General features: G+C 43.4%; 5 protein-coding genes across 8 annotated transcripts; 1 reads left to right on the forward strand and 4 right to left on the reverse strand.

The window, feature by feature from the left end:
• The first annotated feature begins 20,011 nt into the window (after positions 1-20,011).
• Positions 20,012-24,308, forward strand: LOC311119609 (E3 ubiquitin-protein ligase rnf146). Its single transcript, XM_084157763.1, has 3 exons — positions 20,012-20,097; positions 22,020-22,082; positions 22,254-24,308. Exon 3 carries the CDS (start codon positions 22,266-22,268, stop codon positions 23,313-23,315), a length of 1,050 nt encoding a protein of 349 aa, XP_084013889.1. The 5' UTR covers positions 20,012-20,097; positions 22,020-22,082; positions 22,254-22,265; the 3' UTR covers positions 23,316-24,308.
• A 2,903-nt stretch (positions 24,309-27,211) lies between these two features.
• Positions 27,212-36,606, reverse strand: LOC311108208 (cartilage matrix protein-like; the record flags this gene model as incomplete). Its single annotated transcript, XM_084150829.1, has 12 exons — positions 27,212-27,226; positions 27,476-27,591; positions 28,101-28,253; positions 28,386-28,796; positions 29,958-30,080; positions 30,242-30,364; positions 30,764-30,886; positions 32,002-32,130; positions 32,811-32,933; positions 33,106-33,469; positions 34,231-34,439; positions 36,468-36,606. 12 exons carry the CDS (start codon positions 36,604-36,606, stop codon positions 27,212-27,214), a joined length of 2,028 nt encoding a protein of 675 aa, XP_084006955.1.
• A 15,456-nt stretch (positions 36,607-52,062) lies between these two features.
• Positions 52,063-60,015, reverse strand: LOC311110176 (lysosomal-associated transmembrane protein 4B-like; the record flags this gene model as incomplete). 2 transcript variants are annotated; one of them, XM_084152979.1, is made up of 8 exons in its annotated part: positions 52,063-52,146; positions 53,317-53,379; positions 55,651-55,746; positions 57,073-57,171; positions 57,391-57,513; positions 57,895-57,968; positions 58,979-59,090; positions 59,923-60,015. In XM_084152979.1, the coding sequence occupies 8 exons, from the start codon at positions 60,013-60,015 to the stop codon at positions 52,063-52,065; spliced, it is 744 nt and encodes a 247-aa protein (XP_084009105.1). The 2 variants fall into 2 exon arrangements, with proteins under 2 accessions (XP_084009105.1, XP_084009106.1); XM_084152980.1 differs by lacking the exon at positions 53,317-53,379.
• An 879-nt stretch (positions 60,016-60,894) lies between these two features.
• LOC311119012 (uncharacterized protein) lies at positions 60,895-70,664 on the reverse strand. The gene is made up of 11 exons (XM_084157697.1): positions 70,042-70,664; positions 69,735-69,854; positions 67,247-67,328; positions 66,097-66,294; positions 65,585-65,653; positions 65,203-65,361; positions 64,157-64,293; positions 63,435-63,548; positions 63,096-63,206; positions 62,747-62,864; positions 60,895-61,852 (listed from the first exon to the last, which is right to left on the reverse strand). The coding sequence occupies exons 1-11, from the start codon at positions 70,375-70,377 to the stop codon at positions 61,785-61,787; spliced, it is 1,512 nt and encodes a 503-aa protein (XP_084013823.1). The 5' UTR covers positions 70,378-70,664; the 3' UTR covers positions 60,895-61,784.
• A 452-nt stretch (positions 70,665-71,116) lies between these two features.
• LOC311111060 (E3 ubiquitin-protein ligase UBR5) lies at positions 71,117-111,056 on the reverse strand. 3 transcript variants are annotated; one of them, XM_084153761.1, is made up of 56 exons: positions 110,835-111,056; positions 106,148-106,192; positions 105,896-105,977; positions 105,105-105,181; positions 102,687-102,809; positions 101,751-102,042; positions 101,316-101,475; positions 100,819-100,968; positions 99,921-100,114; positions 99,510-99,626; positions 99,013-99,278; positions 98,566-98,683; positions 98,196-98,380; positions 97,860-97,969; positions 97,358-97,470; positions 96,877-97,038; positions 96,546-96,657; positions 96,249-96,403; positions 95,782-95,979; positions 95,246-95,456; positions 94,808-94,934; positions 94,239-94,486; positions 91,864-91,987; positions 91,487-91,584; positions 91,064-91,221; positions 90,823-90,914; positions 90,530-90,676; positions 90,243-90,361; positions 89,957-90,083; positions 89,574-89,703; positions 89,025-89,185; positions 88,600-88,839; positions 88,282-88,408; positions 87,978-88,089; positions 87,692-87,823; positions 86,154-86,411; positions 85,611-85,879; positions 85,115-85,332; positions 84,702-84,935; positions 84,390-84,463; positions 82,948-83,120; positions 81,201-81,335; positions 80,599-80,813; positions 80,189-80,309; positions 79,318-79,702; positions 79,070-79,157; positions 77,043-77,187; positions 76,678-76,808; positions 76,349-76,409; positions 73,832-74,013; positions 73,563-73,647; positions 73,293-73,448; positions 72,904-73,017; positions 72,360-72,543; positions 71,993-72,078; positions 71,117-71,830 (listed from the first exon to the last, which is right to left on the reverse strand). In XM_084153761.1, exons 1-56 carry the CDS (start codon positions 110,894-110,896, stop codon positions 71,618-71,620), a joined length of 8,601 nt encoding a protein of 2,866 aa, XP_084009887.1. In that variant the 5' UTR covers positions 110,897-111,056; the 3' UTR covers positions 71,117-71,617. The 3 variants fall into 3 exon arrangements, with proteins under 3 accessions (XP_084009887.1, XP_084009889.1, XP_084009888.1); XM_084153763.1 differs by having other exon boundaries at positions 72,399-72,543; positions 73,832-74,010; positions 79,357-79,702; positions 85,121-85,332; positions 99,921-100,132; XM_084153762.1 differs by having other exon boundaries at positions 72,399-72,543; positions 79,330-79,702; positions 85,121-85,332; positions 99,921-100,132.
• Positions 111,057-112,634: the final 1,578 nt, after the last annotated feature.

A 112,634-nucleotide genomic window follows, 5' to 3' on the forward strand; every position in this document is an offset into this window, starting at 1 on the left:
CCACCTGAGCAGAAATCAAAAGCATCTGTGTGTCAAATAAACTATAATGGGTTTGTACTTGTCTTTGTTTTTCATTTGTTATCTTTGGGCAATTCTATTCCAGAAAAGATGCCAGAAAATATTTTTGGTATCTCAGATTGTTCTGGCAATTCTCACATAAAACTTCATTCGGAGGAAGGATGTTTGATATGCTTTTTAAATTTGTATCACAAACCATTTGGGGGAAAATCATGATAAAATTGTCAAATTTAGGCCCTTTGCTGAATGTGCAATCCCAAAGGAGGGCTGTGATTGGTTAATGACCTATAATGTCCATTTCTATGTATAAAATAGGTAATATATTCAAAAGTAACAGAGCAAAAGTACCCACTCTGAAAAGTTGATGTACTTGTAGAGGATACTGTTTAAAACAATGTCTAAAAATGAACAAAATCAAAAAGGGTACTTTTGAGATATTAATATAAATGTTGTTTTTTCAACGACAACAAAAATGTATTTCAGAATCAAGACATACTCCATATTTTAGAGGACACTACAAGGAGTATAATGACACCATGATGTTGTCTTTATCATGTACCGTTCATGGATCATAGGGTCCTACAGGAGACATGTATAGGTCTAAAAGGGCCTAATTGGCCACTTTCATCATGATTTTCCCCCAAAAATTGTTTGTGATACAAATCTAAAAAGCATATCAAACATCCTTCCTCCCATATGAAAACTATTTTCGAGACACGCTGGCATGGAATCGCCCCTTTATTATTTGTCAACTCCATCAATAAACACTCTCCTGGGACCTGCCATTCTAATTTCAGATTCACTGAGGTTGCTTAGTTTTTGCAAGTTTTTTGAAGATATATCCATCATAAACACAGTTGTTTATATAGGCCTTCACATATATTTCATTAAATAGATTGTCATAGACAGTCAAAGAACTGTCAGTGACATGCTGAATCACACCCACCACAACCTTACTTACTCTTATTCATGACTCCAATTGCATTGTATTACATTGAGCCATTAGTACGTCCCTTTTAGCCTTGTGAGGGGAATGGCCCGACGCTCCGACGCTGGCCAAATGCTCCGTCTAAACGCAAATACAGTTTCGGAAACATTTGGAATGTAACTTTCATATAATCGAGAAATATTTTTTGATATCCAAAAGATACACTTACTGTAGGCAGTTTAGGACCGTTGCACCCAGTTGTATTTTGAGAAATACATGCGATCCAGTCGGAAATGTGGAATGGAATGGTCCAAAGGAAATGAGATCGCAAGGTGAGAGGATGTGTGTGAAAACAGCTAGGTGCAACTTTGCAAAACTGCTCACAGTAAGTGTATCTTTTGTATTGTGGGGATCTATTTTCTTATAACTGGATGTGATGCCTAGCTTAGAAAGAATGCATTAATGATTAAACATAATAGGTTTGTACTGTACTGATATAAATTGTTTCACATAACAAGCTGTGATTCATGTGAGGAACGTTAGGAGGTAGGATGAGATAAGAACTTGTGTCTCACATACACGAACACTGCCTCTTTGTTGAACCGTCCAAGGACGTAGGTACAAAGAGTACAGTTAGGGTGGGAAAGTACAGGGGAACTGTGTCTATGCTGACTCTGGACCAGCTGCAGATAACAACTTATGCCTGGCAACAGTGTGCAACAGTGAAGCGCCAAGGGGCTGGGACCAGCCTGTGCGCCAACGATAGGCTGAGTAAGTCTAAACCACGCTCAGTCTCTACTCTGATTGGCCAGCAGGGAGCGGGAACTATCTCTGTCAGAGTATTTGAAGAAGAACTTAGAACAATGGATCAGTTCTCTGAGTGCCCTGCGTGGTATTTCAGTGGACCCGTATATACGAACATCATATTTACCATTGAAGGGTTTTGCATTAATTAAAATACTAGTCTATTTTAGAAGACGTGTATTGACCTCTTTTGTTCCTAATACCAGATTTGAATTGACGCAACTTAACAATTGGTGACCCCGACGTGATCTGGTAGAAGGGACTTCAGTGGGTATTGTCCGGCCCATTGGACATCTCTGTCATTGAACGGTGTGTTTCACAAAGAGTCCGGACTACTAAAAACAGGTAAGCAGACACCTACTGTTATATAACTAAAGTTCTGCACATTGGCTTTATCCAAATTAATTTTGTGAAACACCTGTCTGATGTAAGTGAACTAAATTATGAAACTATTATGAGTAGATAAGCACCATAATGTGACATGCAAACCTGTGGTGAATGTGATGTTAAACCTTGGTACCATAGAGTATTGTTCCACCGGCACGTACCAGAGGGCTAGGTACGGCTAGGATTGGGGAAAAATACTGAAATCCGCAGGCTAGGACCACCAGGGGTGGGAACTGGGGGTACAGGGAATTATTGGGTTAAAAGTGTTGCGCTACTGGCAAGGATCGTATCTACGAGAGTACGGCTAGGATCAGAGGGACACTTTAAAGTACACTATAGTGTTGCGCTTCGGCAGGGAGCTGTACTTGGGGGTACCGCCCAGATCGAAGGAGCACTTTAAAGTATAGGGTGTCGTATGAATGAGAGTGTGAATGATCCCAGTGTAATAAAAGAGTGTTTGCAGATGAAATAAAAGAGTGAATGCGGGTTACTAAAATTAATAAACCTGTATACCTTGATAGAAAACTAATTAGGAATTAAAGACGTCTGTGGCTGTCCAAACTGTATAATTTGTGAATAACTGTTGGGTTTGTGGCTGCTTAAACCGTATAACCCGTTAATAACAATTGGGAACATAAAGGTAAAATAATGAATAACTAGTATGACTAAACTGAAACGTTTGAACTGATATAATTGAACTGTAACGTTTGATGTTTGACATAGCATAATACTGGTTTTAAATAATTATGTTGAGGCAATATGGTTTATTATTTAATTTAACGGTTGATGTTTGACCCTGCAAAATACTGGTTAAATAATTAGACTGAAATAATTTGGTTTATCGTTGAAATATAAATAGGCACCGACTTTAACTAATTAGGTGGGAATAATTTGATTTAAATAAATAGACTAACGTACTTTAAATAACGGCAGAATATTGGAAACGCTAAAAACGAAAAGCAGACAAAGCCTGTTCCGACTGGACACAGAAGGGAGAGCCGCGAGGGGAGGGGCTGGAGACAGCGAGAGTGTGGCTTTTGGAATGTCAGGAAGGACTAGGGGGTGATTTGTGTCGATAGGGAGTTGGCTGGGAACACCACGTGGTTGATTGTTTGAGAGGTGCCTGTGGATTTCTGACGATATATACGTATGAACTTGCTCACCCGAACGTAGACGTACATCATGGGTGAGAAAGTAGAGAATATTTACATTTGCATTTTTGGTCATTTAGCAGACGCTCTTGTCCAGAGCGACTTGCAGGAGCAATTGGGGTTGGGTGCCTTGCTCGAGGGCACATCGGCAGATTTTTCGCCTGGTCGGCTCGGGGATTGGAACCGGCGACCTCTCGGTTGCTGGCACGGTGCTCTTGGTTACTAAGCTGCCTGCCGCCCCATATGAGTTTGAGGTTGTGCCGTTGTTTGATCATGTGATAAGGTTTAATGGGTAATCGGACCATAACTAATGTGGTTATGGAAGTAATGTATAAATAGTGGAGAGCCAATAGGGGGCTCCATTGAACTATTATGGTTTATTTGGCATTTCAATGGCATAAGGTGAAATCTGTATGTATGAGGGGAATTCGATTATGTATTATTATAGTATTATGGACACTCCGTAATAAATAAACTGAACCAAACAAGACGTTACTACAGCAATAGAGGATGGTTAATGTTGTTACGTTAGTTTGTAAACCCGATGATAGAGGTAAATGCAGAACGCTGTTTGAGAGTGTGTTTTATTTTAGCTACTAGGGTGTTTGAGATGAAAGGGCTGGCTAGTCGGGAGTGATGACGTGGCTGGTTGTGCGACATGGAAGTGGTTGTTTGGCGTACTTTGAAAGCATCGCGGAATGTGTGGAGTGACTGGCGATGTATGTAGAGGGTCCCGGGTTCGAACACAGGTAGGGACAGTGGGTAAAGCTTTCGCATTGGGGCTATAGACCTAGATTACTACGTGGATTGAGAAATGTCAAAGGTTGAATTAGATAGCTTAAGTAGAAGTATTCTAGAAAGGTCTATGAAAATATGTTACAAGGTCCCCCCCCCCCCCCCCCCCCCCCGTTGTGTAGGAAGGAGCAAGGGGAGGGGTGAGAGATAGTTCAAATGATAGGAATATCATTAAATGTATGCTTATCAACGATAGCAAGTATTTGCGAACTGAAATGGCGATAGAGCTGTGAAAATTGAGTTGAGGACAAAGGAGAATAATTTGTGGCTCTGGTTAGCGGGAGAGAAAAAAATTTAGACAGTCAAGCGAGTTGGGTTGAGCTGTGGGATTTCAAGTGGAGGTCTGAATGCTTGACTGGAAGGCAGTGCTTTGATAAATTCTAATTGTTATTACTTTATTCGATGGGTTGCTTGACGCCAGTGGTGTATGCAAATAGTTGGTGAATTCTAGAATGATAATTTATTTTCGTTACGGGGACCAGGGGATGCAAGTGGCTTTGGCTGTTCTGCTGGGGGAATAGCGCCAGCCTGTGGTGGGTTCTAGATTTGTTAAATAAACAAACTTATATTTTAAACTAAAGTAATGCAATAGGCTACAATTATAACATTATCAGAAAAAGGGCACAATATAATGTGTAATAGTTATTACAATTATTATTGATAGTTATTACAGTTATTATCATTGATCCAGTAATGATAGAAGGATAGTAGAGGAAAGGCAAGGGATTAAATCTCATTTAGGGAAAGCAGAAGAGTATGAAGATATATTAGGGAGAAAATACCATTAACTGAGGGATATAAAACGTTTAGCTGAAAAACACAACAGGAATAATTTACCTTACACCCTAATATAGACATTAGACCACACCAGAAGTAGAGATGGCAGGATCACCAGTAGCAATCATGAAGAGAAGGTTCCCAGAAAATAGTGAAGATATTGGTAATATCTCTAACAAATGAGAAAAAAGGACCAGAAAGTTAGTAACTGTAACAAAGGAGGGAACATTTGATGTAACCGTGATTGTATTGGCTAAAAAATGAAATATGACATTTACAGGGGGGACAGGAACAATAGAAGAGGAGACAGATTTTCCTAGGGGGTTGATCAAATAATTGATAATGGATCATTTGAGATGAGATCACATGTAGCAGAGTTAGGGTAATCAATTAAATAATCATTGTATACTCAAGGAATTTTGAGTGGTTTTATGGATTAGTTATGAGGAATTAGATTGATACAAACAATTATTGATGGGTTAGGACTGGGGATATCTGTATCATGTTTTGTGTGTACTACCATCTTTAGATTACTGATGGTAATTGAAGGTTAACAAAAATTATAACCAGGAGAAAGAGAATTAGCTTATCTCATTGGAATGGCTAGGGGGAGCAGTAGTGAAGTTAGGCAGTATTTAGGTCATAAAAGTGAGCTACCAAATCAAGTGAGGCCTGGCTATTTGGGGTTGTTGTTTTTCAAATTGGGTTTTTCAAACAAAAAACAACACACCTAGTATGATGTTTATAAAGCCTTGTTGTTTCCATTTTGGGGGGTTTTCAGCAGGTCAAGGGTGATAGGTCTTAGAGGAGCACGCACAGTGAATTTTATGGAGTTTTTCGGTTTTGGCTGAGTTTGGGGTATATATGATTTCTTATGAAAATGAATGTCATGAGGACTTAATGAACACTTGGGATAAGTAACATTTATGAAATATTTAGAATAATGGTAATGTTTAGTATACTATGGGATGGAACAGTTCGTTGAATAATTTCAATTGCCTCTGAACTCTGTTTTAACCTTCTGGTGTTAATTAATCATCCACACTAGTAAATTCTAAAGGCATGAGAGGAGGACTTTAAGATAGTTTATTTTACTAAGTTGAGGGTAATTTATAATACTGTGAAAAGTGTGAAGAAGATTATAATTTGGTAATAATATATATGATTTGAACCATAAAATAACAGAAGAGAGAGAGAGCTTTCCCTGAATGAGGGATACCTGTTGCTAGTCAATTGTACTAATCTTGGATTACTTTTACGGGATATAAGTAAATTGAGGTATTATCAAATGTTGTCATTTAAATTTCATTTTTAGTATGCTTTAATAAACAACAAGTTGGTATTTGAAACTAAATTAATGCAATGAGCTGCAGTAATCAGAGGAAGGCACAATCTAATGCGAAACAGCTATTACCTAGATCATTTATTTAGTAATGAGATCAGGAAGATAGGAGCAATAAAGAAGCAAGGGACAGTCTAAAAAGTAGGTGGTAATATTGACACATGGGCAAAACATGTGTCAAAAGGGGGATGGTAGGAGATGATAAGGAGATGGTAGGATTAAATAATAAATATATACGAAGGAGAGGACAAAATACTTTTTAAAAAAATAATAATTGAGAGCTGAACATATGTGAAGGTAATTTATTAACCACACCCGTATGTCAGAGGTTTTGTGCCCCACAGGTGAACTAAAGGAGAAGGTGACCCACTCTATCTAACCAGGTGACTGGTGAGCATCCAGTCCCTAAAGAAGAAAAACTGGAAGCAGGCCTGTTGGGAAGGGCCCTATCAGGTTATATTGGTCACTGCCTTTGCCATTAGAATAGCTGAGAGATCCACCTGGGTGCATGTCACACACTGCAAAAAGGTAAACCCAGCTACACCTGATGAACAAACACAGAGTTAGGAGAAAGAACCGATCACCACTAGTGCTCGGGGGTTGGCTCCTTAACGAAGATTCCCTTACCCTGTCTGATCATCCCCGTGTGAGTTCGACAGAAGGTAAAGCAATGGGTTGGCCTCTGGCGTCTGACATGTTCTCAGGGCGAGGGTGGGGATTCACAGGTCTCCTGACGGTAGGTAGCTGTCTGATTGTGGGGGCCATATTCCTAACACACTCAAACCCTCCTGATCCGCCAGAAGTAGTAGTTAACCTAACACAAGTTGATAAAATAATACCTGAGCACAGTCTACGAAGGCATAGGAGACAGCTAGACGTAGGGAAAGGGGAAGTACTAGGGACTTTAGGGAAGGACATCACCTTTTGAGGTCTTTGCGGACCAGTTGGGGACTACTGGCTGGTAGTATCGTAAAGGATGGGAGATATATATGTATGTCACCATGTACATCCTGGGACTATGTAGTTGCTCATACCAAGCGGGGGGGGGGATATGTCAATCTCCATACACAGTTTAACGACAGGTGTAGTATTGTGAAAGTAGGGAATTACCAGAAATGGCAGTGCGACCCATATAAGGGTAGGTACTGTCTGAAAGTCTGAATTACGCTAAAACAGGTTACAGACCTGACAAGTGAGATATCCTCTTCAACTGGGGAACCCTATAGAGTAAACCTCTCTGAGGGAGGTAGTGAGACCGGGGCTGTGGTGAAGATAGTGCAAACTATAGACCTGAAGGAAGTAGTACAGGTGGAGACGGGATATAGAGATCCTAACCTGTGGTTGGAATGGATTCAGTATACGGCAAGAACTATGTCTAAAGAGGACTGTTATGCCTGTGGGACAGCCAAACCAAGGTTAACAACTACTCCGTTCCCCTTGACAGGCTTTAACTCTCCGTCAGGTTTATCCTCCATGATTAAATTGTTCAAGCCACCTGGGAATGTGGTGAAGGAGTCTTGTAGTAACTTGCACTATCTGTATCCCCCGATAAAGTCACCCCGACCTAGGTTGCCTCAGTTTGAAGTCTCAGGGGATTCTTATTATTGTTTTTCTAGGACTAATAAGATAGGATACAGGGTAGGGCATATTAGCTCCTGCTCCCACACAGAGAATGTCACAACTAAAGAGACCATGACTAATCTCTCCTCTTTGTTGCAGCCAGAGAATTTTAGGAACCAAAACCAGGCCCGTGCTGACATCTGATGGTTGTGTGGTGATAACAGATTGTGAACTCACCTACATACGCAAACAATCAAACGTGTCAGAGATTGGTGAGTTGTCACATAGAAAGTGGGACCTCCTCCCGGGATCCTTTGATGAAAGGATATATACTGCTCAAAAAAATAAAGGGAACACTTAAACAACACATCCTAGATCTGAATGAATGAAATAATCTTATTAAATACTTTTTTTCTTTACATAGTTGAATGTGCTGACAACAAAACCACACAAAAATTATCAATGGAAATCAATTTTTTCAACCCATGGAGGTCTGGATTTGGAGTCACCCTCAAAATTAAAGTGGAAAACCACACTACAGGCTGATCCAACTTTGATGTGATGTCCTTAAAACAAGTCAAAATGAGGCTCAGTAGTGTGTGTGGCCTCCACGTGCCTGTATGACCTCCCTACAACGCCTGGGCATGCTCCTGATGAGGTGGCGGATGGTCTCCTGAGGGATCTCCTCCCAGACCTGGACTAAAGCATCCGCCAACTCCTGGACAGTCTGTGGTGCAACGTGGCGTTGGTGGATGGAGCGAGACATGATGTCCCAGATGTGCTCAATTGGATTCAGGTCTGGGGAACGGGCGGGCCAGTCCATAGCATCAATGCCTTCCTCTTGCAGGAACAGCTGACACACTCCAGCCACATGAGGTCTAGCATTGTCTTGCATTAGGAGGAACCCAGGGCCAACCGCACCAGCATATGGTCTCACAAGGGGTCTGAGGATCTCATCTTGGTACCTAATGGCAGTCAGGCTACCTCTGGCGAGCACATGGAGGGCTGTGCGGCCCCCCAAAGAAATGCCACCCCACACCATGACTGACCCACCGCCAAACCGGTCATGCTGGAGGATGTTGCAGGCAGCAGAACATTCTCCACTGTGTCTCCAGACTCTGTCACGTCTGTCACATGTGCTCAGTGTGAACCTGCTTTCATCTGTGAAGAGCACAGGGCGCCACTTGGTGTTCTCTGGCAAATGCCAAACGTCCTGCACGGTGTTGGGCTGTAAGCACAACCCCCATCTGTGGACGTCGGGCCCTCATACCACCCTCATGGAGTCTGTTTCTGACCGTTTGAGCAGACACATGCACATTTGTGGCCTGCTGGAGGTCATTTTGCAGGGCTCTGGCAGTGCTCCTCCTGCTCCTTCTTGCACAAAGGCGGAGGTAGCAGTCCTGCTGCTGGGTTGTTGCCCTCCTACGGCCTCATCCACGTCTCCTGATGTACTGGCCTGTCTCCTGGTAGCGCCTCCATGCTCTGGACACTACGCTGACAGACACAGCAAACCTTCTTGCCACAGCTCGCATTGATGTGCCATCCTGGATGAGCTGCACTACCTGAGCCACTTGTGTGGGTTGTAGACTCCGTCTCATGCTACCACTAGAGTGAAAGCACCGCCAGCATTCAAAAGTGACCAAAACATCAGCCAGGAAGCATAGGAACTGAGAAGTGGTCTGTGGTCACCACCTGCAGAACCACTTCTTTATTGGGGGTGTCTTGCTAATTGCCTATAATTTCCACCTGTTGTCTATTCCATTTGCACAACAGCATGTGAAATGTATTGTCAATCAGTGTTGCTTCCTAAGTGGACAGTTTGATTTCACAGAAGTGTGATTGACTTGGAGTTACATTGTGTTGTTTAAGTGTTCCCTTTATTTTTTTGAGCAGTGTATATTGATGGGATAGGAGTACCTCGAGGGGTTCCAGAAGAATTCAAAGCTAGGAATCAGATCGCAGCTGGGTTTGAATCAAGTCTTTTCTGGTGGTCAACAATTAATAAAAACGTAGATTGGATAAATTATATTTACTATAACCAGCAAAGATGTATAAACCACACTCGTGATGCAATAAAGGGATTGGCTGAGCAGACAGCGGCAACTAGCTTAATGGCATGGCAGAATAGAATAGCTTTAGATATGCTTTTGGCTGAGCGGGGCGGAGTTTGTGTTCTGTTTGGATCTATGTGCTGTACTTTCATCCCCAACCATGCAGCACCGGACAGGTCCGTGACCAAAGCGCTTCAGGGACTCACCACGCTGGCGAACGAACTGGCTGAGAACTCTGGTATTGATAGCTCCCTAAACGGTTGGTTTGATAACATATTTGGTAAATGGAAAACTATTGTTGTAACTATTCTGGGTGAAGTTATAGCTTCTATGGTTATACTTGTTCTTTGTGGATGTTGTCTTATTCCCTGTGTCCGAGGGTTGGTGAGCAAGGCGATGGAATAGGCGGTTTCCCAACAGATGGTGAGATACGGCCCAATCCCGGACTCCGACCTAAGGAATGAAGGATATGACCTACCAGGCTTGGTGGAGTGACACCCTAGAGGGTGTCTAAAGGGGGCCAAAATGTACTTCCCTGTTTGTGTTTTATGTTTTATTAATCTTGTGTTTTGTGTTCTATTAATCCTGTGTTTTATGCTTTATTAATCAAGTTAACCATTGTGAATGTTTATCTTTCCTTATGTGAAGGTTTGAAGTTCCTGGGTGGCTGGTAGCCAACCTAGTACAAGTTGGGTGTAGATGGAAGGACTGAAGGCCTTTTTATTATCATTATTGCCTATTAATAAAAGTGTGATTCTTTTTGTTTGTATTGTATTTTAATGAGTGACACCCTAGAGGGTGTCAATAGGGGGATTCCTGAATTTCCCTGAAATTTCTTATTTTGGGTTTTCTTGTTTTGGGTTCACACCCAGTGGGTGTGAAAAGGGGGATTGTGGGGCTCTATTTTCTTATAACTGGATGTGATGCCTAGCTTAGAAAGAATGCATTAATGATTAAACATAATAGGTTTGTACTGTACTGATATAAATTGTTTCACATAACAAGCTGTGATTCATGTGAGGAACGTTAGGAGGTAGGATGAGATAAGAGCTTGTGTCTCACATACACGAACACTGCCTCTTTGTTGAACCGTCCAAGGACGTAGGTACAAAGAGTACAGTTAGGGTGGGAAAGTACAGGGGAACTGTGTCTATGCTGACTCTGGACCAGCTGCAGATAACAACTTATGCTGGGACCAGCCTGTGCGCCAACGATAGGCTGAGTAAGTCTAAACCACGCTCAGTCTCTACTCTGATTGGCCAGCAGGGAGCGGGAACTATCTCTGTCAGAGTATTTGAAGAAGAACTTAGAACAATGGATCAGTTCTCTGAGTGCCCTGCGTGGTATTTCAGTGGACCCGTATATACGAACATCATATTTACCATTGAAGGGTTTTGCATTAATTAAAATACTAGTCTATTTTAGAAGACGTGTATTGACCTCTTTTGTTCCTAATACCAGATTTGAATTGATGCAACTTAACAGTATTTAATAATAATACAATTTAAATAATCTTTCTCGATACATGAAAGTTAAGTTCCAAAGGTTTTTATTGCTAGAAGGATTAATAACGTTTCTAAACATTAAAACAGTGTCGGGATTGTAGTCATTGATCCAGCTGTTGTCCATACATTCAATTGAGAACTCAAGGGCTGTGTACACTGTAAAAAAATAAATAATAAATCTAGTTGTTTCAACTAAATATTATTAAGTAACTGGTTCCACTGACGTTTGTTTGTTTACTCAACTTTTCATTTTTTGTTGGCCAAAACTTTGCTTCAACGTGAGAAAACGTAGGCAAAAATTCAGTCAACTTAAAATGTTTGCTCAATTTTGTCTCGTGTTAATTCAACTAGAAAATTATTAATTTGTCATTTTACCAACAGAAAAAGGCTGTGGAAATAGTTACACACACAGTACTTTTAACATCCAACGTTTTCAACTTACATATTTGACACATTATTACATTGTGCATGTTCATTTAAACAGTCATTGGTATTCACCTGGGATTTGAACTCACAACCGCTTGGTTCACAGCATACCAATCTTCCTGCTATGCCACCATTTCTGTGTCAATAACATATTTGACCCATGTTGACATACATGATTTCATTGTGCATGTTAATTTCTACAGTAATTGGTATTTGAACACACAACATCTTGGTTCACAGCATTCCAATCTTCCTGCTACGCCACCATGTCTGTGTCAATTACGGATTCACCTGTATCTACGGGGATAACAGCCTTAGTTCGTTCCAAGATCTTAAAGATAGTTTTAATCTATCTGGTTTATCATTTTTCATCTACAATTTAAGTCTGCCCTTAGGGCTCATGGTGTTCATTGGCAGTCAGCTTTGACGCTACATCCTATGCATAAGATTTTGAGTTTAAGATCGAAAAACAAAGGGTCTAGTTTCCAAAATGTATCATTTTTTTTACTTTCAACTTCTTATAAACCTCTTCCTCTCGATACGCTGTGGAAAAGAGAACTTCCAGGTTTGGATCAATGTTTTAGTTGGGACTGCATCTCCTTATGTTTTACTTTGAAATGATTAATCTGTTTTTCATTTATCTCTATGTCAGAAGTGCATTCTTCTCGCTGGCCTAACGCCTTCAAAACAATGATTGCAGTACGATGGAAGCCTCCACACTCACGTCAATCAATCCTCTTTTTTGGATGTAATTTATATGGAGCATTCTACTGCTAAAGAAGACACTTTGAACCAATGGCTTCTTGCTGCTGAAATACTTTGTGATGTGTTGCTTTCATGTATTTTATTTTGTATTTTGAACTGTTTATGTTTATTTAATTTGATCCCTTAGGTCCTCGGGTGGGGTGGGATTGGGATGGGGGGAGTATCTTCATTTTGTATGTATTCATGTTTGCTGACAATTATTATTAATAAATAAACATTTGATAAAAAATAACTTATTTCACCTGTATTGCTACACTTTGCACTTCAAAGTAAATCTCAGCTCTGTTAAAAGTACACTCAAGTATAACAATTTTATTTCTCATAGTGATTAAGGAGTAACATTAAAACAAAGTAATAAACCCCACCAACATTAGACAACTATACAGAAAAATCTAAAATTGCTTAAATAAGTAAATCAAATCAAATCAATGATGACAGAATAGTCAGATTAACTGATAATTGACACAGACATTGTGGCATAGCAGGAAGATTGGAATGTCAAGAACCAAGAGGTTGTGAGTTCAAATCCCAGGTGAGGACATTGAATAATAATTACTGTATAAATGAACATGCACAATAATCATATCTCAATGTGTATCAAATATGTAAATTAAAAACATTGTATGTTAAAAGTACTGTGTGTGTAACTACACTGAACAAAAATATAAACGCAACATGCAACAATTTCAAAGATTCTACTCAGTACATATAAAGAAATCAGTTAATTGAAATAAATTCATTAGGCCCTAATCTATTGATTTCACATGACTGGGTATGCAGACCTACATCCGTTGGTCACAGATACCTTTAAAGAAAAAGTAGGGCGTGGATCAGAAAACCAGTCAGTATCTGGTGTGACCACCATTTGCCTCATGCACCGCAACACATCTCCTTCACATAGAGTTGATCAGGCTGTTGATTGTGGCCTGTGGAATGTTGTCCCACTCCTCTTCAATGGCTGTGCGGAGTTGCTGGATATTGGTGGGAACTGGAACACGCTGTCGATCCAGAGCATCCCACACATGCTCAATGGGTGACATGTCTGGTGAGTATGCAGGCCATGGAAGAACTGGGACATTTTCAGCTTCCAGGAATTGTGTACAGATTCTTGCGACATGGGGCCGTGCATTATCATGCTAAAACATGAGGTGATGGCGGCAGATGAATGGCACGACAATGGGTCACGGTATCTCTGTGCATTCAAATTGCCATCAATAAAATGTTAATTGTTTTAATTGTCCGTAGCTTATGCCTGCCCATACCATAACCCCACCATCACCATGGGGCACTCTGTTCACAACGTTGACATCAGCAAACCACTCGCCCATACATGCTAGCTGACAGTTTGTGCAGAACTTCTTCGGTTGCGCAAACCCACAGTTTCATCAGCTGTCCAGGTGGTTGGTCTCAGGCCGGTTGGACGTACTGCGGTTGTGAGGCCCGTTGGACGTACTGCCAAATTCTCTCAAATTAAGTTTGAGCCGGCTTATGGTAGAGAAATGAGCATTCAGTTCTCTGGCAACAGCTCTGGTGGACATTCCTGCAGGCAGCATGCCAATTGCACGCTCCCTCAAAACTTGAGACATCTGTGGCAATGTGTTGTGTGACAAAACTGCACATTTTAGAGTGCTCTTGTATTGTCCCCAGCACAAGGTGCATCTGTGTAATGATCATGCTGTTTAATCAGCTTCTTGATTGTGGTCCTCTGTAGCTCAATTGGTAGAGCATGGCGCTTGTAACGCCAGGGTAGTGGGTTCGATCCCCGGGACCACCCATACGTAAAAATGTATGCACACATGACTGTATGTCGCTTTGGATAAAAGCGTCTGCTAAATGGCATATTATTATTATTGATATGCCACACCTGTCCGGTAGATGGATTATCTTGGCAAAGGAGAAATGTTCACTAACAGGGATGTAAACAAATTTGTGCAAAAGTTTAGAGAAATAAGCTTTTTGTGTGTATGAAACATTTCCGGGATATTTTATTTAAGCTCAAGCAACATGAGACCAACACTTTACATGTTGCGTTTATATTTTTGTTCAGTATAGTTCCACAGCCTTTTTTTTAGGTAAAATGCCAAAAATTATGTAATTTCTAGTTGAATGAACATATGACACAAATTGAGCAAATATCATTTTAAGTTGACTGAATTTTTGCCTCCGTTTTCTCATGTTGCCGCTAAGTTTTGGCCAACAAGTTCAGGTAACACTTTGACCAAAAAGTTCAGTAAACAAAAAAAAAAGGCTGTGGAACCAGTTACTTAATAATAATTCGTTAATAATTAGTGGTTGTTTTTATTTTATTTTTTACAGTGTATACATACCCCCTTGGTAGGTACAGATTGTAACACCAGATAATGCGATTTAACCAAAGATTTGTGGTATCCATTACTGGGAGTTACAGGTTAGATACTGTTTGGTGTAGCACAGAGAATTTTCGACAAACCTTAATTTAGTGATACTATCTCCGTTCTCGATTCGGTCAAACATGTATCTTCTAAAATGCTCTGTACAACCCTAACTTTGGCCACTGTGGGAAATTATTCTCTTATATTTTAGATGTGCTGTTAGCTTAATAAGAGAGCATTAATGATTAAACATAATAGGTTTGTACTGTACTGATATAAATTGGCCAACATAACAAGCTGTGATTCATGTGAAGAGCTATTAGGGAGTAGGGGGAGATAAGGCTTGTGTCTCACATACACAAACACTGCCTCTTTGTTAGAACGCTCAAGGACATGTGTTCTGCTACAAAGATGTCTGGGATTGCTGACTCTCTGGACAAGTTGTGGAGAAAACAACTAAACACCTGGCAACAGTGAAGCGCCAAGGGGCTGCGACCAGCCTGTGCGCCAACGATAGGCTGAGTAAGTCTAAACCACGCTCAGTCTCTACTCTGATCAAATCAAATCAAATCAAATTGTATTGGTCACATGCGCCGAATACAACAGGTGCAGACATTACAGTGAAATGCTTACTTACAGCCCTTAACCAACAGTGCATTTATTTTTAACTAAAAAAAAGTAAAAATAAAACAACAACAAAAAAAGTGTTGAGAAAAAAAAGAGCAGAAGTAAAATAAAGTAACAGTAGGGAGGCTATATATACAGGGGGGTACCGTTGCAGAGTCAATGTGCGGGGGCACCGGCTAGTTGAGGTAGTTGAGGTAATATGTACATGTGGGTAGAGTTAAAGTGACTATGCATAAATAATTAACAGAGTAGCAGCAGCGTAAAAAGGATGGGGTGGGGGGGCAGTGCAAATAGTCCGGGTAGCCATGATTAGCTGTTCAGGAGTCTTATGGCTTGGGGGTAGAAGCTGTTGAGAAGTTTTTTGGACCTAGACTTGGCACTCCGGTACCGCTTGCCGTGCGGTAGCAGAGAGAACAGTCTATGACTAGGGTGGTTGGAGTCTTTGACAATTTTGAGGGCCTTCCTCTGACACCGCCTGGTATAGAGGTCCTGGATGGCAGGAAGCTTGGCCCCAGTGATGTACTGGGCCGTACGCACTACCCTCTGTAGTGCCTTGCGGTCGGAGGCCAAGCAGTTGCCATACCAGGCGGTGATGCAACCAGTCAGGATGCTCTCGATGGTGCAGCTGTAGAATTTTTTGAGGATCTGAGGACCCATGCCAAATCTTTTCAGTCTCCTGAGGGGGAATAGGCTTTGTCGTGCCCTCTTCACGACTGTCTAGAAGTGTTTGGACCATGATAGTTCGTTGGTGATGTGGACACCAAGGAACTTGAAGCTCTCAACCGGTTCCACTACAGCCCCGTCGATGAGAATGGGGGCGTGCTCAGTCCTCTTTTTTTTCCTGTAGTCCACAATCATCTCCTTTGTCTTGGTCACGTTGAGGGAGAGGTTGTTGTCCTGGCACCACACGGCCAGGTCTCTGACCTCCTCCCTATAGGCTGTCTCATCGTTGTCGGTGATCAGGCCTACCACTGTTGTGTCGTCGGCAAACTTAATGATGGTGTTGGAGTCGTGCCTGGCCATGCAGTCATGGGTGAACAGAGAGTACAGGAGGGGACTGAGCACGCACCCCTGAGGGGCCCCCGTGTTGAGGATCAGTGTGGCAGATGTGTTGTTACCTACCCTTACCACCTGGGGGCGGCCCGTCAGGAAGTCCAGGATCCAGTTGCAGAGGGAGGTGTTTAGTCCCAGGATCCTTAGCTTAGTGATGAGCTTAGAGGGCACTATGGTGTTGAATGCTGAGCTGTAGTCAATGAATAGCATTCTCACGTAGGTGTTCCTCTATTCCAGGTGGGAAAGGGCAGTGTGGAGTGCAATAGAGATTGCATCATCTGTGGATCTGTTGGGGCGGTATGCAAATTGGAGTAGGTCTAGGGTTTCTGGGATAATGCTGTTGATGTGAGCCATGACCAGCCTTTCAAAGCACTTCATGGCTACAGACATCAGTGCTACGGGTCGGTAGTCATTTAGGCAGGTTATCTTAGAGTCCTTGGGCACGGGGACTATGGTGGTCTGCTTGAAACATGTTGGTATTACAGACTCAGTCAGGGACATGTTGAAAATGTCAGTGAAGACACTTGCCAGTTGGTCAGCACATGCTCGGAGTACACGTCCTGGTAATCCGTCTGGCCCTGCGGCCTTGTGAATGTTGACCTGCTTAAAAGTCTTACTCACATGGGCTACGGAGAGCGTGATCACATAGTCATCCGGAACAGCTGGTGCTCTCATGCATGCTTCAGTGTTGCTTGCCTCGAAGCGAGCATAGAAGTGGTTTAGCTCGTCTGGTAGGCTTGTGTCACTGGGCAGCTCGCGGCTGTGCTTCCCTTTGTAGTCTGTAATAGTTTTCAAGCCCTGCCACATCCGACGAGCGTCAGAGCCAGTGTAGTACGATTCAATCTTAGTCCTGTATTGACTCTTTGCCTGTTTGATGGTTCGTCGGAGGTCATAGCGGGATTTCTTATAAGCGTCCGGGTTAGAGTCCCGTTCCTTGAAAGCGGCAGCTCTACCCTTTAGCTCAGTGCGGATGTTTCCTGTAATCCATGGCTTCTGGTTGGGGTATGTACGTACGGTCACTGTGGGGACGACATCATCGATGCACTTATTGATGAAGCCAGTGACTGATGTGGTGTACTCCTCAATGCTGTCTGAAGAATCCCGGAACATGTTCCAGTCTGTGCTAGCAAAACAGTCCTGTAGCTTAGCATCTGCGTCATCTGACCACTTTTTTATTAACCGAGTCACTGGTGCTTCCTGCTTTAGTTTTTGCTTATAAGCAGGAATCAGGAGGATAGAGTTATGGTCAGATTTGCCAAATGGAGGGCGAGGGAGAGCTTTGTATGCGTCTCTGTGTGTGGAGTAAAGGTGGTCTAGAGTTTTTTTTCCTCTGGTTGCACATTTAACATGCTGGTAGAAATGAGGTAGAACGGATTTAAGTTTCCCTGCATTAAAGTCCCCGGCCACTAGGAGCGCTGCATCTGGATGAGCGTTTTCCTGTTGATTTATGGCCTTGTACAACTCATTCAGTGCAATCTTAATGCCAGCATTGGTTTGTGGTGGTAAATAGACAGCTATGAAAAATATAGATGAAAACTCTCTTGGTAAATAGTGTGGTCTACAGCTTATCATAAGATACTCTACCTCAGGCGAGCAAAACCTCGAGACTTCCTTAGTATTTGATTTTGTGCACCAGCTGTTGTTTACAAATATACACAGACCGCCACCCCTTGTCTTACCGGAGTCAGCCGTTCTATCCTGCCGATGTAGCGTATAGCCCGCTAGCTGTATGATATCCATGTCGTCGTTCAGCCACGACTCAGTTTTTAATGTCCCGTTGGTAGGATAACGGTAATCTTAGGTCATCCAATTTATTTTCAAATGATTGAACGTTGGCTAATAGGATTGATGGAAGAGGCAGTTTACTCGCTCGCCGTCGGATCCTTACAAGGCACCCCGATCTACGTCCACGATATCTCCGTCTCTTCCTCACGCGAATGACGGGGATTTGGGCCTTGTCGGGTGTCTGTATGATATCCTTCGCGGCCGCCTCGTTGAAGAAAAAATCTTCGTCCAATACGAGGTGAGTAATCGCTGTCCTGATATCCAGAAGCTCTTTTTGGTTATAAGAGACGATGGCAGAAACATTATGTACAAAATAAATTACAAATAACGCGGAAAAACACACATAATAGTACAATTGGTTAGAGGGCTGTAAAACGGCAGCCATCTTCTCCGGCGCTGTTTACTACAAGTGAGGTGGTGATAAGCCAGCAGGGAGCGGGAACTATCTCTGTCAGAGTATTTAAAGAAGAACTTATAACAATGGACCAGTTCTCTGACTACCCTGCGTGGTTTTTCAGTGGACCAATATATACGAACATCATATTTACCATTGAAGTGTTTTGCATTAATTAAAATACTAGTCTATTTTAGAAGACGTGTATTGACCTCTTTTTGTTCCAATACCAGATTTGAATTGACGCAACTTATCACCACCTCATTTTTTTTCACCCTTGTCGGGCATTCAAAAAACGTGACTTCGTGGTTCCCACCACAATTGCAACATTTCACTTTTTCATCACATTAAATGATATTTTCCACAACTTGGACATCTCGGTTTCTCCCTTCTGCAAACCCTTGATATGACCAAAAGCTTTACAGCGATCACACTGCATTGGTCTTAGGATAAATGCTCTGACTTTGTAGTTTATATACCCCAACTGCACTTGAGTAGGGAGAGACTCCATATCAAAAAACAAAAGAACAGATAAACTCTTCACTTTTTCATCATTCACCACTCGATTCATCCGAGGTGCATCAATCACTCCAGGAATATTTTTCATCTCTTTAACATGGACTTCCCACGAGACGCCAGATATTACCCCCTTGAGGGGTGCCATGTTCCGAAGAGACACAAACGACACGTCAAACTTTTGAAATCCGGAGAGCCGCAACACACGTTCCTTCTGATCTGCAGAAGTACAAAAAATCTAAACAAACCCGCCTCTCGTGATCAACACATCCTTCACTTTACCATCACCATCTCCACCAGTTCGGATAGCTCAAATGGATTCTTCAAGATTGGTATTTCGATAAGCTGCTCCTCATTAACAAACCTCATTCCTACAAGATATAAAGGGACATTCTCCGCGCTGTACCCTACTTTGCTCCTTTTTCCATTCTTTTGAACAATACTCCAATCTTCCTTGATTCTACCGCCTTTAGATTCACAATCCACTTCATCGTCTGCCTCCGCCATCTTTTCGAATCTGTCCTCGTACCCTCAACTGTCACCGCCAATCACATCTTCTGTGTCTTGACACCATCAGTCTCATAACACCGGAACAGACCAATGGCAGGTATCAATGAACTTGACCAATGGCATGCATTAATGGGCGTGTCCTGATATCAAGGAACGCCCATATTAAGAAACGCCCCGAATTGCGGTCTGCAATTACTTCATATTGCACTTCTCCGCTGATTCGAGAAAATGTGAATGTGCGTGTGCTGTGCGTGATTACGTCCAATAAACGTAGTCATCATACTTTAACAGGCTAAATACGTAGATAGCTAGACTTACTACGCTGCTTTTTGTGAAGGAGGAAAACAGACGGGTGAGTTTATCATAAAATGTCTCGCTATGCAGCTAATTTAGATAAATATGTATGATTTATAATCAATGTAATATTTAACAATATAAGAGGCACACAATGATCGATAAATCTAACATGCGAAATGACAGTCCGGGCTAAGAGAGAAGTGACTAGCTCTGGCTTTCTTTCTCGACTGAGAAGGCAACTAAGCTAACGTTAGCTAGCTAACTACGTTGTCAGTCCAAGATACAACAGGTCTCATTGTTTTGATTCCTCATGCTGAGGGTGGGTAGTTAGCAGACTAGCTAACGTTAGTTTGTCGCCGTTTCAATGCGAATAACACCGAACATATCAGAAATGTATTGTGGCCGTAGCTAGCTACGTTATGTAGAGAATGCTGTCGAGTTTGCTAGCTCGGAGATTAGCTAACATTAGCTAGCTACCTTGCTAACGATGGCTTACCCTCGAAGAACAAAACGGGGGTAAGCCATCGTTAGCAAGGTAACTGTTAGTTAGTCATCGTTTTTGGTAGGGCTTTATCGTGATTTTTTTCCATGGCAAAATATTTAACACGAAGCAGACAACTCTTTGGTCCTTTAAAAACCTACTGTATGTAAAATAGTTAGCAATAGCTTGGAAAATAAATACATGTGACACTGGATAATAAGTAAATGTGACACTGGATGACAACATAATGATTTTTTGTTTTCAACATTAGAGTTGTTTTTCAAAAGAAGTTACATCTGCGTCATGTTTTGTTTCCTTGCCACGACACTAACGAGTATCGCGATACTGGTATCCTCCTGGTCAGTTAGCTAGCTCAGGGTTTCCCCTGGGTGCAAATTTAGGTTTTTGCCCTAGCACTAAACAGCTGATTTTCAAAGAATCAACGCTTGATGATGAGTTGGTTATTTGAATCAGCTGTGTAGTGTTGGGCAAAAAAAATATTATACAAGTGGGGCCCAGGACCGAGTTTGGGAAACCCTGAGCTAGCGAACAGTGTTAACTAGTTGTTTGACAGATGCCTCAAACTATGACAAAAATCCATTAGAGCCGTGGATGGTCAATTAGCTAATATTAGAATAAAGGAGGCTAGCGTTACTCCTTAGTCTAAGGACCTTACATGTTCTGTTTTAAAGGGCGAATTGGCTCTGGAAGCCAAAACAGCGAAATACTCCATCTAAACGTGAATCGTTTCTCAATTGTGGTACGGTTTTATAAACATAAACCCCTCAACTTTCATATCACATAAAAATACTGGTTTTAACACAGTTGCAGCCAATAGTATTTTTCAGTAACAACACGTTCGTGGCGTCAGTCTTCCGTTTGCACACAGGTGTTCAGAGAAGCAGATAGCTAATGAGCACAGGTAGTAGTACACTGTCTTCCATCTGTTTTCCATAAAGTGCTGTAACATGGAAATATGGCCATGTGGGAACCCTAGCCCTATAAAGGTGTGTACCAATTTAACCTTCTTTTTTTTTTTTATTATTTCTTGCCGATATAAAATATAAGGTCCTTACGCTTCCAACACCGTTCCACAAGCGGTGCATGTTAATGTTCGGACCGAGCGTCACGGCTCTTAACCGAACTCCCCCTACAAAAGACGCCTTCGTCTAATGACTCGTATGTGTAATGTAATGGAACAGAGGTATGATCAAGGGCTAATGCTCAATGAGCTTGCTAGTAACATTTATCTTCAAATATTTATTTTTAGTTAGCTAAACTTACCCAGTGTAATTGTTAACTAGCTAGCGTATCGGGAACCTGTTCCGGTCGTATTTTCGTGATGTTGTTGAAAATAGTAAAATATAAACACTTTGTTTTTCAATTATCCGAAAACAATTTACTATCGATATTGTCATTCCCGTATTGTTTACTGTGTTTCAAAGAATCGTAAGTTCATCTATGTCATTGCTATAACCTTTGTTTCCTTTTGGCAGTGAGACATTTGAACAACCACCAATAAGCGTAATGCTACAGCAGCAACATTAGCAGATATTACAGTAAGTAGCTACTATAGTATCTCTGCCTTTCCTGTGTGTAGCTAAATAAACTGCTTTAACTTGTTCAGTGTATTGGTTGATTTCATTTTTGACAACTATGATGCTAGTAGTTCACATTGACATCCTTTTCTGTGTCCATAATGGTCTCTCTTCTTTGCCCCCCACCCAAAGTACTTCCTAAGGATGGCTAGCTGCGGTGAGGTTGACCACTCTGTGAGCTCGCTCCCATCCAGTAAGAAGGGGAGTGGTGACTCTGCCTGCTCTGGTTCCAGTGGCTCATCACCTGCCCTACCTGTCCCAGAGTGTGCTATCTGCCTGCAGAGCTGTGTCCACCCTGTCCAGCTACCCTGCCGCCACGTCTTCTGCTTCCTGTGTGTGAAAGGGGCGTCCTGGCAGAGCAAGCGCTGTGCTCTCTGTAGACAGGAGGTTCCCGAGGACTTCCTGGAGCACCCCACTCTGCTGTCCCCTGAGGAGCTGAAGGCCGGAGGGCGGGGTGCCACAGGGGACAACGCCTGGTACTATGAGGGGAGGAACGGCTGGTGGCAGTATGACGAGAGGACCAGCCGTGAGCTGGAGGACGCGTTCTCCAAGGGCAAGAAGACAGCTGAGATGCTGATTGCCGGGTTCCTGTACGTGGCCGACCTGGAGAACATGGTGCAGTACCGGCGCAATGAGCACGGCCGCCGCCGCAAGATAAAACGGGACGTTGTGGACATCCCCAAGAAAGGGGTGGCAGGCCTCCGTCTAGACACAGAGGGCGGGGCGCAGGGGTCCGCTGCGGCAGGGAGAGGGATCTCTGCAGACGGTGCTGATACTTTAGCAGCCGCAGTGCAGCAGGCTGCAGCAGCTCCAGCTGCTTCCACAGTCCTGTCTGCTCCTGCCAGGCCTCCCACCTCTCTGGGGGGCCAGCCCGGCAGCCCCACCAATCCCTCCCTGGAGGACGCCCTGGCCCAGCTCCACATCAGCCCCACAGATGCCCCGGAGAGGGCTGAGGTTGGGGAGGGAGAGGAGGGGGAAGAGGAGGCCACCGCCACACCCTCCATGTCCTCTGGTCCGAACACCTCTGTGGATGGGTCTGGGGACTGGAGCGACGATGACGGGGAGGCAGTCGAGCCCCGGGAGCAGAGACTGCGTTTGGGGGAGAGCCCGGAGGACAGGTCCCCCCCTGGGGCTGAGGCCTCCAGCAGCAGTGTGAGGTCGAGAAGGCCTGACGGCCAGTGTACTGAAGTGTGAGCTCAACTCATCATGAACTTCTGCACTGGAGCTAACATTCTCGGCTAACATATGACTCTGAAACAGATCCAAACCAACCCCCGCATACAACTGTCTCAAGGCAAGGAGACGCTCCCATTATATTAGACTTTCAAGATTAAAATGACCCCCCTGAAAATTAGTTCTGGTCCAAATTTACTGGTGGGCCTTGGGAGCAAAGTCTTTCCCCATACAACTTGTTAATTGAGCGTTGAATTGTTGTTTCGTGTAAGTTGTTGGGACGTTGTTTGAACGTCCCCATGCCTCCAGACAGTGTGTGATGCAGCCGTGATGAAAGATGGAGACTTGTTATTATCAGAGACACAAAAATGCATTTAACTGAATCGGGTAGCAGCCTCTTATCAGCTAATCAACAGTTATTTTGATCAGATCAGTGGTTCAGTGTGTTCCTCTCTCTGCAGCAGCTCGGTGTGTTGAGCTCTAGGCAGCTCCAAAGTGATTAACACCATGCTCCATGACCTCACTGATCATAGCCCTAAGTCAGTCGACTGCATTTTCATTTGTTTCAAAAGCGAAGCATGGTCTTAGTGTTCAGTTGCTGATTATTCATCTGAAATGCTAGTCTGTTTCATAACGTGTGCATGTGTTTTTAAGAGAAGGGTTGGGTTCTTAAACACTACTGGTGAAGAGGAGGACTGATGTTTTAGATTTTAGTTTGATTAACTATTTGTTTTTTCTTTGTTTTCCTCTGGTTGTAAATTCTATTGTGTGATTACTAAGACGGTAAGTGAAGAGCAACGGTTTCTATGTGGCTTGCTGGCTGTCTCCTGCAAAACATTTGAAGTTTTAAATTGTATTGTTTTTATATTTCTTACCCGCTGACTGTCATTGTCATTTGTCCAGCTCAATTTCACTCTCATTAAAATAACTGTTTACTTTCTGTAATCATTTTCTTTGTAATCTTTTGTTACATGGTTTGTAATTTAAATAAAATCTGTCTATTCATCAAAACGATGAGATTGGAAGTTTTGTTTTTGTTAGATGAAAGCAAAAGGTGAGCTGATCACATACCAATACTAGTGACATCATGCAAGATACTGCCAGAAATAAGCTCTCTTGTATCAAATCTGGTCACAATGTGTATTTCTCATGTGACAACTAATCTACACTATATAGACAAGTATGTGGACACCCCTTCAAATTAGTGGATTTGGCTATTTCAGCCACACCCGTTGCTGACAGGTGTATAAAATCGAGCAGACAGCCATGCAATCTCCATAGACAAATTGGCAGTAGAATGGCCTTACTGAAGAGCACAGTGACTTTCAACGTGGCACTGTCATAGGATGCCACCTTTCCAACAAGTCAGTTTGTCAAATTTCTGCCCTGCTAGAGCTGCCCCGGTCAACTGTAAGTGCTGTTATTGTGAAGTGGAAATATCTAGGAGCAACAACGGCCCAACCGTGAAATGGTAGGCCACACAAGCTCACAGAACAGGGCCGCTGAAGTGCGTAGCGTGTAAAAATCGTCTGTCCTCGGTTGCAACACTCACTACCGAGTTCCAAACTGCCTCTGGAAGCAACATCAGCACGAGCTGTTCGTTGGGAGCTTCATGAAATGGGTTTCCGTGGCCGTGCAGCCACACACAATCCTAAGAGCACCATGCGCAATGCCAAGCGTCGGCTGGAGTGGTGTAAAGCTTGCCACCATGGGCTCTGGAGCAGTGGAAATGCGTTCTCTGGTGTGATGAATCACGCTTCACCATCTGGCAGTTCAACGGACTAATCTGGGTTTGGTGGATGCCAGGAGAACGCTACCTGCCCAAATGCATAGTGCCAACTGTAAAGTTTGGTGGAGGAGGAATAATGGTCTGGGGCTGTTTTTCATGGTTTCTTAGTTCCAGTGAAGGGAAATCTTAATGCTACAGCATACAATGACATTCTAGAAGATTCTGTGCTTCCAACTTTGTGGCAACAGTTTGGGGAAGGCCCTTTCCTGTTTCAGCATGACAATGCCCCCGTGTACAAAGCGAAGTCCATACAGAAATGGATTGTCGAGATCAGTGTGGAAGAACTTGACTGGCCTGCACAGAGCCCTGACCTCAACCCCATCGAACACCTTAAGGATGAATTGGAACGCTGACTGCGAGCCAGGCCTAATCACCCAACGTCAGTGCCCGACCTCACTATTGCTCTTGTGGCTGAATGGAAGCAAGTCCCCGCAGCAATGTTCCAACATCTAGTGGAAAGCCTTCCCAGAAGAGTGGAGGCTGTTATATCAGCAACGGGGGGACCAACTCCATATTAATGCCCATGATTTTGGAATGAGATGTTTTCGACGAGCAAGTGTCCACATACTTTTAGTCATGTAGTGTACCTCACCACTCGCTAATACCATGCACCCACTGCTCCTGCCCTGCATAGGTCCACTTGATGCAGTGTATCGTACCTACTTCAACAGACAGGTTCTTAGTGAGCACCAACCCTCTCTGAATTCATCTCATACACTGGTTTGATATTCTGATCACAGTGTATCTGTATGCAACACCAAAGCCTGGTGTTTGGCCAGGAAACACATGACCTTTGTAAAGGGACGGGAGGGGAAGACAAAAGGCCCTGCGGGGTTGCGTCCAAAATGCCACCATATTCCCGATTTAGTGCACTACCTTTGACCAGGGCCCACTATGTAGAGAATAGGGTGCCATTTGGGACGTACCCACGGCGGTCTGTTCTCCAGGGACCAGAGACCTGCCAGCCAGGTTCACGTCATAGTGAAGCTGGATCTATCAGGGAGGGAGAAGGAGCGGCTGACTAACCGAGATCTATGCCGCAGGATGAACACAGAAGGTTTCATTGTTAGATTATTCAGAATTCACATGCATTGGAATGTCATGAATCTCCTGCCTTGGTTGAAAAAGAACACACCAGTGGCATTGTACATTTATTGCAACAGCAGGACAGATGGAGAATTCTTCCTCAGGCCTGCAAATAGTTATCAGACAGAGAAAGTAGTGGGGCATCTACTGTAGTTGGTAGAGAGTGGTGTGGTATTGAAGCCTCTTGATTAATGTATATATAGGTCTGTATGACCTAACCTATTAACTGGAGAAAGAGAACTCCCCACTGTAGTGGGCTGGATAGAGAATCCTCTTCTTGTTATTCTCCTCAGTATCTCTGTGTGTGTGCTATTGTTTGGTTCAGTCTTGCTCCATTTGATCATTAACATAATCTCATCTATCTTCAGGGGCTTTGGAGGAAGAAACAACTGTATTTTCTCTAATGGGGGATTTGAAAATTGCAGCAGTAAGACCACTATGTTTGTTTCTAATATTTTATACAAAAATCTTGTCGGGTTCAATCCAAATCTGACAGATGATCTGATCTTCCGATCTTTGAGAATGTTGTGACACATTTTGGTGTTCCACAAAGTACAATGCAAGCAAGATCAACTGTGATTTTATTCACATTCAACAGCAATAGATAGCATTATTTTTTTAATACAAAGTGATTTTACTTTAATTTGTCATTATAAAATGTTGTATTGTATCTTATACCAGTTATATTTGGATCTATACATTGCAGTTATCTGCCAAATAACATTTTACGTTTGAAAAATAAACAAATTTTGATACCTGAAGGTAGCAAAGATATACAGTAATTTTGGCTTCACTTACTCCAGTCCACAACCACATGCATAAATGCATAGTGTTGTTCAGAATATAAATAGCAGTTACAGTAGAAAATATAGCATATTATGTTTCAGTATAGCTTGTTGAAATAGCTTAAAGTTATCCCTTGACGTTTAGTAATGCTCTTGCACCGCAGGCCAGTTGAGAAGAATCCGTTGAGGACGAACAGATGAGACGAACAGATGAAAACATTTATTTGTCCTTCCTTCATTTGTGTCCAAGCTGATTCTCAAGGGTCTCCATCCTTTTTGACACAACCTCAAGTATTTACACATTAAGGAAGTTATTGATTTTAAACTAAACACATTTTTAAACATAATGGCTCTGTCCTAAAAAATGGCACCCCCATTCCCTTTATAGTGCAGTACTTTTGACCAGGGCCTATAGGACTCAAAATAAGTCAAAAGAAGCACACTATACAGGTAATATGGGGCCATTTGGAAAGCATTCAATGTCATGGCAATATTAAATATCTTATCCAAAGTATGCACACCACCACAGGGCTGTAAAGGATATTATGCTGGGTCAGTCTTCTAAGCTGTTCGTTGACCTGCCTCTGGAAGAGCATCACGTTGTCACACTTACACATCTCTTCAGGGGAGGGTTTCTCTGTTCACAGACAGACACAGTATGGATTGTCTTTTAGGAACAGACTGACACAGATCAAGTGCAATACAATTATTAATTCACAAAGCCTCACAATATACATTACAATGATAGGCCTCCAATGATTTGGTTGCTGTTGTACTTCATAAAATCACCTGCAGGTGGCAGAGATGTACAGCATTTCCCCCCAGAACATCAAGTACTTACCGGCTCGTCAATAAATATTTCCTGAAATGCAGTGCATGAGAAAAAATCGATCTAACACACAGTATAAATAATAATATGGAAGTCTATGAGCACCACCTTCATAAAACATCTGATTAGTTTTAAGACTTTAGAGGGTTTTTGGGCATTTTTGTTTTAGTATTTGTATTTATATAATTAATAATGTATTAAAGATGAGAGGATTTGTGTACTGTGCAGGAAAAGTGTGTGAAATAATTAATATTGTGTGGCTATGATGGATATTTAATGAGAAAGTTCGTTTAGAGTGTATTTTATTCATTGGGTACCTTTACATATCCGTGACTTCAATTTGTCTGCAATTTCTCCCATGTGGCTAAAATCTTCAGCATAGTACAAATGCTTATCATCTGGCTCGGAAGCAATTTCTCTGAGCTCCTCTTCGATGGCTTTACCAACACCAAGTGCATATATATTGATACCTGGGGGCGGTGAAGCAGGTCAGAAGGAAGTGGATGAATGACTCCTTTAAGATAAGATCGTACTTTATTAATGACTTTAAATGGCTCTGCTATCAGATCAAGTTCAGCAAACACAATATAAAGAAACCGTACCAACATTCTTTGCTTTAGCGGCCCATTTTGACACATCATCCTGTGATCGTCCGTCGGTGAACACGATGCTGACCCATGGCATGTCGGGCCGGGCCCCCTCCTTGGCAGAGAAGCTGTACTCAAACATGTGACGCAGGGCAGCGCCCGTCATGGATCCTCTGCCCATGTACTGCATCCGCGACACGGCCCTGTTGATGTCCCGGCCTGAGGTATACTGACCCAGGGTGAACTCCGTGCGGACCTTAGTGGAGTACTGCAGCAGCCCCACGTGGGTGCCGATGCCGGACACATCCAGAGAGTCCACGATGCCATTCACAAACTGCTTGACCAGCTCAAAGTTGGCCGGCCCCAGGCTCTTAGAGCCGTCAATCACAAATACCAGATCCATCACTCCATCTCCACACTCTGCCTCTGCCATAGTAGAGACAAATAGTGCTGAGTCATGTCAAGACACCCCAAATCAACTATACCATGGCAAGATAGCAGCAGAAAGTACTAGCCTACATCAATTAAATGATGTTGCTGATAGGCTACTAACTGGCTCATTTTACATTAATGGCCCAACATTATGAAGACCTGTGTGTAGGTCAGGGGCGCAACTTTGGTTTTAGAAGTGGGGGGGACATAAATTATTTTATTATTTTATTTTTAATCCAGCCCGATAAACATTCCAAACAGCCTACCCGACCGCTCAGAGGCATCTTCATGGTCCTAAGGCACACCGATGCCTAGTTTTGTATCACATTCCATTGATAAAACTGCAATTTCAGAATGTGGGGTCCCCCGTCCCCAGTGAAAGTTGCGCCCCTGGTGCATGTCATATTGAAATAGTAATAAGGATAATTCTCATTAGTAATGGAAATGCGTGTTCTCTACTCCTCTACTCCAGGCTTCATGGTTCCAAAGACATACAGTAATTTTAATGCAACATTGGGTAATAATGTGCATGAATATCCTTTTATCTACCTATCGAGAGCTACTCTTTCTTCCTTCATCCCAGGTGCCTGTCACTGTCAAACAGTACAGAATATTCCTCTTAATCCAGGAAAAGAACACCCTGGGCTAGCGGGAGCATCAGGATTAACCATGACATCACAATCACAACTCATCCAAATTATGTAACATATAAATACCAGGATGGAAAAACACTCAGTCACAGTCAGACCCATTACAAAATAGGCAGTTATATGTATATTTGAAGGCAGTCCAACTTAAATCAGTCACATAACCATTAATATGTAACACATTCATTCTAACGTATCAATTTAAAGGGATGTGAATCCATTGGGCCAAAACAGCATGATGCATAGAGAAGATCCTCTCATTACTGTGCAATGTCCAAAATATCTGTTACAGCACAGCTGATACAGCACAGCTGATAGTGGTCCTCTGTAGCTCAGCTGGTAGAGCACGGCGCTTGTAACGCCAAGGTAGTGGGTTCGATCCCCGGGACCACCCATACACAAAAAAAATGTATGCACGCATGACTGTAAGTCGCTTTGGATAAAAGCGTCTGCTAAATGGCATATTATTATTATTATTATAAGACATGTAAGCATGCCATGGACCTACTCTTGCAGGTTCTGTTATCAGGTCTGAGTGTGTAGCCTTCTCGACATCTACACACAAATGAATCTTCAGTGTTCACACAGTCATGCTCACACCCATGGTTACCAAGGGAACATGGGTCAAGCTCTGCAGTGAGTAAAAGGGATCAGACCCAGTTGTTGAGGTCAATAAGCAAGTCTTGCTAGTATGTTGAAATCTAAGTAAAATGTTGAATACAAATTATATTTCTGTGCATTAGGTGAGACTGAGAGCATACACTATTCTAGTGTGAAGCAGGTGAGACTTACTCTTGCAGGTTGTATTATCAGGTCTGAGTATGTAGCCTTCTCGGCATTTACAGAAAAATGAATCTTCAGTGTTGACACACTCATGTTCACACCCGTGGTCGCCAAGAGCACAGTGGTCAATCTCTGAGAGCCGTTAGTCACATGGGATACAGAGATAGAGACAAGGCAGGAGAGAGAAAGGGACAATGCATACTAATACTCTTTCAGGGAACTAACACTTCTACACTGTTATGTAGAAGTATAACAATGACTCACATACTCACTACATTCAACATATAAATACATTACAAATGTTTTCCTCAACACTGCCCACACAGTGAGCGCAGCACTCTGTTGCTGAGCCCTCCAGTGACTGATATTTTGAATTAACAGTTATGATTGCTTTATTTGTTAGATTAAATATATTTTAAACCATTTTTTAGAGGTGTACTGGCACTGCCATCTCAGGAAGGGGAGGTTGAGTATAGTGTTGTTAATAGCACAGTAACACAGTTCATATAACCAGAGTAGTGGTGAACTTACTGCTGCAGGTCTTGCCATCGAGGTTGAGAACATAGCCTCTCGTGCATCTACAGATGTAGGACTCAGGAGTGCTGACACAGTCATGCTGACAGCCATGGTTCCCCAGGTCACAGTAATCTATTCCTGAGGGGAAAAGGTAGAGTCACTCACATAGATTGGCTTGAATTCATACATTACTCTCAGGATGTTAACAAGAGATAAAGCAGTGAATAGATGCCTTTAATTTCGAATGTCCTTTATTTCCTGTAATATCAGTTGTTTCTGCCTGTACGTTTAAAAAGCACTTACAGTTTATGATTAACCCACAGTGCTCTGAAATCAATATCTAAAATGTGTTAGGATTCTAATACGCTCGAGAGGTGTGCTTTCTGAAGTTAATTCAAATGTATCTCTAATCCAGTACAGTGCAACTTTATTGGGCAATTTGCATCGGAACATACACTCTTAGAAAAAAAGGTGCTCTCTAGAACCAAAAAGGGTTCTTCGGCTGTCCCCATGTGAGAACCCTTTAAAGAACCCCTTTTGGTTCCAGGTGGAACCTTTTTGGGATCCATGTAGAGCCCTTTCCACAGATCAAACCAGATCAAACCCTGGCTGTCTGTTATTATTTCTTAGTATTCTGACACCCTGGACACACTCCCCCATATGTCAGCAGCCAGTGAGATGATTAAAAAAGCACACTTCCTCTTGGAGATCTCCCCCACACTACTCTGAAGTCTGAAGTTCTACTAGAGAGCTAGGGGCGTGTCCAAATGTGGGTGGACCTGGACCTCCATCTGGCAACAAGATAGACCAAATACTGTATTAGAGTTGGAATGATCTGGGACATTCATCCCTTCTACTGCTTAAAGAACGGATTGTGCACACTACAATAGTCAAGCATAGTTCACATCACTGAGCCAGCCCATGGACTGAAATGTAACCCAAAACAAATTATTTATTGTTTTCAGTATAATAGTAAAGAACAAGAAGGCTGTTAAAGCTCCCAATTCACCACTTTATTGACAACGTTTCCATCCGAAACGAATCTTCGTCAGGTCAAAACTCAGTATAAATTCAGTATAATAGACCATCAGATTTGAGCAATGAACGGACAGATGGAAATCTGGAATTCAGGTTAACCTTCACAAGCAGATAAATTAATTGTTTTCAGAGTAAATTCATAGTTTTTTCTATGTTAACTTTAGTCATAATCACACAAAAAAGAGGAACGAAAGAGGAATATTTTAGAATCTCACTTCGGCACGTCCTCGCGTCCTCGTTGAGTTCATACCCAAGCCGGCAGCGACACTCATAGCCGAGTACCCCTGGCACTTTGGCGCAGATGTGGGCACAGCCATGGTCCACCACAGCACACGGGTCTTCCGCTACAGAACCAGGAGGACCACAACATAAGCAAAGACAGGATTTAATGCTACTGCTACTGCTTTAGCTAACCCTAACCCTTACTCTAACCCTTACCCTTACCCTAACCCTAACCCTAACCCTTACCCTTACCCTAACGCTTACCCTAAACCCTAACCCTAACCCTTACCCTTACCCTTACCCTAACCCTAACCCTAACCCTAACCCTAACCCTTACCCTTACCCTAACGCTTACCCTAACCCTAACCCTAAACCCTAACCCTAACCCTTACCCTTACCCTAACGCTTATCCTAACCCTAAACCCTAACCCTATGCTTCTGCTGCTGCTCCTGCTATTCCACCAGCCCTAGCACTGCACCGTCCCACAGGCCAACCCTAACCCAGCCAGCTAGACCCCACTGATTCTGATTTACACCACTGACTTTATTTCCGGTATACATGGACCAATAACAGCTTGGTGAACAAGGACAGTGTAATTAGTAGTGATTTGGGAGGAAGTGATCAAATTAAAGAATAACATATTCTAGATGTCAAGACAATTCCAGCTCGCATTTTACAGCTTCATTGTTCCCCACTGGTGAATTTGTCTGTCCAAAATATATTTTCCATGTTCTTAGTCAAATTATGTGGTCAAGCCTGTTATAACAGACTTGAGTACAGTCGACTAAGTGACTCACTCACAGCGGCAGGACTTGCCATCAGAGTTAAGGGTGTAACCCTTTCTGCACCGGCACATGTAGGAGGCTGGGGTGCTCACACAGAGGTGATCACACCGATGGTCCACCACAGAGCACAGGTCTGTACCTAATACACACATACATGCATGTACGCACACATGCACACGCACACACACACACACATACACACACACACACACACACACACACACACAAATAATACATCCTTAGAATCTTCATCAATATAATGAATAAAGCACATGAGTGTATTGAGAGATTAACAGAGAGAAAACACACACCTCCACACAGATTGGACTGGAAGACAGAGGTGAGGGTCTCTATCTGGCTGAAGTTGCCCACCAGGTACACATGCTCCGAGTGGGGCTCACTCCCGATGGCCCGCAGCGTGTTCATATCCACCCTGCCCACTCCGATTGCGAAGATCTGGATGCCTGCCTGCCGGGCCTGTGCCGACACCTCCTCCACCGTGTCCTGGGGACGCCCGTCCGTTACGATCATGGCGATGCGGGGGATGTGCATGTCGGTGGGCCGGGCTCCCTCTGGCTCGGTGAAGGCTGTCTCCATGGTGTACTGGATAGCCAGGCCGGTCATGGTGCCGGTGGCCAGGTGGTCCATGGCCTTCACCGCCCGCTCCACATCTGCCTTGAATACAACAGTTCTGTGTTTGTTAATTTGGGTGGGTTAGTTTATTAGGGATTCTTGTTACTGACTGTTTCTGTGCAACTGTACTTGGAAAACCAAATAAACATATGGTAAAAAGAATAGAACAGTACTGAATAGTCCATCTGTCTCTTCTGCTCTGCTCCCAGTCTCAACACACGGCACACATTTGGGAGAAGCACAAGTTCAGCCACATTGCAACATTCCTGTGGGTAGAAGTACTTTGCTCAAGGGCACAACGGCTATTCAGCTAACTGTCTCGAAGAAGAAACTGTTCTCTAGGCTACCTTGTTGCTGTAGGTGTTGAGACAGAACTTGTTCCCCAAACTATACTCTTAGAAAAAATGGTTTCTAAAGGGTTCTTCGGCTGTCCCCATAGGAGAACCCTTTTTGGTTCCAAGTAAAAACTATTTTTGGCTCCCTCAGTGGAAAGGGACAAAACGGTTCTACTTGGAACCAAAAGGGTTCTACCTGGAGCCAAAAGGGTTTTACCTGGAACCAAAAAGGGACAGCCAAAGAACACTTTCGGAACCCTTTTTTTCTAAGAGTGTAGTTTGGGGAGCAAGGGTTCTTCAAAGGGTTCTCCTATGGGAACGGCCGAAGAACCCTTTTAGGTTCCAGATAGCACCTTGTTTTCTAAGAATGTACCTTGCTGTTGTAGGTGTTGAGACAGAACTTGTTCCCCAGGCTACCTTGCTGCGGTAGGTGTTATGGGATAACTTGTTCCCTAGGGGCTAGACTACCTTGCTGCTGTAGGTGTTGAGGGAGAACTCGTTCTGCACCACGCTGCCATACTGCAGCAGCCCGACGCGCGTCGCCTCCGGCCCCACGTCCAGGAAGGCCAGGATGTTGGTGATGAAGGTCTTGACCTTCTCATAGTCGCTGGGACGCACGCTGCGGGAGCTGTCGATGATGAACACAAAATCCAGGGGCTTCCCTTTACACAGGCTCTCTGGGGAAAGACACAGGCATTACTGGAGATACAGTAGGCCAGGCCTATTATATACTATAATTACACAGGCTCTCTGGGGGAGAACACAAAGAAAGCCGTAATGGAAGTATTGTATTGTATATAGGCTTACTGTAACTCTAATATAGTATTTACAGGGGCTCTCTGATACAGATAATCTGACTGGAAGTAGTCTTACTGTACTGTATAGCACTCTGATATTTACATGGGCTCTCTGTACGAAGAACCCAAAACTTGGGTCTTACTGGGTCTTACTTAAAGTACTGTAGTACATAATTCTGACACTATCTGGTTGATTCTTTCTATTTGAGTTTGGACAGTGATTATTACTTTGTGTGCTCAGTCAGTCAATCTGAGAGCAGAGGAATGATTCTGAGTTCTCTAGTCTCCAGTAGTAATCTGTAAGTCAGTCAACGTTAAACTAAGCCTGGGAAAAGACAAGAAGAAAAATGTCTACAGGCTCCATATATCTCTCTAGAGAGGACCAGTTTCCCTGGTTTCCCTTATTTTACTTGATCTTTACTGTGAGGGGAAATACAGACCAATGATTACAACGGTAAAATGCATCCAATTACAATTCAGTATGCTGACACATATGAATATTACACTCTATATTCCATTACATTGTACTGTATATTCCATTACATTGTACTGTATGTCCCATTATATTGTACTGTATGTCCCATTATATTGTACTATATGTCCCATTATATTGTACTGTATGTCCCATTATATTGTACTATATGTCCCATTATATTGTACTATATGTCCCATTATATTGTACTGTATGTCCCATTATATTGTACTGTATGTCCCATTATTGTACTGTATATTCCATTACATTGTACTGTATGTCCCATTATATTGTACTATATGTCCCATTATATTGTACTATATGTCCCATTATATTGTACTATATGTCCCATTATATTGTACTGTATGTCCCATTATATTGTACTGTATGTCCCATTATATTGTACTGTATATTCCATTACATTGTACTGTATGTCCCATTATATTGTACTCTATGTCCCATTATATTGTACTATATGACCCATTATATTGTACTGTATGTCCCATTATATTGTACTATATGACCCATTATATTGTACTGTATATTCCATTACATTGTACTGTATGTCCCATTATATTGTACTATATGACCCATTATATTGTACTGTATGTCCCATTATAGTGTACTGTATGTCCCATTATATTCCATGCATTCCACTATCTTCCATGTATTTTCCATTGTATTTGTATTTGTATTTATTAAGGATCCCCATTAGCTGCTGCCAACATTTCATAACACTTTACCCAATACACATTTAGTGTGTTCCCTCAGGCCACTACTCCACTATCACATATTTACAATACAATATCCATGTGTACGTGTGTGTAGAGTGCGTGTCTTATCATGTGTATGTGTGTCTGTGCCTGTGTGTGTGTCTCTTCACAGTCCCTGCTGTTCCATAAGGTGTATTTTATCCGTTTTTTAAATCTGATTCTACTGCTTGCATCAGTTACCTGTTCCATCTAGTCATGGCTCTATGTAGTACTGTGCACCTCCCATAGTCTGTTCTGGACTTGGGGACTGTGAAGAGACCTTTGGTGGCATATCTTGTGTGGTATGCATGGGTGTCCGAGCTGTGTGCTAGTAGTTTAAACAGACAGCTTAGTGCATTGAGCATGTCAAAACTTCTTACAAAAACAATTAGTGATGAAGTCAATCTCTCCTCCACGTTGAGCCATGAGAGATTTACATGCATATTATTAATGTTAGCTTTCCGTGTGCTTTAAGGGCCAGCCGTGCTGCCCTGTTCTGAGCCAATTGTAATTTTCCGAGGTCCCTCTTTGTGGCACCTGACCATACGACTGAACAGTAGTCCAGGTGCGACAAAACTAGAGCCTGTAGGACCTGCCTTGTTGATAGTGTTGATTGTGACACAAACCACAGTATTTAGCTAGCACCACATTTCCTTTAGTACCAGTAATCTCTGCTGGTCTTACCCACTGAGTTGGACTGGACAGCCGAGTCATTGCGTCCTCTGGACAGGACGGATGGTCTGGGACGGCGTCTGTCTCTGTGGTCTACTCGGACTGCATCGCAGCAGAGCAGGCAAAAGAGCCCGAGGGCCAGGGACCTCATCCTTGACCAGGGGGACCAATGGACGGATGGGTGGACAGACAGACAGCAGCCGGTAAAACAATAGCATAGACAATCAACTCAACCTCCAGTCCTGAGGATGAGTGCACTACAACAAACACAAACACTGCCAGTCACTGATAAGGCGGGCGGCAGGTAGCTTAGTGGGTAAGAGCGTTGTGCCAGTAACCAAAAGGTCGCTGGTTCTAATGCCCGAGCCGACTAGGTGAAAAATCTGGCGATGTGCCCTTGAGCAAGGTACTTAACCCTAATTGCTCCTGTAAGTCGCTCTGGATAAGAGCGTCTGCTAAAAGACTAAAATGTAAAATGATAAGGAGACTAGGGATGGAATGGGATGTCAGACTCTAAAGGAATTATAAATAGGAAGCACTTTCACCTCCTGCCTGCCTGAAACCACACCTTCAGATTTCACCTAATTAACCCAGAATGGTTGCCATGTCACAGCTGTACAGTACGATTAGGCCTGTGTCCCAAATGGCACCCTATTGCATATAATGGTCAAAAGTAGTGCACTTTATAGGGAAAAGGGTGCCATTTAAGACGCAGCCTACAGCTACAATGTATACAACACATTCCAGACCCAAGCTACCAGTGAAGGAGGTCCACAATCTAATATAAAAACATGCACCAGTTCCCTTCAATTTATGAACTGAAATACAACATGGGTGGCTCCTGGGGGTCTTCCCATAGAGTATTTAATACATGGAACAAAACTCCACTCTCAGTTGAGATGTTTAGGTGCAACAGGTGGTTTGCAGTGATTTAAAGTGGTCTGTAATACACAGCAGACTCTCTCAGCTCTCTGCAGAGCCATCTGTTATCGTTCCCATCTAGACCGCTACATACACCCTGCTGCTACACACAACACTCAACACACAACACACAGGCAGCTGTTGACTGTACGGGCCATTCTGGAAGACATACAGTAGTTGTGTTCCATGGATCATGGCTTTAAGGCTTTAAAAGACATAGCCATGCCCATTCTAGAACACATACTCTATACATGTGTTCTGTGGACCATCCTAGAAGAAATAATATAGCTGTGTTCCATATAGGGTGATGAGCTGATTACACTGAGTTGTTCCTTAGTCTGTTCACAGGTCTGAGATGCAAAGGAGTACCAGACATGTTTATGATGACTGTCAGTGACCTGAAGCATGCAGGGTCACACTTATGGAACATCAATTCCTGTTCTTTCTACCACAGCTGCACAAGCATTTGGTAAGTGAAAAACCAGTGAAAACAAGAGACACCATGCAAGCACATGCCAGAGATCGATACAACAGTTGTTACTATTACTCATTCAGTCTGTAATTGAAAATTAAGGAGATGGACCATATACAAGTGGAGTCCTAAACAAACATAATTACAAACTACAGTATTCTTTCACCTTTTGTCATGGCCATATTGTGTCTTGTCATCTTATGTTGAATCTCCATCAAACACAGTCTAATGTGGAATCTGAATCATGTTTACTATATGTTTACTTCTAGTTAAAAAAGTGTTGATGGGGACAGAATGCAGTCGGACCATCATATAATTGTCACGGTTTCGGCCGAGGCTGCCTCTCTTCCTTGCTCGGGCAGGCTTCGGCGTTCGTCGTCTCCGGAATACTAGCTGCCACCGTTGTATGTTTCTATGTTCGTTTGGTCTTGTCTGGAATTGTACACCTGTTGTCGTTTAGTGTCATTAGTGTCCTATAAGTTCTCGTTGTGTTTGTCAGGTGTTGTGTGTGATTGTTTCGCTGTCGTGTTTGTGCTCTACAGATTACCGTTTGCTCTTTGTAGCTTTTCTCCTCTGTTAAGGAGAGTATATTCGCACATGTTTAGTGCGCCCTTTTGTTTACGCCTGCGTGCGGAGTTTCTCGCCTCAGGGCTTTTGTCTCGTGTATTAGTTTGTGCCTTCACTAAAGTATTTTGGACTTATTTTCTGCGTCCTGCGACTGATTCCAACACCACACCCACCTACAGCACCTACTGACAGAATCACACACCATTCTGAATGGAATCAGCAGGAGCCGCAGCAGCACAGGAGACGTTGGAGGATCGGGTCCGGGAGCAGAATGACCAGATCCTGCGGATCGGGACCGCCCTGCAGGATGTGATCAACACACTCCAACGCTGGGAGACCCGAGGGACACCCCCAACTCCACCTTCCCTGCCATCACCATCAGCCAGTCAGCCCATTCCCGCTCCGGAACCCAGAGGAATTCGACTCTCGCTCCCGAGGGCCTACGATGGGACCGCTGCCGGGTGTCAGGGCTTCCTTCTCCAGGTGGAGCTTTACCTGGCCACCGTGCACCCGGCGCCCTCGGGACACGAGAGCGTGTCCGCCCTTATCTCCTGCCTTTCCGGCAAGGCGTTAGAATGGGCCAACGCCGAGTGGAGGAGGATAGACGCTACCACCATCACATACGCTGAGTTCTCCCGCCGCTTCAGGGCGGTGTTTGACCATCCACCGGAGGGGAAAGCGGCGGGGGAGCGTCTGTTCTGCCTCCGGCAGGGGAAGAGGAGTGCCCAGGAGTTCGCGTTGGAATTCCGTACTCTAGCGGCGGATGCAGGGTGGAATGAGCGGGCCCTCATCGATCACTACCGCTGTAGTCTACGTGAGGACGTCCGTCGGGAGCTGGCCTGTCGGGACACCAGCCTCTCTTTCGACCAGTTAGTCGACATGTCCATCAGGCTGGACACCCTGCTGGCTACCCGCGGACGTCCCGAGGGAGGTCCGTCCATTTCACCCTCCAGCGCCTCCGAGCCGAGCCCCATGGAGCTTGGGGGCGCTGGCGCTAGAGAGAGGAGGGGTCGGAGTACGAGGGGGCCCATCTCCTGCACCAACTGTGGTCGGGGAGGACACACCGCGGCTAGGTGCTGGGGATGGCCTCCTAGGGGAGAAGACGACAGGCCCCGCACTGGGGAGTCCTTCCAGGTGAGTAGGCGCCCCACTCACCCAGAGCTCTCTGTTGCGCACTTCTGTATACCTGTGCGTTTTCCACAGGTAGCACCTCATTCCCAGCATAAGGCGCTGGTAGATTCAGGCGCGGCTGGGAATTTTGTTGATAGGAAATTTTGTTTAGATTTAGGGATTCCCCTTCTTCCTGTTGACGTCCCATTCCCCGTTCATGCCCTAGATAGCCGTCCGCTGGGATCGGGCTTGATCAGGGAGGTCATGGCGCCACTTAGGATGTGTGCGCAGGGGGGTCATCAGGAGATGATCCAGCTATTTCTGATCGACTCGCCTGCTCTGATGGAGTGGTCTGACCAGTGTGTGGGTCGATGTTTAGGCGTTTCCGTAGGGGCTACCTCGGTGGAGAGTCCAAACCAGGTGCCCGCATTGCACGTTCCCCCTGAGTATGGGGATTTGGCTATTGTGTTCAGTAAGTCGAGGGCGACGCAGTTGCCTCCCCATAGGCAGGGAGATTGTGCGATAGACCTCCAGGCAGGAGCTGCGCTCCCACGGAGCCATGTGTATCCTCTGTCTCAGGAGGAGAAGAGAGCTATGGAGACTTACATAGACGAATCTCTGAGACAAGGATACATACGGCCCTCCACTTCCCCTGCGTCCTCGAGTTTCTTTTTTGTGAAGAAAAAGGATGGTGGGTTACGCCCGTGCATTGATTACCGTAGTCTCAATCAGATCACGGTGAAGTACAGTTATCCACTCCCGCTGATTGCGACCATGACGGAGTCATTGCACGGGGCGCGTTTCTTCACTAAATTAGATCTCAGGAGCGCGTACAACTTGGTGCGCATTAGGGGGGGCGATGAATGGAAGACAGCCTTTAGTACCACCTCGGGCCATTACGAGTATCTTGTCATGCCATACGGTTTGATGAACGCTCCTTCAGTTTTCCAATCATTCGTGGATGAGATATTCAGGGACATGCAGGGGCAGGGGGTGGTCGTGTACATAGATGACATTCTCGTGTACTCGTCTACCCGAGTCGAGCATGTGGCTCTGGTGCGCCGAGTGTTGCGGAGGCTGTTGGAGCACGACCTGTATGTCAAGGCAGAGAAGTGTCTGTTTTTCCAGGAGTCGGTCTCCTTTTTGGGTTATCAGTTGTCTGCGTCAGGGGTGAAGATGGAGGTAGACCGGGTGTCAGCCGTGCGTAATTGGCAAACGCCAACCACTGTGAAGGAGGTGCAGCAGTTTTTGGGGTTTGCGAATTACTACCGGAGGTTTATCCGGAGTTTTGGACAGGTGGCAGCTCCCATAACGTCTCTTTTGAAGGGGGGTCCGGTGCGTTTGCAGTGGTCAGCCGAGGCGGACAGGGCGTTTGGGAGGCTGAAGGACCTGTTTACCTCGGCTCTGGTGCTGGCGCATCCGGATCCCTCTTTACCATTTCAGGTAGAGGTGGACGCGTCAGAGGCCGGTATAGGAGCCGTGCTTTCGCAACGGTCCGGCACGCCACCTAAACTCCGCCCCTGTGCTTTTTATTCCAAGAAGCTCAGTCCGGCGGAGCGAAATTATGACGTAGGGGACAGGGAGCTGTTAGCCGTGGTACAGGCCCTAAAGGTGTGGAGGCACTGGCTTGAGGGGGCTCAACACCCTTTCCTCATTTTGACGGACCACCGTAACCTGGAGTACATCCGGGCAGCTAGGAGACTGAACCCTCGCCAGGCGCGGTGGAAAATGTTTTTGACCCGGTTCGTATTTAAGATCACGTACATCCCTGGGTCACAGAACGGTAAGGCAGACGCACTGTCTCGGCGGTATGACACGGAGGAGAGGTCCGTGGAGCCCACTCTCATACTGCCGGAGTCTTGTCTGGTGGCACCGGTAGTGTGGGAGGTCGATGCTGAACTCGAGCGGGCGTTGCGCACCGACCCTAGTCCACCTCAATGCCCGGAGGGTCGGAAGTACGTTCCGCTCGAGGTTCGGGATCGATTGATCTATTGGGCTCACACGTCACCCTCCTCTGGACATCCTGGTATCGGCTGGACAGTGCACTGCCTTAGTGCTAAGTACTGGTGGCCCACGTTGGCGAGGGATGTGAGGGTTTATGTCTCCTCCTGCTCGGTGTGCGCCCAGTGTAAGGCGCCTAGACATCTGCCTAGGGGTAAGTTACTACCCCTGCCCGTTCCACAACGACCATGGTCTCACCTCTCGGTGGATTTCATCACTGACCTTCCTCCCTCACAGGGGAATACTACTATACTGGTCGTTGTGGACCGGTTCTCTAAGGCCTGTCGTTTGCTCCCTATGCCGGGCCTTCCTACTGCCCTACAGACCGCCGAAGCGCTATTCACCCATGTTTTCCGGCACTACGGGGTACCCGAGGATATTGTGTCTGATCGAGGTCCCCAATTTACCTCCAGAGTCTGGAGAGCCTTTATGGAGCGGTTGGGGGTCTCGGTGAGCCTCACCTCGGGTTACCATCCGGAGAGTAATGGGCAGGTGGAACGTGTGAACCAGGATGTGGGTAGGTTTCTTAGATCATACTGCCAGGACCGGCCGGAGGAGTGGGCACGGTACGTTCCCTGGGCAGAAATGGCCCAGAATTCCCTACGCCATTCCTCCACTAACCTACCCCCTTTCCAATGTGTGTTAGGTTACCAGCCGGTTCTGGCACCTTGGCAGCAGAGCCAGATCGAGGCTCCTGCGGTGGATGAGTGGGTGCGGCGCTCGGAGGAGACGTGGAACGCTGCACACGTCCACCTGCAGCGGGCCCTCCGTCGTCAAAAGGCGAGCGCCGATCTCCACCGCAGTGAGGGACCGGTGTACGCACCTGGTGATCGAGTCTGGCTCTCTACCAGAAACCTGCCCCTCCGCCTGCCCTGTCGGAAACTGGGTCGGCGGTTTGTGGGGCCGTTTAAAGTCCTGAGAAGATTGTGTGTTACAGATTACAACTACCTGTTGAGTATAAAAGTATTAACCCCTCGTTCCATGTGTCTCTTCTCAGGCCGGTGGTAGCTGGCCCACTCCAGGAAAATGAGATCAAGGAGACTCCTCCGCCCCCATTGGACATCGAGGGGGCACCGGCGTACTCCGTGCGGTCCATCTTGGATTCGAGACGTCGGATGGGGGGTCTCCAATATCTGGTGGAGTGGGAGGGGTACGGCCCGGAGGAACGGTGCTGGGTGCCGAGGAGAGACATTTTGGACCCGTCTCTCCTGACGGAATTCCATCGTAGTCACCCGACGCGCCCTGCTCCGCGTCCTCCTGGTCGTCCCCGAGGCCGGAGTCGGCGCACGTCTGGAGCCGCGCGTCAAGGGGGGGGGTACTGTCACGGTTTCGGCCGAGGCTGCCTCTCTTCCTTGCTCGGGCAGGCTTCGGCGTTCGTCGTCTCCGGAATACTAGCTGCCACCGTTGTATGTTTCTATGTTCGTTTGGTCTTGTCTGGAATTGTACACCTGTTGTCGTTTAGTGTCATTAGTGTCCTATAAGTTCTCGTTGTGTTTGTCAGGTGTTGTGTGTGATTGTTTCGCTGTCGTGTTTGTGCTCTACAGATTACCGTTTGCTCTTTGTAGCTTTTCTCCTCTGTTAAGGAGAGTATATTCGCACATGTTTAGTGCGCCCTTTTGTTTACGCCTGCGTGCGGAGTTTCTCGCCTCAGGGCTTTTGTCTCGTGTATTAGTTTGTGCCTTCACTAAAGTCTTTTGGACTTATTTTCTGCGTCCTGCACCTGATTCCAACACCACACCCACCTACAGCACCTACTGACAATAATTGGCATATACATTACTCTTACTGAATTTCCACGTGGGCGAGGATATTGGAAATGTAATCAAAGCCTATTGGATGATAACTTGTTTTTAACTAGGACAGAGGAATTTATAACTGATTTTTTCCGACATAACATATGTACAGCAAATCCCCTTATTGTATGGGACACCTTTAAATGTGCCTTTAGAGGCCATGCAATTCAGTACTCATCTCGAAAAACAAAAGCAATTTAGGTCAAAAGAGTCCACACTAACAAAGGAAATAGAAGGTCTAACAGAACAGATAGATAGCAATAAAAACTGTAACATAGAGGCTCAGAATGAATTAGAGGAAAAACAAAAAGAAATGGAGAAACTTATTCAAGAAAGATCAAGTCTAATATATTATAAAAAATAAAGCAAACTGGATGGAATATGGGGGAAAATGCACCAAATTATTTTTTAATCTTCAACATAGAAATGCTACCAAAAGAATTTATTGAAACTGGTTACAAATGACGGAGTCACCCATCATTCACCAAATGATATTTTGAAGGAGGAAACAAAGTACTTTAAGCATTTGTTTTCGTTTCAGTCGCCTCCATCTCCTCCAACTGAAGCAAATTGTAGAGATTTTTTTTCTATTGATAATGTAAAATTAACAGCCATACAGAAAGACTCATGTGAAGGTGAAATTACAGCGGAGGAACTTCTGGATGCAATTAAAGACTTTAAGTCCGGGAAAACTCCAGGGTTGGATGGCATACCAGTCGAGGTATACCAAACCTTTTTTGATATACTCAGAGGACCGTTATTAGCATGTTTTAACCACTCCTATGTAAATGGTAGATTATCAGACACTCAAGAAGAAGGCCTGATTTCATTATTACTGAAACAAGATACAAGTGGAAAATATAAAGATCCAGTCCATTAAAAAAATTGGCGGCCCCTTACACTTCAGTGTTGTGATGCAAAAATTCTAGCAAAATGTATAGCGCATAGAATTAAAAAGGTATTGTCGGACATTATTCATTCTAATCAGACAGGTTTTTTACATGGGCGATACATTGGAGATAATATAAGGCAAGTACTGGAAACAATAGAACACTATGAAAAATCTAGGAAGCCAGGCCTACTATTCATAGCAGACTTCGAAAAGGCATTTGATAAAGTACGACTGGGGTTTATATATAAATGCCTGGAGCATTTCAATTTTGTACAATCTCTTATAAATTGGGTTAAAATCATGTATAGTAACCCTAGGTTTAAAATTGTAAATAATGGCTATTTCTCCTAAAGTTTTAAACTGTCAAGATGAGTGAAACAAGGTTGTCCGCTATCAGCATATCTATTTATTATTGCCATTGAGATGTTAGCTATTAAAATCATATCCAACAATAATATCAAGGAAATCCAGGGCTTAAAAACAAAGGTGTCATTGTACGCTGATGATTCATGTTTTCTTTTAAATCCACAACTTCAATCCCTCCACAGCCTCATAGAGGATCTAGAAACATTTTCTAACCTCTCTGGATTACAACCAAATTATGATAAATGTACTATATTACGTATTGGATCACTAAAAAATAAAAATGTTACATTACCATGTAGTTTACCAATAAAATGGTCTGATGGTGATGTGGATGTACTCGGAATACATATCCCAAATGAAATAAATGATCTCACTCCAAAAAATTTTTATAGAAAGTTAGCAAAAATAGATAAGATCTTGCTACCATGGAAAGGTAAATACCTGTCAATTTGTGGAAAAATCACCCTGATTAACTCTTTAGTATTATCCCAGTTTACCTATTTGCTTATGGTCTTGCCTACGCCTAGCAAACAGTTTTTTAAATTATATGAGAAAAAAATATTCCATTTTATTTGGAACGGCAAGCCAGACAAAATTAAACGGGCCTATTTATATAATGAATATGAATTAGGAGGACAGAAATTATTAAATATTAAAGCATTAGACCTATTACTAAAAGCTTCAGTCATACAAAAATTATACTTAAATCCGAACTGGTTCTCTAGCAAACTAGTAAGATTGTCTCACCCAATGTTCAAGAAGGGACTTTTTCCCTTTATTCAGATTACAACCCCTCACTTTCATGTATTTGAAAAGGAAATCATCTCCCAAATATCACTATTTCTAAAACAAGCCATAGAAAGTTGGTTGCAATTTCAATTTAATCCTCCAGAAATGACATAACAAATATTGCAACAAATATTGTTGTCACGATCGCTGACTGATGAAGACACGGACCAAGGCGCAGCGTGATAAGCGTACATTTTATTTGTACACAACTTACGACAAAACAAACGATACGTGAAGTCCTAGGTTAATAACACAAACCTTAACGAAACAAGATCCCACAATAAACTAGTGAACACAGGCTGCCTAAGTATGGTCCCCAATCAGAGACAACGAGCTACAGCTGTCTCTGATTGGGAACCACCCTGGCCAACATAGAAATAAACGATCTAGAACAAAACCCATAGAAAACTAAACATAACAAGTCCACACCCTGGCTCAACATTTAAGAGTCCCCAGAGCCAGGGCGTGACAATTGTGGTTAAACTCAAATATGCTAATTGATAAAAAACCATTCTTTTTTTAGAAAAAAAAAAAAAAAAAGGTATCATCTTCGTAAATGATATTATCGGTAGGAATGGTGGAGTTATGTCGCACATGCAGCTAACAAAAACATATGGAAATGTCTGCTCTACCCAAAATTACAACCAAATAATTGCAGCATTACCGCAAAAATGGAAGACGAAAGTGGAAGGAGGAAAAAGTAAGGAACTTGTCTGTCGGCCTTGCATTAAAGAACATAATTGGTTATAGAAAATTGTGATAAATAAAAAAGTTTACCAGTTTCATTTAAGGACCAAAAGATTGACAGCCATCCCATATAGATTGCAAAATAGTTGGGAAGAGATTTTTGACGTACCGATTCCATGGCATAGTGTTTATGAACTGACACGCAAAACGACGCCAGATTCAAAACTTAGAATTTTTCAATTTAAATTATTATATAAAATTCTTGCTACCAATAGAATGTTATTTGTATGGAGGATACAATCTTCCCAGCTCTGCAGATTTGGCTGTGAAGAGACAGAATCATTAGATCATTTGTTTTGGTACTGTCCATTTGTAGCTTGTTTCTGGACACAGGTCCAGGAATGGCTGAAGGATTGCAATATTTGCATGGAGCTGACCCTGCAGATAGCACTACTGGGTGATCTGAAAAGTCATAGTCAATCGATCAATAATATAATAATACTTTTAGCAAAGATGTTTATTTTCAATTCACAAACTGTAGAAACAATGAGAATAGAAAGGTTCATAACTTTTGTAAAACATCACAGTACAGTTGAAAAATATATGGCAAATAGAAATCCAATATGGATGGTGTTAAGAGATAGATGGAAGGTGTTGAATGGACCTGAAGGATGGGACTAATAACAACAACTAATAACCACAAGATAACTAGTGTAAGACATGCTGTGTCCATAATAAGTATATAGGTTATATATTGTGAGCTTTTGTGAAAGAGCACAGTTAGAAAGATATGGCATATAGAAGCATACCAGATGGACATCATGAAAATGATCGGAGGAAGTTCAGGAGTAAAAACAAACAAAATATAATTAGTGACTGTGTCCATAAAATGTATATAGTATGTATAAGCATGAAGTAGAGGCCTAAGCATTGTTGTTCACTAGTTTACTCCAATTAGGGAGGGGATGGTGGGGTTGGAAAGTAATAAAGGGAAATATATATATTTTTAAAGGATATATATGTATATATGTATGTATGTGTATATATATATGTGTATGTATGTGTATATGTATGTATATATATATGTATATATATATATATATATGCGAGAAAAAAACGAAAGAAAAAAACATATGGGGGATTGGAAGTGATGCAGACAATTACATTGATGGAAGTTACAATCTATCTGCAATATTAAAGCTGATCTACCTCCTAAAGAAATGTATATAAAAAAAACATATATATATATATATATATATATATATATATATATATATATATATATATATATATATATATATTAAAAATTTGACACAAATTTATAAAAAAAAAAACACATTTTAAAAGCGTAATCTTGGAGCTCAGATTCTGTGTGGTAAACATGACATCTGTCATGGGTTTTCATGCTGCAGTACGACAAAACTACCTATCAAAATATCAAAAGTCTCCTTACCTTAATATCAAAATAAGGTTTTGTGAACAGATCTGTCAGTATATCCAAATGAAAATGTTTTAAAAACACGTAAAGCAGGAAAAGTAAATCAGAGAATCCGCCTAGGAGAGTGTGTCAAGCTGGTGACTGTTGTGATTGTGCAGTCAGTCAGTCAGAGTCTCTCTCTCTCTGTCTATGCATGTGCAGCAGACTAGCCCCCTCTCATCTAGGACTGACTGCTTCTGTATTTACTCTTAGCTGACTTATCTCAGTCTGGCTCTAACCTGGGGAGGGAAGCCTCCTATTGCCATTATGTGGAGAAAATAAATTGGTGTATAGACCAGATCTTCATGTTTTCATACAGCAGGTTCTCATTTTAAACTATAATTTTTGTATTTGAATCACAATCAAGACATCTTCAACTGAGCCGACCAAGCATTTTGGTAACCATAAATATGATCTTCTTTGATCATAGTGACCAATAATCAAACAGATACCCCATCCATTGTTCTTACATCTGACAGATAGCATTGTGAAAAGGTGATAATTGTGTCTACAACTCATTTTTATTTATTTATTTCACCTTTATTTAACCAGGTAAGCTAGTTGAGAACAAGTTCTAATTTACAACTGTGACCTGGCCAAGATAAAGCAAAGCAGTGCGATAAAAACAACAACACAGAGTTACATATGGAATAAACAAAAATGTACAGTCAATAACACAATAGAAAATCTATATACAGTGTGTGCAAATGTAGTAAGTTATGGAGGTAAGGCAATAAATAGGCCATAGTGCAAAATAATTACAATTTAGTATTAACACTGGAGTGATAGATGTGCAGATGATGATGTGCAAATAGAGATACTGGGGTGCAAATGAGCAAAATAAATAACAATGTAAATAACAATATGGGGATGAGGTAGTTAATTACAGATGGGCTGTGTACATGTACAGTGATCGGTAAGCTGCTCTGACAACTGATGCTTAAAGTTAATGAGGGAGATGTGTCTCCAGCTTCAGAGGTTTTTGTAGTTCGTTCCAGTCATTTGCAGCAGAGAACTGGAAGGAATGGCGGCCAAAGGAGGTGTTGGCTTTGGGGATGACCAGTGAGATATACAGTGGGGAAAAAAAGTATTTAGTCAGCCACCAATTGTGCAAGTTCTCCCACTTAAAAAGATGAGGGAGGCCTGTAATTTTCATCATAGGTACACGTCAACTATGACAGACAAATTGAGGAAAAAAAATCCTGAAAATCACATTGTAGGATTTTTAATGAATTTATTTGCAAATTATGGTGGAAAATAAGTATTTGGTCACCTACAAACAAGCAAGATTTCTGGCTCTCACAGACCTGTAACTTCTTCTTTAAGAGGCTCCTCTGTCCTCCACTCGTTACCTGTATTAATGGCACCTGTTTGAACTTGTTATCAGTATAAAAGACACCTGTCCACAACCTCAAACAGTCACACTCCAAACTCCACTATGGCCAAGACCAAAGAGCTGTCAAAGGACACCAGAAACAAAATTGTAGACCTGCACCAGGCTGGGAAGACTGAATCTGCAATAGGTAAGCAGCTTGGTTTGAAGAAATCAACTGTGGGAGCAATTATTAGGAAATAGAAGACATACAAGACCACTGATAATCTCCCTCGATCTGGGGCTCCACGCAAGATCTTACCCTGTGGGGTCAAAATGATCACAAGAACGGTGAGCAAAAATCCCAGAACCACACGGGGGGACCTAGTGAATGACCTGCAGAGAGCTGGGACCAAAGTAACAAAGCCTACCATCAGTAACACACTACGCCGCCAGGGACTCAAATCCTGCAGTGCCAGACGTGTACCCCTGCTTAAGCCAGTACATGTCCAGGCCCGTCTGAAGTTTGCTAGAGTGCATTTGGATGATCCAGAAGAGGATTGGGAGAATGTCATATGGTCAGATGAAACCAAAATATTACTTTTTGGTAAAAACTCAACTCGTCGTGTTTGGAGGACAAAGAATGCTGAGTTGCATCCAAAGAACACCATACCTACTGTGAAGCATGGGGGTGGAAACATCATGCTTTGGGGCTGTTTTTCTGCAAAGGGACCAGGACGACTGATCCGTGTAAAGGAAAGAATGAATGGGGCCATGTATCGTGAGATTTTGAGTGAAAACCTCCTTCCATCAGCAAGGGCATTGAAGATGAAACGTGGCTGGGTCTTTCAGCATGACAATGATCCCAAACACACCGCCCGGGCAACGAAGGAGTGGCTTCGTAAGAAGCATTTCAAGGTCCTGGAGTGGCCTAGCCAGTCTCCAGATCTCAACCCCATAGAAAATCTTTGGAGGGAGTTGAAAGTCCGTGTTGCCCAGCGACAGCCCCAAAACATCACTGCTCTAGAGGAGATCTGCATGGAGGAATGGGCCAAAATACCAGCAACAGTGTGTGAAAACCTTGTGAGGACTTACAGAAAACGTTTGACCTGTGTCATTGCCAACAAAGGGTATATAACAAAGTATTGAGAAACTTTTGTTATTGACCAAATACTTATTTTCCACCATAATTTGCAAATAAATTCATTAAAAATCCTACAATGTGATTCTCTGGAATTTTTTTTCTCATTTTGTCTGTCATAGTTGACGTGTACCTATGATGAAAATTACAGGCCTCTCATCTTTTTAAGTGGGAGAACTTGCACAATTGGTGGCTGACTAAATACTTTTTTCCCCCACTGTACCTGCTGGAGCGCATACTACGGGTGGTTGTTGCTATGGTGACCAATGAGCTAAAATAAGGTGGGGATTTGCCTCATCAACTGTACTGTACATTTCTCAAAGTAAATGACAAGCGTATTGGGTTTGCCAATGATCAGATAGTTCAACCACTGTGGTCCTGGGCCAAGCTACAGTGAAAGGAGGTTGTTGTACCTGGAAGACATCTGGATGAACTCTCCACATTGAACTGAAGGAAACAGTAAGGTAGCAGTTTATGGAAACGGTTCTAAAGCAGCGCTTTCAGTGCTCTTAAGTTCAATCATCCTGAAAATAGACTACATGTCTTACAATGAGAACGTTATGGCTCTAACAGCTCTTAAAGTCATTGGCCAAATAGCTTCCAAGTTTCATAAAGAATTTCCGTTATTCAGGTTTATGAGGTAAGGAAAGGATGACAGAATTAGTGCCAAAGCCGGAGAAAAACTAGGCCTTTTAGTCCTTGACTTTTCCCTTTGGTTGTCATCTTATAGGCCTACCAATCAGTGATGTACCACAATAATGCTATACTGGATGTCTCAAACCCCTTTTCAGAAATCTAACCGTAGCCCCTGCCTTAGATAAGTGTATACCATAGTAAAATGAGAATGCAACACAGCATGTTACTTATGAATCCAAAATAAAAACACATGGTCCGTCTGTCAATGAAATGTGCTTTTAATAGACAAATAAATATCACTTCTGTGTCTTTTTATGCTGCAGTTGGTTAAATGTGAGTTTGAGTCCTCAGAGGACATCCCCCTTTTGGGGAACAGCTTGCCAATAACTGCATCCGGCAGAGCAGACCGGTCTGCTTACATTGGCTTAATTGAAAATACATGACCACCTCTTTTTCCTTTATTGGAAACAACACAGATATAAGACCAAATGTACAAGTCATAAAACTCAACCTTTAAAATAAAGAAATGTCAACTGAACACAGCCCTGTTGTAATAATTCAGGATAATGACAGTTTTCCATACACACTAAACAATAACATACGAGTAACTTGGCGAGATGACTTCTGCTCTTCAATCATGTCAGTTAGATTTCAGGCAGGTGCTTTAAATCTTTGGAATCCTTCCACGCATAGCAACACCTCATACATTTTCTCAGTGCACCCTATCCAAAAGGAAGTTGTTTGTAAAGGCAATCCAACAATGAACAGTGATCATGGGCAGAACAAAGAAACATTTTGAGTCAAGGACACAATCCTCATTAGCCTGTTTTCAGATCTGTGTGTGCTTTAGCCAACTCCTCTGACTGTAATCGTCATGCCATATATGACAACGCACATACAGATCTGGGACCAGGCTAAATCATACTCTCACAAGTACTTGCTTCATAGACTATGGAAACATGTTTCTGGTGGGTGGCCTTTGGACTAGGACTGACAGTAGAGTACATGTACAAGCACAGCTTAGTACAATACAAATATATCCGCTATTACACTCACTACTAGCACCCTCATATTTTAACGCCGTTGCATATCACTTTCCTGCTCGATATTTCAACTGTAGATCAGTGAAAATAAATAACTCCAAATAAACAGTATAATGAATAAACAGTATCACAGTAACAGGTAAGTAAGTAAATGTGTATAGGTTAAATCTTTTGGAAAGAATCAGTAGTATTGGGTCCTGGGTCAAATTATATGTAAAATTCATTAAAATACTGCTAACACCACACACCCAGTGTGACAGTTATCAAATGCCAACTATAAAATGCATAGTGTATTGGAAAGAAAACCAGTAATATTTGTTGTCTCAGGTCTGGTTGGAATGTCCGGTTGCTGTAGTAACAAGTGGGTCCAGTCGGTCAGCAGAACAGCAGCCCAGGTTCTTCATGCTATGTAGGGTGCCCCGTAGGGGGGAGGAGCGTTCTTGGATGGAATAGCCATGGTGTCGTCATATGGGGGTAACAGTACCTAGGAATACAGAATAAAGGGAGAGCAAGAGTTCAGAGTCTTCTAACGTGTGACTGACAACAGACATCAAAGTGCTATTTAACTGTGACATGGTTGAGAATATTGGTTTTTGTCACTGGCAAAGACTACAGGCAGCAATATAGTAGGCTGCATATTGGTGTAATTCCAAACTGCAGTTGGTCAAATATACTCATGAGGATAAAGTGAAAATAGTGTGAGCTCCCGGAAGTGACACTCAACCATGATGGCCATATATAGAGGATGACAGAGGATTCCAAACAGATATGTAATGATTATATAATAGTCTGGATGAGAGAATAGAGCGAGATGAGAGAAGAGGGAGAGGGAGAAAGGGGGGCCATTAATGAATATGGTACAAGTCTTTTGAGAGGCCAAATTTATAGAGGGGGCCATGAATGGATTTGGTCCAAATCTATTGGAGCAGGTCCAGACTGAATCAGTGACACAATGGTGAAACAGAGTGATATTCAGTTTGGATTCCAGGATGTGAATGTGGTTCTCAGACAGCAAGGCAAGTCCACTGCAGACCTATCTGACTGACATGAGTCAAGTTCAGTCAGCCAGTTCCTCTATGTCTTTGATTAGGAAAAGGGAGAACTCTGTCTCATATATTTTCTCTTCAGACTACTACACACTCTCTGGGGAACCAACCAAATACTATCATCGGAAATGGCTGGCCGTGTGTGTGTGTGTGTGTTTGTGTCTCAGATGTATATAACCCATCCTGGTTTTCCTACCGACACAGAGACATACTGTAGGCAACATCTATGATTTAATGCATTTCTGATGGACCACACTGGCAGAGGATACTGCAACATATGGCTAGAGTATGGCGTTTTCATCCTCACACACACAACAGTAAGGCACTGGTTAGGGGCATAACAGCATTACAGTCCAGACTGGAGTCCATGTCATGGTGGACCTTTCTGATCTCAGACCAGTGATTTAACACTACACATTGTGCTTGATGACCTGAAGCTATACATCATAGGGTGGTTTCCTAGACACAGATAAAGTCCAGTCCTGGACTAAAAAGCAATGTGTGTCGGGAAAACCGCCCCTCGGTGGCTCCGCTCAGTTCAGACATACAGACTTTCCTAATATGGAAGGCATCACATCTACAGTAGGATATTCCCATTATTGTCTTACGTCAGATAGCGCGACTCCATCTGCGCTGATCGAGGGCTTAGCGTCGTGTAGGAGTGACGCCACCTGTCGGAAGGCAATATCCCTGATTATAATACCCTGTCAATAATACACAGATGGTTGCAGTCTACCTTTCTCCCTGAAGTGTGCACTCTTCCAATCCCCACTATGGATTTAAAAGGAATGGACTGGTGTAGGAAACTCCTGCTAACTCCCTAATCCACAACTTTTAAATTCAGGAGGGGAGTGAGGGAGTGCACACTTCAGGAGATAAGTAGGGAATCAGAACACACCCGTAGACTGGTGGTTTAAATTCTAAACCATAACTACCAGCCTTAATTGAAAGGCCTACGGATAGCAAGGAAGGCAGCATGTTGTTTTTCTAGCACGTTTGACTAATGATTTTAATGGTTAAAAAGAGAAGTCTCGTCCCTTTATAGCTCAGGTGTTTTACACATCAGGAGCACCAGAAGGGCCTCAGCTTCTCTAGACCAAAACATCACGTCATTCCTCCACATCTGGGGTAGGCAACTATTTTTATTTAACTAGGCAAGTCAATTAAGAACAAATTCTTATTTACAATGACGGCCTACCAAGAGGCAAAAGGCCTCCTGCGGGGATGGGGGCTGGGATTAAAAATAAAAACGTAGGACAGAAACACACATCACGACAAGAGACACCACTACATAAAGAGAGACCTAAGACAACACAACATGGTAGTAACACATGACAACACAGCATGGTAGAAACACAAATTGACAACAACATGGTAGCAACACAACATGGCAGTAGCACAACATGGTAGCAGCACAAACGTGGTACAAAAACTAGATTGCGATTTTTGGTAGGAGGGGATGTCTGGGGGCCGGAACATAATAATAATTTGTACACTGCAAATTGTCCACAACTAAGCCCGAAAAGAGATTGTATCACGTCTTTTTTTTTTCTGTGGGAATACTTGAACAGATTTCATAAATGAAACTAATTTTAGCTGAATTCCTGGTGATAACTTTTGGTTATCCGCCTGTAGCCGACACGTGCTCTACATGTTCAAAACAAACCTTGAGCATCATGAACCATTCATAGTGGCTTGGAATTTAAGGTTTATATTCTGGGAACAAATAAACACCCAATTTACATAAACCTACTTCATCCCTTTTGAATATCAAACTCGTCAATTACAATATTATACAGTGACTTTCTACTGGTGGAACAAAAAGTCCTGATAATGGGATTCTTCTAACTCTCATCGTAGAGGTACACACACTGTTCTGACAACCCCTCACTCTCCTCTCCTACACCTCCCTCGTGACATCCGTTTCCCCCGGGCTAGTTGGATGAGCAGTGTTGCAATGGTCTGATAGTTAAACTAGGTCCTCCCCTCACTAGCGCCATGTTTTCAGGCAGTATTTCTCCCCTCCCCTGGTTCATCAGTGGATAACGTGTTGTAATATCTGCAGCAGAAGCAGAGGATAAGCAGCCAGGTGGCCAAGCTTGGGCTATATGATACCAGTGAGTGAGTGAGAGAGAGCTTTTCATTGAGTTGGCAGCCAATGTACCGTAGCCATATTAATGAGTTTACCAGTGTGGACTGGAGCCCCTTACTACAGCCCAACGTTATACTTCCTTCCTACTCCAACATGATGGCTTTACTGTTGGAATGCGCTCTCCCTCGCAGTCTTGAGAGGAACCTAACCTACGCATAATATGAACCTGATCCATGACCTGGAATAAGTGAATCCTTTTTCCATTGGATGTGAGGTTATGTTTTCTTTGGAAACACACAATAGCATCACACCGAGATAAGATAAATGTTTTATGATTTGTACTTTCTCCAGAATGCAAAGCACAAAGCAGAGGGAGTTTATGAGGAAGAAAGAGAGGGATGGGTAATTATAGAATAGATTAGATATATAGATATATTATGATAGTACAGCACTGGTAAACATCTAGATTGTTTTTAACTCTGCAAGCAAAGGGTTAGAGTGAATAACAGAGACAGTATCTTTTTTTCAGCGTCTCTTTGATTTGGAAATTACAACATATTATTGTAGGAGTAAATGCAATGGCAATATTTGTGGAAAAACATAACTGTCAAAAAGGTGGTTAGCATTCACAGAGGTGGTCTTGTCTGGAGTATTTCCATTTCTTGCAAACCCAACTCACTGAACAGAGGAAATATACTACACTGTATTACACTGTAGTAACTACAGCAGACTGGTAGAAAATAAATAAACAAACCCACCATGTCATAATGTAGGAATGCAAACTTAAGAAATTGTCATCATTTATGTATTGTACAGCAATTGAAATAGATATTTGTATCCTGTGACTTACCGTGGTGTCATTAGTAGTGACGTATATCAAGACTTCTGTGGTGCTTCTTGCGCGCACATACCGGTAGCAGTTCCACACACACGCTATCAGGTACGCCTGAAAAGGGAAAACCATTATCAAAGACATTAAAGAAAATAACTATCAACAGTTGACATTATTTAATGTTCAGTATCTAAGGCTCAATATTAATCTTAATCCAAAAGGGGTACTGTCTAGCTAATTCAGAAAACGTTAAGACTCAATCTCCAGCCCCATGCAGAGGGGTTTCATTCATTCAGAAAATTACAAGACTCAATCTCCAGCCCATTGTAGAAATATATAGTATAGTACAGCTCACTCAGGAGAGTGGCACAAAAACAAGCTTTCATTGTTCCCTGACATCCTAACATCCTCACTCTCAGTGAGCCGTACGGTAGCTTTCTGGGGTTCAGTCCTGTCCAGCCAAACACAACACCATCTGGTAAAGCAGTCGGCTCCTATAAGACAGACTAGGACTGAGCTCAGCTGTATATCCCACTGCACACACCACGTCAATGAATTGACACCTGTCACTTTTACAGGCTCTTCAACAATATTCAGTATAAACTGTAGACCTCCATATGGTATATACTGTCTGTAGACATTCTGTAAGCGATTCCAAGAGAGATTACTCAATGTGTTCAACTCACAGACAATCGTCAATCCTCTGGGGATGATATGCTTGTAGAGGTAGCAACATCTATACAGAACAAGTATCACTCACTGACAGCTGAGCTACACATCAACCCTTACTTTTGGATTGGACCAGAAGTAATAGAAATGAGTCGTCATCCTCATTACTACAGCATTCATACAGTATATTTGGTCTCAGTAAGGTATCTCCACAGTTTTACAGGATGACACAGAGCCTTACTGAAGTCTATCAAAATAAACCACATCTTCTTTCTCGCAATCTGTTTCCCTCCATCTGGATGGTCTTTGTACGACGCAGGAGTTCTGTAGAAGCAGCCTAATAGAACTGGTAGGCCATTTAGAGGGGCTTTTACGATGCCATAAAACAGAGGTGTGTAGTGTGGCGGGACGTTGGCATCATCTGGCAGTTTGTCAGAGCTAATGTGAAAGCTCTCTAACCTGGATGGGCCAAGAGCAACACTGACGAGGGCCCTGCCTCAATGGCTCCCATTATAGTGTTATGAAAACAACAGCCTTGTGAAACGGCTCCTGCCAGACATTTGAACCGCTGCAGGACCCTCTGTCTGTCCCCAAGGGTTTCTGCCATAAAAATAACCTGAATAATTCCCCCAGATGAGCACCATTTTCCTCTCTCACACAGCATAAGCACTGTTTTGTCACTCACATACATTAAGTAACGAAAATTACACAATGTGTTAGGAATTTGTGGTAGGGAAATCTGTGTGTGTGTGTCAGTTCAGTAGCAGTTACCTTGAAGGTGAGGATGCATCCGATGAAGAGGAGCACGATGAAGACCAGGCACACGTTGCTCATGGCCATGATATCCTCTTTGTAGGGGAAGTTCTCAGGCTGTGAGGGTGACACCAGACAGTCAGACAGACAAAAGGAGCTGCAGTGAGATTGGGGGTAAAGAGTGTGGAGGGTGCGGGGAGTGTGGAGATATTGGCTACCTCCAAAATGGCACCCAATTCCTTATATGGTGCACTATCTAGTGCATTATACAGGCAATAGAGTTGTCATTTCAGGCACTTTATTAGAATAGGAGTTGGACTTTGGAGTCCTTCTTACCAGCTGTTGGAGGTAATCTTGTATGGTGTTGGGGTAGACCACAATACTAACAGCCACCAGGGTGTTCAGTGCACAGTCAAAGACTTGGTAGCAGAAGAATGGGATGATCCAAGCAGCATGTTGCTGAAACAGGAAAACCAGTTTTATGTTAGCCATGAGGGAATAGCATCTGAAGAGCTGCAGCTGCAGGAAAGGTTAATATATCTATCTATCTGGAAAAAACAGAGATTCAAACAAAACGTTCTGACCAATGCATTAAATGTAAATCAATGTGTTTCTGGTGGGAGGTTTGGTGAACTTACTCCAGTGGGACCCAGCCATTCAAGACCATGTCTGTAAATCTTCATTTGAATGTTTTTTTTAAACTACATTTGGACAATAAAGTTTAAACTACATTTGGACAATCCTCTTAGTGTCTTTATTTGTATTCATTCTTATGAGAGCAGACATAGTATACCAGTACAAGCAACAGCAGAAAGCTATTGATATGTGACGTTTGCTTACCTTATATGCACCGTAGGTCGCCATTCCAGAAATTAGTATCATCAGCAACGAGATCGCTGAAGCAATACACATGTCTGGAATAGAAGGGAAATCATACTGTATTACAAGGTCTGCATTAAAATAAATTAATAACTGTCGCAAATGATGAGAAAAATCACAGTTGTCCTTGGGTGGTGATTGAATTAATCTCACAGTAATTTATAAACTTATAATAAGCTCAGTTCATTCCTAGTTTGACACTGACTATGTGAAAATGACCCAACTTGCTCTGTGCAGATGTGACCTGATCTTGATACTTCATGATACCATGACATTGAGTAGATTTCACAGAAAACAAAAATACTATGTCACCGACTGTCAGCGTCACAGTAATCCTGTCCATCTGTGCACAGCCCAGAGAACACAGTAGTCTGCTCCGACAGAACAGAACAGAAGCCAGTCTACTTTAGTTCTGTAACTAGCCTGAACTGAATCACTGCCTGCCTCGTAGAAATGTGCCATTCCACCTATCATGGCACATTGATTTGAACAGGGATGGCCGTTCTAGTAATTATATTTCTATGGCCTGCCTAATACAGGGCCAGCTGGACCAATGGCAAAAGGGATCACAGGACGGCTTAATCTGACCTGAACTGGGTCAACTCAGTCAGTTTCAAATCAGACAGTACTGTACCGACAGCCAGTGGCGGACATGTCAATTTGGCCAGCATATGCTGCTAAGGTTAATTTACAACCTGGGCAAGACCTAGCTGATTTAGCAAGTTTGTGAAAATACACAACACAGCTGGACATTAGACATGCGTGCCCACGGACTGAGAGATTTGATTAACTTTACTGTGAAGTGAGAGAAATGCTGACTATTGGCTGCTTTCAATAATATAACGTGATTTATAAAACCAGAAGTTTTGGCATTGATATATAATGCCATAGTAGTTTCCATCACTCTCATCACATACACAACAGACTCAGAGAGGAGTTGGCTAGAGCACAAACAGACTGGCCCGTCAGGCTACTTTGGAGGCGTGGGCAGGTCTATGCAACGTCGCACACATTTATCCCAGACATAAAGCTGTAGGCTACTTACTGGCGTCATCCATGTCATCTAAGTCGTTAGCCAGCTCAGCGCTGGTCAGATGGTACTGGTCAGGATCACCCAGGGCCGTGACGAGGATGAGCAACACCACCGCATTGATCAGCTAAAGGACATTTAAGACATAAGGACCATATGGACATTTAAACTCAAACAAGATAGGAATACGATACACATTAATAGATCAACATTAGGGAAACGTTCACAACAACAAGAGGCTCCACAAGCAGTTGATCACATTAATCAGCTAAACACATAAAGACATAAGGACCAGTCAGACTGACAGGAGGACACAGATAAACAATAATAGCTCAGCCTTTATAAAAGGAATGACTTGTTCACCCAAATTACGCAATTACTTTATTATAAGAGTCCTTACTTAGGAACTATTTGGCTGTTTTCCAGGTAAGGAAGCAGTAACTCTATAATTTGAGTGAACCACCTCTTTAACTCAGCAATGTAGGCTGACATTCAATTTAATGTCAAAATGTCACCATGATGGAAAGACTCCACAAGCAGAGGATAGAGGTGGTGTTTTAACTTTGAATGAACAATACATATGCCTAGGCCCTATGTGCATAATGGAAAATTAATTATTATCATAGCCTAAAGGCTTCTACCTGACACAAGACCTGTAACCTGTCCTGAAGGGCTGAGTGTACTGAAAAATTCATGAACGTTTTTTCCAATGGCGTTAGGTTAAGTTAACCCCTTCTTGGACACCTTAGCAGAATAATTTGTACATCTACAATTAACAAAACAATCCAATAAATAAAATGTTATCACTTGCAGCCAATCACAATGAGAGACTACTTTCTGCTGGATAAACATGATCATTTAACATGGAAAAACGTACTACAAATAATAACATACCGTTTTTGTTGGTTGTTGAGCCTATCTAAATAGTGTTGTGTATAATAGCGACTATGAATGCTCACCATATACCAAACCCCCAGGATAACTGTGCCTGTGCGGACATGACAGCACAGGCAGCATCTGGTGGAATGCCATCGGTCCCACGGGGAAATCATATTTTACAATGAAAGGATGAGGAGGCACTTCACAGATGTCTATATCTATCGGTTTATGATAAACAATCCAAATAGATCGACGTGAATTTCTTCTCCAGCGCACGTTGTCGTTGATTAGGCTACCTTTGAACTGTCAGCAATTAGTGATAACAGCTTCACCGCGGCTCTAGTGATCAACTCAAGCACTTAGCAAACATTGGACCATGTGACCTGAGCTGGATACGCTCAAGAGAGCCAGTGATGTAACTAGTTGTTTCGAGAATAATGTTCCCATCATCCCTCACCAAAGCCGGGAAATGTAAATAGTTACACTGTAGCTGCCTGCTATGTTTATTGGGATATGTTGAATAAGAATATTCACACATCACAATAGTGCCTTTATGATCTTTATGGTAGAAATTCACACAAAGGGCATATTTGAATCTATTGCAATTGGAACATTGACAATAAAGACCGAGGTAAAGGACAAGTATCAAACACATTAAAATAATTGAACTTTGAGACATTACCATCTCCAATCAGGAAAAATGGAAGCAATTCACATATTACATTTCCATCTGAGGGAGAAAGACAAGTGGAGAAAGATTCAGGGTGCAGAACAAACATGGTCCAACATAGAACTGAGACACAATCAAAAATTGTTTGTAGAGCACATGCCTACATTACTCAACCAATTAAGGCATCAAATTGTATTCCTGATTACTGCATCATTACCAGTACATCATTGATTAAAGCAGTTTGAAACCATCCTGTCTACAGCAGGACTAAACATTACTTTTCACTACACACCAGTCAGTTGCTAAAAAAAAAAAATAAGAGACAAATAGAGGTAACTGATTAATAGGAAAAACAATAGAAATACAAAATAGACTAATCAAATATAGAAAAGGCCTTTTATTTTTAATATTTTTACATATGGCTTGAAGCGTTTTTATTACAAAGAGGTTACAAAAGGTTGAAGACTTTTGAATCATCAACCACAGGTGGACAGGACAACACAGCCATCAATGGTAGAAGCACCTACACGGACTGAGCACAACACAGATGGTCAAAATAACAGCAAGTAACTGAAAGCATGTCTCTTTTCCATGTACAGCAGAACAGTAGAGATACCACTAACACCACCTGCACCCAAATGCTAAACATGATTCCCTTGGGTCGTGTTCATTACGCACCAAACAGTACAAAATGGACTGAAACAGGGAGGACTACCTGGACTTGTCAGATAGCAATCGCTTATTTAGTTTTCCCTTTCAAAACAGTTTGCTACCATGTGCCCTATTGAACACGACTCTGTAGTGTTGGACTTGACCATTTGAGCAGGAGTCACTGCACCAATACCGTTCACGATATAAACAGCAAACAAAAAGACTGCATAATAAAAGCCTGTAATGTTAACATGTGACTCGGCTGACTCTTCCACTATAATATTCCTCTCAAAGCCACAACATCACAATCACTATTAAATCAGGATTTATTTTTCATTTTCTAGATGTCTAATCATCAAACATGATCTTTCAAAAGATTCATTGGAATTGGAAAACAATTTTCATGTGTGTGCCCAAACTACGATATTGATCAGATTCGCAGAATTTAGCTTTACAGTTAATCTAGATCCAGTCCGCTTGACCAGGCTGCATTTTGGACATGAAGCTGGCCAGTCAGAACTCAAAGTTTATTTATTTCAATTATTTTTTTTTTAAGGATGAACAGCGGTTGTTTAATCCAAAGTACTTTGCATATAACTTCATCATGTTCATGACTCCAACTCATGTTTCTCTTCTTGCTCGCTTCTTCTTCATCACTGGTTTGGAAGGCTGGCTCTCTTCAGGTTTTTCTATGGGGTAAAACACACAGGGAGAGAAGTCTTACAATACAATATGGGACTCTTTGTAAGACAAGATACAGGTTGTAAAAAATTAAATAGAAAAAGAGAAACAGATAAGACTTTAGAACCAGGAAGTGTGTAGAATCCATTCCAGAAGGATCACCAGGGAGTGAACATTTTTGTTCTAGCCCAGTACTACCACCTGAATCCTCCAATCAAGGGCTTGGATATTAGCTGGGGTGGAACAAAAAGGTGCAACCCATGGAGGTGTGGTCCTCCTGGAGTGGATTGAGAAACAGTGTAGCTGTAGAGAAGTTTGAGTGGAGGCTGAGAGAGCGAGAGAGAACTGCAGCCCTGCCTGTATACAGCCTTGTGTTTGATTAGGGTTGCAACATTTCTGTAACTTTCCCTGGTTGGAGGATTCCCGGACTTCCTGCTTATTCCCAAATTAATTCCAGGAATCTTCCAAATAGGATTTCAGGAAAACCGGGGAACTCCAGAAATCAACAGCTACACTTTGCCACAACCAGGGGACGACATCTGGTTGGGAGGAGGAAGGTGAGCAGGCAGCTTGGTGGCCCAGTCAATCACACAACATGGAGGCCCTGCATAGAAACAACGCCTAGCAGCCCATAACCCCCCTAGGCACTAATATGTCTAGATCTGAATGGCACGAGGGGAAGGTAAAGCTATTCCTCCTTTAATATTAACGTGTTTCTATTGTGATCATAGTATAGCAAGGAATGAGTGGGGATATAGACTATAGGAAAGTATAAAGTGAAGTAAGGTGTATGCAGGGATCGGACCCCAGCTGCTGGCCGACATACGTAGTCTGGGGTCTGCAGCACTACCACTAGACCAGACTCCAGTGTGATTCACATGTGGTTGTTCTGATAGACTTACTCTGTGATGGAACATGTAGACTGTTCTGCTTGGCAGTAGGCTCTGTCTCTGTGGGTTGGGGTGGCACTTGTGTGATAGGGGCTTTGTTCTGAACTACCACTGGTTGCTCCACTCTTGCCTGCAGGAAGAAGAAATCTTGGGATTAAATAGGCTATAAAGAGCTTTTGCCTCTGGGGGTGCTCATGGGCCAAAAGGGGTCCCCTAAACGGACATAAATATTGTGTCCTTAATGGCACCTTAATTCCTTTATAGTCCTTACGAGCCCTAGTCAAAAGTAGTACACTATTAGGGAATAGGGTGCCATTTGAGACCCAGCCATTGGGGAAGTCTATAGAACAGTGTCACCAACCTCCACAGCAGCAGTGTTGACAGCCTGGACAGTAGGAGCAGCAGGCTCCTGGATTGGCTGCTTCTTCACCTTGGCCTCAGTAACAACCTTTTTATTTGGCTCCTCTGATTCCTGTCAATCACAGACAGAACAAATATGAGCCAATCAGGAAGGCCACAGGTAGCAATGACCCAATGAGGGACTCAGCAATGTAGTTATAATGAGTGATGGTAACAGTTTACATTAAGTTGCTCTATTCATGTGTAATAACATTAATTACTATAGTAACATTGTAAAAATGTTGTTAAGGAGTAATCCAGTAACTGATTTGTTCTTCAACTGCTTAGTCTATAGTGTTACCTGGCCAGTAACTACTGCATCTTCAGCTTGCTGCTTCTTCTTCTTCTTCTTCTTTTTAGATTTCCCAGTTCCATCAGCGGCAGGCTCTGCCTTTTCTCTCTCTTCACCTGATCCCTGGTGTGAAACAAAAATATTCCAAGTACAAAACTAAATCAAATATGTGACACATCTAGACTGCTCAACATGACAACCTTTCCCCAACTTGAGCTTAAAAAGTCTAAATAATAACAAGGGGAATGTGTACAGTAAGTAGCAGATACATTTTTTACATGAGAAGGCTTCTGAAATGTAAATGTGCAGCTTTGTTTGACAGAGGCTTTTAAATTGAAACAATCCCCAAATCACTACTATTACTCTATGCAGAACCTTGTACAGGATACAGCATGGTGTCTTTACAAGCAACTGTTGCACTGCAGTCAAACTAGTCCCATTTCAAGGATGTAGTGCTCACTACCAGTCAGTCTATCCTCACATATGCATCAAGTTATATTTAGAGGTTTTTAAATGCAAATTCAATCCTTGTCATCTCTCTCTTCATGATGAAATGTTCTGTTTAACTAGGAACATCTCTGCAGATGGTTTCTCTCGCTCCTCAACTTTCCCAGATTATATTTACAGAATGTAAATATAAAACATGTTATTTATTTAACCAGGAACAGGCCCTTGATGTTAGAAACCTCTTGTGAGGGGCACCTGAAAAGTGTTGACAACTGGTGACTAACCTTGACAGGCTCTGGCAGGGGCTCCTCCAGGCCAGGGGGGGCAGTCTCTACTGGAGCAGGGGGTTCCTCATTGTTCCCCCACACCACCTCTGGGGCAATCCAGTCAGAGCTACTGTCCACTGCAGCAGCAGACCCACCTACAGCAGAAAACACATCCGGAGGAAAGGTCTAGTTAAAACACCTACATGGTACAGACAGAGATTATGATCAGCAATTTCTGATACTCATTTTTTACATTTTTAGTCATTTAGCAGACACTCTTATCCAGAGCGACTTACATTTGTTTTCTTTTTCATACTGGCCCCCCGTGGGAATCGAACCCACAACCCTGGTGTTGCAAACGCCATGCTCTACCAACTGAGCTACACGGTGATATATATACTCCATTATATATTCTGATCAACTGGTGTGTTCTTGTGTCAGGAAAATAAATACCACATGAATCAGATAATATACCTGGCCATTACAACAGATCAAATATTTTTGACCAAATTCATAGTTAATGCGTTTTGCCTTTGTTAGGCAGTATACTTGTCAGTAGTGTAAACCATGCCATCTAGAGGCCAAAAGGTGATCCTACACCCAGAGTCCACAAACGGAACACAAAGAACAGTCAGTCCATTACATTCAGTGCCAACTCCTAGTCTGGTGAATGAGACTGGATTCAGGTCTTTAGCCTTTATCCCTGTTATCCCCGCATCAATGACAGCCCATCCTCCTAATAACAACATTGCAATACAAAACGGGCGGCAGGTAGCTTAGTGTGTAAGAGCGTTGTGCCAGTAACCGAAAGGTCGCTGGTTCTAATCCCCGAGCCGACTAGGTGAAAAATCTGTCGATGTGCCCTTAAGCAAGGCACTTAACCCTAATTGCTCCTGTAAGTCACTCTGGATAAGAGCGTCTGCTAAATGACTAAAATGTAAATGTAAAACCTTAGTGAAAACTCTTGCCAGTAAAAATGTCATTGTACTGTGTATACTTCGCTGTATAAAAATGCTCCATTACATATGCAGTATATTCCTGGGAAATATTACTACCATCATTACCGTCAGTCTCCTGCCCCCAGACAGAGGTGTCTTGGTTGCTCTCAGGAGAGTTCCAGTGCTCCTGATCAGGAACAATGGTAAGGGCTGGGGCCTCTTGGGCTGTCACAGCCCGGTCAGTCCATTCTCCAGACACTACCGGAGCCTCCTCGCTGCTAATATCTGACACCAACACACACACACACACATTTAACACCCTTCAAGAACATCCACACATTGGCACCACTTTAAATAGTATGCCTAAGAAAAGGACTCCAACCAAGTACTGTACAAGTAAGAGCTAATTCATTTTCTTAAAATGGGACATTATTTGATTTCACTCTTTCATGAACCTCTCCTAACCCTTAATCAGATGCTAATTTTAATCTATATGTATATTTTTTACCTTGAGGTGTGACGACGGCAACAGCAGGGATGGCATATGCCTTCTCAGCTTCGGTTTTGGAGGATTCCCCTGGGGAAATAACAGTGATGTTTAAATGCAAGGCTGTAGCTATATTTCCATGTACATTTATATTTCCTATTTGCAAAGGGAGAGCAGGTCAACACACAAAGAGCAGTAGCCTGGAATCCAAACTGATATGCTCAGTTTCTCTATTGTCAGTTTGGATTCCAGGCTAACAGAGCAGTTGACAAGCAGCAGAAGCTACACCTCTCTCTCTGGGCTCGGAGTCCTCCAGGGTATGTATTTATAGCAGGTCTGATCAACAGGGGAACAGCAAAACGCAATAACACGAGAAGACAGAGTAGCAGTCTCCCTGGATGCCAAATTAGTCTGTTTACAGAAAGTTTGTGAAAGAGTGTGTGTCTTTAACCAAGCTCAGGCCTGCTCAGCTGCAGCCTTTTGCCAACAGAGGTATACAATAAGGTGATAGACCTAAAGCTAGCTAGCTTTACCTTTCTTCTTCTCTTTCTTCTCAGAGCCAGACCCAGGGGCTGCAGCTTTGGGGCTGGCCTTGGTTGACTCTGTGGGAGGAGTACTGGGCAGAGGATCCACTCCTCCAGGGCTCCCTGACCCGTCACCGGTGGTCTTGTCTTTACGGCGCTGCTCACGCTTCTCCTTGTTACTGACCTTGGTCTCCCAGGTGCCTGAGACTGATAAAGACATGGGGGCAGGTTAGTGGGAGAAAGTTAAATAGGCCTACATCTTGTGTTCAAATCTATGGTTAGAATGTCAAGGCTCTGGGCCCGGTTTCCAAAAAGCATCTCTAGGCTACGTTCATCGTTAGAACCTTCTTAGGAGCATCGTTACATCTCTGAGCTGTTTCCCAAAACCATCATTACTAAAGTTGCTCTTGAAAATACCCATTATTTAACGACTGCCTCAGACCACTCGAACAGCTAAGTACGTTGTTAGATGTCTTTTGCCCTTCCGCGTCACTTTATACACAGAAGATCTCTGCTAAACACAAAAGCAAGATGTTTATCCGTCTCTCTGTTACAGCCGATAACTTTAGAACGAATGTGACAGACTACAAAAACAAAGTAGCCAATTTTTTTGCATAACAAATACACTTCAGATGAAAACAGAGATGACTGTATTAAAATATAAATACTGTCTAGGTTACATACACCTATATATTTGAATGATATGGAAATCCATTTCATGTTAATGCAATTGAGTTTTATTTAGCTATTTGTAAGCTACCGCTTAAATTTTGCCTCAATATATTTTATTATGTGTAACATGTGCACAATGATGTGCCAAATCTTGATTTAGTACATTATTATAGGGGAAGCATTAGAATAAGCTTAAGAACAATTCTAATGTTAAGGTAAGATTGAAAAAGGAGAAAGCTGATCCTAGAGCAGTGCTCCCCCCCCCCTCGTAAGCCTAAATTCCATCACTATTGGGTAACCGGGCCCTAGTCAGATAGTCTATAAATGCATAAATTAATGATTTCATCTAACACATTCAAAGATGAATCATTTCAATTTCTCTGAAAGGACGTAACGATTAGCTGTAAATGTCTGCCCCCACCACGCTTTGCTAGGCACAATTGATTGAAACAGTTGGTGGTATTAGTGGTGGTGCTGTATGTCGTACCTTCCTCTGATTCCTTGCCATGAGAAGAAGCTGTCTTAGCCTCCTTTACTGCCTGTTTCTGCTTCTTCTTGGTCTTCTTTACCTAAACATATAGAATTCAGCATGTATGGTGGATTAATGCTACAAGGCAAAGTTACTGGGAAGGGAAAGTGGTAACATACAGACTTATCACCCCCTGCACCATTAGGACAGAAACCCCATTTTATGAAAGTCACTCAATCAAGTCAACGCGGTCAAGCTAGGTCTATATATATATATATATATATATATAGAACTGAAATCACACAGTTGAAGTCGGAAGTTTAAATACACTAAAACTCGTTTTTTCAACCACTCCACAAATGTATTGTTAAACTATAGTTTTGGCAAGTCGGATAGGACATCTACTTTGTGCATGACAAGTAATTTTTCCAACAATTGTTTACAGACAGATTATTTCACTTATAATTCACTGTCTCACAATTCCAGTGGGTCAGAAGTTTACATACACTAAGTTGACTGTACCTTTAAACAGCTTGGAAAAATCCAGAAAATGATGTCATGGCTTTAGAAGCTTCTGATAGACTAATTGACATCATTTGAGTCAATTGGAGGTGTACCTGTGGATGTATTTCAAGGCCTACCTTCAAACTCAGTGCCTCTTTGCTTGACATCATAGGAAAATCAAAAGAAATCAGCCAAAAAATTGTAGACCTCCACAAGTCTGGTTCATCCTTGGGAGCAATTTCCAAACGCCTGAAGGTACCACGTTCATCTGTACAAACAATAGTACGCAAGTATAAACACCATGGGACCACGCAGCCGTCACACCGCTCAGGAAGGAGACGCGTTCTGTCTCTTAGAGATGAACGTACTTTGGTGCGAAAAGTGCAAATAAATCCCAGAACAACAGCAAAGGACCTTGTGAAGATGCTGGAGGAAACAGGTACAAAAGTATCTATATCCACAGTAAAACAAGTCCTATATCGACATAACCTGAAAGGCCGCTCAGCAAGAAAGAAGCCACTGTTCCAAAACTGCCATAAAAAAGCCAGACTACGGTTTGCAACTGCACATAGGGACAAAGATCGTACTTTTTGGAGAACTGTCCTTTGCTCTGATGAAACAAAAATAGAACTGTTTGGCCATAATGACCATCGTTATGTTTGGAGGAAAAAGTGGGTAGCTTGCAAGCCGAAGAACACCATCCCAACCGTGAAGCACAGGGGTGGCAGCATCATGCTGTGGGGGTGCTTTGCTGCAGGAGGGACTGGTGCACTTCACAAAATAGATGACATCATGAGGAAGGAAAATTATGTGGATATATTGAAGCAACATCTCAAGACATCAGTCAGGAAGTTAAAGCTTGGTCGCAAATGGGTCTTCCAAACGGACAATGACCCCAAGCATACTTCCAAAGTTGTGGCAAAATGGCTTAAGGACAACAAAGTCAAGGTATTGGAGTGGCCATCACAAAGCCCTGACCTCAATCCTATAGAACATTTGTGGGCAGAACTGAAAAAGCGTGTGCGAGCAAGGAGGCCTAGAAACCTGACTCAGTTACACCAGCTCTGTCAGGAGGAATGGGCCAAAATTCCCCCAACTTATTGTGGGAAGCTTGTGGAAGGCTACCCAAAACGTTTGACCCAAGTTAAACATTTTAAAGGCAATGCTACCAAATACTAATTGAGTTTATGTAAACTTCTGACCCACCGGGAATGTGATGAAATAAATAAATAATTCTCTCTACTATTCTGACATTTCACATTAAAATAAAGTGGTGATCCTAACTGACCTAAGACAGGGAATTTTTACTAGGATTAAATGTCAGGAATTGTGAAAAACTTGAGTTTAAATGTATTTGGCTAAGGTGTATGTAAACCTCCGACTTCAACTGTACACCATCCTGTTCCCCTAAATCTGTCTACCAAGAGCCTTTTGACATGTCATTTATAGGGTATACCGTACTTACACTCTCAAACGCTATAAACCAAACATCAACAAATCAAATAAAAAAAATTTAAAATGTCAGCGCCTCAATGCAGAATGATGCCAAAATCAACTATAAAGAGCATTGATTGACAGTCAGCTGGGTTGAGAGCTGTATTTGATCACGGAGTAGCCACACTTGACACTAGCTAAATCAGGAAGCCATCGGTCCCATCCTTTAAGATTTGCTGCATCTGCAAGTTAAGATCTGGCAACCAGACACTGACAGCTGGCCCCTGCACATCACAGGACAGTAGGCGTCCTAAGGGAGGCAGGCCTCTAGTCTAAAAGCCACATCATCACTAGTAAAACTCCACTACATACGGCATAAGGCCCGTTCTCATCTTCAAGGCATGTTTAGCGCAGAAATTGGGATATTACATAGCTAATTATACCCAAGCAGACCTGACCTTAGTTTACATACAACGGACTTTGTTTTGCATACAACAGATTCAACTCTTTCACTAGTCTCCTAGGCTAGCATACAAGCATTTGTCTCTGCAAGCAACATTAGGCCTACCTCAGAAGCCTTTTCTGTCTTGACTTGAGGAGAATGATGTGGCACTACTGGCAGGTTGTCTTCTGTCACTCTGACTTCCTCTTGCAGCTCAGCAACTGTACGACCATTTGGCTGTGATTTCTGCGGGACAAAAGAGAAGACAAGGCTGAATTTGAAAAAAATATGAGTTTGGCTCGTGTGACAGGTTCATCTAGCTAGCCGAATCATGCTAATGTCGGCTACTACTAGCTAGCTAGCTACTGTGACGTTAGAGCTGTCATAATTAGCATAGCATAACTAGCTAGTAAGGCAACATTGGAAACATTACCTTTTCTGTAGGTTTCCTTTTCTTTTTCTTCTGTTCCTCTGCTCTCGCAACCTTGATAGGAGCTGGTTTAGTGCTTTCAATAGTCTCATCAACTTCAATTATGGTCGCTCGCTTCTTGAACAGCCAACGACAGGCCGAGGCCCACATAGCCACCATTAGCACGAGCCCAATGCACGCTGCTAAGAAGATCAACCATGGCGGAATCTCGGGCTTCACTCCAAAATCCACCCCGAGTTCTGAGTGCAAGAGGTCTAGGCCGGTGGAAAGAAGCTCATTCAGGCGACCTGCTATCAACTTCACCTGTTGACAGGTCGCGTCCTGCCAGTTCTCTGCCATTTGGGTTTATCTCGATGATTGACAGAAAGAATATGCTAAAGTTAACGTTAGCTGGCTAAAAAAAACGGTTGTGACAGGCCAAACAATAAAACCACGATCATCGCTAGCTTGTCATCCACCTAGCCGCTAACGCGTTAGCTAGATGTCATTAATGTAACTTTTGAGTCGGTCGAAATTGGTTAGCCTCATATAGCTAGCTATGTGTGTCTCAGATCGTATGACTAATGAACCGCTTTCTTGCCCACTGTGATAAAGCAAGAAGGTTGATTTCAAGGAGCCACAGAAACAGGCGGGGCTTAGCAGTATCCAGCTCTACGATTGGTGCAACTTCTTCATGGAAAGGGTGGAGGCGTCCCTCTGAAGTCCTGATGAATTTCCCCATTCAGTTCATCGATCATTTAAAGTGTTGGTTTTCCGGACACAGATTAAGTGTGGTTCTGGACTAGAACAGATGAATTAGGGTTAGTTATCAGTATATTTGACTAAAAGCCATGCTCAATGGTGAATCACATATCTTGAACCAAACTGAACCATAGCTGAACCATAGCTGTCCACCTGGTCAAATAGAATGTATGTGGCCTGTTTTATTGTATGCTTGGATGTATTTGCCCAATCTAAATCATTGCAATCTTTTTAAAGAGCAGGTTTTATCAGCATGCCTAGCAATTATTGTGAGAAAATCATCGATTTAAACCATATTCAGAAAGACATTCGACAACAATCAAGAGACTTAAAAATATAATTTGCATCCAAGTTTATTTTGTAATTCCCTACTCCCCCTATACAAGAAAAATAATTACTTTCCACCAAGGCAGCAGCGAACTGTCAGTGATAGTAAGTGTTCTGTTTAGGGCAAGGAACAAAATCATAATCACAGTGGGTTTTTTATACTTTTACTTTTTAAATACTTCTACTGCGGTCCTCTTTGGCTGGGTTTCGGCACACAGTTTGCTGTTGAGCCAAATTCCTGGGAAGTAAAGGTTTAAGCCAATAGAGCGGAGCCGAGGGCTTCAACTTTACAAAGCCAATGCAGGAATGTATATTATCTTCAGAACTAAAAAAATTAAAATAAAATAAGAACAAGCAGTCTGTGTTCACAACACAAACAAAATAACCGCCAGGGGAGCGACAGCATTTTTGTATTTTCTTTGAATTCCATAAAATTGTATAGACAAAAAACAAATCTACAAAAATTGAACTAGGTAAATATTACACAACAGGTAAACATGTTTGTCAACCTCTACACAAAACCAAAGTTCTTGGTCTTAATGGCTAGTAAGAGTTTCTGTTTTAGAATCTGTTTGGAGGAGTAGAGTGGCACGTAGAGGCGCGAGATGCAGGTGTTGGCCGTGGGCAGGTGCTGGTCGTCCGGAGGCCTGATGGTGATGGAGGGCATGGGCTGGAAGCCTTCCTCACTGGCTGGCAGAGACGGACTGGAGGTCCAGAAGTACACCTGCAGGGAGGGAGAGAGGAAAACACAGTCTCAAGGTTCAAAGTTGTGTAATAAATACATTGGACTCAGATTTTTGTATTGGAATTTGTATTAGACATTGTGCAGATAACAATGACATGTAATAAGCTGGGACTGCATCAGGTAGTGAAAATCATTTCTTACCAGATCTTGCCTCTCAGTCATGCTCATCTTCTCCACGATGGACCAAAACCAGCGTTTGAACTGCAACAACTTATCAGCATTTTCCCCTGTTGAGATTCAGAGTGGATAACAAAAATAAGTGACTCAACATGGAATAAAAACCATAAACTCAAACACATTTAAGTCATGTAAAAGTACAAACTTATTTATGTTACAAGACTTCCAACTGCTCCAACTGCATGGCTAAAAGTGTAAGGGTGAGGATCAATAACAAAAGGAAACCTAAATGCATCCAGATTTTACAGTTCTAGGACCAGGTCTCCCCCTCCACATAATCTTATTAATTGTGATCAAAAAGGCAAAACTGATCCTACATCAGCACTCATACTCTGAGATTCTTTGTGAATACGGGCCAAGGTCTTTGTACCAGATTCATCGTTGAAGGACGTGAAGCTGATGAGCATCTGCACGTTGACCTCTCCACAGCCGTTGACCAGCAGCCTGAAGTCCTCAGCTGTCAGGTCCTCCAGGGCATTCTTAGGAAGGACATCCAACAGACCCTTCCTCATCGCCTGAGAGAGACAAAACAATATTAACATTGCATGTTAACATCTTTATATACAGTACACATCCATCCCCTTCTCATCGGCTGAGAGAGAACATGGTATTAATCTCACATGCATTTACGCTCAACAATATTGAGTCTCTGTACACATCTAGGCTTATCCCTTCTCCAGCTTTAGACTGGCCTGGTGTCAGATTTGCTATTTCGGAAACTCCTATGGCCATTGTCATGCCAAAAACACAAACAGATCTGGGACCAGGCTAACTTTAGACCTAACTCAATACAGAATGCCCCACTTGGTTCCCCTTATTATAATGAATGGTAATTCACTTGTATACAGTGCCACGTGAGACAGTGTACAACTCACATGAAGAGGTTGCTCGGCGACTACCAGCATCCTGTGTTCGGCGTACTTCCTCACGTATTCGTAAACGTTGAGAGGAGTCACAGGCATGTTGACCCCACCTGACAGCAGCTCCACCTGATATAGCCATGGACAGCAGATAAGTCATATTAATAATATAATGCAATGTTTCAAAACATTCTCTCAGTCAGAATTAGTGTCAAGAAGAGAAGGGTTTTCAAAATACAGTCAACGCCTGATAAATGCAAAACGTGGCAGTTTCAAGTTTTTAATGTCACATGTACAAGTACAGTGAAATGCCAGTTGTGACAGAGTGCATTAAAACCAGAGCATGCAGTCATCAGAGGTGATTGCAAAAATATAACAAATTGAAAAATCTGTGAGTTCTTTACCTGTCCAGCCCCTTCCTCTTTGCACAGGTCTATTGCGAAGGCCAAGTCCATGGCTGCAAACACAGCCTCCGCCTCTCCAGCCTGAGAGTGACGGATCAACTGCCGCAGGCTCTCGTACATTACCGGGTCAAAGAAGGCAAAGTCATGCCAGTTCACCTGCACACCACACACACACATACGGATGAGAACTCTATCCGTGTACAAGTCCAGATGTAGCAGTTTCCATATAGCAGAGTACAACAGTGCCCATATAACAGTGGAACTCATTACCTTTCTGCCAAGTAGCACCTTGATGACATGTCTGTTCAAGGTAATTGGACAGAGCTCATTCTGCAGCAGACACAGCCCTAGTATTCTGGAGGAAATAAACAAAAAAACTAAACAATTAAATACTTGGAATTTCTTTGTAGGCTACATATAATTGTAATTTTGTTGTTTCATCTCTGAATACAAGTAAATAGAGGCTGCACTCCCTATGGGTCCTGGTTGCACTATAAAGGGAATAGGATGTCAGGACTCAGCCAGTGGTCCCTACTTACCTGCCGATGTTCCTGAAGCAGTTGAGCCTGGCCTCTGTGTTCTTGCCGGGCCGGGGAGAGTAGAATCCTCTCTTCCCGGGCTGGTAGAACAGGGGAGCGTTGTCATCTCCGTCTTCAGGGTCATCCAGCTCCATGTCCACCACACTGCGGGTGGAGCCATGACGCTTACGGTTCTCCTGCTGCTACAACCAGGAAATGAGGAACTTTATTCATAATTGACAATAATTGACTAATTCTATTGTTATTACAGCGTAAAATAATGAAAATCAGTGCCACTCAGGGCTGACACGGTGACCGTATTACCGCCACACCGGCAGTCACGAGTCACGACGGCAGTCAAATTCCACGTGACCGTGTAGTCACGGTAATTAGGCTTCTCCAAGCTCTGATGCTGCTGATGGTCATTAGTAGCCTACCAAACTTGCTAACTGCCTGGTACTCAGCACTCTATTGTCCCTCTAATCACTCTGACCTCAATGCAAATGTAATCGTAGCTTAGCCCATAGGCCTATATGTTTTGATAAGGTTTGTATCACAATGAAAGTGGCCAAATAACTTCTTAAAATTAGGCACATTAATCCGCTTTATAACCGGTGTAGAGCCTAACTGGCATACATAGGCTGTGCATGAGTTAAGTTTGGGGAAGAACATTTTCACCATAAAAATGCACCTTTATAATAAAGCAACACATAAATAGATCGCATTTGCTGTCATTTTTGAGAACAGTGTTTTCCCGCTAATTGATTGCATTTTGGAACATTCGCGCTTATAGCCTACTGCCGTGTGCGCATTCCTACGCTTATAACGTGGTCCTCTGTAGCTCAGCTGGTAGAGCACGGTGCTTGTAACGCCAAGGTAGTGGGTTCGATCCCCGGGACCACCCATGCACAAAAATGTATGCACGCATGACTGTAAGTCGCTTTGGATAAAAGCGTCTGCTTAATGGCATATTATTATTATTATTATAATAATGTGAAGAAAGCCTAAACGTTTATCAACATTTTAAGCTAAACGTTCTGATCTGTTGCATCAGCCTCATTGCTTTTCAAAGTATTTTTTTATGCTAGTGGTTGTATTAATTTGGGATCTATCGCATCCCACAACCGTCCCAGAGTACTGTACTATGGGGGATAGTAGATTGACATAGGCTAGTGCTTTTGCTGTTCGTCAGGCCTAGTCATCTTGTTGGCTGATGAAAGGTAAGCTAAATGTGGACAGTTCTAACATCTTCGCAGTTGCGTCCCCGATGTGTGTCTTCATTCACTTGTAGCCTACTTCTTAGCTGAAATGCCTATGAGAAGGACCCGATCACGTGAGGGGCATTGGCTACATCAGAGAGCCATGTGAGTGCGAGGTGCTTCGGAGCACGACAGCCGGGAATTATAATTATTATATTCAGCCCAAGGGCACAACAGCCACTTTGGCCGCAAAAGGCACAGATTTTTTTAGGGGGCATTACGGCCACACAAGGGGGATGCCGCTGGGAAATTCAAGGCCTGGTGAGAATATTATCAAGTGCTTGTCAAACTGATGAAGTGTGTGCAATTTGCGACTTTTTTCAAATCATCATTAGAGTCCCATCATGCAGCCTTAGAATGTATTAAAATCAAAACATATAGCCCAACCTTTGTATCACAACTAAAGTTGCATAAATAACTCTAAATCAAGCGTATAGGAGGACCAGTGCCTTTGTTAACCGCTCAACACAGAATAGCCGCATGTGCACACTTCCTCTGAAATCGTTTGGAGAAAACAACCTTTCTATTTTATTAAGCTATGTTCAATTGTATTCTTCATACTATAAAATAATAAAAAATAATCCCACGGAATTCTAAGCAAATCTTGTCTGCTAAATGAACTAGTGTAGCCCACAGCCATAGCCATATCAGGGCCTAACATAAGGACAACTACGAGTATGCTATTCTGTTCTTTTGAAATAGACCACATTTTCTTAATATCGTGTTTCTTTAGACCTGTCTAAAATAAATCATGGATTTATTGTGATGTGTAGGCTATACTAAATTGATTTATTATACTTTTAAAAATGTAGATGTTCCAAAAGCTCTGCATCAGTGGCTTGTGGGCTATGCATGGAAGCCAGGAGATGCTACACGTGTTTATGTTAATTAACGGTCAATTGCCATGAGAGTGGCAGTTATTTGCTTGACAATCACCAGCTGACAAAATGTCATACCGCCACAGCCCTAGTGCCACCCAGTAAAATAGAAGAGACTGGTCTTGAGAAAGGTTGCTAAGGCTGAAATATTGACATTAAACAGTCCCCTATATCCCCTCTGTTATTATTAGAGCATAATATAATTGGGTGATCATGAGGTGAATATTTGTATTATGTTATAGTAAACCTCTAAAAAGGCCACATTCAGAGAATTCTAACCAGTACATGAATGTCCACATTCCTTTTATTCTTCATACAACTTTCTCTCAGGCACTAATGACTTGTGCCTGGACCACAGAGCTGAGGCATGCTGGGACCGGAGATGGAGAGCTGAAGTTTACCTGTGCTTTCTCAGGAGCCTCCAGGAGACCCAGGTCCAGTATGCTGTCAGCACCATTTTCCCTGTGGAAGGAGAGAGGGGTTTTAGTCAGTGTATCCTTTATTTCACTTTTATCTAACCAGGTTGTCCTATTGAGGTCAAAATACCACTTTCACAAGGGAGACCTGGCCAAGAGGGCATCCTTGAAATTGTGTAGGGTGACAAGATGCGTCCCAAATGGCACCCTATTCAGCATTTAGGGGCTCTGGTCAAAAGTAGTGCACTGTGAGTAGGGGTGCCATTTTGAGAACAAAATGACAACAGAATGGTGAATAGGACACTGTACTATACCTTCCATGTGCAATGAGCAGCTCCATGGCCTCCTCCACCCTGGCCCTGAGAGAGTCCTCACTGGCCAGCAGCAACAGCAGCTGGGCTGGGGAGAGCTCCAGCAGCATCCCTGTGATCTTACTGGCAAACGCCTGGAGAGGAAGGAACAACCCCAATCAGTCACATTATGTATCACTGTCCTGAAGTTATCACTTATTCACCACCCATCACATACAGTATTCCTTGTTGATTGTATATAGATATTACGCATTATAGATTGGATACTGTATTTATAGATGATAGATACTTTATTACTTTACAGATACTTCATCACAAGACAAGTATAATTTCTGTGCTTGTTTGATTGTTGTAAAGCTGGTAGGTACCGGCTGCATAGCGTGGACGCGGGGGTACAGCCTCTCTCCCAGGGCCTGTCTGTGGGCAGGCAGGGGGTCAGGTTCGTCACTGGGGTTCCCCTCTGAGGCTGGCCTGAAGGGCCGGGTGTCAATGGACAGCTGTCTCCTCGAGTCCCTAGAACACACACAGAAGGGAAGGTTAGCTAGCGCCTTCAAACTTTCTACACCATCGTGCCGACCCGAACCAAACTGGCCAGTGCAGGCCATTGTCTTACGCCAGATCACGTCACTCCTATGTGATGCTCGTCACTACTACGCGATGCTCGTCCATCAACCGATCGGTCTTGTAGGACGTGGAACTCATCTCTAAAAATCAATTTTGCTCATCCGTCTAACACTAGTTCCTAATTCTGAAAATCGCTCCGCTCTCGGTAGCTATGACACACTGGCTACTATGGCAAACCATGCTCCAGCTAGCAGCCTAGTACAACCTTGTTTGAATGGCCATACGGTAGCTAGTTTAACAGCTTGTTGATGAAGTTGTACAGAACCAAAGTTATGGGACTGTTCTCAGAAATCAGCATGTATCCGACTAACAGCTGCCATTGTGCCTCGCTACTCAGTAAAAATTGGCCAACGCGATAACGTCGCAGAGAGAAGTCAGCTGTGCTGTAGAACTCGGTGCACTAATCACAGCAGAACAGATATCATGAGAACTCATGTGCATAGCTAGAACTTCACTACACTAGCTAGCTAGATGGATTATTCAGCATTGAGTGTGTGAACTGGTGTTAGCATCCCTGTCTTTCTTTTCATATGGATTGATTTGAAATGTTCGTACACATTTAGAATTTCATAAATACAGATTCTACCACCACAAAACACCTTCGCTAGATATAGAATTAGGTAGTGAAGCCTTGCTCATGACATTTAAAAAAAGAAATTAGCTCCAGGTTTATAGTTTTTGGTAAGATTCACTGACTCTTGAGGATGAAAGGAGATTCAGTGGACGTTGTCACCTTGGTAACCTTTTCAAATGTTAGGACAGCATATTGTAGACTGACTTCTTTGTAGCTATCCCATGAGTGTTTGCGCTATCCGACGTAAGACAATGCAGCGCAGGCCAGAAACTATGATGGATGCGTAACCAGGCCAGCTAGGTTTGGCTCGGCTCAGCAGTGTAAAAAAAATAATACTTTTGGTATAGTTGAGTAGTGAGATGTCTAAGGCTATAGTTACAACTTTCAGACTATGTTGCATTTGGATTGCTTCGTGTAACACCCCCAGCAACTGATAAGCAATTAATCTACAACTTGGATGCATCCAGTTGCAAAAAAATGCAACTTTGTGCACTAGTTGCAAGCAACAGCCAATCAAAATGAATGCTTCGCACATGTTCCATTTGAAGGTTCGGAACTCCGACCCAGTTGTCATGTCAACACAGCTGTCAGTGCTGCGGGAACCGCGATCAAGGTTGGTAGAAGAGACATTAGCCAAACGGGAGCTGTAAATAAATATTGGCATTATGGGAAGTCATGGTTAATGTACATGGTTTGGTAGTCAATAAATGTAATTTTTGAAGTGAACCCAGACCTCTCTCAGACCAGATTCAACTGAAATTGTCCAACATGAACTGCTGTCAATTTCATTTTGACTAGCTAGCTAAATTGTACAGCCAGCATAATCTCCAAAACCATTCTTATACAATAACCATGCGGTTGGATAAACAATTAATTTGTGAAATCATGATGTAATGCAGCAGATTACATTAGTTGAGTTAAGACTTCTCAAACCATATGACAATAGCAGCTTCAATTTGATTGGCTGTTGCACGCAATTTCAATCACGTTTGAGTTACTTCGTATATCAGCAAAGTTTCTTGAGATGTCACTTGCAACCTCTAACTGCAACTAAATTTGCTTGAAAGTTGCTCTGTGTAACTCCAACCTAACACATTAACAGATGAAGGTCAAATGTTTTCTGAAAGGCAACATGTCCTAATAGCCCAAAACACACTACAACCACAGGGTTGATGGGCAGGGAGGTTGGTCTCTCACCTGTCTCGGTCTCTCCTAGAGCCGGCTCGGAGCCCTCCACTCCTCCGCTCCCTCTCCCGGTCTCTGTTCCTCAGCCGCTGCATCAGATCTACACACAGAGGGAGACTTTAGGAAAGATATATCTCTATGCTATTCTGAAATTCCTATTGCTTCCCCCAGAGTGTTGGTAGTAGTAAGTTGTCACCACCACCATGTTTAAGTGACATTTGGGTTAAGTAATTAATAAATTGACGCTAGTAGTTTCATACTCAATGTCATACTTGAGTTGTAATCGTGATGACACGTACTGCTGGCCTGCATGCCCTTGCTGACACTCTGCACACAGTCCAGGTTGGGCAGCTTGTCATTGGACAGGAAGGCCAGGGCGATGGCAGTGTAGAAGCTACGGGCCACGCCACTACCCTCGCCCGGCTCGTCCTTGAAGGTGACCTTGACGCGGTGCACAGCCATGGGTGTGGTGGTGCAGCGCCGGCCAAAGTGGGTGTTGAGCTGCCTCATGGTCTGCTGGATCAGCTGGTCACGGTCACGGTCCACCTCCAGGGCAAGGTCACGGGACTGGAGGTTACGGAGTTTCTCCATCTCCCGGCGGAACTTAGACTCCTTCACCTCAAAGCCCCCCAGCTCGGTCAGGATCTGGGGACGGGATCAGACAGACAGGATTAAATGTCTGGTTAGATCTTCAACTGTTTTTATGTTTAATTAGTCCTGATCTCATCTTGGTAATTGTACTTTTCTTTATTACATGTTTGTCTGTCAGGATCTGGGGACAGAAATCTGTAGTGCTGTAGTGACCGTTATAAAAGCGTACATTTGGATCCGGGATGCTGATTGGTTGATAGCCGTTAGTTATTCACGATAATCCACGGGTAAAGCCTGTTAACAGTTCCATTTGAATTATCAATGCGCTGTTCAACAGCCCAGCCAGGCAATTCATAAACTATCTAGACATTTCCCCATGCTTCTAGCCCATCATCTTGGTAATGGTATTTTTCTTTATTTTGTGTATGTCTAGCTGTATAATTTTGTGGATTTCATTGTATTAATGGTTTGGGGTGGGGGAAATACTGTAAATATAATAAAAGTACAAGTGTTTCAACACCAATCCCTGAGTGTGCATACCGATCCAGGCTCTGCTCCAACGTCCTCCATGAAGACGCGTCCGAACAGCTCCAGAGACAGACGCCAGCGGCCCAGCAGCATGTCATGGGAGATCACCATCCCCATGAAACTACAGTGGGGTCTGGAGAGGAGGACACAGAGATGTTATACTTCCTAGTCAATATTACAGTGGGGTCTGGAGAACACAGGAGAGGGCACAGAGATGTTACTTCCTTGTTAATACCAAAGACGGGAGAGTAAGGAGCATTTACATATGCAGTTGTAAGATGCAGAGGGAGAGAACTGAGGGGGGAAAACACTTTATAACTATATTCAATGTTTCCTTATTGAAGCAAAGAGAGAGCGAACTAAGAAAGCATACCTAGATGGGATTTTCATTTATTTACTAGTCACTAAGACGTGTACCATACCTAAAGGAAGGGAGCGGGGGTCCGTCACTCTCGGTGAGGCCTATCTCAGCCAGGAGGCTGCTCTTTAGCTGGGCAGCTAGGTCGTGCGGTGAGGGGCCTGGCTTTGGAGCCACTAGCTCCTGGTCCATGGGCTGGTCCTCTCGGCCGCGCTGACTAGTCTCCATACTCATCACGTTCTTCAGGTTGGCTGAGTAGGACATCTTGGTGGGTAGGATCTGTGGGATCCATGGGGACACAACACAGCTCTGGTTGAAGTGAATGGTGCTATAATGAATGTTTTTTTTTATGATGAAATGTACTTTGAAGACTGTGGCCCTGTTCCAATTATTTGATGCATCTTTCCTTCCTCTTTTTCTTCCATGAAGTACTAATCACTGACCTAACATAGATTGGCGTAAGCAAGCTTTCCAGTTTCCATTGCGTTGCTTTCACCAATCCAGTCATGTCAGACCAGTGATTCTTTCAAGAAAGGAGGGAACGGGAGATGAGGGAAGGATGCATGTTGATTGAAGGGACGAGGGATAAAGGAAGGGTGCATGATAAGAGTATTGGCGCAGGGCCGGTGTGTTGTCAGGGCGGGCAGTGCGTTGCGTTATGTATACCTGAGAGGATCCCATGTTAACCTCCAGGCAGCTGCGGTCCAGGGTGGCCTCGGCCAGGCCTTTGCTTGCTGTGTACGAGGACGAGTACAGGCCCTGACTAGGACGGCCAAACAGATCCTCCTTCCTTGCATTGGGCTGGGAGGTAGAAAAAAATAAAATAAGTTGCAGTGTCATATTATTGTAACAAACAAAAAACAGAGATGAGCAACTTATTAGTAGTGGTGGACTTATTGACTTCTAGAGTATATTGCACTGCTTGCCCCATAAAGGTATAAGGAGGCAAAGAAGCTCTATAGCTGTGTTAACATAATTACTGTCTTAACACCGCATTAAGGATTGTACAGAAGAGGCTGTATGTACAGAAGAGGCTGTATGTACAGAAGAGGCTGTATGTACAGAAGAGGCTGTTTTGTGAGCCCATTACGACTGCACGTCACTTTAATTCCACTTTGTTAATAGAATTTCTCTTGTTGGTAGTTATCAATAAAATGGCACAATAAGGTACAGAGCATTCTATTTGCCTGCTGGCGTGAAAGGAGACTCCCAGCTCTGCTAAAACCATTGACAACTACACCATTGACAAGGGATTGTTAAATAAATGTTATTTGTTGTTATTAAAACTATTTGGTTTTAATATCACCTCTTGAAGAGCATAGTCAGAACTTCACATTTCAGATTATTCCATATTTAGCTAGTTCTAACATCAGAGTTATACAGCAAGTAACTGCACGCTTTTCATGATCAGTAAACATCAATTGATCATGTAATTCCAGATACGTGAGGGTAGCCTCACAATATCTCAATATTGGCCGCCATTAATTTGATAATTTAGTGAAAAGTGAACTAACCATACCTGATAAGTATGAGTGGTTTAGGTTCATTTCCCCATTCTTTGTGGGCTCTGCCTGTCAAGCAACGCATTTGCTGATGTAAGCCTATCGTTAGCTGATAATGACGTTTACTTTGCAAGCTACCGGTAGAAACTTTGTACAGTTGGTTAAACATAGTGCTAAGTAGAACTAACGTACTTTTTTCTCCAACCAGCGTAGATCTACTTAGTGAAGTTAGCTAACATTAAACCCTTTCCAACATTTTTTGTGTTTAATCACGATTGCTGCTGACAGACATGATAGGCTACATTGATTTATGGACCACGTCAAATTGGCTAGCTAGCTAATAACAGATCATGTCAATATGGCTAGTTAACAAGCTAACTTTCAGAGGATAAACTAGATGGCTATATCCAAATATTGTTTAATTTGCTTGCCATCTATAGTGGTGATTACAGTAGTACGAATGACAACTTGACGAGGACTTGCCGATGTCAAGCTGTTTCCAAAAGCCTAACCTCTGATGAAGTAAGCTAAGTGACACAGTTTGCTTAGCTAGCTGGCTACATGCCAAATGATAGGCTACCCTTACGTATCTGAAAATACATGATCAATTGATGTTTACTGATCATGAAAAGCATGCAGTTACTTGCTGTATAACTCTGATGATAGAACTACATGAGGAATAATCTGAAATGTGTAGTTCTGACTATGCTCTTCAAGAGGTGATATTAAAACCAAATAGTTATAACATGTATTTATCAATCCCTTTAAAACTGCACATAGTTGTCAATGGTTTTAGAGCAGCTGGAGGTCTCCTTGCCCCCCAGCAGCCAATCGAACGCTCTGCACCGTATTGTGACGTTTTATTGATAATGACCTATACCGGTCAGTGCAAATTAAAGAAATGCGCTAACCTGCAAGAGGTGAGGCTGGTCTGCCAGGGGGATGGCCTCGGCCAGGGGGACCTCGAAGGGGTTGGGGGGGATACAGCCCAGGAAGGTCATGGAGTCAGAGCGCCGGAAGAACGGGTGGTTCTGTCCCGTCTCAGCAGGGACCGGGTCATCCTCCTTATCCTGGAGCATGGAGCCTGAGAGGGAGAGAGGTCAGCACTGCTTCCCTGCATTTCTCCACACTGCAAAAGACCACTAGGAAAGACTGGCCCACTAGGAAAGACTGGCCAACAAGGAAAGACTGACCAAAGACTACTGTACATAGTGCAAACAACTGCCTATTACCTATATCAGGGCTCTTGAACCCTGTTCCTGGAGAGCTACCGTCCTGTAGGTTCAAGCCAACTCTAATCAAGCGCACCTGATTCCCCTAATTAGCTGGTTGATGATCTGAATCAGGTTAGTTAAAACTGGGGTTGGAGCAAAAACCTACTCCAGGAACAAGGTTGAGAGTGCCGTGAAAATGTATTTGCCCCCTTTCTGATTTTCTCTATTTTTGCTACTGAATGTTATCAGATCTTCAACCAAAACCTAATATTAGATAAAGGGAACCTGAGTTTACAAATAACCAAAATATATACTACATGAAAATTGTTAGAAAGCAACAAATTTGAAGTTTTAGAATGGCCTAGTCAAAGTCCAGACCTAATTCCAATTGAGATGTTGTGGCAAGACTTGAAACGAGCAGTTCATACATGAAAACCCACAAATGTCGCTGAGTTAAAGCAGTTCTGCATAGAAGAGTGGGCCAAAATTCCTCCACAGCGATGTGAGAGACTGATCAACAACTACAGGAAGCATTTGGTTGGAGTCATTGCAGCTAATGATGGCGCAACCAGTTATTGAGTGTAAAGGGGGCAATTACATATTTCACACAGGGGCATTGGGTGTTGCATTACTTTGTTTATAAAATAAGTATGTAATTGTGTTATTTGTTCACTCAGGTTCCATTTATCTAATATTAGGTTTTGGTTGAAGATCTGATAACATTATGTATAAAAAAATATGCAAAAGTAGAGAAAATTAGAAAAGGGGCAAATAGATTCACTAACAGTGACTTAAGGTGGCTTATTGAGCAAACCGTTTAAGTGTTGTTTGTCAGATTTAAGTGACTCAAAAAGGGCAAAACTGTTTGTCTAATCTGAACTTAACCGTACCTTTGGGAGTTGCCCTCTTCTTTTTGCCTCGTTTCTGCCTAACTGCCTTTCTTCTGGCTTGTCTGCCTTCCAATACCAGAAAACAACCTAACAGCGCTCCACAGATCAATGGACTAGTAACTCAAACTCTTAAAATGGCTATCAATCAAACTGAGGTGAAAAATAAGGAGGTTAAGAAACCTGTACGAAAACACTTCAAATAGAACACACAAATATAAAAGCATATCATTCATAATTCGATGAACTTACTTTGATTGGTGTCCTCGTCATTCTCATGTTCAGAATCTTCATTGTCCAGTCCCAGTTCCAGAATCTCACGGTTCCTGTGGGATAAACAAATAGAGTTAAATCACACTGAATATGTGACATGCGGGTCATTTTCTAAGGGAGTCAGTGGCTCCTTCTCAATTAGGCTTTCCTTGATTCCTCACATCCTCGCTTCCTTCGCAAAAAACATTGCAGAAGAAGCCAAGGTCAGAGGAGAGGAACCATGGAAGAATTGAGAAAAGACAGTTGAGAAAGAGTGTGTAAACATGTCCACCATTCCAGGGGAGTCTGTACCTCTTGCGGTCCATCTGTGTTGTGTCCAGAGTGGTCTGCTGGTTCATGGCTTTGATCCAGTAGATGAGGGCCTGGAAGACGTAGGCCACGTGTTTGAGAGAACACACGTCCAGCACGGGCAGAACGTCAGAGTGCTCGTCGTTATGGGAACGCATCAGAGACAGGGCGTAGTTCAGGAAGTCTCCCCGCGCTGACATCATCCCCTGACGCACTGTCAGCAGAGTGGCCGCACGCCTGGGAGAAAGGAAGGAACACACGTCAGCACAGATCGCGACTTGAAATATAATCCATAAACAATTGCAAACTAGTGGGGGCCTATGAAACACTGCTGATTGCCAATAAAGCATTCTATATTGAAGAAAAGATTGGATAACACCTTTGGATAACACCAATTTGGACAACACTTATTTTACCCAGACCTGCGTCCCTCTAAGGTGCGGAGGCTAGCCTCCTCGCGGGCGGTCATACGCTCCCTGCGGGCGGAGTGCTGCGAGGCGTGGAGGGGGTGGGAGGGGTGTCCGGGGTCGCCCGCTGAGGACAGGGCCGAGCCATAACGCAGCTGAGCCTCTGTAGAGTCCATGATGGACACCATCCAGTTCCACGTAGGGATCAGCTTCTCCTCAACAAAGTTCTGGTGGTTTAACACACAGATAAGGTTATTTCAGTCAGAACGTCAATAGCACTTGTGTAGTGTAAAAGTCAATAGCATTTGCATCTCATCAAAACCGTTTGATTCACTTTATTAGCCTTATTCAGAAATGTGTCTGTATGGCTTCTTATCGTATAGGTATAACAGAATAATCATGCTGAAAAATACTTCCAGAACCACTTTAACATGTGACCATTGGTAGGTAACATAATACAACGTGATCTGCCTGTCAGCCTGTGTGTGGACTGTGTGTCTGTCACCTGCAGGTTGACAGCGTCCTGGTAGGTGAGTTTGACTGCAGCAGGGTACTGGGAGTAGACCAGGTGGTTGTACTTGGGGATGAGGCTCATCAGGTCAGAGATCTGTCTGATGACGATGCTGTAGGCCCGTGCCAGGCTGGAGGCTGATGTCAGGTAGCTGGACGAGTTGGAGGCCTCCAGGGCTGCAGCCGCAGCGGCGGCGCTGGTGCTGATGGCGCTGCTACGCCGCAGGTTGGACGGGTCGATGTAGATCAGACCTGTGGAGCTCGCTGCAGGGCACAGACAGATGACCGTCAGCACAGACAGACCTCACCAACATATTCCCCAGCAGATCATCACACGAAAACGCTTCCCACTGACTCAGTCCAATATGCTCTTGCGGTAGAATGACAGTCAAATTACATTTAAAAAAGTAATTGCAAGACTGTTCTAAAAGCAGTCTATCTTGGATGTGTTAATATGCGAGAAATGTTGCATACGGCCTAGTGTGTGTGTGGTGGTAGTAGTAGTAGTAGTAGTAGTATTATTAGTATTAGTACTGACCAGCAGGGGTGGACGAGCTGGAGGGGGCGCTGCCCGTTGCTCTCTGGCTGGGGGTGTTGCGTACGGCCCACTGCATGGAGCGTGGCGCCTGGGCAGCACTGTTGGCGTGCGAGGCGGTGGTGGTCCTCTCCAAGGGCTCGTCCAATAGGAAGGTCTCCTGATCCACGTCGTCGCTCTGGCTGCTGCTGCTGTCCGAGTCGCTTGAGTCGTTGGACTGGGAGTCGTCCTCTGAAAAGAAGGCAGGAACACTGCTGGCACCTTGGAGGAGGAAGAGGTGGGGGACGGGGAAACAGAGGAGAGATTAGTGTGGGCGGCTGCTCACCTTGCCAGGTAGCAGGTTAGTGTTCCAAACCACCACAAGACCAGATATCACCACTGCTAGCTAGCTACCATGCTACATTGAGCGGCTAAACTCAGTACTTTAGCCTAATTTGAACATCAAGAAGCACCGTTGTGGTGCTTCTTGATGTTCAAATTAGGCTAAAGTACCCCAGTTACACCAGGGTCCAGTTTTTCAAAAGTTATCCATCTGGTTTTCGCCTATCGGATAGGATTAAATGCATAGAAATAGAATGAATTTAACATACTAACTTGAAATGGGGACTCCCGTTCTATTCATTCCATTTCCAGCTATGCATTTAATCCTATCCGATAGGCTAAATCCAGATCGATCACTTTTTGAAATACTGGGCACAGGGCATTGGTTCCATCATGATGAGTTCTTATTTCTATTGTTTGTCTTATTTTTTTGTGATCATAGTAGTGTCTGAGGGGAAAAGACACCGTAAATATACATCTTTCCTGACTTTGCCATCTCAAACGCAATTACAACCACAAACAAAGAACAAAAAGGCAAAATGGAGTTTGTTATTCAAGGGGAAACACCAAGAAGACTGTTAGACTTGTGAGTATGATATTATTAGGTGATGAGAACCATGGTGATATGTGAGATGGAGAGAATACAGGGAGAACTCCTTAGGATAAGCTATGTGTGCATCTCAAAAAGGTCACTCTAGCCCTGATATATTATGCATTGTAGTAAAAAGAAGCCCATACCAACATTTTGAAAAGCCAGGGACATTCTACTTCCTGCAAATGAAATACATTGAGTATTGAGTAATGATACTCATGGATTATTGAGCCTTAGTAGTAGACTAGTTTGTCTGCAGTCTTAAGCCATGTTGTCAACAGCGGTAAGAACATCAATGTGACCTAAAAGGAACTTTTGATAAACAAAAAAAGGGCCTCTTCCCTTTTACTGGCTGGTGTGATGGCCAGTCAAGACTGGTGATAATGTGACAAGACAAATAATTAGTCAGCCTGAACAGCAACTGGATATTTAAAGAGGATGGTGAGGCAGAAAGCAATATCCATTTAGCAGTCTCCAGAACTCAGGCAGGATCGTTAAATTAGGTCATTAATAAGGGTGGCTGGCCAGTGGCCACATCCCAGAGGAAATTAAACCAGGGATTTCAATTCAATTAAAATGACTTCATCTAAAATGTGAAAACAAAAGACAATGGTGTGAATTATAATACCTGCTTCGGAGCCGGCAGTTGCTGCGGTGACAACACTCCTCCGCCCGCTGGCATTGTCCTGGTTGCTATGGTTACTCTCGCTGTCACTCTCGGTCTCTGCGGCAGCCAGCAGATCCAACTCCATGTCGCTTCCTAGAGAGGAAAGGACATCACCCTCTTCAAACGCCATCATCATCGTCATCATAGGCATCATCACAGTCAATCATTTGTAGTAAGATTCCAAAATGTGCTTCATTCTAAACACATCAGTGGTAGAAAAAAAGATGGCGTCAGTCCAGTCTCTTACCATCCTCATCATGTTCATCATGCTGTCCCTCTGCCTCCGCGTTCTCCTCTCCCTGTTCCTCCTGGTCTTCATGGTGATCCTCCTCCCCGGCAACGCCCTCGACAACCTCCACCTGCCACAGACAAAGGTAGACAAATGGGAATCAGTACAGAGAAAGCACAGGACACCAAGGGTTGGGCTAAATTCCATTTCAATTTCGGAAGTAAACTGAAATTCCAATTAAACTGACAGCAACCCTGATTACACCCAACACTTTGATCTTTGCCCCCCATTGAAATGTTACTGTTCTAGTGAGACTCTTCACCTCTTCAACGTCAGCAGACACAATGTCATCCTGCTCCTCGTCTCTCCCTCCTCTGACCGGCTGGGACTGGCTGCTGCGGCGAGGCTGGGGGTTCCTGATGATGTAGGACGACGCAGTCTGACTAGGACTGACACACACACAGGCAAGCAAGACCATTTGAGTTAACAATGCCCATGTTTAAATCCAAGCCCCTTTAAACCAATTTATACATGGCAGAAGTGTTACCCTAGATTACATTTTCCCAGAGGCAGGTCACAAAGACCTCCAAATCAACAGAGCTGGGGAACACGGTCTGCATGTCGGTCTGTGCGAACTCACTTGCTGGACTGGTCTGGGGAGGGTCTCGGTGGCAAGGGTTCCACAGAGAAGAGTTCCTCACTTCCCTGCACGGCATCAATGCTGGTGCTGGCCAGGGTGAAGGGGGCGGTGGGCCGGGCGATGCCCATCCTCACAGGCACGATGAGGGACTCTGCCACGTTACACAGCTCCTCCACCGCATAGGGCAGCAGGGCCTGGAAGACACGCCTGCACTTCCCAATGGGCTGGGGGATGAAGTTACTGGAACAAAGACAAAGGAGATTAGATGTACACAACTGGTAGTACCAATCAGTCCTGTTGCTATGTTTCTATTCACCTAGGAGTTAGGAGCAGCACAAGACATATAAAAGCTATGTTTAAATCCACTAAAGGACTAGCCCAGTACAACAGGAAAATGGAGATCAATCTGGATTTGGCACTCATACTTTTTCTTTTTGGACGAGGCCATCTCGACGCTGAGGATGACAAACACCCTGGCCACGGAGCGCAGGAACCTCCTGGTGACGACGATGGCCTCCTCTCTCCGGCCAGGAGTGTACTTGTTCTGCAGTTCCTTCACCAAGGTCCCCAGCAGGGTGTCAATAAACTACAGCAGACAGAGAAGATCCAGAGACGGTTAGCTAACACACACGGAACGGACCACCTTCAAGGTTGACTCTACATACTTATAACACCTAGAGGGATTATGTTGTACTTGCCACATAGATAGGTGGTGTACCCTCTGGGCAAGCTTCTCTGACCCAAATGAAACTTAGTCCTGGATTTTAAAAAATGCTCAATGGAAATTCTTATTGAAATAGGTTTTTAGTCCAGGACTAGGCTTAATCTGTGTCTGAGAAACCGACCCAGACAGAGTACTTGCAACAGAAGATAGGCAGTGTGTCCTCTAGGTGTTACAACTGTGGTTGACTGAATCCAGAAGCTCTGAGTAATTTAAGGGTGGGGGGGGGGGTGACTAGACTGACCCGACTTACTGTAATGTCAGGGGCACACTTGACGATGAGGCAGTGTGTGAAGCAGTCCAGGCGGATGGTGCCACTCTGCTGGTTCAGGTACACCTGCTCCTCTGGAAGGAGATGGGCGATACGGCTGCTGGCACTCAGCCTGGAAAAACAACACAACCAGGACGCCAGAGTTAAAAACAGCTGCTCACCCGATAAGGTACATTTCCTGAAGAAAATGTGTGTGCTTGCTTCAGCTGTCTAAAATAGTTATGGTAATGGTGGGATGGACAGAGAGAGGTAGGAGGGATGGACAGAGAGAGGTAGAAGGGATGGCAAGAGAGAGGTAGGAGGGATGGACAGAGAGAGGTTTGATAGGTGACACTGAGCTGGTGAAGGCAGGCGGGGCTACTCACGGGTCTTTATTCTCCTGGGATCCGAACATGATCATGGACTTGAGAGCGTTCCAGTCCTGTAGCACCCTCTCCAGGGCCAGCTGGGCGAAGCGAGGAGGCTCCAGGTCATGGTCCGGCATGTCAGAGTCTGACACACAGGAGGGACAACATAAAAAAAACTATTAGAATTGTCTCTTAGAATAGAGAATTGATGTGAATGAAAATAAACATTGAGCCATCGTGCTAAGAGTATCAGTGTTGCTAGAGGTGAAACCAGGCCTGACAACAGTAGTAAACCTCCACCCACCTTCAGCATTGGCAGCCTTGCGGTTCCTGTCCTCTCGGATGCGAGGGGGCCGGTACTGGCAGTGCTCCACACTCTGCCTAGCAACAGTCTGCACCAGGAACAGAAGGATATGCTCCCCCCTGTTGGCCAGCCAGAGAGAAGAGGAAAAACACATTACTAAAGCCCCCGAAAATATACAATGGTATGACGCCTTACAGATTGAAGAGAACCAACATTGGATTTAAAAACAATACGTGTTAGCAAAGAACCCAAAATACAGCCTACAGTCAGTCGGTGTGTGTGTTTACCGGCTGTTAGGGCTGGTGACCAGGTTAGTGGTGGTGAGCAGTCTGTAGAGAAGGTCCAGGCGAGCAGCTTTCTGTCCAGCGATCAGCGTCTTACACTTACACTTCTCCCAGCAGTCACAGTACGCAGTGGGAGAGGTCCTCTTGAGTCTGGGGAGAAAGACATTAACGTTTACTGTAAAGGCCTGGTGCAAATCACAGGTATCAGTGCCAGTATTGCATTACATTATAAAACCGGGATATAAGTAAGAAAATCCACTAACACAGGACACCAGAACGGAGAGTGAAGTACATACTTGCAGTCGTGTCCTTTGTGACACACCCTGGCACACTCAGTGCAGCAGCAGAGAGACTCCAACAGGCCGCAGGTCCGGCACTCAAAGATATCCTAGTTGGGACACAAGAGTAAATGGTCAGCAAAGATTCCAATCTGTGAAAAAGCAAACCAGTGTGAACGGCTGACTAATTTGTTGTGCGCGTTGCATTGTCCTCCCAAGAGACCCACCTGGTGTGTGTGTGTGTGTGTGTCTCTCTCACCTGGTTGATGTGTTCAGCTCCTGTCCAGGTGAAACTGCAGGTGTCATTGCAGCAGAGGACGTAGAGAGGAGAGTCGTCAGGGTTGGTCCCCGAGGGACAGATCATCTCCATGAACACAGTCTCTGCATTCACCTTCTCCGTCATGCCAGGGTCTCCCACTACACAACACAGACAGGTTTTGCAACGGAACATTAAAATCTGGGTTTTTATTAGGCATAAAGTTTAGGTAGTGTCTCCCCATTAAAACAATTCTGTTCTCTCCCAATTTAAACACAGTACATGTATAATCACTTTATGTATAGATGAATGACTTCAGATGGCTTTACATCAACATGTCAGCATTCTCATCCATTAGTAGCGCTGCCAAATAGTCTCCTCTTTCTCAACCAAAGATCTATGAACTGAGTGTAGTGAGTGACGTACCCTTGGCCATTTTCTGCGCAGCCTCCAGAACAGTGATGGCAGCTGGGTAAGCTCTCCCACTGACTGCCAGCATGAACGGGGTCATTCCACGGGCATCCCTGTCAAACACACACACTTTAGAACAGCAACAAAAAGGTGGGGGGGACAAATATCAAGAGAAAGCACCTTTTGAGCAATAGTTCAGTTCAGTATTTTAATGAAACAAGGCATTACTGTGTTATAAAATTAAAAGGCTTGACCAGACCCACTGGCCTTCTCAACTCTCAATCTCCCCTTCAATCACACCTGCCTCTATCATAAACAATAAAATACAAAAGCAGAATGGAACGCTCCTTTTTTTTTTTTTAAAGAAAGAAGAAAAAACAATGAGCCTTTACTTAGCGGAGAGCAGCTCGCGGAGGTGTGGCCTGAGAACCATGCTGTCACACATCAGTTTGAGGATGAGGTGGGCGTTGGCCTTGCGGTCTTTAGACTCCACCACCGAAGGCTCAGAGGAGGGGCCTGGGGCAGGAGGAGAAACAGGGATGGAACAGGTCATTAGAGACATTGAGAGAGTTCGGGAACAACAATAGGGTAACCCAAACACTAACTTCACATCTGAGCATGTATGGCTGTATGGTGAGGAAGTAGCTAGCTATTGGTTTGTTCCAAATGGCACCCTATTCCTTATATACAGGCTCTGGCCATAAGTAGTGTTCTAAACAGGGAATTGGGTGACATTTAGTACCACACAGGCTAGGTATCTGACCTGGGATAGTGGTGGAGTAGCTAGCTAGGTGTGGTTGTATGTTGAGGAATGAGTTACAGTGAGGGAAAAAAGTATTTGATCCCCTGCTGATTTTGTACGTTTGCCCACTGACAAAGAAATGATCAGTCTATAATTTTAATGGTAGGTTTATTTGAACAGTGAGAGACAGAATAACAACAACAAAATCCAGAAAAACGCATGTCAAAAATGTTATAAATTGATTTGCATTTTAATGAGGGAAATAAATATTTGACCCCCTCTCAATCAGAAAGATTTCTGGCTCCCAGGTGTCTTTTATACAGGTAACGAGCTGAGATTAGGAGCACACTCTTAAAGGGAGTGCTCCTAATCTCAGCTTGTTACCTGTATAAAAAGACACCTGTCCACAGAAGCAATCAATCAATCAGATTCCAAACTCTCCACCATGGCCAAGACCAAAGAGCTCTCCAAGGATGCCAGGGACAAGATTGTAGACCTACACAAGGCTGGAATGGGCTACAAGACCATCGCCAAGCAGCTTGGTGAGAAGGTGACAACAGTTGGTGCGATTATTCACAAATGGAAGAAACACAAAATAACTGTCAATCTCCCTCGGCCTGGGGCTCCATGCAAGATCTCACCTCGTGGAGTTGCAATGATCATGAGAACGGTGAGGAAGCAGCCCAGAACTACACGGGAGGATCTTGTCAATGATCTCAAGGCAGCTGGGACCATAGTCACCAAGAAAACAGATGGTAACACACATTTACATTTTAGTCATTTTAGCAGACGCTCTTATCCAGAGCGACTTACAGTTAGTGAATACATATATATATTTTTTATACTGGCCCCCCGTGGGAATCGAACCCACAACCCTGGCGTTGCAAACGCCATGCTCTATCAACTGAGCTACATCCCTGCCGGCCATTCCCTCCCCTACCCTGGACGACGCTGGGCCAATTGTGCGCCGCCCATGAGTCTCCCGGTCGCGGCCGGCTGCGACAGAGCCTGGATTCGAACCAGGATCTAGTGGCACAGTTAGCACTGCGATGCAGTGCCTTAGACCACTGCGCCACTCAGGAGTCTCAACTACGCCGTGAAGGACTGAAATCCTGCAGCGCCCGCAAGGTCCCCCTGCTCAAGAAAGCACATATACAGGCCCGTCTGAAGTTTGCCAATGAACATCTGAATGATTCAGAGGAGAACTGGGTGAAAGTGTTGTGGTCAGATGAGACCAAAATCGAGCTCTTTGGCATCAACTCAACTCGCCGTGTTTGGAGGAGGAGGAATGCTGCCTATGACTCCAAGAACACCATCCCCACCATCAAACATGGAGGTGGAAACATTATGCTTTGGGGGTGTTTTTCTGCTAAGGGGACAGGACAACTTAACCGCATCAAAGGGACGATGGACGGGGCCATGTACCGTCAAATCTTGGGTGAGAACCTCCTTCCCTCAGCCAGGGCATTGAAAATGGGTCGTGGATGGGTATTCCAGCATGACAGTGACCCAAAACACACGGCCAAGGCAACAAAGGAGTGGCTCAAGAAGAAGCACATTAAGGTCCAGGAGTGGCTTAGCCAGTCTCCAGACCTTAATCCCATAGAAAATCTGTGGAGGGAGCTGAAGGTTCGAGTTGCCAAACGTCAGCCTCGAAACCCTAATGACTTGGAGAAGATCTGCAAAGAGGAGTGGGACAAAATCCCTCCGAGATGTGTGCAAACCTGGTGGCCAACTACAAGAAACGTCTGACCTCTGATTGCCAACAAGGGTTTTGCAACCAAGTACTAAGTCATGTTTAGCAGAGGGGTCAAATACTTATTTCCCTCATTAAAATGCAATTCAATTTATATGATTTTTGACATGCGTTTTTCTGGATTTTGTTGTTGTTATTCTGTCTCTCACTGTTCAAATAAACCTACCATTAAAATTATAGACTGATCATGTCTGTCAGTGGGAAAACGTACAAAATCAGCAGCAGATCAAATACTTTTTTCCCTCACTGTATCTAGCTAGGTATCCGACCTGGTATAGTGGAGGTGCTGGGGCCCTGGCTGGTCCCTGTAGAGGCTGTGGTGAGAGATCCCACTGCAGGGGCCAGGATGAAGTCTATGTCACCGTCTGGGTCCATGGGAGGGGGGTCGGGCACCCAGCTGGGTGGGGCGATGGGAGGGGACACGGGGTCCTGGTGATCGCTGGAGGAGGGGCCAGACTCGTGACGGCCAAGCCCCGCTGCTCTCAGAGAACGCCTCATCATCTCCCTCAGACGCAGCCTGCGCCAGACAGAACACACATAACAGGTTAGCATGAGTGGTGGAAAGACACAATGGGACTGACATGTAGACATAAACAGGCACCAAGATAGTGTTCTTGGTGTCAAGTGTCTTAAATGGCATCCTGACAGGAATTCTGACAGATTTCTAAGAATGAAAAGAAATGCCAATAGGCTCAGTCAAATTATTTCACTTCTTGTGCATTATGGAAATATCAGTTAGTATAATCCAGTTCTTTAGTGTTTTTCATCATGAACATGTACCCTGAAAGAAAATAGTCAACTTAAAAACAGTAGACTTAGATTTGTATAAGTTAGTTACCCTCTGCTGCTAGAAGAGCCGGTCCTGTTCCCAGAGCTGTTGCTAGACACCACAGAGATAGCGTTGGCAATGGCCTCCACTGCTGACAGTCTCTCTGCAAACGTATTCCTCTCAGACCGTTCAGCTTCTGGAAAACACCAGTCCAACAGTTACCATACATACACAGGGAGATGGAGAATGGTGAAATAATGGAAGTCAAACGGGAGATGGGAAAGATAAAACAGAGGATGGCTCAAAACTGACACTGTGCCTTCTGAGACTAAGAGTCTTGACGCTGGTGCAACCTCACAGAACATTCAGATTGGAATATATTGTGTTGAACAGATATGATTGTGTGTCAGGTAGAACAGGGAATCCAGTTAACTCAATTAGTTTGATTTCCATCTGCAACGTTTCATCTCTCTGTATACACCACCCAGCACTCTGGCCCTGGTTTACCTTCCTCCTCCTTGGTCTCCTTGTTGCTGACGGGGAAGCAGACGGAGACGCAGGCGTGGAGGATGTTGCGGTTGCCGTCGCAGCGGTGGCCCAGGAAGGAGTGGAGGACGTGGGGACTCTGCTCCAGGAGAACAGCCTGCTCCAGGTTCACCAGGTACTGACGACAGGCCTCAAAGTCACAACGCAGCACGTGCTGCATCAACGTCTGCTTCTGGAAACACAAGTCGAACAATGTTATTTAAAGCGCATCAGCACAGCGTCTCTATACACTTTACAGCAGGAATAAAAACATGCAAAATACAAAAGCATTTAGTCAACAACGGAATACAATAACGGACAGTTTCTTGGGTTAAAAACAGCCTTTTCCTGGGCTAAAAAGCACTTTCAATGTAGATCCTATATTGAGCATGTTTTTTTGTTGTCCAGAAGTAAACTCAATCTAGGGAAACCTGCGAAAGTTATGATCATCCCAGTAACAAATTGACCATCAAATAAATAATCCCCTTTGAGCTATAAATAAATCACATTTTGCTAACCTCCACAGCCAATATGATAATAGCAGCTTTCTTCTTGATGGTGGAGTTGGTGGGGAGGTTGGCCAGGGAGTGCACCCCCATGCCCAGGCTGGCGATGGGCGGCAGGTCCAACCACTCAGGGTCTCGGATCCCACCCATACAGTCTTTGGCCATTGGGTAAATTGTGCCGTTCCCATCCCGAAGGATGACTGGAGAGTCCTGGAATACAGTACATAAAGCATATGAGAATAGAAACACCTGCACATTGTTCTACATGCTTCCATATAGTTTATACCATTCGGTCAAAATGTTCAATAAACTCTTCAGGACCATAGAACAGACTGAATGTGTTTCTAATCATATGACAGCTTCTGTAATGTGTACCTGAGGAAATTGTTGGATATGCGATTGCCTAAGCAAACTTTTCGCAATACATGAAGCATGGCTATATTAGAAAAGGTTGTATTGAGTAGCGGAGAGGTGCTGACCTGTCCTGCGGTGAAGATGGCCACGTTGCGTTCACTCTGCCCCAGGAAGGCTAGGTTACTGGTGGGGAAGTTATTCTCCTGCTCTGCTTTGCCTGTGGCCAGGTCAAAGATACAGTACCTCACCCAGTTACCCGTCTTCAGCACTGCGTGGACTCCTGAAGGGGCAGACAACACAGCAAGTCAGAAATACACACAGAATTCATTCATATCTACACTTAAACACTCAATACTACATTATCGGCACAAACATAAATTACCACATTGCATTGTTATGCTACTATGCTAATGTCTTCTTACCTTTGGAGTCAACATTCACAGCCAGAATCTCAGCTTTCTCTGGGATGCAGAGTTTTTTAGGTGTGCGCTGGAAGCAATCTGGAACTTTAGGTGTTCCACCAGTTTTTACCACCTTTTGAAAAAATGAAATGGGCACCAGTTTTTAGACAACCAACATTTATACAACAGCTACTTCGTACAAACGTAATACTACAATGACAGATAGATTAATTAAATAATTGAAAACATTATTAATCCATCACTGAAAATACACATTTGTATGTGAGTAATAATAACTACACTATAATGTTTTCTAAGTATGTGAGTGTAAGTGAGGATCTAGTAGTCGTACCTGTAACTCATCTATTCTGAGCAGCCTACAGTCCTGCAGCAGTGAGGAGGGGTCAGAGTCAGTTATGGGAGCCGCAGCACTAGGCTGACTCGGCTGTGTGCTCACGCTGCTTGACGTCCCTGGAAACTTCACAGCTACATACGCACCATCCACTTTTAGCACCTGAAGTTAAAAGATGGAGCTGTTGCAAATAGGACCGTCGTGAAGACACCACAATAATACAACAGACAAACCACAGGATACAAAACATGATACTACTGCTTTGAGTTCTGCTCTTAGGCATGTCTTTACATGTAAATGAAAACAAATATTTAATAAAATTACTCTGAGAATTATAGACTAGAAGGTTTTAGAAATAACTATTAAATATGTCATCAATCTAAATATTTTACACAATGTTAATCAAAACAAAACAATGGTGTCTATCCCCCCGTCTGCCAGAGAGAGTTAGGGTCTGGTCCCTTCCTGTAGCCGCACCCACCTTTCCCACAGGGACATTTTTAACATCCTCCACAAACACCACTTCCCGAAGAGGCCACTGCTCCTCGTTCACCTTCTCCTCCTCTTTGGGAGCCGGGGTTGAGCGTCTTCGTTCTGTAATGGCACACAACACGTTAGGATATTCATACAACACCAGACCAGAGATAATAAACATGTCAAATTCCCGAGGTGCGCTTGATTTAGCTTGTCCGCTGTGCAAGGTGGGCAGGGTTTGCACTTTTAGGACTATTCTATTGGGGTTCAATTGTACCAGGCAAGCTAAATCATGCGCAGCACAAGCATTTGACAAAAGTATTTAAACCAGGTCTCGTAAGCAGATACAGCAGATTTCATTATCAGATACATCAACTAGAGACAAACAAACTGCTAGCAGCAACAACAAAAAGAGACCTGCAATTGCCACACCATCCGTTTCAAAGGCAAATGAGTCATGGCAATATTAGAGAGAGGTGGTTAGTATAGTAGCTAGTAATGTGACGTACTGTAGGGCAGCGAGGCACTGCTAGCAATGGAGGAGGTGTCACTGCAGGTGGAGGCCGGGGAGGGAGGGGGCCCCATCTCAGTCTTTACCAACTCCGGCTTGCTCTCCGTTCTAAGGAGAGAATGTGTAGGATTGAGTTCATGAGTGTTTAAGACGAGGGCCATTGATTTAGAGTGCCTTAAAAGGGAACATCTGTCCCAATTCACTCCCTACCCCTTCCCGTTGGGCCTAACCCTTTAATATTTGCAAATATGCAGACATAGAAGGGTTAGGGTCCAGGGAAAGGGTCAGGGAGCGAATTGAGTCCAGCTGCTCTCTAAATTGGAAGCTAACTCACTTGATCTCCTGGGTCTTGGTGGTCTTGTCCATGTTCTTGAGGCTCTCTGGCGATCGCAGCTGGAACCTGCAGCTGTCATTCATGTTCCAGACAGACTCGAGGAGCAGTCCCACCTTGGGGATCCCAGCGTTGACAGAAAACGCCACGGCACCGGCGTGGTAGAGGGGGTTATTCCTCAGGCACACCTGGAGAGAGGACACAAACACCTGTTCACATTCGTTCAAAAGCAGTGTACGAGTGTACGCAACAGACATCCAATCGGATTCACAGGTGCAGAGAACAAACACATTTCAGGAAAAAGAAAGGAACATTTATACACAGGGTTCTAATGCTCCCATAGTCTTGGTTTTATGTTGTTATGTTATCTCACCTGCGTTCCCACAGTGATGTTGGGTATTGAGGAGATGCCGGCACTGGACTTTGGCTTCTTGTTCTTGGCTCTAGCCTTTTCAAGCATCTTTTTCCGTTGACTAAAAGGCACAACACCCCTAAGGAGACATTTCAAAACATAAACCACTATCCTCCAGCCTAATCTTCTTGTATGCATAAATCTCTCAAGGGCCGAGTTCTACATTTGGACTGGACATTTGAGTAGAGCGAGGGCCTCTGGCCAGCCACTGCCCGAGTTCAATTAGTATTTGTTTTCTTTCAAATACTTTAGCTGCACTTGATTGAGCTTGCTTGGCACAATCCCAGTGCAAATCCAGCCAATCTGGCACTTCAGGAAAGTTCAATCAAACGCTCAAACCATTTCAAGAAAAACTAATACCATTTGAACCCACTGCCATAGAGGAGAGGATTAAGTACTCCAACTCACCACCAGTACAGGCTGCTCTCCAGCTGGGCGCAGGTGAAGAGGGCACAGCAGTGCAGAGACACAATGCGCTCCCCCTGAAGCTCAGGGTAGGTCTGGGCACTGTGTTCCAGCTTGGACGCCACGCTGCTCAGGGTGTCATCCATCCAGGTCGCCACCTTGTTGGTCTCTGTGGCCACGGTGGCTCTGATGCTGTTAGCAGACAGCAGGGTGATCTTCTCATTGGTCAAGCCCAGGAAGGACACCCGGGGGTGGCGGATAGAAGGGTTCTGATTGGAGGAGAGTTTGATTATTATATGGGGTGGGGTTGCAAATAAAATGTGTATTTGAATGAAAACACTTATTTGCAAAGTAGTCCTCAGGAGGAGTTAGTGTTCTTACTGTACAGCATTGGTCTCTGATATATCATTTGAATTCTATTTGATAAAGGCTGCTGCTGAATCCTTCACATTGTTCATGCAATCAGTCCTGTTGGCTTGTTGTACAGTACTGTTGTTTACCTGCGTGTTTCTGTATGGTTCTGGTTCACTCCACTTCCACTGGTAGAGTTCCCCCTTAGAGCTCACTGCTACCAGCTCAGAGAACAAGGACCCGATGCTCACAAATTTCACACCATCCTGGACCAAAACACCAACAGAAACATTACATAGAAAAATGTGCTAATCTGATCTGTGCATATTAACTCAAAGCAATATTGAGGATATAGACCTAGCGAAAACTATTAAAACATATTGATATAAATAAACCAAGTGGGAAATCCATTAATGTGATAAATGAATGCTGTCATTTTCCCTGAACAAGCTTTATTGACATCACATCTGAATATATGAACAACAAAAAGAGTGGACCTTCCCATTAATCAAATTATTCCATCAACCAATCAATGTCCCTATCCTCCCAGCGACGCCCACCTTATCAGGCCACCACTGCAGCTCCTCGCCCAGAGAGACAGGGCTCTGGACGGGTATGTTCTTCTTGTCCAGGCTGGGCTCCCCCTCGCGGCTGGTGGAGCCCCTCTCCGTGTCAAACGAGGCCCCATCCAGCCACCTCCGCTCCCGCAACCTCAACACAGACTCGCGCTCACGCAACAGCTCTGAGTCGCGCTCTAAGGGAAGAAGGAGAACTGGTATGGCAATGGGGTCACACCAGCGGGATAAAAGTAAGCCACTCTCTGGGGAAGACCCGTCAACAAATTAAAGAGATTTGTTTTATAATTATGCAAATAAAAGGGTTTTGGCAGTAAAAATGTGAAAGTTAGTTAATAGTGGTGTCTGCACGCTCACATGTGGAAATGTGAGGTAGGAGGACAGATCAGGATAGATTAGCGCTAGACATGCATTATGTGGGAGAGGGTTTTTCCTACAGCATAGGGCTGCAGTAGAGAGAGGTGCCTGTTATATGACAGGGTCTAGCGGGCCTTTCTCAGAGGGCTCACTGAAGAACAGGTATTATGGCCATGCAGCACCCTGAAAACACACTACTGACCACACACACATCCACAACAACACACACCCACAACAACACACACATCCACAACAACACATCCACGTGGGCTTTGCCGACAGGTTGAAGAGGAAAGACTAGTATTGACTAACAGCATACCTCAACTATCAGGGAACTAAAAGCATATACTATGTATGGTGAAAAGTAATCCTACATCCATTTAGGTAACAGATCATGTACCTTGTTACTACCAATTCCACTACTACTATTTAGGAAGAGAAATATGATTTCAATCTCCACCTCCTGACTACAGAAGAGGACAACGGTCCCTGGGCAGCAGCTCTGAGTGTCGGGTTGGTCAGTTACCTCGCGAGGAGCCCAGGCGGGACAGGGAGGAGCGTCTGAAGGAGGGGTAGCCAAAGTAGCTGATGTCCTCAGAGAACATGGCGTCAGCGTCGATGATGACACTGGGGTGGGCTGAGTGGATGTCAGCATCCAGCAGAGACATCAGGTCCTCTGTAAAATCCAACACAAAAGAGAGGGATGTTTATTACATGACTATTGCTGTCCCATCAGTCAAGGGTCAAACCCATGGGTTAATAAACAAGTTTGCATTTAGAATTTTGGGGACTACTCCATTGGTTCCACAAATGTAGCAAATCACAAATGTTGCAAATACCAACTAACTATACAAAACTTAGTTCTGGAGAACGCTTTCACATAACCCCGTTAAACCAGACCAAGCTGTTTGAGAGCCCTCTGCTCTTTCATACAAGGCTGCTATGTTGAGTCTTTCTCGCAAAAGAGATGATCTTAAAGAGATCAAGATGTAGAATATAATTGAAGGTGAAATAAAGTTGTACCTCCAGGGAGGTAGGACTCGCTGGCTGTGTCATCTCCATCGTCCCCGTCCTCATCGTCTCTGCTCAGCAGGTTGTTAACGGCCAGGTTGACATCCAGGTTGGTCCTCTGGAGCTCCCGGATGATCACACTCCTAGACTTCCCCTGGAGGACCACCTGAGCCTGGGGAAGAGGAGAGGCAACATGAAGATCACCACCCAGAAAACAACCATGTTGTGACTGTGGTGACTGAGCACCAGAGAGAAGTGAAGGCCATGGATTGAGGACCTTGTTATAATGAATGAGGGGCTCTGGTCAAGCAATAAAAATCGATCAAATCTGATTTGTAAAAAGTGTTTTTCTTTAAAAGGGTATATTCAGTGATATGAAATCCTCAAACGGTGGGGTCACTTCCTGAATTCAAATCAATGTCGGTGACGACAGACAGCGGGTCTAACCTGGGAAATGAGTTCCTCTGGGATGACCGAGGCAGGGATGACAGGCTGGGGCTGGCTGCCCAGGAGACCAGAGCCCCGGTCCCTCCCCGTGCGGATCACCCTGGTCTGACGTCTTGAGTCCCGGGCAGCTGTAGACGACCTCCCGGAAGAGCCTCCACCACCTCCTCCACTGACAGCTCCTCCTACACCTCCTCCCCCTGCACCTCCTACACTGCTGCTGCCGCCACCGCCACCACCACCGCCTCCTCCTCCTCCTCCTGATCCACCATTCACCCCGGAGCTCCAGCGACTCCTGTTATAGCACAAGGCGAAGGTCAGGCACAGCTGTCAGCCACACAGCAGAAACTCTCAAATCAACACAAGGCTGCCTGCCTGCACACTGGATTAGCAATTAGCCGTTGGACAGCTGGCTTTCAGAGAGAGCAGAGGTCCTAGGGTATTTACGCATACCGCAATTTGGAAGCAATAGTTTGGTAGCAAATTTATTTTGTCATTTTTGAGATGAATTTGACCACATTAAATCGTATAATTAAGGGGCTGGTAATGTAACAATTGGAAGAAGAAAAAAGGGGGGGGGGGGGAAATACAATGGAGGATGGTAGATTGCTTTCACCTAGTGTTATTCAATTCAGCCCATAGCATCAAGGCTCAATAGGTATGTTATGTTTATGCCTTTAACCTCAGCTGCTGCTGCTGCTTGGGTTTGAAGGTCCCAATTTACAGGACAACTGTGGTACAAGGTCTGATTCTGACTGCGCCATCTCATTTTACATGGACAAAACCTGAATCCTAGATAATAATAATGCCTTCAGCAATCCTCCTGCAGCCGTCTTTGTCTAGGCCTACGTGGCGCTAATGCACATGAAGCCGTATAACGACTTTACCCGAGTGTGTCTAGGGGAGGTTTTTCTAAGGGCCCTTACTGCCAGAACTTACCCAAGGGTGTTGCCTGCCAGTCTGCCCAGTGTGTCAGAGCCAGACAGGAACCAGGGAGGATCACTAGTCCTGCCTGGCCTGGAGCTCCTTCCTGTCCCTGAACCACTGCCACTCAACTTTGAACTGGAAACAAAAGATGGGAAGACGGGAGATCAGATCAGTTACTACAAACCTAGTAGTCCCACATGATGGGACTAAAGATTAAGATGACAACCTGGGAGTGGAAATCCCAGGTTGTGGCCCATGTCTAGGGCTTTTACATGTTTATGTTTAAGGTTAAAAAAAACAACAGGGGAAATGGTGGAGGCTAGCATGGCAACACCCTCAGGAATCAGAATTGGCTGCAACTCGTTCCGCCTTCAAGACGTATCCCTTTTTAAAAGGTACTTGGGGTTTTTAGGGCTGCGATTGCTAACTCCTACAATAAGATAATTTGATATGATCAGAGTGTATTGTGTTATATACATTTGATGCCTATTGTACATAGATGTATGAATTTGCTGCAATCTACGTTTAAGTCAATTGCATTACATACTTGCCAACAAATGATGAGCAACGCCTGAGACTGACCATAACAGCATTGTCCTGTTTGAGATTCAAACCCATTACTCTTTTGTACACAGTATCTCAATATATTGTGAATTTCTTCCCAATTAAAGAATGCAGATACATTTTACTAATAGGCATTTTAGCGACACACACAAAATATAGAAACATGTTTTATTTAGCAATTGAGTATAGTAGGCCTAACAATGAAAGGAATTGTGCAGACTTCTGCAGAAATAAAATATCAGTAATCTGTAAAAATGTACATTTGTTTACCATTTATTACAATACATAGTGCGGAGTGTGACTGGATAGTATTCCGAGAGGAAGCTTTGTTCAGTCAGCTGTCAAAGTTGCTGATTGAAAATGTGCAGTGCTCGTTTCCACAGTAAGGTTTTCCAGTAACCCACAATGCGGCTGACTGCAAAGCTATTACCATCTGAAACCATCTCATTTTATTTTGAAAAGTTCAGCTTATTTCACCGTGCCAGGCAACAAAACACGTGCTCTGCAGAAAAGCTTAAAGTAAACCAGTCACATTATTTACCAGTCTTTCTCAGGCTGATTCACTTGCATGCTTTGCAACTAGAGGGCCTAGTTCACTGTTTGATGCTGTTCTGCTGGTAAGACGTATAGGGTATCAATGAAACTCACAAATACATGCTGCCCACCAACACAAACCCTAGCAACAGCTAAAAAGGCATTCTTGCTCATACAAAATAAAACGCAGAAGAGCAAATTCATGAATGCAATTGGTTTTCAGAACGTGGCCTATAATTTCTAAATACTAAGATACCATTGCAAGCATTGTTTTTAGTTTTTGTTTGGGACAGTAAACTGTAGAGATGGAAGAAAATACCAATGACTTATCTATAAAAAATGCATTGTTCATGATGCAAAACAGCTTAACACAGGTCACAACACTTTCTGGTCTTTCATTTGTCATAGTGTGTTAAGTAACCAAGTAATAACATCATGAAACCATTCTACTAGTAGGCCTAAGTACTTAGTAAGTCCTCAATGGAACTCAACTCGCAGGACTCACCATTGCTAGGCTTCAGCATACAGGAGTCGTGTTAAGGCAGGATTTTGCATTTTTCCTCACAGAAAAGGAAATATAAAACGCAGAAAAAATATCTTGCTGCATTTTGTAAATGCAGATCTTAAATGCTTCTTATTGTAAATTCTGCTCGGCTTCAGTCAGGGTTCGCGCCAAATCATGAATGGAAAAGGACTCATTCTGTGCTTCAGTTGCACTTCTCCAGTCGGATGAAATATCTTTGCTCTCTTCATTGGATCACCAGACAGCGCTCTGACTGATGTGATGTGTAGGGTACTTTCCAGTGTAGTTGTTACAGTAACAAGTAACAAAGCAAGATTAACTTCCAGCAAAACATTAGCCTACATTCTTTCTATGACAAACATTACAAATATGATGGCCATCCATCGTTTTTGCGAAAAAAAATACCTTGCTTTTTCATTGCAAGCTAATTTACTAGCCAAATAGCGTTGCACTTCTGTTGTCATCTGATGAAAACTATTTTCTGCCGAATGTGTTGCACTAATGTATTTTGTGTGAAGAAAAACGATATAGTTGCATGCCCCTTACCACTCTACTGAAGCAAAAAAACACTGTTGACTTTCAATATAAAACATAGGTGAAATGGTTTAAAACGCAGACTTTTTGTCGGTATATGTTTTGAAAATGCAGATTTCGGAAAGCTAATGCAACCCCCGGAATATAAAAAAAGATATACAATATTTGGCCTTGAGTAATGACCTGAATGATAATCGCAGTGATCTCCCAATGCATTTGGAGTTCTCTTAAACTCCATTAGGATGAAACTATTTTCCTAGTGTAAACAGTCTCACCCATCGTTGCCATCTGGTTTGGTCAGCTCCAGACGATCAGGCTGGACAGCAAAGCTGATCCGACATACACGTCCATCCTGGAAAGAAAGAAATTACTCCATATTATCACAACGAATCAAATTGTATTTGTCACATGCGCCAAATAAAACAGGTGTAGACCTTACTGTGAAATGCTTACTTACAAGCCCTTAACCAACAATGCAGTTCAAGAAGTAGAGTTTAAAAAATATTTACTAAATAAAATAAAGTAAAAAATAAAATAAAAAGTTACACAATAAAATAACGAGGCTATATACCGGGGGTACCGGTACCGAGTCAATGTGCGGGGGTACAGGTTAGTCAAGGTCATTTGTATATGTAGGTAGGGGTAAAGTGACTATGCATAGATAATAAACAGTGAGTAACAGCAGTGTAAAAACAAGGGGGTCAATGTAAATAGTCCGGGTGGCCATTTGATTAATTGTTCAGCAGTCTTATGGCTTGGGGGTAGAAGCTGTTAAGGAGCCTTTAATAAGTTACAAACGTTGCAAAAAAAAACCCTGCAGTTGGTTAGGAGCCCGTAAAACGGCAGCCATCCCCTCCGCCGCCATTACTACAGAAAAGGTGATGGCATCTTACATAAAAAGACTGCACTAACATGTTTATTTACTAATTCATGGTGCTCTTATTTTTCATAAGTAGCGCACTATAGGAAAAAGGGTGCCATTTGGGATCGCAACCGCCATCAAAATGTAGAGGCAGTACAGCTCAAACGTTATTGATTGTAATATACATAAATCCTTCGATGTTACCTCAAGCAGAAAGCCAGCATGGTTTGGTCCAACTACACACTGTTTTAAGGTAGCCTGCTCCAGCAGGTTGAGGTGTGGATGACTGCATTGAGAGACACAGACAATGTAGTGAATGTTAACATGTAGAAAAGCTATAAGATCGCTATACATCTGTGGAGTGTGGTCCCCGCTGACAGACACATGGCTGAGTAATACATTTGCTGATAATTCCACCGTTAATATAAAAATGTATAAAAAACATTCATGTCTTACCTGTTAAAGTTGTATTTGTTGAGTTTCTCCGACACTTCACGAAGCCTGTTAAGTACAATAAATAAGTAATAATAAAAAATTGACATTACTGAGATTGTTCATTTCCATTCACAGTGTGAATCTGTGCAATTCATGGTCTGGAAATCCATGGTCATGATACCTGAGCTACTAGTCTGTACTCTGTGTAGACTCTATAAGGAGCATGGCATCTGCTTGCACATGACATTAACAAGAAGTCCGATGAGAATCTCAAATGCATGAATGCTGATGACAACAGTATCAAAATTGCTCACCAGCTTCATTAAATTTTTTTTATCTAAATAACAGTATAGCTAAACAGTTAGAGCATGGTGTGTATACCCATCTGCACTGCATTGGGACTGTTGCCTTCACTCACAGAGTACACCAGTGGGCAGGTCATTCCCCCAGTCAAAGGGACAGGGCATGTGCTGAGCTACCATTCAAAAGTTTGTGGTCACTTAGAAATGTCCTTGTTTTTGAAAGAAAAGCAATTTTTTTGTCCATTTTTATAATAACATCAAATTGATCAGAAATACAGTGTAGACATTGTTAATGTTGTAAATGGCTATTGTAGCTGGAAACGTCTGATTTTGAATGGAATATCTACATAGGCGTACAGAGGCCCATTATCAGAAACCATCAGTCCTGTGTTCCAATGGCACGTTGTGTTTGCTAATCCAAGTTTATCATTTTAAAAAGGCTAATTGATCATTAGAAAACCCTTTTGCAATTATGTTAGCACAGCTGAAAACTGCTGTGCTGATTAAAGAAGCAATGAAACTGGCCTTCTTGAGACTAGTTGAGTATCTGGAGCATCAGCAATTGTGGGTTCGATTACAGCCTCAAAATGGCCAGAAACAAAGAACTTTCTTCAGAAACTCATCAGTCTATTCTTGTTCTGAGAAATGAATGCTATTCCATGCGAGAAATTGCCAAGAAACTGATGGTCTCATACAACGATGTGTACTACTCCCTTCACAGAACAGCGCAAACTGGCTCTAACCAGAATAGAAAGAGGAGTGGGAGGCCCCGGTGCACAACTGCGCAAGAGGGCAAATACATTAGTGTGTCTAGTTTGAGAAACAGACGCCTCACAGGTCCTCAACTGGCAGCTTCATTAAATAGTACCCGCAAATCACCAGTCTAAACGTCAACAGTGAAGAGGCGACTCCGGGATGCTGACCTTCTAGGTAGAGTTGCAAAGAAAAAGCCATATCTCAGACTGCCCATCTTAATCTTTTCTTTTTATGGCCAGTCTGATATGGCTTTTTCTTTGCAACTCTGCCTAGAAGGTCAGCATCGAAAGTTATTTGTTTCTGGCCATTTTGAGCCTGTATTCAAACCCACAATTGCTGATGCTCCAGATACTCAACTAGTCTCAAGAAGGCCAGTTTTATTGCTTCTTTAAAATCAGCACAACAGTTTTCAGCTGTGCTAACATAATTGCAAAAGGGTTTTATAACGATCAATTAGCCTTTTAAAATGATAAACTTGGATTAGCAAACACAACGTGCCATTGGAACACAGGACTGATGGTTGCTGATAATGGGCCTCTGCACGCCTATGTAGATATTCCATTAAAAATGTGCAGTTTCCAGCTACAATAGACATTTACAATATTGACAATGTCTACACTGTTTTCTGATCAATTTGCCGTTATTATAAAAATTTACAAAATAATTGCTTTTCTTTCGAAAACAAGGACATTTCTAAGTGACCCCAAACGTTTGAACGGTAGTGTACATCCAACAGAGACATCAGTACTATTGTGACCTTTCATTTTAGTACAAGTTGATCAGAGTGATTATTTAGTACAACTCCAAGCCCATAACGGCAGGTAGCTTAGTGGTTAAGAGCGTTGTGCCAGTAACCGAAAGGTCTCTGGTTCTAATCCCCAAGCCGACTAGGTGAAAAATCTGTCGATGTGCCCTTGAGCAAGGCACTTAACCCTAATTGCTCCTGTAAGTCGCTCTGGATAAGAGCGTCTGCTAAATGACTAAAATGTAAATGTAAATAACTGTCATCACCTTATTGCCCTTCTCTGCCACCATTCTAGACCAGCAAAATCTTTGATTGTATCGAAGTTTAAAAACCATGTTGTGTAAAGCATGACAGGCTGACAGCTTTACTTCTTGTTTCAGCTCTAGCATCTATACTCTCGATGAGTGAACCAGGCACATGCCTTACTCCTTTTGCCTGCTATGAAATGACAGGTCCAATAGGGTCAACAATAGTTTAAAAAGAGCTTCAACTGCTTTAGGCCACACTACTGGAAGCATTGATTCTCATTCTAATGGCTGAAGTACAACAATGGTTATGGTCACCAGAAATTGACTAGTTAACAGGAAACAGGTGAAGTGAACAAACATTTCATTAATCTATATACTCAAGGGAGCAAGTCAATACACCAAGGCTATGTTATCATACAAAATGTCAGCCGCAGAAAGTGGACAAAAGATACAATATTACCTGCTGCAAATGGGGGGGGGGGCTATCAGACAGTTGAAAGCAAGCCGTATGGGGTGAAAATGTAAGTAATATGACATTTCCTGTCAAGCAAGCCCAGTGGACAAGCCGATGGATGGCGATGACTTATAAGGCATGGCCCGGCCGGTTGTCCAGTGACAGTAAACCAGTCCCTCAGCAGAAGATAAACAATGAGCCAGCAACACTGCCTTGATATACGAGGCACACCACCCAGAGCCATTAATAACCAACATCAACAGGACAGGGCGGCTCTTTTACTCTGCAAGAAATGTGTTTGCGTATACTAAACCTAATGTTCTCCTCCTAACATGTACAAAAATTATATTATATTCTATCCATGTGGGTCAGAGAAGAATCCGTGTCCTCAGCCGGGTAATGAAAATACATCCTGAACAGTCGAGGCACAAGCAGTCCATGAGACTAGCTTATTGTGAGTCTCAACATATTCTTGTAAGCAAATATCCTATTTACTTTTGGATAAAAGTATGCCTCTTAACAACTACGGTAAGAAACAACTCTTGGGTAAGACAAATAACTGCAGTTGAGCAGTAGGGGGATATATTAGCACATGGTGACCATATAGCACATGTGAATGCATGCCATTGCTAGCTGGCTTGTAAAAGATATGGCTTACTTGGGGAATGATTGTCATTCCACATCAGCCAATTCTATCGCAAGATGGGTGAACATGATTGTATTAGGAACCAGTGAAATCAACTGAACCATCTTGGTCAATAAGTACAAAACCCTAGCTTCAAATGTCATATCCTTGCTTTTAATTCAAGGTCATTCAAGATGTGCTTTTCCAATGTCCCAACCTCTCTGTCTTAAAGTAGAACGGCCCATTAATCAGTTCAATCTCAATGGATGATATAAATAGGCTTACTATAAATCACCTGCAGAGCAAAATACAGGTCACAATACACAGACAGTCAACTGTTCATAGCTGGTCCTTGTCTCGCTTAAGCTAACGTTATATATTATTTACACATATTTACTCACCACCTGGCCAGGTAACTACTCTGTAAAAATGATGTAACTTAAAGGCCAACTCCACCACTTTCAACTTCATTTTATTATGTCCAGCATATATGTGAAAACGGCGCATTTCTACGTTTTGTAGAAAAAAAAAATACAAAAGTTAAAAAGAGTTCACCCCGATGACATCATCAAAAGTTAAAACATTTTAAAAATCTGTGATTTTCAAACGTATGAGATTCGCGGTGACATGGGGACCAATAAAATACCCGCCCTTGACCTAGAAACTCGTTGCCGGTTTTGAAAATCACTTTTTTACTTTTAATCCTACCCTGCGATGTCACAGAGAAGCATTTTATTAGGACCTTTCTAATATTTTTAAACCACAGATCATAGAATAGCGCTGTTTTCACATACTGTATGTAGACACTGGTTTGACGCTGGAGATTATGAGGTTGAAAACTGGCTGATGTTTATTCACGAGGAACAATATTAGCTGGCCGACTAGTTAGCTAACTAACGTCGTTGGTGGTTGACTAGATAAACAAGTCGCAATTAAGCAAGCCAATGTTAGCTTACAATTGGTTGGCTGGATAACAGTACCTAGCTAGCAAGCAAACATATTGGCACAAGTCTGGCTAGTTTAGCTAACATTATCTAGCAATGACTAGCTAATATATTAGCTAGCTAATTAGCCACTTAACCAGCTAGCTACATCTTCGATGGTTCCGTCGAGCTAGCCAACTCCCTCTAGATAGTCGACAATAAGATATCCAAATGTAGCTGGCATGACATACACAATGTCAATGCAAAAAAACAAACAATCACCGATCATTACAACACTATAGTCACTGACGTTCCCTCATTTTTCCCCATCCCCCAACCCGCATTGTCCGTCTCAACTTTGACCATCAGCCAATCTTTCCAGGCAGAGAACGAACGAAACAGCTCGCTTAACTGCTGCTAGCTCTGGCTAGCTAGCTTATTAGCCTAGCAGGCTAGCTAACGTTAGCTACGTTGAAGAGGCTTGTTCAAGATGCCGGGCCTTGCTTCAAGTACGGTAAAGTGGTCGAAATGTGTTCGATTGAAATACACATGACAATATGAACATTGCTTCGAAACAAATAGATAATCGTAGGGTACCACACCCTACACATATATATTGATTTAAACATTTATTTTCCACGCCCGCAACAAATACCTGTCATTGAGCTGGTCCTCAGTCCCGGGCAACGGGTGAACCACGAAGTGTATAGATGTCATGGATCCAATCCAAATTAACACACAAATGCGTCAAGTGTGTGGGAAATGTTATTTTCTCGATAACTGTATATGTTAGGATTCATAGAAATATTTTATGACAAAAAATCCCGAGCTTAGAACTACAGCCTCCTCACCCACATGCCGCCATCTTAACTCTACCAAGCTTCTTCGTTCTGTGTGTTGATTAACGTTAGCACACACGCAAACTCGATGCTGGTTGGACCTTGAACAGAAACAGGGGAATATGTTAAACGGAACGGGATTGGTTTAGAGAAGAAAGGCAATGAAGAGAAAGGAAATGAACATTTCTAGACGTCAAGCTTGTGCTATTTTAAAAAATTAAACTGTATTGTGATAAGTCTATTGGATAGAAAGCAATAGTTTCATGGTCTCTGTTTTGATACAGACATTGTCTCTATAAAATCGTTATATACATGGGTTGCCAATTTAGCCTACAGTCAAACAAGTAAGACAAAAACAGTTCCCCCAAGGGACACTGTCTGGAGCCTCTCCCTATTATAGGTCTCTAGGTCTACCCTAAATGAAAATGAAAAATAAAATAACACCAAGGGTTCACTCAGAGTTTGAGTGTGTGTTATGTTTTCATATATGATGTCTAGGTTTAGTAGGCTACAGTTGAAAGGCTACAACGATGAGACAGCCTATAGGGAGGAGGTCAGAGATCTGGCCGTGTGGTGCCAGGACAACAACCTCTCCCTCAACGTGACCAAGACAAAGGAGATGATTGTGGACTACAGGAAAAAAAAGAGGACTGAGCACGCCCCCATTCTCATCGACGGGGCTGTAGTGGAACAGGTTGAGAGCTTCAAGTTCCTTGGTGTCCACATCACCAACGAACTATCATGGTCCAAACACACCAAGACAGTCGTGAAGAGGGCACGACAAAGCCTATTCCCCCTCAGGAGACTAAAAAGATTTGGCATGGGTCCTCAGATCCTCAAAAAATTCTACAGCTGCACCATCGAGAGCATCCTGACTGGTTGCATCACCGCCTGGTATGGCAACTGCTTGGCCTCTGACCGCAAGGCACTACAGAGGGTAGTGCGTACGGCCCAGTACATCACTGGGGCAAAGCTCCCTGCCATCCAGGACCTCTATACCAGGCGGTGTCAGAGGAAGGCCCTCAAAATTGTCAAAGACTCCAGTCACCCTAGTCATAGACTGTTCTCTCTGCTACCGCACGGCAAGCGGTACCGGAGTGCCAAGTCTAGGTCCAAAAGACTTCTCAACAGCTTCTACCCCCAAGCCATAAGACTCCTGAACAGCTAATCATGGCTACCCGGACTATTTGCACTGCCCCCCCACCCCATCCTTTTTACGCTGCTGCTACTCTGTTAAGTATTTATGCATAGTCACTTTAACTCTACCCACATGTACATATTACCTCAACTACCTCAACTAGCCGGTGCCCCCGCACATTGACTATGCAACGGTACCCCCCTGTATATATAGCCTCCCTACTGTCACTTTATTCTATTGTATATATAGCCTCCCTACTGTCACTTTATTTTTTACTTCTGCTCTTTTTTTCTCAACACTTTTTTGTTGTTGTTTTATTCTTACTTTTTTGTTTAAAATAAATGCACTGTTGGTTAAGGGCTGTAAGTAAGCATTTCACTGTAATGTCTGCACCTGTTGTATTCGGCGCATGTGACCAATAAAATTTGATTTGATTTACTGTCTGTTTTGCATTGGTCCCGACGCAAGAGGGAGGATA

This window comes from Coregonus lavaretus (assembly GCF_964263955.1).
Source record: "Coregonus lavaretus genome assembly, chromosome: 3".
NCBI classification, from domain to species: Eukaryota; Metazoa; Chordata; class Actinopteri; order Salmoniformes; family Salmonidae; genus Coregonus; species Coregonus lavaretus.

Excerpts from the sequence above, each read along its gene's own strand:
- LOC311119609 (XM_084157763.1), top strand. The coding sequence starts at position 22,266 with ATGGCTAGCTGCGGTGAGGTTGACCACTCTGTGAGCTCGCTCCCATCC.
- LOC311119012 (XM_084157697.1), bottom strand. The coding sequence starts at position 70,377 with ATGGCAGAGAACTGGCAGGACGCGACCTGTCAACAGGTGAAGTTGATA. Across the intron at positions 67,329-69,734 it reads AGACAGAAAAGGCTTCTGAG|GTAAAGAAGACCAAGAAGAA; the intron begins GTAGGCCTAATG and ends CTATATGTTTAG. Across the intron at positions 62,865-63,095 it reads TCAACACTGCTGCTGTGGAG|GCAAGAGTGGAGCAACCAGT; the intron begins GTTGGTGACACT and ends TTCTTCCTGCAG.
- LOC311111060 (XM_084153761.1), bottom strand. The coding sequence starts at position 110,896 with ATGACATCTATACACTTCGTGGTTCACCCGTTGCCCGGGACTGAGGAC. Across the intron at positions 74,014-76,348 it reads AGGCTCCTGAGAAAGCACAG|CAGCAGGAGAACCGTAAGCG; the intron begins GTAAACTTCAGC and ends TCCTGGTTGTAG. Across the intron at positions 73,449-73,562 it reads AGGTGCTACTTGGCAGAAAG|GTGAACTGGCATGACTTTGC; the intron begins GTAATGAGTTCC and ends TGTGGTGTGCAG.